This window comes from Xenia sp. Carnegie-2017, unplaced genomic scaffold, assembly GCF_021976095.1.
Source record: "Xenia sp. Carnegie-2017 unplaced genomic scaffold, XeniaSp_v1 HiC_scaffold_41, whole genome shotgun sequence".
Lineage (NCBI taxonomy): Eukaryota > Metazoa > Cnidaria > Anthozoa > Malacalcyonacea > Xeniidae > Xenia > Xenia sp. Carnegie-2017.
The window spans coordinates 220,938-344,869 of NW_025813506.1; the positions used below are offsets into that span (position 1 = coordinate 220,938).

General features: G+C 33.3%; 6 protein-coding genes and 4 long non-coding RNA genes across 11 annotated transcripts; 5 read left to right on the forward strand and 5 right to left on the reverse strand.

Moving 5' to 3' along the window:
• The first annotated feature begins 12,555 nt into the window (after positions 1-12,555).
• On the forward strand, positions 12,556-38,507 carry LOC124456043. Its single transcript, XR_006952082.1, has 3 exons — positions 12,556-12,567; positions 25,282-25,284; positions 38,205-38,507. It is a non-coding gene; the product is annotated as an uncharacterized LOC124456043 (long non-coding RNA).
• Positions 17,031-39,287, reverse strand: LOC124456044. The gene is made up of 3 exons (XR_006952083.1): positions 39,276-39,287; positions 33,583-33,588; positions 17,031-17,111 (listed from the first exon to the last, which is right to left on the reverse strand). It is a non-coding gene; the product is annotated as an uncharacterized LOC124456044 (long non-coding RNA).
• LOC124456041 (metalloprotease TIKI homolog) lies at positions 30,036-37,615 on the forward strand. The gene is given in 8 exon segments (XM_047006584.1): positions 30,036-30,666; positions 30,759-30,830; positions 30,914-31,151; positions 31,154-31,473; positions 34,424-34,751; positions 34,958-35,048; positions 36,887-37,035; positions 37,389-37,615. Coding segments are annotated over 8 exon segments (1,275 nt in total). The 5' UTR covers positions 30,036-30,624; the 3' UTR covers positions 37,424-37,615.
• A 593-nt stretch (positions 39,288-39,880) lies between the features above and the next one.
• Positions 39,881-41,637, reverse strand: LOC124456072. The gene is made up of 3 exons (XM_047006609.1): positions 41,593-41,637; positions 40,781-41,548; positions 39,881-40,381 (listed from the first exon to the last, which is right to left on the reverse strand). Exons 1-3 carry the CDS (start codon positions 41,635-41,637, stop codon positions 39,881-39,883), a joined length of 1,314 nt encoding a protein of 437 aa, XP_046862565.1.
• A 2,028-nt stretch (positions 41,638-43,665) lies between these two features.
• Positions 43,666-44,088, forward strand: LOC124456061. Its single transcript, XR_006952091.1, has 2 exons — positions 43,666-43,873; positions 44,000-44,088. It is a non-coding gene; the product is annotated as an uncharacterized LOC124456061 (long non-coding RNA).
• A 30,655-nt stretch (positions 44,089-74,743) lies between these two features.
• LOC124456060 lies at positions 74,744-86,259 on the reverse strand. The gene is made up of 4 exons (XR_006952090.1): positions 86,207-86,259; positions 85,037-85,044; positions 83,561-83,564; positions 74,744-74,756 (listed from the first exon to the last, which is right to left on the reverse strand). It is a non-coding gene; the product is annotated as an uncharacterized LOC124456060 (long non-coding RNA).
• Positions 86,260-93,222: 6,963 nt separating this feature from the next.
• Positions 93,223-94,230, reverse strand: LOC124456074. The gene has a single exon (XM_047006610.1). It carries the CDS (start codon positions 94,228-94,230, stop codon positions 93,223-93,225), a length of 1,008 nt encoding a protein of 335 aa, XP_046862566.1.
• Positions 94,231-95,952: 1,722 nt separating this feature from the next.
• Positions 95,953-97,175, forward strand: LOC124456047. Of its 2 annotated transcripts, XM_047006589.1 has the most exons (4): positions 95,953-96,288; positions 96,545-96,586; positions 96,665-96,775; positions 96,862-97,175. In XM_047006589.1, exons 1-4 carry the CDS (start codon positions 96,244-96,246, stop codon positions 97,012-97,014), a joined length of 351 nt encoding a protein of 116 aa, XP_046862545.1. In that variant the 5' UTR covers positions 95,953-96,243; the 3' UTR covers positions 97,015-97,175. The 2 variants fall into 2 exon arrangements, with proteins under 2 accessions (XP_046862545.1, XP_046862546.1); XM_047006590.1 differs by lacking the exon at positions 96,545-96,586.
• A 2-nt stretch (positions 97,176-97,177) lies between these two features.
• On the forward strand, positions 97,178-98,253 carry LOC124456075 (neurexin-4-like). Its single transcript, XM_047006611.1, is given in 4 exon segments — positions 97,178-97,208; positions 97,415-97,587; positions 97,589-97,968; positions 97,970-98,253. Coding segments are annotated over 4 exon segments (681 nt in total). The 3' UTR covers positions 98,067-98,253.
• A 17,336-nt stretch (positions 98,254-115,589) lies between these two features.
• Positions 115,590-116,273, reverse strand: LOC124456076 (uncharacterized protein F54H12.2-like). The gene has a single exon (XM_047006612.1). The coding sequence runs from the start codon at positions 116,271-116,273 to the stop codon at positions 115,590-115,592; it is 684 nt and encodes a 227-aa protein (XP_046862568.1).
• Between the last annotated feature and the right edge of the window lie 7,659 nt (positions 116,274-123,932).

A 123,932-nucleotide genomic window follows, 5' to 3' on the forward strand; every position in this document is an offset into this window, starting at 1 on the left:
TTTTACAATATTTAACTTCTTTTAACATAGCTTCCATAAATTTGTAAACAGCCTTTTCACCTCTATATAGTTGAATTTGTTTAGTAAATTGATCATTATAACAACAAACAACTTTATATCCATAACCACAGTCAGTATGTTTTTGATAGGCTTCTGTATATGAGTTACCATTATCTTGTTGGCAACCAGATATCTTTTCTGTAATAGCTTCAAAATCAGCGTATATAACAAACGGAACAGCTTGTTGTTTATGATAGTTGTTGAAGTTCAGTATGTTATTATTTTTATCAGGCATTTTTATTGATTGTATACCATTTATTAATATACAGTTTTCTATATGGTTATTTAATATTTTTTCAGAACTAAAACATTGAAGACAGCGCATACAAAAGTGTTTTCTTTCCTTATGCTTTGTTTGATTGTACATAAATGCATTAAAATTTTTTATTAGAATATAATGTTTGTTTTTATTATCAGTTATTAATAGTAATTCCATATGGTCTTTAAATTTTTCTTTTGATATATAAATGGGGTATGGTTGCTTATTTTCATAACCGAATACATTAATGTTAATTTTGTTTTGCTTTTCGATTTTATTATATTGTTTAACAGTTACTGGAAATTCGATCCCAGAGTAGTCTAATTTGTTAATATATTCCTTATCAGATTTTTTTATTCTGTATGGGTGTTTATTTTGTGAGTTTAAATAACGAATATGACACCATCTAAAACATTCATTATCTGTATTTTTGATATTAATTAATCCTTTTTTAGAGTTTTTAAGTTCTTGTGGTAAATTAATATATGAAGATCCTTGTAATGGCTTGTATTTAACAACATTAAGATAATGATTATCTATAGATTTAATAATCCATGCAGAACCTTCTTGATTGAATTTACTAATTTTATCTAATATATTTTGTTTTGAAATTTGTAGTGATTCAGTAATATTTTCATTATTTGTAATTGTTAAAGCTTGACTATTGAAATAAGCAATTTCTATTTTATGATCAACATCACCATTATATTTAATTTTGATTTTTTCAAATGTTACCTTAAGCGTTTCAATAAATTTTAATCCTTTCATTGTTGTTAATATTTCTTTAATATAATATGTAAGATACTTTCTAGTGTTCTGTAATTGTTTCAATGGATCTTTATTGTTAATAATGCTTATTTCATATGACTTTGTATAACCTTTAAGAGCATTGTTTGTTTCTCTTATTTTAACTCTTGGTGTTGGTATTGGTTTTTTATTTTTATCTGATAGCATCTGTGTATTGTTCTCATACTCTTTAACCATCTCTTTTACACTCTTTCTTGGTTTTGGGACTGGTGTTAATACTTTGATTAATTCGTTTTTTCTAAGTTTATAATAACCTTTAACCTTTTTCTCTTTAGCAATAGCTTTTAATTGTTGTACAGTCATTTGTTTAATATTGGATTGTGATAGTACTTTTTGTACTGGTTTGGAAATTGAAGTATTATTAACTTCAACCCACGGCTTTTGATTTAATATTAAATTAATTAAATCGTCTTTTAAATTTTGAAGTTCATCTCTATTCATATTAGGCATACTATATAAAATACTCATGTCTTTAAGTACCTTATGTTTTGTTTTATCTATATTCATCTTCTGCATATTATATAATATAGGTTTGTCTTTAAGTACCTTTCGATTTAAATAATTTCTACATATATATACTATATATTTTATTTTATTTTTTTAAACGCACTAATTTTAATTATAGAAATAAATCTATATTTAAAACTTTTATAAAAATAATTAAATTAATTCATAGTTTGGATTTTAACATTTTGTAGTTTTATTTTTTTAAAATATTCTTTTAATTCAGATTTTTATGTAATAAATTTGGTAACATATTTGGCATTAAACCATATTCATAATAAGGATTGAACCCTTTCATATGTAACCATATACACTGATTTAATTGTGCACGAATAACAGGATCATCTAAACTTTCTTGTACAGTAGTATCATAATAATACAATAGTTCTTGTTTATGATTATCAGGTTTAAATCTTAATAATTTTAATTTTTTATTATGTTCAACTAATTTAAAATTATATTCTATTAATTCAGATATTAAAGTATGTTTAAATGTTTTAAAATCTTTACATTTTTTATAACCTTCTTGATCAGAATCATAATGTTTTATTTTTGTTGGTAAACCATCATTTAAGTCTTTTAAGTCTTAAGATTTTTAAGTCTTAAGTCCTATGTTGTTTGATTTCTTCTTTAGTATAAATTTTCGGTCTTCCTCGTATTTGTTTATCTGAACACATATATACTAATACTATATATTTTATTTTTTAAATAGTTATTTAATGCGTTTAAGATAGATTCTAATAATACCAGAAGCAGTTATATAAGGACCATATTCATATAAATCAAATTTTATAACATAAACATCTGTATCTATATTGTTGATTTCATACTTAAAATAACAATCATCCCATCCATGATCTTTATTAAACAAATCTTCAGTGATATGTGTAAACTGTGGTATATAAAAATCACTACTAATAGTATATATATTAGATGGTTTAAATGTATTCAATATAACAGGTTCATAATCAATATTCATAGTACACATCACCTGTAATATTTTTTTTATATTTTCAACATTATATCTATTTTTTGAAAAAGATAACCATTCATTTGTATTCAATTCATAATATTTAGTTATATATCTATCAATATCGTCTTTATAATAAAGTTCGTACTTTAATGATTTAATATACATGTTTTTATCTTTCATAATTTCATCTAATAAATCTAAATTAATTTCATGTCCTTTAAATTTATATACATCTTTGTTTTTTATAACTTTCACCATTCTATATAATTACTATATATATTATTTTTTTTAAGGTGCGTTTAAATTATCTTTTGATTTATACAATGTTTTTTCAAAATCCTTCAAAACACCTTCTATATTAGAACTAATGTTTTTACAACATAGAATAAAACCTCTAATCTTTTTTAATAAATCTTTAATGTGCATATATAATCATAAATGTTTTATTTCTTTAACCCAGTTGTTATAATAAGTACAGTCAATACCTTTATCCCACTCAAGGATTTTATATACTTCACCAAATAATCTATTATCAAAAATCCTCTTTGTCTTACTATTTTTCATATCTCTAACAGGGTATTTTAATGGTATACCCCTACGGCTGGCTAAGCGTATTATATAATAATTATACATACTAATATTCTTTTTCTGAATCAACTTATGTTTAATCATGGTCCCAACAACCTTAACAAAATCATGTACCAATTTATCAATATTTTCAGAAGCCACAAACAATCTAATTTTATTATAAAACCATTTTCTCCTTGAATGAACTGATTTTTGACATTTCCAAATCTCTGGTATCCATTCATTAACTACCTTATATGAGTGAACAGAACCACAGTGTACACAAATAATTTTATTGTTATCTGAAATAATTTCTTGATTTTCGCAACATAAGTATGTTTTAACAGACCTATTAATATAACTATCACATATCTTTTTATTACAAAAGCAACAATTTATATAACCAAAAAACTCTTCTAACTCTTTATGAACTCATTCATTGCAATACATATATACTAATACTATATATTTTATTTTTTAAGTAATTTTATATAATAAATATCCAGATATAATACCAATCACAACCATTGTACCAGATTGATAATTTTTCATATTCTTAGATGGTTTGTAAAAGTCATCTAACTGTGGTTCTCTGTGAAATGTTAGACCGTTGTATTGTATCGTTTTTACTTTTTTTAAGCGCATCTAAAGCTTTATTCGTAAGTTCTATATCATTATCAGCATATTGAAGTTCTTGTCTTAGCTGTTGTATTTTATCATGCTGCTTGACTTCATTTTCATAGAATGCCTCTTTAGCCTTTTGTAGTTTTATTAGAGAATCGTGGTATCTTTTCATTTCATCAACGTAACCGTTTTTATCAAGTTTATGAAATAGCCATCCGGCTAATGAAAATCCTAGGCCATTAACAACAGCTCCAAAAGCTGTTCCAACTCCACTAGTAATAACACTTGTCATATATATTTATACAGATTTAACTGGATTTTCAGGAATCCATTTTTTGTCTTGAGCATATTTAACTAGCATTGTTGATGTTGTAATAGCAATAGCTAGTTTAGCAAAATCTTTGATACTGTTTGTGTCTGTTAATTTTTGACCTAGAAGTTTTTTAGACGCCATAGAAAGACCTACAGCAGTTGTTGTCACAAGCACTGCATCAAAAGCTTCATTCATAAATTGTTTCTTATTCATATATAATAGGAAATATTTTATTCAAATGAGTCTAAATTATATTGTTTATTTTTTTGTATCAAAACATGTTTTTCACTAGTTGTTTCTTCTTTCGCTTTATCGTTTGTTAATTTTTCCTGCCTTTTATCATTTTTCCTTGTATAATAGAGACTAACAATAGCGGTTATTACTCCAACTGCTCCAAATAAAAATCCGTAATTAATATTCCAGCTATTATCCTCAATTTTCTTTTTATTTTCTAATTCAATCCTATCTCGCATCTTTTTTTCTTTAGCAACTTTCGATATAGCAGCCAATCGTTTACCAGCTTCGACTCTAATAGGGTCTTTCTCTTTCTTAACAGTAGTTATCTTTACGTTTTCTTCAGACATGTTATATAATACTGTAGATTTTGTTAACAGATAACTCATAGATAATCTTATAGATAACTTACAGATCTTTATATCTTTTGTTATATTTACTCACCATACTATCTATGGTAGTACAATTGTCTATTATAATATCATCTATAACTTTTATGTCTGATAGAAATATCACTTCATCGTAAGGTAATCCTCTTAAATAAGATCTTATATCCATAAGTATTTTTTCATATGATGTATATGCAAATTTACACATTTCTAAGTTATTATTAATCTTACTCTTAACCATATAACCTTGAATTAAAACACCTAGGCCTGATAGGCTAGCTATAACTATCGGGTTGACAGTTATACTACCAGCAATACCAGCAGTCGAGACTAGAAAAATACTTCCCATGTTTAATGATAGTCGCACTTTCTTTAATTTATTATATTTCCATTTATAACAGGTATACATTTTGTGATAGTATAAATACAATTTTTTTAGCTTTTCAAATTCATCTTGACTCAACTCACTTGAGATATGATTAAAATCTAGAACTTTCTTCATATTATATTATAAGACGTATTTAATTAATACGAATGATGATAGCATTGATATACTGAGTAAAGCAATCATATCTGTTTGATGGGGATTATTTACTATTATTTTTGTATGTTTATGTACTAATGGTTTTTTATTCACTTCATCTAGAGTATCTAAGTGTTGTGATGGTGTATTATCTTGATGTACTTTTTTTAGTTCTTCCTTTTTAACTCCATAATAATTTATTTTAGAATTAATACCGAATTTCATATTTTTATTAGCTAATGTTAAAATATTATTATACCCATCAATTTTTTTATCTAATATAATCATACGGCTGGGTATTAAAATCATACCAGGGCTGATTGCCATATTTAAAATAACATTCGTGTCTTTTATACTTTTTCTCATGTTAGATATAAATACAGTAGTATTATTCTGTATTATAGTATCCTCTAATAATTTCCTAAAAACGTTTTGTGTTTGCATGCTCTTAGCTCCATGATTAACTATTGACCATCTTGTATTTGCTTGAGCTCCAAGAATTGTATAAACAAAACTTTCAATACTCTCTTGCAAAAGAATTTTTCCGACTAATGTAATACCTTCCGAATGATATGCAATGAAGCTACGATAATCAGTAGTCGAATATTGAAAATTAACATAATAACCATCATTGTTTTTATCAAATTTTAAAATACCTTTATAAGGTATATGCTTTTCAATTCCGTAAAGTCATATTTATCTAATAACGATGGATGCTTCATAAATTTTTAATCTGATAATATAAATGGTATTTAACAAGGCTTTGTATAATTCTGCTTTTATCAAAATTTAAATGATTAAGCCCAATACCAGATAGAAACGAAGCCACATAACATCCACAAATCATAGCATAGTATGCTTCTTGTTTATAATTTAAATGACTTTTAATATTGTATCTTATACCAGTAGGTTGTTCTTTTTTACTTTTAATTTCACTTGACCACGTGGCTGTTATAGGTGGTAAACTACTCATAAAATAATCATTTTCAGTTACATATAATCTGAAGTTACAGATATCAACATTTACCGGCCTTTGAAATGTAGGTTTTACAATAAATTTGCTACTCCAGCGATGCAGCATATGATCGAAATAATCCTCAGAATGACCTTCATCTCCATTTATTGCTGCTATGAGATTTGAAAATGAAGGCGTTTTAGTTGTTTCTAAATATATTTTTGGCCATGATGTATCATATACATGTTTTAAATCATCGCCTAATTTTATAGCATTTTCTTTGATTTGCTTGTCTGACATATAATATAAGCTATATTATATATGAAGTTCACTATTTTTATAGACGGAGATAGTAGAAAAATTAACTTACAAGAAAGTATAGTAACAACTAACTATTCATATTTATATATTAAAAAAGCTTATGTGTATTGGGAATATAAAAATGTGAAATTAAATAATACTTTAGCTTTTACAATAGGCACAACAAAATATAATATAGATGCTGGTTACTGGACTTTTAAAATGCTTAAAACGTTTCTTGAGTCTGTTAACGTAAAGCTTGAGATGGTAGAAAACAATGGAACTTGTAAAATAAGTAATAATAATAACGAGATATTAGTATTGGCTGATACTCTTATTAAAATGTTAGGTTTTAATGATAAAATAAAAACTATTAAAAAAGGTATCATACAAAAGGGTGTTTCTAAAGTTGATATAAACAGAGGATTAAACTATATTCAAATTTCTTCTAATATTGTAAATTCAAGTTATAATAATAACCCTGAAGGAAAAAAAAGTAATATAGCTTTAACTTTACCAGTAATAACAATTCAGTCGTTATATGGTACTGTTTACGAATACAATGATATTGAATCTAAAGTTACAATTACAAAAGGAGCTTTTAACGAGCTAATATTTAATATATTAGATCAAGATGGTACCCTGTTAATGTAGGTAGTATTCTACTTGAATGTTATCTTGAGTAAGTTAAATGGATGAAGACATTAAAATTGAGCAAAGTTTAAGAGATATTTATTATAATCCAAAACAGGATATCAATCAGCAGAACGGCTGTATCAGAAAGCATTAGAAGAAGGTATAGATGTTAGTAGAAAACAGGTTAAAGAATGGTTAATATCTCAAGATACATACACTAGATATAAACCTATTATTAGGAGACATAAATTCAGACAAACAAGGGTAAACTATCTTGGTGAACAAATACAAATGGATTTAGTTGATATGGGTTCTTATAAGTATAAAAACAATGGTTATTATTGGATATTAACAGCTATTGAAATATTAAGTAGATATGCATTTGCTATCCCTGTTTATAGGAAAGACACAAATAATATGACAAAAGCTGTTGCAAAACTATTAAGTCAATTTAAAGATAGATTTAATGATTACCCATTACTAGCTCAATTTGATGATGGTAAAGAATTTTATAATGTAGGTGTCAAATCATTATTAGAGAAACATGGAATTAAGTACTTCTCTACTAAAATGATAAAAAGCTGCGATTGTCGAACGATTCAACAGAACGCTTAAAACATCTATGTGGAAATATTTTTACAGTAAAGGAACATATAAATGGATTGATATATTGGATGATTTAGTATATAATTATAACAATACAAAACACAGTACAATCTTGATGAAGCCTAAAGATGTTAATAAAAATAATGAAGATGAAGTATGGAATACATTATACGGTCATGAAGTTGCTTATTTACCATTACCTAAGATTAAAATTGGTGATATGGTTAGAATATCAAAGTATAAATCTATATTTACAAAAGGTTATGAAGCAAATTTTACAGAAGAGTTGTTTAGAGTGACTAAAGTTATTAGAGGAGACCCTAATTTATATGAGATAGAAGATTTAGAAGGAGAGCCTATAATTGGTAAATTTTATGAAGAGGAACTGTCAGTTGTTAATAAGAAAGATGATGTTTATAGAGTTGAAAAGATATTAAAACGTAAGAAGGTTAAAGGTAAAAAGATGGTTTTAGTTAAATGGTTAGGTTATGATAATAAACATAACAGTTGGATTCCTGAAAGTGAAATACAAAATATAGAGTAATCTATATAATGGCTGACGGTTATGTTTATATTGAATTAGAAGATAAAAAGCAAGAAGATAATGAAGAACATGATGATAATGAAAATATTGCTGAAACATTATTTATTAATGATAATGATGATAAATTATTTATTACTGATAAGGATGGTATAACAATACCTAATAATCTTCCTAATGTTCCTACTTCAACTCCTATTTATACAAATATTAATAGACTTGAAAATGAAGTTTCTTTTGCTGTTGAACAGTTTATTACAAAAAAAAATCAAAAAGTGTTTAGATTTAATCACCTAAAAGGTATGGCAGCTTCTGAAGGTTTAAATTTTAAATTAAATTTAGGTAAAACGAATTTAAATAATATCACTTACAAACCATTAAATACACTAAATGAGCGAGGTGCTGAAAGAATTGTTTTAAAACGTAATAGTAATGGTATATTAAAATACAATAAAGCAGAAAGTGCTAAAGAAGCTGTTAAACAATTTAAACACGAAATTAACAGAATTATTAATTTGCAAGATGAATTTATAAAAACTGAAGAGAGTATGCCTATGGTTGATTTAAATAATCAATATACAGAAAATTTCAATCAAATAACTAATCAAGAGCTTAGAGAACATATAGGTGTAATGACCCCCTCTGGAACTATTGATAAAAGAACACGTCCACAATTCATAGAAGCACAAATAAATCACTTTTCTGAAGAGCTAAACAAAACTATAGCTAGAATAGATGAAATAGAAAATGAAAATGGTATTGACAATAATATTGATGAATTAACTAATTTGCACGAAAGGGCCGCGGAATTAGAAATTATAATTAAAGAAGAAGAAGATCAATTAGAAAAAGAGGATGTACGAGATAAACAGGAAGAAGACATTACTAGGTTACAACAGTTTAAAGAATGGGTTAAGGAAAATATCCCTGGATTATCAGCTTTAGCTATATCTGTGGCTGGTATAATTACAACCATTGTCATTGGTGCAAGAAAAGCAATCCTACAAGGTGCTCAAGCTACTAGTAAATTTTCTAAGGCTTTATCAAATCTAGATAAAAAATTATGGCCAGTGTTAGGACCATTATTGAATATTATCGCTCAGGCTATATCTTGGGGAGCTAAAGTTTTATCATGGGTAGCTTCTAATCTATGGATTTTAGCTATTGCTGCTGCTTTGTTAATATATGATCAGTATAAACAAAGAAGAAAATAAAATATGTTTTAATATATATGAATAGATTATTACAAGAAGAGCTTTTACCTGGTTATAAAAGGACTGCTATGACAAAATTAAAGGTAACCGTACTTTTTATAGTATAACCTTTAACCTAATAGTCTTAAACCGAATGAACAAGTTTATATTAATATTCCGAAATTGAAAGCAAATAGTTGCTTAGTGCCTGGTTCACTTAATCTATCGTTTGATCTTAAAATCAGTAATACAAAAGTCACTTTATAAATAATCTCAGTCAGATTTTACAACATAGACTACAAATTAAAGTGGCTGGGGAAACCCTTTACGATTGTAGTGAACATAATATTATAAGTGTATACAAAGACTTGTGGTTACCTAAAAGTGATCGACAAGGCCTTATTGAATATGGTATTTGTAGCGAAAATTTACGAAAACTCATTTCGAAAGATGATACTGCTGCAACAAGTGGAAGTCAGAAAAAGTAGCAGACAAATTAATGTATGATATTTATGGTATAAGACAAAAATTAATATTGATAATATTCTTAAAGACCATGGTCTGTATTGCCCTTTCAATATGAATAATAACTTTCAATACATAATAACATTGCCACCAAGTGATCAAGTCCTTATCCCCCAAAGTGGTCAAAATATAGGTGATTATGAATTAGAAAATATTCAGCTGGAATATGAAACTATTGAAAACCAAGAAATTGCTAATGAGGTGACAAATTTATATTCTATAGGAAGAAGCCTATTTTATGAACATATAACCCTCTTAAAAAGGAAAAATGGGATAAGTCAAGTACATTACAGAATATAAACGTAAATGTCCCTCGTAAAAGTATGAAAGGCATTGTACTACTATTCACAGAAAATTCAGTTAGTGATAGTGAAAATTTAATTTCCATTAATTGATGAAGTTAAAGTGACAATAGAAGGTACCCAAATTGTATTTTCAACCAAGGTATGAATAAAACACTATTTTATGAAGAAGCAAGAAAATTTTTTGATAGAACTATTCCGATAGATTGCTTCATGTCTATTGAAAAATTTTATAAGGATAAATTTGCATTAGTTATCGATCTACGCACCTTTCAAGAAAAAAATATTGCTGGTAACGGGAATCGAATCATTAATACTCAGAATGGTATTCTGCTTGAAATTAAAAAGAGATCATATACAAAAAATTTAAACTGTTACATCTATGTTTTTAGTGATGCTATTGTTCAATTTGTTAATAATGATTTACAAAGCATTAGCTACTAAAATAACCAGTAATATATATATGAATACACCTTTTAATATGATTAATTTAGGTATGACTAATTGTGGTAAAACCTTCATTCTTTTAAGAATGTTAGAAAAAACTTTAATAACATTTTGATTATATTATTTTATTATGCCCATTATCATATAATAAAACCTATCAAGAATGGAAATATATAAATGATTCTGATTTAATTAAGGTAGAATGTGACCAAGATCAGGTAGATATTGTTTTAAAATATGTTAGTGATGTATATAAAGGTACAAATAGTCTTATTATTCTTGATGATTGCGCAAGTTGATTAGATGTTAAAAATAGGACATCTGAATTAGTTCGTTTAGCATTCAGTGCTCGTCATTATGGACTTTCTACTATTGTGGTTACACAGCAATTGACAAGTATTGCCAAACCTTATCGTGAAAATATAAGTTATTTAGTTGCATTTTATAATACAAACCGCAATAATATGAAAACAATATTTGATGATTATCTTTATGGTGTTGAGAAAGATGATATAGAAGAAATAACCAAAAAATTGAAAAATAATAAATTTGCTCATCTATTTATTCAACTAATATATCCATACCAATGGAAAATTGTTATTCCGCAATAAAACATGTGTTAATATATATATGCCAAAGCGTAAAGAGCCTGAAACAATTGATGATATAATTAATGAGATTGATTCCGCAAATGATACTATCAAAGATGCTGTATGTGATGATAATATACAAGATAAACCGCAAGAGGGTTTTAATAAAAGAGATCAACTACTTAAACTAGCTGAAGATGGTGATTTAGACAAGTCAGTTGCTTACATTAAAAAAGCTAGTCAAAAATTATTGATAAATTATACATTGAATACGAGAAAAACGATTACAAAAGCTAATGAGTTTTTAACTGATTTAGTTATATCAAAATTTTCAGATATATTAAAAGGTTTGATGCTATTGAAGACTCAAAGAATTAACAAAACAGCTTAAATCAGACGACCTTTTAAAACGAGATGTGTATAGTTTAGTAGAAAAATATCACCCTATTACCTTTTTAGGTTTTTATCTGGTGGTATAACAACCGTTAAACATGTTTACGAACATAAAAATAATAAACCGGATATAAAATCTGAGGAATAATATAAATGAGCTTATTTTATGGGCATGATAAAACAGATATTAATGTAAATATACAAGGACCTGTAGATAAAACACATCTATCAGATAACCACTACACTAAAACTCAAGTTAATAATAAATTTAATGACTACTATACTAAAACACAAGCTGATGGTAAGTATGCTTTGACTTCTAATTTACTAGAACATTATACTAAAACACAAGCTGATAATAAATATGTTTTTGTTTCAAGATTAGCCAACTATTATACAAAGAATGAAACAAATGCTAAGTATGCTTTAAGTTCTAATTTAAATAAATATTACACAAAGACTGAATCAGATGGTAAGTATGCTTTAAGTTCTAATTTAAATAAATATTATACAAAGAATGAATCAGATGGTAAGTATGCTTTGACTTCTAATTTAACTAACTATTATACAAAGAATGAATCAGATGGTAAGTATGCTTTAAGTTCTAATTTAAATAAATATTATACAAAGAATGAATCAGATGGTAAATATGCTTTGACTTCTAATTTAACTAACTATTATACAAAGAATGAATCAGATGGTAAGTATGCTTTAAGTTCTAATTTAAATAAATATTATACAAAGAATGAATCAGATGGTAAGTATGCTTTGACCTCTAATTTAACTAACTATTATACAAAGAATGAGATTGATAGCAGAGTAAATGGTAAAGTAGTACACCATAGCAATCAATTAAATTATAAAAATTTTAATACCCGACAAGATATTATCAGAATTTATTTTAATAATGTTAAATTTATTGAATTTACACTTTTATTAATAAATCCATCTGATAACTCTAAAACAATTAAATTAGATATGATGGCAGATAAGATTAAAAAATTTATCATTAAAGTAACAAATGATAATGAAAAAAGATAGTTAATGCATTACTAGATTTATATCACGTATACTGTGTTGATGATGATTCAAAAATATTTTATTATTATTGAACCAACAAAATCTTCAGTTTCACTAGGTTATGACGAATGGAAAAGAAAATGGCTGGCAGCATTTAATGGATTAACCAAAATTCAAGTTTATTCACAACATCAATCTACATTATCTATGTCATTTAATGGTTTTCACAAAATTTTAGGGCTACTATAGAAGATAATATTCTATCAACTAAAAATTTGTAAATGATGAAATCGAAAAATTAAAAAATTTATTAAAATAACTATCAAGCTAAAACTTAAGATGAAGAATAATCCTCATGTTTGACTACATATCACATAACTGTTTGTAATAAGTAATTAATACAAAAGCGATATACAAAAGATTCAAAATCCTGAAACAATTAGTAAAAACACTTTTAACAAAATTATATAAAACATATAGATTCCATATTTTTAAAAGCATCTATGACATTGTTTGCTGAAGGTAGTTTATAAAACATTAAATTATTAACACTTATTATTAAAACGCGCTGATGAAATGTGCTATCTACATTAAACAACCATTGTTAAAAACATGCACTAAGACACGCGCCTGACAGACTCCTGGCAGGGCCTTGTTAACACTTGATTTCTAAAGACGGTTTTTTGAAGAGCATTTTTTAAGCCTCTGTTATTCGATTAATATTCTTCGAATATTCATCGAATCCAATGGGGGCGACCCCAATTTTTCACTTCGTGAAAAATTTTCCCAACGTCGCCTATAATTTGATGGGGCTCCATCCCCTGCTCGAGCACTTTGTGCTCTGCGCTGCCGAGCCCCATCAAAACCAATGCTTTATTAACACTTGATTATTAACACTTGATTATTAACACTTGATTATTAAAGACGGTTTTTTGAAGAGCATTTTTTAAGCCTCTGTTATTCTCGAATATTCTTCGAATATTCATCGAATCTACAGGGAACCCCAATTTTCACTTCGTGAAAATTTTCCCACCAAGTTCAAAATTCTCGAGGGCTCCATTCCCTGCTCAGGCATTTCATGCTCTGCGCTGCCGAGCCCTCTCCGAACCGATGCTTGTAAAGACCGTTTGTAAAATTTAAACGCACCTATATATTTCAAAAACATATAGATTCCATATTTTTACCCCTTTGAAACAATGACTTTTTTCACACAGCTTTCTTACATGACCTTTTACTGAGGGACGCCTTTTGAACCATGGTCTTATTTTACGCTGTTATAAAGAAAGTTTTTACCCTCTTTTTTACGCAGCTTTTTTACATGACCTTTTACCAGAGGGACGTCTTTATACCATGGTCTTAATTTACGCTTTTATACCCACGGGTTATGGTAGTAGTATGCATGGGAATCAGATACATAAAAGTAAACTTTTTAGTTCATTACCCATGTATATTACTACTCAATCACGCTTTCATTTTGTTTAATGATGCTTGGATTACATCTGGAAACAGAACCATAAGCACATGTCTGGGTAATGCGCTCAAAGTTCACGCTTCTACGGTGGCCGGTACGGGTCACCAGAAAATAATTGAAGCTAACAGGCAATAGAAAGCACTCACTACAAAATGGACGTTTCATACTCGCACATTTCAAAATACTCACTACACATTTCAAAATACTCGCTACATTTCAAAATACTCACTTACACGTTTCAAGATACTCCTGCATTTTCAAATACTCACTACACATTTCAAAATGCTCACTACACGTTTCAAAGATACTCACTACATTTCAAAATACTCTCACTACACGTTTCACCGCTCCATTTCCTCCATTTTCTTCCATTACGTTCCATTTCGTTCCACTACCATTCCATTCCTACATTCACATTTCAAAATACTTACACATTTCAAAATACTCACTACATTTTCAATACTTCACTACACATTTCAAAATACTCACTACACATTACAAAATAATCGCTACACATTTCAAAATACTCACTACACATTTCAAAATACTCGCTACACATTTCAAAATACTCACTACACATTCGTCACAGTCTTACCCTGGTCTGGCCTGCCCACGGTCATCATTAGTTTCCATCTACGAAACTGACGTGGCATCATAAAGTAAACATATTAAATATATAATCCCGCATTTCACAAGACAAACAAATTGGGACATTGGGATAATAGCATGAAAATATTAGCTGAACTCCAATCAGAAATTCTTCCAGGGTTTTGCTGGACTTGGTCGGGCAACAACATTAGTAGACGATCTACATATCGCAAGCAAATGTATTTGCAGTGGCTTTCGACACATGTCCGTACTTTAATAGCAAGAATTTGAGTATATGAATTTGCATTCGCTATGTCACGTACGTACTTGTGTTATGGGTTACAAAAATAACAAGGAAACCAAAGAAGAAATTTACACATATTGCTATAATTTGTTGCACAAGAAACGCCAAAGAAAATAAAAAGTTCGGTAATTTCGAGTATAAGCAATAAATTTAGAACTTCAATACCAGTCACGTCAATAAGTGCATTAGTTAAATTAATGATTGTCGAATATCACCAATACAAATACAATTACATGCAATCTGTAGATTGACCACTCATGTAGTGTTGTCTAACCAAGACCAAGAAATCCCTGGAAGAAATATTACTTATAGTTCATGTACGCGTATCTCATATTTTGATGCAATTGTGGCGATATGTTAGTCTATGTGCCGAATTCCACATAAACAACATATCGCCACAATAGCATCAAAATATCCTTACGCGTACTGAACTATTAGTAATATCGGAAGCGTATATTTATATTAGCTTTCTGACCACGTCAATTTCGTAGATGGAAACTAATGACGACCGTGGCAGGTCAGACCAGGGTAAGACTGGGACGAATGTGTAGCGAGTATTTTGAAATGTGTAGTGAGTATTTTGAAATGTGTAGCGAGTATTTTGAAATGTGTAGCGAGAATGAAAAAGTGAGAATTTTTGTGTATTTTGAAATGTGTATTTTGAAGTGTAGTGAGTATTTTGAAATGTAGTGAGTACTGAAATGTGTAGTAAATTTGAAATGTGTGAAAGCATTTTGAAATGTGTAGTATGATTTTGAGTGATGTTTTCTTATTGTTTGTTATGTTTTTTAAATTATTTTTCTGGTGACCCGTACCGGCCACCGTACTGATCCGCTATCTCGTAAATTCTTGAAAAAGTTAATCCACCAATCTGCAAAAGTTAAAGTATGTGATCACAATTAACCTACAACTACTATCACTTTAAATAACTTTTCATGCCATCTTTTTTAATTTATAAAGTTACCGCGTCTTACATATTTCTAGTATTGTTGTTATAGATCCTACTTACCAGTACAAGACTTACGAAAATGTGACCACCAGTTTTCAATCCTTTGGTTTCTAGTGGATGTTCCATATTTATGAGAATTCTCATCATCATGAAAATAACATTGAATGGCTGCAATATCACCATTCTCTGTTTCATAATTTGAACGAGTTAACAGGGGGCATCCACCATGTTCGATCACACAATCCAAATACAATTTTGTTGGCTCTTTGGAGAGTTGTTTGACTTGCATATCTCCAACCACAAAACCTTCCTACTAAAGCCATCAATTGCTGCATGTATAGGGAAGCCAAAGGGTTTGAGCTTATCATATCCTGTATGGGATTCATATTTATTTACAAATATCTATTCATCAGTTGTGCTGGCGAGGACATGAGTAAACTCTCCCCTCCATTTTTCCTACACTAAATCTTCATATATGAACCTTGAAAATGTTGGTATTATTAAACAGTACACAACATATGTAAATGACATTTGGAGGTGTTTTTCCCTTGGCTCTTACCACTGGTATACACCATGAAATAGACAAAAAAATTTAACATGTTCAAGTAAACTGAAATTTACCATCAATATGCCAACAGTGATTATGGCCCTAAGACAAGTACTTTCGCCGTTTAAGTTTGTGTCTCTTTCTTTAATTACTGGCCTGGGGATCTAGTTCATGGACAACTCTAGCCACAACACTCCGTGGGGCATGTAAATGATGGCTTATTCGAAGTAGATGCCAAATTTTACAGTAACAAGAAAGTTGTCCAGCTCCTTCCATTTCTGTTTTTATAATATCCCTGAGATGTTGCTCATCAAAATTGACATTTATTTTCTCCAAGTTATATTTTTGTAGTTTTCTTTATAATGTGCGGACAAAAATCGTAATACCATGATATTTTTTTAAAAAATTGGTGATGTCATGATACTTGTATCCCTGATGAAAATAGTATTCAATACAATCTTGTTCATGGTGACAGGCATTTTGTGCAAATGCTACAAATTGAAAGCAAGAAATATATTAATTGAAGTATTTTTCTAAAGGTTTGGTATATGTCCCCGATATCACAAAAGTATATAATAGCTCACACAGGGGATGAATCATACACATAATGACATAATGTATGATCAAATCATTCACAGACCACCGATCAGTGATCACTCTAATGATACTATGATTAAATTTACCTGAAAATTCCTTTCCGCAGTTATGACAGTATTTTGCTGCCTCATTAGCAAATTCCGTGCGTTAGTCGCTACAAAGGCCCTAATCGCATTTAAAGGCCTCACTTTCGCTATACAAGTTTCACTTTGTGGTTTCTGCCCCCATTTTGAATTGTTAGAATTTGATATATTTGACAACTAGAGCCGGTATTTGTTATTTCTACGGAGAAGGTCCATTTCTACAGAGAAGGTCCATTTCTACGGAGAAGGTCTATTTCTACGGAGAAGGTCCATTTCTACGGAGAAGGTCTATTTCTACGGAGAAGGTCCATTTCCACGGAGAAGGTCCATTTCTATGGAGAAGGTCTATTTCTACGTAGAATGTCTATTTCTACGGAGAAGGTCTATTTCTACGAGAAGGTGTTAGATTTAGAGGTTTTACCGAACATAGACAGAATCATAAAACAGTTTAACCCATAATGATTGAGAATATATTTCAACATAACATGTGCTCTTTTACAAGGCGGAACAATTATAAGTACATTGGTCACGTGATTAATAATCTAGTTGAGAGTTATACAATATGTGATGTCATTTCCTTTTAACACTCCACTTAACGATCAACTAAATTACTTATTAAGTTAAATTTGTTTTACACCAAGGAGATCTCTAAAACGTTCATACGTAGGCTTGCTTAATGGCTTAGTCATAATGTCAGCAATCATTGATTCTGTACAATACTTTACGCATATTGCTTTCTTATTAACTTACGATCTAATGAAGTGATAGGATATGTTAATGTGTTTTGTGCGATTATGAAATTTAGGATTCTTGCACAATTTGAATGGCACATTCATTATCTTCGTAAATTGTTGTATATAGGTACAGGTTTCAACAATTCAATATCATTCAGTAGTCTTCTTAGCCAGATGCACTCTTGTGAAGCTGAACTCAAAGCAATATATTCGGCATTAGTTGTAAATCTTGTTACAGATGTCTGTCTTTTATTGCACCAGCTTATCGTGCTGTTTTGAAACTGAAAAACATACCCTGATGTAGAACGTCTTGTCTCCACATCACCACCCCAATCGGCGTCTGAAAAACCATACAAATCAGAATCTTTTCCATTTGCAGTAAACAAAAGACCATAGTCCATCGTTCCTTTGATATAACGAAACACTCTCTTCACTGCTTGCCAATGATCTTTACCTGGTCTCGACATATATTTAGATAAAGTTGCGACGGCGGCAGCTAAGTCTGGACGAGTTGCAACAGTTACATATGTTAAGGAACCTATTGCCATTTGATGTTTCTGAACATCTATTGGCTTCTCATTATCAGATAATGATACAAACTTCTTTGACGTATCTAGTGGTGTTGATACTGGTTTTGATTCATCCATTCCAAATTTCTTTAGTACTCCAAGCAAATATTGTGACTGACTTACACTGATGTGTTTTATCTTGACGATTGCGCTTTATTGACATTCCCAGAATGTAACCTACATCACCAACATCGTCGACTTTGAATGTCTTAGCAAGAGATCTCTTTTCTTTAGTCAACATTTCTGTAAAATTAGAAAACCACAGTATGTCATCCACATACAAGGACAATATGACAAAGTCGATTTTACCATTCTTTCGTTTAATGGACTTTATGTAGACACACGAATTCGCATTACGTTTTTCGATATTTATTCGATAATAGAAACTTGTCGATTTCAGAATTCCAGCACCGTGCAGCCTGTTTTAAACCATATACGCTTTTCTTCAATCGACATACATAATTCTTCTTCTCTTGATCAACACAACCTTCTTTGTGAGAAGTAATTTTCTTCATCAAATCTGTTTGGAGGTCTAGATATTCTTTTTCTGGGAAGGGTTAGAGCTTCTCTAAGAAAATTTTCTTCATATGTCGCTCCCACAGGTTTAAGGTGCTGATCTGCTTCAACTGGGTTTTCCAGTTCATCATTTTCTTCTTGAACAAATTCTTCCATTGGTATTTCATGTGATTCATCAATCTTTTCTTCTTGTGGAGTGTAAAAGTTACTGAACTGTTTGTTTTCATTACCTTTAAAGTCGTAAAATCTTTTCTCAAGAAAGACAGCATCCCTGCTTCGAAAGATCAAACTGAGTAGATCAAACAGTTTGTAGCCTTTCGTCCCTTCGGGATATCCGATGAAGATACGCTTCTTTGATTTCTCTGAAAATTTCTTTCGTTGACTTGCAGGCACGTGAGCATAAACTAGGTATCCAAATACTCTTAGATTAGAAACATCTGGTTTTTTATTGAACAAGCATTCAAATGGTGTAACTCTATTAAGTGATACTGTCGGACTTCGATTTCTCAGATAGACAGCTGTATTCACTGCTTCTGCCCAAAATTGTAACAGCATATTACTATGTGATTACATTGATCTGGCTGATTCTACAAGTGTGCAATTCATTCCTTCCGATACACCATTCTGTGCTGGATTATATGGCACAGTAAGCTGATGTGTAATTCCTTTCTGCTTAAGAAATTCTTTAAATTCTTTGGAAAAATATTCCCCACCATTGTCTGTCCGTAAAACTTTGACTGAACAAACAGTGATGTTTAAAACCATTGCATAAACTTCTCCAACACTTCATGTTTGTTCTTAATAAAATAACCATAAGTGTACCTTGAAAAATCATGAACAAAAAAAACAAAATACTTCGAACCACCAAGTGAATTTGTTGACATGGTTCCAAAAACGTCACTGTGCACCAATTCAAACGGTTTAGTTGCACGCTTTGCTCCCTATTTGGGATACTTGAATTTATGATGCTTACCCACAATGCATCCCTCACATGGAGACTCGTCCTTATGCGTAGTATCCATGCCAATAACCATATTATCATTCAGCAATTTTGAAACATTGTCCTTTCCAAGGTGACCAAAACGACAATGCCATAACATTAATTTATCATCAGTTCCAACATTCACATAATTACCTTCAATGATTTTCAATACATACAGCTTTTCCAGCATTATACCACTTGCCAACAACTGTGTACCTCTAAAGATCTCACATTGATCATCTCTGAAAGTAACACATGCTCCAAGTTTTACCATGGCTCTTGCAGAAAACAAATTCCTATCAAGATCTGGTACATATAACACATCTCGCAAACTTATCTTCTGAGGTCTTTCATTTGCATCAGCAATAATACGGCAAACCCCTTTACTATATGCAAGAATACTTCTATTATCTTCAAGATTAACAATTGATGGGTTTGAAAATTGAATATATTCAACCAAATTACTCTTATTATAGCTCATGTGCTGTGTGGCACCTAAGTGGATAATCCAGCAGTTATTATTCCATGAACGTGATGTATACAATGCTTTGTCTTCCACCATATTTTCATAATCCTCTTTCTCTACACAGCTAGCTGATTCACCTTTCTTTCTTTCATTACTTTTCTTGTTCTTGTCTTCGAGGACCTTTTTCTTTTGACAGTCACGAGCAAAATGCCCTCTTTCATGACAGTTGTGACACTTCCCTTTAAATGCATATTGTTGCCTTCCTTTTCTCATATTTCTTCCAGCAGCAAATGCTCCTTCAGGATCCTTTCCGTCTAGTCGTCGATCAACATCATTTAACAACATGTTTTTTACTTTGTCGTAAGATAAGGATTCATTACCTATTGCATCCAGGGATGTAATCAAGGGTTTGAACTCTTCAGGCAAACTCGCTAAGAGTGTCATTGCCAGTTTTTGTCATCTACTTCTACCCCCATTTCTTTCAGCTGGTCGTGCAATGTTCTTAAGTGACTAATATGCTTTCTCCTTAACGATGGAACATGCTTTCTCCTGGACGATAACGGCAAGCGTAGTATTGTTGTCTCAATCTCACTTTTTGTAACAGAGATTCTCTAGCAAATTGCTTCTTTAGAGCGTCCCATGCTTCTTTTGCAGTTGTGGTATGGCGTACATGAATTTGATATTCTGGTTCGATTGCTAGACAGATTTGAGTCCATGCCCTCTTCGCATTACGCGCAAAACTCTGACAAACCTCGGCACTTTCCGACGTAAGTTGAGCAGCACCCTCAGCATTTTCAAACAGATCAAGGCTTTCTAAGTACAAACGCGTGTTAAATGACCAGGTCCGACCCATTTAACTTCGCAAATTCGAACGAATTCAATTCAGCCATATTCATTTTATATTCGACCGCAAAATACTTATAGGAATATTTTATAAAATCGTCGACTTGTTCAATTTACATTTAGATCATAATATCCTGGGCCCATAACCTGTTAGAGTTAGAGGTGTTAACGAACATAGACAGAATCATAAAACAGTTTAACCCATAATGATTAAGAATATATTTCAACATAACATGTGCTCTTTTACAAGGCGGAACAATAATAAGTACATTGGTCATGTGATTAATAATCTAGTTGAGAGTTATAGAATATGTGATGTGATTTCCTTTAAACAGAAGGTCTATTTCTATGGATCAGGTTACAGTTAAGTGAAAACTGCACATGAGTTTTGTATAAAGAAGTCGTGTCCCTTATTGGCCACCGTAGTTTCGTGAATTTCTGGTACTTTGACATCATAAACGCAGAGAGTCCCTTCCATATTTGTTTCTGATTATATAAGTACGATATGGCAACATCACACATTCGACATTTGACTTAAAGTCTAAGATATTGGACATGGAATATTAATGGTATTGCACCTTATGTACACTCCAATTACAAATTAGGTTGGCAAGTTTCATGTTTAAGCATATATTGAATTGGTATCATGATAAAAATGCTGATTCAAATTTATTGCCTCATTGGTCTGATAAAGAGTGCATGATGAGTCTTATGGCAGCTTTCATAAAGGCAATTTTTCTAGATTCCTTGAAATTGTGCATGGTTTCCCTTATCAAAAATCTGTTGCATAGTTTATTTTATATAATAATTTGACAATTATGGACAGTTAACTGGAATCTTACCCAGCTATTCTATGTAATTTCATTTATGGTCTAAACATGATGATACAAGATGAATTTTAGGTGATATTGATAGTTGTAGTTATATTGAGTAACTTAGAGTTAACTGATGCACCCGGCGAAGAATAAGTGGGTTGTATTTGTCTTATTTAAAGGTATTGGCATTTCATAATGACAGCTTTGGTTTGTGTATGCTATTTTTGACGAAAAGAATTTGCAGTTATATTAATTTATAAACTTATAATATTTCTTTACTATGTCTGCTCATTTTAATGTTGCTTTGGCATTCTTGTGAACAAAATATCATTTTCATTTTTTAATCCCTGCTTAGCTCATAAGCTGATTTTGTTGTATAAAGTTTCATTTTTGCACATATGAAGACTTTTTGAAAATGGAATTCTGCTTTAATCTTGAATATACATGTATATCATAATATTTGTTATTGTACTATTATTTTGTGGCTTTATTGTGAATTGAAACGTTTTGAGGTCAGTTATGCTAATACTGACATTTCTCCTTTAACATAATGTCATTCGCTATCCTGTGTACAGTCAAACTAAAATTTACCTTAAGTTTAGTTTGGGTGAACTTAATTGCCGCATATAAAGTCATAGCCGCTAAAATGACCAAGAAGTTGAGGTGTAAAACTAATACGGTAATTCTTGTTTCGAGTTCTTAGAAAGTTTTGTGCTGTTTGTTTGAACTTTAAAATTTGTACATAAAAATTTAATAAAGTACTCATGTCTTACTCTATGTTTGATTAAAAATCATGACGTAATAGGGGCGTGGCTCTGTCTGCAATAGCGTGAGCAAACTTTTTTTGCTAGATACACCACTGACTATGTCTGACCCTGATTGCTACATATTTAATAATACATAAAAATGGCGAACTACCTCCCTAAACAAACTGAAACTGACAAACGCTTTGCTTTGGGAAACAATTCTTCAGTGATGAAATTTTGATTTAAGTGTATTATTTTCAAAACCAAAACTCTACAAACAGTTCCTTAACCTTTCTTTGAATTATGAAATTAGAATTAACTCCCCTTATCCCAACAATCACCATAATTGACTCCACATCCGTACCTGGTAAATCCAGATAGACCGTGCATTCTATTCGACTTATCACAATCCCCAATTACTGTCCATAATCCAGTCCGTTTAACCAATAGGGGCGCCGACGTTCTTTCCATTCTCGTTGTACCCGTCATGTAGTCGCCCAACTTTTTCTTTTTGCATTTCTAGCCTCTCAAACGTCTACGTATTTTGGATGTGTAAAACCTCTCAAACCAAATGTTGATTCTCCGAAGCTCGAAACGATTCGGCCGTGTTTTCAGAGATGCACAGAGAGTATCTGTATTCAGGGGATACAAGATAACCAGGGATACAATATAACAAGGGATAGAATCTACAAGGTAGGCAACGTTAACTTCCATTGTTCACATGATTACGTTTAAAAAAATCAGTTCACATTGAAACATTAACATAAACTTATTGCAATAAACAACTACACAGCTTTACTCCAACATATCAAATTAAAGCACAATAAGAACATCAGTGGTGTAGCCAGCTTGCAAAGTTGGTTCTTTTTAGCAAATTTTTCTGTCTTAAGGCATTGCTAACCACGTAGAACCAAACTTGTGTGTTGGCTATTGCACTGCAGTACATTGTAGAAATAATATAATTATTTGTACTTGAAAGTTGACCATATAAGTAAACAATCATCATGGTTAGCCATTGTTAGGCTCTGTTCACACGATACCAGATTCGTAGTGTGCCGGATTCACTGAGCAATCCGATACGAAAATGCAGTCTGCTCACACCATGTCGGATTCGTTAGACGTAACATAAGTTCTTAATTCGCCCCAGTACGGTGGCCCGTACGTGCAATTCACAAAATAAACATGAAATGCGAACTCTATTTGTTTAAATAAGATTTATTGAATAACATTTATTGAATTGCAAGCTGAAACTTTACAATTCAATAAATGTTTGTCGAATGCAAAATCTCGCTTTTTATAATACGAAATCGAATGTGATCACAATACAAAATCGAATTTGATCATAACAGTTGTATACAACAGTAAACGACAAGGGGTAAGTGTGCAAATAAAGTCTTGTTGCAGCTGGGTCAACTGAATACCATCATCTTTAAGGTCTTCCGTTAATGTATTTTCTAAGAAAAAACCCGGAAACATCTGATCAAAATTTTTAATCTCCATTTAGCATTCCAAACTATAGCTACTAAATTAGCACCTACAGAATGCTGGTTTGGACATATTTACAACTTGCCTTTCGCAGCCTTTAAAAATGCAATAACCTTAGACATACAATTTCTTTTGAGGCTTTTCTATGATGACCACCTGGAGCAAAATCTGGTTTAAGAATACTAGCTACTTTGTTTGCATCTAGTGTCTTTTAGTAAATTTGAAGAGATGTTCAGCCATCCCTTTATTGTTTCTAATAAAGTTGAGAGCCTATAAAGTATGAATTTGGGAAAAATTAAATATATTTCTTATCATCATAATCATTATGATAAGAGGGTTTTTCAAGGAGCCTTACACCATACTACTTCAAGCCCTCAAAAAGTTGCTCAAGTATGGCTTGACATCGTATCACCACTTAATACTTAACAACTTCTTTGACTCTGAAGATGACTACCTTAGGATTATCGAAACGTCAGTCAACAACAACAAAAACAGTCCTTCTCAGGACTTTATTAACCTGGACGATCATCATTTACAAACCTGTAACTTAACAACTTCATCAACAAAAATATCTTTTCTCTCAATTGGCACCATTTGGAAAATCCTATCAATGTCAAATCTCCATTAACATTTGTTCAATAGTGTGCCCACGTCTGGGGCATTGGGGCTCTGAGGAGGGGTAGCACCTTTGGTGTCTGGCTGCTGCACTCTACCTGGTAGGGTGGACGGGCATCACTGGTACCCACTCATCCCTAAATCTCTCACATGTGGCTCCAAGCACCATGCCCCGGTCATCGTCTCAGCAGGCGGGCTAAACCATGTGAGGGGGTGGTGTTTACACTGTACCACTGGGTGGACGAGCAGCGACAGGCAGCCAACCGCCAGGGAGGATGGTCCACAGGAGTGACCCAATGACCAAGTGTGCTCCATCCATAAATAAATGGTCTCACTGCCTTGTGGGCATCTTTGGGAGAAGAAAAGGCTAAGGAGTAAACCTGACAGAAATCCGGAGTGGGGCCCCAAAGGCAGTCTGCTGACATACCCTGTCATCTTTCTGGCAGCTCCTGCTGCCGAAGCGATTCCAAACTGTAGCACTATGTGTTCCTTTGGACTACAACGTCTAGGCCGAGAGGGGAGTCTTGGAGTTTGGGCAGCTCAGGACTTTCATACTACTTGCCCAGGAATCAGTACGCCTCACCCCATGAGGCGCCACTGACGTCATCCTCGCTTCGCGACGGACTTCCATGATGATGATGATGCCCACGTCTATCTGAGTTTTGACATCTTTTATCTAAAAAGCAAAATGTGTAAATAATAGATTGACTTACTGCAATCTAAAATTAAAAGAGCATGCAGTTGAGTAGGTCGATATACACTTTGCATGGAAAATAATAGAGATGAAATACATGTTCTTACTATATTATGGCTAATTACCTTCACTAACGAATCTCTCACTGATTTATGTGGGACTTCTTCCACTTCCAAACCATAGTGCACAAACATATTTTCAATGTAGCAACAAATTGTTGGACTAAACAAGCGTGGAGGCTCCCATCCCTGCACTATCATGGTCGCAAGCATTTTGCCAATAACCAGAAATGTATCATTTTTCAATGCACCAACATTGCAACGTAGAATATGGCCACATACAGTATCTAAATATTTCAAGAACAAGTTCCTCAAAATTATCTGTACAGATTGCCTGAACTAGTATTTTAACTAATAAATAAGAATCCCTTACTGATTAGAGCTCCACTGTCTCGTGCAATCCCACCTATAAGAATATGAAAAAATTCTTTTTTGGGTCCAACCAGATCTGAAGCATCCTCCTCATTCTCAAATGATGCAAATATCACATTGAATAAGCCACTTTTCTGCAAGAATCCGCTCTTCCTAAAATATGATTGTGCAGTAGAACAGATACTAAGCCCACTAACCACAATGCTGTGTTGATTTACTGGGACACTCTTGTCAGCATATTCTTTAATCACATTTATCCAATGCTCTGTGGGAACGTTTGTTGGACAATTGTTTCTTTCAATAGTATCTTCATCAACATGTTGAATTTTGTGCAAGCTATTATTAATTGCTTTTCTGACTGCATCATTCTTATCTATTCCAACAGGTCTAATAAATAGAAAATATTTTTCTTGTCGATAAAGGTTAATCTCTGAACATATACGTACAGCAAAAAAATATTCAGAATACGTAAGTAGTAAACATAAAATACACTTAAGGGCTTACAGAAAATCTGTAATCACAAATGGACCAGAATAATTGTTTTCCAAATCAAACTTTTCATTTGTGACCTCCTCACCCCTAGCATTTTCATTTTCAACATCATTTATGTCATCAACACTTTGAAAACCATCATCTCATTCAATACTGACAATCTCATAATCATCTCTTGTCAACATGTTAAAATTGATACAGTCTTTTTTCTTCGAATTCTTGTGTGGGTGCCAAGAGTAGGATTATTCGAAAATATGGTTTTCCTAAAACATCTTTGTACTTCTTTAATGTTAAAACTGCAGTCATAATCTTTCCACTTTTACAACGACTTGAGCAGCCGTTGAAAAGGTTCTTCATACCCACAGCCTTGGGAAGTTAAACCGGCAACGTTTTACCAAACACACGTCTATATTCTCCGCTCTGCAACTCTATTAATCCAACATTTATAGACACTGTTTTTTCTGTCGCATATTTCTTTCGCTTTGCTTTGGGCTCAAATCGCGACCGTCGTTCTGATTCTTTAACCTTCTTGAACGTTTCAAAATTGAATATGTTAGAGGCTTACCGGTAGATGTGGATGTGGCAGTAGATGAAGTAGTAGCGGCAGAGTCCATTGTATGGACAGTAGCGCTTCTTGTCGCTGTGCTACAAACTTAAGCATTGATTCTTCGTCCACATTTAGCGCAAAATAGAAATGCTGTTTCCAAGCGGCAGCCGCAATGGCTATAAAACGTACTATCAGAAATAATTGTTGACAATTATTTGTCCGAGATACACAGTCAGACAACTCCGCAAAATGAAAATATGACTAACTTAGCAAAGGGATGAATGGTCCGACAAAGTCACTGGGCAGCGGCAATTTTTGTATTGTGGTCAAATTCGATTTTGTATTATGATCAAATTCGATTTTGTATTGTGATCAAATTCGATTTTGTATTGTGATCAAATTCGATTTTGTATTGTGATCACATTTGATTTCGTATTATAGAAAGCGAGATTTTGCATTCCACAAACATTTATTGAATTGTAAAGTTTCAGCTTGTGTATTAAACAAATAGAGTTCGCATTTCATGTTTATTTTGTGAATTGCACGTACGGGCCACCGTACCCCAGTACTTGTACGTGCAGGTAATAACAGCTATGGTTGCTAGTTCAAGTATTTCGTAAGTATTAATAAAAGGATAAATTTTTTGATAGATAACAACGTAGAGTTTTTTCTTCAGCGTATTAAGGTTTTGTACGAATGGGCGCAAGGGAGAAGCCTTTCACACTACGATAATACATTGTTAAAAGCTTAAACATGCCTTGATGAAGATATATTATATTTGCTGGTGGATTATTCATTTGAAACATAGTTTGTATCTCTATGTTCGCTTTTATTTTTGAAAAATCGCACGGACTTCTAAGTAGCTAAAGTAGAACGTATCGGATTCGAGCGTTCACACCATTGTGTTCACACCACAACGGAACGTATCGGATCGGTTTTCATACAACTTCCACAGCGGAGTCAAATCGCTCTGGAAAAGCGATACAGAGCGTATCGGAATACAGGGGAGACGTATGAACGCAAGGACTATCCGGTATGAAAAGTAATTCGGTATCAAACGAATCCGGTATTTTGTTAACAGGACCTTATGATTACAAACGTTAACAAACGTTTTTAAATAGATTTTACATTTTCTATCGAGCCTCCTATGAAAAATGAAAAATTGGAGTTCGATACTTAAATGATACAAACAAGCATTCCGTACCTCGCAGTTTCCGCCATGTGTACATTATCCACAAATGGATCGGGAACCTTTTGTCTTTCTTGTTGCAAAGCTGTCATTTGTAACTCCTTTGCTTAGAGATTTGGTTGGTGACAAGAAAAAAAAGCGAAGAAAACAGTTTATCTTATGATTGGTAGTCTGCATAAGAACGGTTATCATCCTACACGGAATTATAAGCTAGGTATGATGATTATGGTTTGTTTTGGCTTTTCACATATTTTATAGGTTTAGTTTATTCGACTTTGTTTTTTACTTGTGATGAACTTGACAAACTTTTGTTTCTTGCCCCAAAATTAAGTAGCCCATGCAGTGATGTCATGCTCTCTGTTGAAGGGATTACGCTTAGAGCAACGAAAGTTATCTGATTTTAGGTTTATTGAGCTTTATTAGCCAATGTAGCTACAGTATATATAAAAACAAATACAGAAGAAAAGGTCGTAGATATGTAGCTAACACTCGTGAAAGCATATGACTATGTTAAAGCAACAATTGCCAAAAGTGTTCCACAACCTGTAACCCCCCGATATTTGTCTTTTTGCGAATTTTGGTTAAAATTGTAATAATCACACATGTGTTGGTCAAAAAAGTTTCAAATGAAGTGATTCATGTTAATACTATGCATGGTTATTTTCTTCATAAAGAGTAAGCACATTCATCTTTATTGACTCATATGAGATTGAAAAGTTGATCTTTTTGGCTAAACCAAACGAGTTGCAATATTACCTACGACGATGCAAAAAATTTAACTTTTCATAAAAGATTTGACTGTCGTTCTTTCTCCTATTAATGCTTTTTCTCGCTTTTGAATCGATATACGTATCCAGCACTGCGGTATTTCAGCAAAGAAATGTGTAGTTTGCTTATTTATTGCCCAAATGTTGCACTGTTTAAAGAAGTTTAATTGCTGTGTTAATAAGTCAGTCGGGGTTTCCCATGACAACCCAGTTTGTTTCTCATCTCGACAGGAAAAAGAAAGTTCAATTAAGATTCTTGTGTTTTGCGTTCGACTATACTTTTCGGTATCGCTTGCATTTTCATTATTGATTGTTTGAACGCAAAACAAAATTGGTTGAAGAGCTCTTATCTGAAACTTGTGTTATTTTGTTTTGGCTAATCGGAATGCTTTAGCTTCGTATTGCCGAGAAAGGTCTGCAGGAAAAATAAGTAATGACAGAGCTTAGGTCATCAAAATATTGTCATCACGATACAATAGTTTCCGTTCGCAAAAACGAAGCACGCAGTAAGGACAACAAGGTAGAATTTTTGTCAACCGGTTTTCTTTTTTCTCGACGATTTCAAATCGTGCTGAAAAGGTGTAACGTAGTCGAAAAGATGTTGACGGTAGGAATATAAAAATTATACGGCCTCCTCCAATCATTGTTCGAGGATTCATGCAGATTGTTTATGTTCTGTATCCTTCATCGATTAAAATTTGGCTTTTGATTGTGCCCTTCGCTTCGTAGTTACTGTTGCTAAAATTCAAGCTGTTGTTATAACCACAGGCCTGTAATACACAGGTATGTTTATATTGTAAATTTTATCATCAAACATTATACAATATTTGTAAGATAAATAAATCCGATTTTCCCGATTTTTTGTTCGAACTATGTTGTGCTATTGTTTCGATTTATACTTTTCATTTGCAACATTATTATAATTGCTACATAATATTGTTCATTGCAACTATCTTCCCAACTGCACTCGCAAATCGTTTGGATTTTATTTTGACTTAAGTGAGTTGTCTTCTATAAATAAAACAGTATTTTCATGTATGTGATTTTCCTAGGGGGAAAGGAAAGAGTACAAAAATATCGTGTATCTAGAATAATGAAGTTACTGGCGGTAGACGTTTACTTTCCCACTGTGCTTTTAATGTACGTTAGTCGTATCAGCATGATGTTGCTTCCCCTGCTGTGGTTGAGTGCTTTTTATTGAGCTCGAGATTGGCGAAGGAAGCGCAAAGGACCAATTAGGCGATACATTGACTTGATTAATCTCAAGTCTTTTGTTTAAGCACTATAGAACAAGAAATAAGCAACGCGACATGCTCATATCAATAGTACCTTTAACATTTTGAGCTCGTCGTAATAAATATGTCAAAGCTCTGGTCAGATATTTACGTTTGTATGTCATTATGAAGTGCTTGAGAACATTCCTTAAGCGATAAATGGCCACTTACGCACTTTGGCTTTGGCTACTTGTCAATTTGGTAAGCAAATAGAGATTAACATCAATATAATTGCATGAAAAAAACCGCGTGTATTTTCTGTTTATTCAGTCTTTAATTCATTTTCCATGTAGAACAAAGAAGAGAAGATCGAGCGAAAATATAGACGAGATATTGATAAGCTGGGAGAATGCCCCAGTCGCAAGGTATTGCTTCTTCAGTTGAAAACCGAGTATTAAGATTTTCGATGACAAACATGACTCGATGTGTCTTTCGGTACTTTGTGTAGAGTCGGCAACTGAACTCGTTTCTCTGGGTACTCGAGCGCTCGCCACCAGTGTACTTTTTTGGTACTATTCACGTTGCATACACAAAAGTTTGGGATAATATCCCAGCCAATAGCAAACGAGCGTTCTACGCATCGCACAATATTTACTTTGAGCTGGACCTAACGGACCGGGTTACTTTGAAAACATTAGCACGATGTCAGATGTTACCAGGAAAGCAACAACTCCGAAATGTCCTTCCCGAAGTCTCTTCCGACGGATACGAAAACACTTAGCTCATATTCGAAGAGTATTTCCTAGATGGATGACCCTGCAACAACGAACATTAGGTCTAAATCCATTTGACTTGTTCACATCTATGACCAGAGATTGGAGAAGGAAACGTCCAATTTGGATAATGTTACTGTTGAACGCTTTGAACGAATACGACACAAAAAGTCGTGGTATATCCGTCCTTGATACGTTTCTAATTCGAGAAGCGATTCGTCGTAGCAAAAACACTGGGTCAGTGGAAAGTGTCGAAGAGCAATGTGGTTCTCTGAATGCTCTCAATAACAGTCAGGTAAAATAGAGATTTAAACTTACTGGTGCTGTTTCTGCTGTTTCTATTATACGTTTTAATATATTTATACATTTTACTGTATTATAAATTTATTTATGTGTTTGCTTATTTATCTCATTTATTTCGATAAAATAAGCAAATACATAAATAAATCAATACGTTTATCTTGCTGATGTTTTTTTTTAATTCTTAAAAAGTTATCAAGTTAATTGCGAATATAGCTATCTTTCAAGACCAAATGTATGACGAAGCGCTGGGGAACTTTTTTTGACGTTGAAGCTTTGCTTTGAATTTCTTTACATCAGTATCTGATTGCGGGAAATTGTACGATTTGAAACATCATGTTGTTTCGCCATTCGCAATGTAGACAAAACAGCAACAAAAGAAAACGCCATGTTGTATAGTATTCTTACTACAATAATACTACAATTACCGCAGTTTTTTAAGATTTGAGCCTTATTGAATATATTAGAACAGTTTAGCAGGTTGTTCAAAAACTCGCCTTACCGTTTTTGACTTCTAAGGCAATGTCATTTTCTTTTAATTGCTGACATGAATGACGCTTTCTATTCATTATCATGTCAAATTTGTTTATCTTTTGTCGTGACAAAAGAAGATAGCATGTAAAATCGAGTAAATTTAAAATTGGGCAAATAACAGTATCACTGTTGTGAAAAATTGAATGGTTTGTTCTGAATTAAGCAGGATATTGTTTGCGCAAATTAGCCTATTTTTTTGGGGCAATGACTGCTTGAAATTTTATCTAAAATCAACAAATTATGTTGAAAATCTCAACGAGAAAATAATTACATCGTTGGAACTTTGTTTTACCGAAGTAAAAACTATAGAGTGATCTAAATGAAACACAGTATTTTTAACACTACTTCTATGATTCTTATGTAAACACTTGCATTAAATACCTGCATGTGGTCTAATTGATTTAAGTGCTACGTAGGTTACCATTGTGTACTACACAGCTGTCTCTTTCATTAATGTGGCCGAACATTATTTTAAGACACATATGATAGCTACATGCCGGGGTTTTTTATCACACAAGCTCAAAATATACTCCACGTAATCCAATCGTGTCCCGAGTTGATAGAAAGGGATTAAAAGGGACAGAAAAGGACATGTGAATGTTAATTTGTTACTGGACATGCTTTTATTGAGGTCTATATAGGACATGTATATTGTGATAAATCTATGAAGATAGAGTTATCCATATGACTGTATTTGTTATGTGATTAATGTTTGACATTAACATAACCCTTTTTTTAACCTCTTGCAGAAAATGTGCTTAGCTACTTTTGGTATTAACTAATTTTTGAAGATTGATGTTAATTAATTTCTCTAACAGGAAAATCGAGTAATTGATTATTTTTATATTAAGTCAGACCATCAAAATCTCTTTAAGACTCTTGAAGAGATAAGCAAAGTTGCTTACTAGTAAGAATATCATTTCAAAACTCGGTTAAATCATCCTCCAAACCCTTACTGATGTACGTGGTAACAATGGTGGCAGTATAGCAGATCTGTAAAAATCACCAAACGAAATGGCAAACAATATTTGAAAAATAAGCCACCTAAAGCGTTAAGCGGATGACAGCTTTATCGAAGCCTTTCAAGTCGATTAAAGCATTATCATATCTGCAATAAGGCCGTAGCAAGCGACGTATAGGTCTCGTGAGCGCGCGTCGTGCATTATTCTTAAGTATTTCACTCCTTATCTCCTTATTCATTACATTATACACTGAACACGTATTCGTCAAATGATGCATCTTATTTTGACGAGTGAAGACTTCTGCATTACAAGCATGAAGAATGACAATGGGATAACATATTTTGCTTTATATTAAATCAATATGTCTCTAGTATACTGTGTTTAAACACAAGCCAACATACGGTGCCATATTTTTAAAACTGCGGCTTTCTTTCAGAATTAAGCATTTACCTATAGTCATTGAAATAGTATCAACTGTACAAAATGAATTCGCTCCTGGTGGAAACAAAGTAGATTGTAATGTATTTTTGAACGTAAACAGCACACAGAGATAGACAAACTTTATCTATAAATCACTCTATAAGTGGCTAAATAAAAACTGGAATAACTAGAGTCTGACATGTAATTTTCAAACTCCAATCAAATTTGTGGACAAAAATCACATGCACACATTTTGCAGTTATTCTTTATGAAGTTTTATGTAATAACTTTAATTTGCAGTTTTTTGTCCACTTGGTGGAAGAACATGGTTCAAATATTTGATATTGTCAATAGGTAAAGCATGGCAAATGACCCGGCTTCAATGATGTCGAAAAAACGATCTCATAGTTTTGTATTCAAGCAATGATAAAGAATGTTCGATCCAAGCGCGGTTATGTAAAGACATATTGTAAACCAATCATTAATAGAATGGATTTTCACAACTGCGCAATTAATAATAGAAGAAATTTTAGACAAAGAAAAACTTAGGAGTCTTTGTACTTGAAAAGATCTAAAAGTTCAGATAAGTGATTACAGTACAAATCCATTACCAAAACAAAACACAAAAAATCACAAAGAAACGTTGTCTCCGATAGTTACTTTATTCACCTCATCAAGAGTAATTAAAGTTCTTATGCCATGATGTAACACAACTTAAGTTTTATATATTAGCTCATACTTTACATTAATCTTGTATATGCATATAGAAGCCTCCGTCTATGTATCTAGAGTGGCCAAAAGCTCGTCGAAACGAATTATTGAAATAAATATGGAAAGAAGTTGTTGTTAGTGAAAGAGTAATCAGAGAATTTTATAAACTTTCATTTAATGAATTACGACTTTCAAGTTTTGTTGTACCGTTCAACGAATAGAAGCATATGCTCCTTTACTGAGTCATGTGATTGAACTAGTGTGAATGATTTGCTCAATTGCTACGTAATTTAAAAATTTTTTTGTTTTGTTGGAAAGGTTGTCGTTGCCCTGAATCAGACTATTACTTCTCAGGAGAAAATTCGACGTGACAAAGCCAAACCGACATTTTCAACAAAAAAATTAATATTCCACTATAACTGTGGTGATCTCAAGAAACTACTGTTCCCTCAAGTTTTGAAAAACGCATCAGCCCTTTTAAATTCTACGATTTCAAGCAGAAGACGTGAACAGGTGCAAGCGCAATTGTTGGACAGATACATGCGAGAAGAATTGATTTACAAACGAAATGAAAGAATGTTTAAACGAGTGATAACGCTAATTGAAGAAAATCCGAAGAAACAACTCTTTTTTGCATTAGGAGCAGGTATATAGCTATATCTATTGAATTTAGTAGAGATGTTCGTTGGTTCTCAAAACTTATTAATTTGCCTTCCACTGTTGAGTTTACAGTTTTTTAGTCAAATATATGCATATATAGTTGATTCGATTGCCATATTTTTGTAAATCGCGCTAATTTTGAAGAACTGTTGATTAACTTTTGCAGTACAAGTTTTCATCTGACTTTTGCAGGTCATTTTCTGGGCAATCGAAGTATAATTGAACTTATGAGGAAAGAGGGTTATAACATTGCTCATGTTAAATCCAATGATCCCTTGCCACGGTAAGAAGAATTTCACGAGTTTGTTTTTTTTTTGAACAAGTCTTCCTAAGTAGCTATCAAACTAGTTTGCTGTAATAGTGTCATCAGAAATACGTTTTTTGTCTAAGTGCAAGGACGTTCTAAGCGATTCGTTATTTATAACTGTATATTTGTCTTTGTGGATAGCTGCTGCGCATGCGCTGCTAATATCGCGCTACACTAAAAAGTGTCTTAAGGCCCGTTTACACGATCCCATTGTTTCGGCTGCGACTTTTGGTTGCTTGTCCGATAATTCAGGCGATATCTATGTTTGGATATTTATAGTCGTTTGAACAGCAATTTGTCTTATCCAGTACATTTATCGATTTATTTTTTTATTTTTGTTCTCGTTTCCAAGTTTTTCGGCCTCCTTTGATCTTGTCGGATGAAAATAGAGCAAGTTCTATTTCCATCCGATTTTTAGTTTGATCTGACAAATTTGCATCCGATAAATCGTGTTGTGTGAACTAGCCTGTATCCTCGGGGATTGTCGGACACACAAACGATAACCAATAATACCAATAAATGTGTATGATTACGTCGTTCGACGCTTTCTGAGTAAAATATCTCAGGCTGTTGTGCTAAAACTTCTTATTTACTTAACTAGATCGATTAAGAGCGAAGGCAAACCCAAAGTTCATGTGTTAAGGGGAATTACAGCAAAATATCTTTTTGGTGCCTGATTTGATCCTGCTATGTTAATTTTTCTTTGTTCACTCATGGCAAAAACAACAGATTTCTAAAGAAATGAATAATGCTAATGATCTAAAGTTTACATTGCAGGACCAAACTCGCAGGCAGGCTTCGCCACTGGTTATATTTGTGCTTTGTGATCAAAAGTTTACGGAATTCGAACTTGTGCTGTGTAAGAAAATCACGACATTAGATCTAAGCGGATCATACAAGTGAAACGTTATGCAGTATACAATGACGTAAAGCTTACGTTCGCTGTCAATGATGAAAGTAAAAGTGGCCATGTTAGGTTTCTGCGTTTGTATTATTTAGATAGTTCAGGCTACTTGAAAACGGTTTTATAATTCGAAAGTATCTTTTTGATATATTTTTTGGCACTCAAAGTTGAAAATTGAACATTTTATTTGTTTGACCTACATTAGCTATAAAAAACTGCTAACTAATGTTATTTATGACGTCACCATGGGAATTCGTCTGTTTTACTTTATTTAAATTTGGATATTTTGAACATCTGCAACACAAGATGGCACGCACGTGTGTAGTGTGTAATAAGAGAAAATTGCTATTATTTTGGAGAGATTATGTGTAAAATACAGTGTTTACTAAAAGCGTGTTTCCGATATGACGTCAGATCTGAACTGTCCTCCTAGTTTTTTAATGTCACGGTCAAAAAGCTCAATCGTTTTTGTTGAGGCTAGTTCCGTACCTTCCAACAATCCGTATTGATAAGATTTCGATAGTCGATGTGAATGACTGAAAAGAGTTTTCTGACGTTTGATTATAAAATTATTTCATCCAAATCCGGATGTGGTAAGAGACGTTTTATCAATTCACTAGTTATATGTGTATGTTTAGCTTACCAAAAAGCATATTTTAACAACAGCATACGACCATTTTAGGGAGGGCAGCTAACTTCATGGTTTATTAAAGGCTTGGTATGTTGTTATATGCGACAAAAAATAATCGTAATTTTGTTTTACATCGATTTTTATAAATAGCTTCTGAAATTGAATAATTTTCCCTTAAATTTAATTTTCCCTAGATATGTATCAGTGTGTCGAATTAGGGAAGCGTGTAAAAACTAATTGTGGCATTGCTCGAATAGACTGTTTGCGTTTTATTCATAGTTACGGGAAAAAGAGACCTGTAAAAAAACATAGAAGAAAAAATAAACGTAGACGGAAACACACAAGACGATCATCGCGTTTGTCGAGCGTTGATAGTCTTTGGCAAAAGATAATTCTAGGAAATCATCTCCCGTTGTATTTCTACCAACGTAAGTGTACGGCTGGCATAAAATATTTTTATAGTTTTATTTTTCAGGTCACGCGCCATTAGGTAGCATTGTTAACGTATCCCATGATGCTAATAGAAGGAAGCTTCTGTGCTTCGAATTAAACTGTGTTTTTGATGAAACGAAAATTTGTTTCATAAGCCATCGTCTCGAATGGGAATGGATTAACCCCTGTTAATGCATCAAACTGATTTAAATTTTATCTAAATACTGTTTAAATTTGTGCAGCAAATTAACTCGATATGCATGCGTATGCTCCTTTTTTTTCAGACACCATGTACAAAATTTTAAATTTCAAAATTTCAAAAATATTTTTGTCATTTTCACTGAAACAGAAGTTACCAAGTCACGTCAAATTCTCTATCAATGACCGTACAATCAACCAAGAATCATGGCAATGCAGCTCATTTATCAAAGACAAACCTAATCTTGCTCCTCGTCATTTCTGTTTATGTAATTAAGAGCATTTCTTAATTTTCATGTATATTTGATTGAAAAGATTTCAAATATTTATATATTAATATGCTACAATGTAAACATGAGTTTTTTGGCAATTTTTTTATTTTGGATGGAAATATATTATTAAAACTGGTAAAGTGATAAAATGTTAGGAAAGTGCAAACTGAACTCACTTATTGTAATGATATAATGAACGCCTGAGCGTTTGTTGAAGTCTTGAAGTTCCCTCAAGGGTAGGTGGGTGAAGGAAATACATATGATTCGTTTACTACAGAGGCGTTCATGCATATCATTTCCATCACTTCAGTGCGAACAAATGGAAACAAAACTTACAGTAAACTTACGTTTTCTGAGGCAAATCGACAATTAGTAATTTGTATGGGGTGTCTAGTACTTAATAACGCTTCGGTGGTTGCGTTGAATAGATACGAAGCGCTTATTGGATTGGAGGAGTTGATTAGATCAACTTAGTATTTACGATATACATTTGGCCACAACGAGCTATTGAGTTGTGGAACATGCATCTCTGGTAGAAAAAGGATACGATAATCTTCGTTTCAAACTGGCGGAGACAGTATTACGGTTCTGACAACATATATAACTTAAAGTTTATAACAATGACATGTATAAAATTGCAACTTTTCTTAAAGTAACTTCAACATGTCACATGACTTTGAATTTTGCCAAATTAGTAACAGCAAGAATTTTGATATTAATCGGTTTTGGTCAGCATCTCGATTTTATTAATTAAATGTCTTAAGAAAACGTAAGTGCAAAAAACTATAAAAATTAGTCTACTTTTCTAAATAGTTTTTCTAAATATTTTTAATTCATATTCTGTAAATGAAAATAGCACTTGGTTTCATATATAATTATTGAATTTATAACATTGTTTTGTTTTTATGACATTCCATTTCCGTAATCATTATAAGCTTGCCTTTTTTGTTAATTTTTAATGGTTGAACTAAATCAGTATTTAAATGATAAAGAAATTACTGTTGGTCTATAGTCTAATGAAATATTTCTATAATTTCGTAATAATTTACGTGATAAGCACGATTTAAAGTGCTTATCTCACAATTTTTTTTGAATATTCTGATTGAGGTAAACAAATCATTGTAAAAGTTATTTTACAATTTTCTGATTGATGGCTTCGTTTATGAGATAAATGCGTTCTTTTCTCAAAATTTCCCATGGTCACCTTTCTCCGCTGTGTCCTGCTCGGGTAGCGGGTCTTTGCCGGAGACCCAGTTCTATCAGACTTCTCCAGGCTGCTCTGTCCTGGGTATCCTCTTCTTTGACACCACATAGTTGCATGTCTCTCCTGATGGTATCCTTCCACCGATGCTTTGGGCGTCCTCGTTTCCGTCTCCCCTCCACTTGCATCTCATAAACTCTCCGAATGTCTACATCTTCTTCAAGCCGGCACACATGTCCGAACCACTGCAGTCTTTTTCTTCTCATCAATTCCAGTATACTCATGACATTCGCTTCTTCTCTTATGCTTTCATTTGTTCTGTGCTCCTCCAGGCTGACTCCAAGACAATAGCGTAGCATTCTCATCTCGCATACACTGATCTTCTCTGCTAGGTAGTCTGTAACAGGCCATGCTTCATTCCCATACAGAAGCACTGGGCGTATCACCGTTTTGTAGATGAGGATCTTCAGTTTCTTCGGCATCTTCTTATCACAGAGCACTCCCGTTAACTCCCTCCATTTATTCCATGCCCGGCTAATCCGTAGTACAACCTCAGTCTTGCAACCGCCATCCTGATGGATGGTGGTCCCGAAATGTCTCGCACTTTGGTAGATCTGTATTTCCGGGTCCAGTATATTCTCTTAGCTTGATGTTTCCTATGCAGCCACTCGGTGGGAGGTACTCTGTCTTGGCTCTATTAACTTTCAAGCCAACGTCTTCTAATATGCTTCTCCAATCTTCTAGTCTTCCTTCCAGATGTTCTCTCTTCTCATCACACAAGACCAAATCATGTGCAAACAGCATACTCCAAGGTGTGTCCTCTGTCGTGTCATCCGAGATTACATCCATAATAATAATAAACAGTAGGGGGCTTAGTGCCGAGCCTTGATGTAACCCGACATCTACTTGAATTTTCTCAGTCTCACCAACGTTCGTTGCGACACTAGTGGTAGAGCGCTTATACATATCTTTGATGGTTTCAATATAGGCCTCTGGGACTTGACGCTTCCTTAGACAGTACCATATTAGCTCCCTCGGGATTGTATCATATGCCTTTTCAAGGTCCACGAAAACCATATGTAGCTCTTTGTTGAATTCTCTATACTTCTCTTGCAGCATCCGCAGACAGAACATCGGCTCAGTGGTTGATTTTCCGCGTTGGAATCCATATTAGTTGTCCTTTATCTTCCCTATTTCTCTCAGTCTCGCCTCTATCACTCTCTCAAATAATTTCATTGAGTGGCAGAGGAGTTTAATGCCTCGATAGTTTCCACAGCTTAGGGGATCACTTTTCTGTTTGTAAATGGGCACTATTCTGCTTGTTCTCCATTCTTCTGGTATTCCTGTCTTCATTATTTCTCTGCAGCATGATGTCATCCACTCTGTTCCTGTGTTTCCCAATTTCTTCCCTAGTTCGATGGGGAGCTCATCCGGTCCTCTTGCTTTATTGTTCTTCATCTTTTTGAGTTGTCTTCTCACTTCATCTTCCGTAATCTCTGGTACTGGCCCATGGACTGGTTCAAGATGGTCCAGTTCTTTCCTGTTGTTCTTCGTGTTCAAAATTCTATCAAAATATTGCCTCCATCGCTCTTTGATTTTCTCATCTTCGCTCACGATCTTTCCCTGCTCATCCTTGACAAAAGTGATCTTGTCAATGTCCTTTGCTCTTCTCTGTCGAGTTTTAGCTAACTTGTAGATTCTTTTCGCTCCGTTTTGCTCCAGATCTTTGTATAGTTGTTCCTGACCTTTCTCTCTAACAATCGCTCACTTTTCTTTACTGATCTTGTTCATTTCTCTCAGAGTCTCCCTGTCTTCCTCGAAACCAGATCTCTTCCATCTCTTAAAAGCTATTTCTTGTTCTTCACAGCCTCTTGTACTTCCTCATTCCACCACCAGGATTCTTTTTCTATGTATTTCCCACCTCTACTAACTCCCAATGTCTCTTTTGCTGCTTCTAGTATATTGGGGTATGTTTCATTCTATTTCCAATCTCCCACCATGCTTTGTTCCATTAGCATTTCTGTGATCTTACTTTCCAGCTCATCTCCTTCCTCATTATGTAGTTTCCACCAGTTGATCTTCTTCGGTCTCTCTTCTTATTCTTCTCCTCTTCTTGATCTTACAATCCATCACAACGAGTCTATGCTGCAGTGCAATTTCCTCACTAGGGATAACCTTACAATATTTAACATCGCCTAGGTCATCTCTCCTTATCATGATGAAATCTATCACGGTCTGGCTAAGGCCACTTTTGTACGTGTAGGTGTTTCCATCCCTCTGTGTGAAGAATGTGTTTACCACTGCGAGGTCCTTGCTCCTTGCATAGTCTAAGATCTTATCTCCTTCTTCATTTCTTCTTCCGATTGACTTTCCTCCATGCCATCTCTCAAATCCCTCTACTCTCTCTCCGATGTGCCTATTGAGATCTCCTGCCACAATCAGCTGTTCTGTTTTCTTCACATTGGTGGTCACTTCTTCAAGTTGGTTCCAAAATCTCTGCTTCTCGTCTTTTTCACAGCCTTGCTGAGGTGCATAGGCAGTCACGATGTTGAACGTCTTGTCAGGTGTTACCAGTTTCATAATTATGATTCTATCGGACTTTCTCTGGATCTCTATCACTTTATCTTGCCATTCCTCACTCAAGCATATAGCCACTCCATTCTTTGGCTTTCCTCCTCCGCTGTAGTACAGCTTGTAGCTCTTTCCGATGTTTCTTGCCTTCCCTCCTGATTTCCCACCATTCCATCTTGTCTCTTGTCTGCTATTTCTCTGCTCTTTCCAGTCAGCGTCCCGATGTTTAGGGTCGCAACTCTCAAGTTTTTCTGTCTCGCTTGCATTCTTTTCACAGCGTCAAGACAGTAGTGCCGCTGCGCATCGCTTACGGGGTATGCCCTAGCATTGTCTTCTCTTCTGATTGTCTCCGGCATATTATCATGTGGCATATTCTTTTAAGGACCGGATGCTCTTCCTGACGTCCACCCTATGTGTTTATCCGGGCTTGGGACCGGCTGTCTGATGCACTGGCTTGTCCAGCATCCAGGCCGCATTAATGGAGAAAAATTGCTGCGCGTTCAATTTGCTTGATGTGAGCCTGAATCGAGAAGTATTTGACGTAGCATAAGGACAGGAAGTTTTGTGAAGGATGATTTTTGCTATAATTTCTACTTAATCTACTATGGCTCTGCATCAAAAATGCCTGACAGATGTGTAGTTTTCGGCTGTTCAAACTGAGCAAATTCTGCGGAAGGAATTTCTCTTCACCGTATACCATTTTACGGTATACGGTGAAATAGTTTCACCTTCCATTCCAAGTTCACAATAGTGCATGCATGTAATGCTATCATCTCAAATAGCGATTATTAGCTTAAATTGATAATATTTTTTCGATAGAGTTTCGATAGAGTTTGCATTGTTAAAGTATCACAATAGTGAATATTAAAGAGTTAACGTTTTTGAATCCTCAGTATTTTGTGTCCTAAAGACAAGTGTCTTTTGGTGACACAATCTCTTCCTTTCATATATTTTTAGTTTTACTTTTTTGAATTCTCTAGGAATTTTCCATATGGCCCGATTCTGTTCAATTTTACATTTTCTCGTTCTTTACGATTTAAGAATTGTTGTGTTTTAGAAAGAAGTTTCGCATTTGACAAATCGTTTTTTCGGTCACCGTCAGATTTGGTTGAGGAAAAGGATAAGGTGATCCAAAATTTTGAGGTCTCACTATTTGCAACAACTAGTGCACAAAATTAATTTCAATGAATGTTTCACATTTATTCACCATTTTGCTAGGATCAATCAATCACAGTGTAAATTGAATATTTGTACTAAGTTAACAAAATAAAAATGTCATAAAAGCACTCAGATAATTGCATCTCGCTCAGCGGCGTAGCTAAAGGCCATGCTGGTCATGCAAAGCACGACTAAAAACTCCACCAAAAATCATTTAGTTATTATCAAATTCATTGTAACTTCTGATGACTAATTGTTTTTAGGGATTAATCTTTGTGCATTGCGTTTTGCGTCCTATGTATTGTAGTATTCTACTGGTTTCATCTTGTTTCCAGGCAACATCTTAAAGCTAGAACTTCTTCAGCACTTATAAGTACGACTTGGTCATGCCCTCAGAAAAATTGGCATGCCAAAAGATATATTTTATTGTCAAAATATTCTTAATCTGTTTGGATAAGAGCACCTGAGCATGCTCAAACGCAAAGCTTAATTTACATCACTTGGTTATTCTAATTTAGAAAAGCATGATCATAGATATATTATAAATAAATTGCTGACGTATATACATGTATATGCACCGCACGAAGAGGCATCATGAACAATCTATGAATGCAGAACATTAGAGGAAAAGATATATAGATTGTACAACGAAACTAGATTTTTTTACTGTTTTTCTAACATATCGTGGCAAATTTTAACAAATGAAGTTATTGGAAGTTATTAAAAACGCCAACATATTCAAGCTATTTAAAGTATGAAGATATTTAAGCTATTTAATTGCCAATGTACTTACAGTTAAATCAATTAGTTTTTATAAATAGAGTAATAATCTTCTTATGTCAGAAAAGTTTTAATAACGATGCACGTACAAAAAAATTTGAAGACATTTCCATTTTAACATTACAGTTGCAACGGAGAGCTTGATAAAAGGAGCACATTTTGTAATGCTACAGAAACTGCTTTTAAAGACAGTGGATTATTGAAATAAAATGTTGCCAATCATTTAATTAATAAAATGCGCAAAAAACGTCTCATGAACTTAAGTTAGACATATCATAAAGCAAACTGTTGATCGAGAAGATGTAAACAAACAACTTTAATTTGAGCTATGAGAGTGTATATCACAGCCAATTTTGTTGAAGGTTGTATAAATTATAACGCGTAATTTTTCTTTTTTAGGGCTCATGCTCTTAACAATTTAACACATTACTAAATAAAAAGTAGAAACGTAACTCAAAAGTTATTTCGATTTATTTACCAATTGAACTTTTTTATGATTATATCTTAATTGTCATATAGACTTTAACAGTAAGTGATAAAAAGAGCTTGAAGATGATTCTCAACGTTCCAGGTCTCCTCTCATATCGCAAGGAGAGGAAACAGCTTTCTGTTAATGAGGGACTGGAATGGAGAGCAGTAACTGACGATAAAGAGGTGTGAAAAATTTTGAAAAGCGAGAAGTGATTCAAATGTTGTAATTTAAACATTTATAAATGTCCTGTGGTAAATAAAAAAATTTTTAAACATTCTATCACGGCTTTGGTTTACTTTTTATTCAAGATGATTCTGATCCAACAGAAATTTAAAAAACAGCAAAAGATAATTTTGAATCAAGGACGTCTTATTCAAGTAATAGGCAACAGAAACAAGAAAATGAGTGAAGAGTTGAAGCTTTACAACAACACTTCTATAAATGAAAGCAAACGCTTCAAGAATTGAAAAGGTCTATGTTACTGCTAAAAGAATAAAACAAAGGTAAAAAATCACTTCTGTTAGTGTTAAACGCAAAAGAACTCATAAAATAATTTGCAAATACTATCTGATTTAAAATTGCTCTTAAGACATTCAAAACAGAAAAATATAACACTTCATCTCAAAAATATACTGTCCATTTACATGCAAATTTTCAATTATAAGCAGCAAAGAAACAAAACATTAAAATAGCTTGATTGTTTGATTTTTCTCTGTTTGACAAAATTTTGCTCAAATTATAATAAATACTTTGCTCACTGGCCAACTCAAATACCTTGCTAATGCAATCTTCCTTATTTCTTAAACGCAAATGTAAATTAAAAACTAAACCTTTTCAGGCATTCCTAAAATACTTTCCATCACGTGTTCAGCTTAATGGCAACGGAAACAAATAAAGTCATCTGGAATGTATAAAATATTTCCATACGTGTCAAACGCATCTGTTAGCATTTATTGCGACATGCAATTGAAAAATCGTGTTGGTGTTACCGTACTTGGACGTGACAGTGAAAGAAGAATTTATCTTCGAGGGTACGAGAATGCCGGGTTTTACAGTCGAAACGTTAAATATAAACTACAGGTTGATATAATCTTTAGAATAATTCAGGATTCAGCTTACTGTGAGCAGTTTATACAATACGAATGTTATGGTAGCATGATAACAAATGTGGCGTGGTGGGTGTCAAGAAATTGTATCAAGATGAATTTCTGGGGAGGTGCACTTGCAGGAAATGGAAAATTTGCCTGTGGAATTACCAATAGTTGTGATGGAAATAATAAGGAGAAAAAGGTTATTACACTCTTGCGACGTTGCGGTGTTGGGGTTGAGAATGTTAAAAACTTTAATATTCAAAACATATAGCCTACCTATGTTCTTTTTCTACAAATTTTGTGTTCCTTTTCTTATACATACCAAACTATCAGACTGAAATGTAATACATGTGTTAATATTTTTTCATTGTTATTCCAATTTTATGAGCGGGAAACTTACATAAATTAAAACAACTTTGAGAAGCAATGGTACTCTTATGGGATAAAAGCACACGATTTCTCTGGGTATTAGTCAATAAGTGTCAAATGTTTTTAAATTTCCTAGCAACTTTTACATGAAAAACCTAGGCAAAATAATACAAAGAATTTACGTTCTTAGCTCAAAGTCACTTGTTATGTAATCTGAACTTTACAAAACTTTAATATCTTGGATATAAAAACTGTCATAATAAAAGTTCTGTTTGAAAATCTAATCAAAAGTAGAAAAATTTTGGGTTATAATAATTTTATCCTGTTCGATACTTAGCTATGAACATGCAAAGTTTTTCGTGCACTGTCAAGGAAAAGAATACGTTGTACACATGTTTCAACTACTTTTTCATTTTGTTAAGTGCCTTTTCTGAAGTTTGAATTTCCATTGAGGATACAGATTTTGAAAAAACATGGCGGTAATTGTTCAAGTTTCCACTTTCAGAATTCTTTGCCTAATCTCCGCTCAAATTTGCTTTGTGTACAAAAGTCACACTACATCTCAAGTGGTATAGGTTAAATCAAACCCAGTTTAAACATGGATTAGTAATTGAACTTTGTTAAGCCTGTCATTATGTCCAAGTTAATATGTTAAAGTAGTTGAATTCGACTCTAAACATGAACTAACATGAAATCGTGTTAAAAAAATTGCCCAACGTAAAATTCGAAAAAAAGCCCTTTTTTAAAGAAATTATTTATGATTATTTGTAACGTATCGTCTTTACCCAAGACATCACCACTCCAAAGGCAGGTAGTCAGGGGCGGATCCAGCTTCTGGGCTGACCGTGGCCCTGTGACGTAGCAAGCGCCTTCGGCGCGAGGCAACGCTAGGGGGGTCTGGGGGCAATGCTAGGGGGGTCTATAATCTCATCTAAAAAAAATTCTAATATCGCCATTTTCTTAATTCTGTTCGGATAGAAAAATAAAAATTTTACTTACCTTGTGGTGTCTGATGTAAAATCAACACAGTTTCCGTACCTTTCTGTAATCACAGAATTGTTGCCGCAGGAGTGAGAGAAAGATGAAGCATGTTATTTTTGCAGTGAATAACCAAAAGACAGTTCACTACTAAAATATAATTCCCCATCATTGTTGCCCCATCAAATGGTCTTTTTCGAAAAGCAGCAAGGATGCTTTTGCTAACAGCCATAAAGATGGCAAGACTAATAAAAGCAATGTTCAAAGGTGGTCTTCTTCCAACAACAGCAAAGATGTTTATCCAACAATCGTAAAGATTGCAAGATAAATAAAAGCAATGTTCAAAGGTGATCTTCTTCCAACAGCATCAAAGATGTTTATCCAACAATCATAAAGATGGCAAGACTAATAAAAGCAATGTTCAAAGGTGGTCCTCTTCCAACAGCAGCAAAGATGTTTATCCAACAATCGTTATGCTGGGACTCGATGACAGGATGGGTAGAATAGTATTTTGTGTTAAAGATTATACTGTATCACTATACGAAAAATAGAACGCTAGTTCGTATTCATATATATAGTTCAGTTTATTTAGTCACGTGATATCTTTGTGTATATATAAACTATTGACATTCCTCTGAGTAGTTAGTTACGATTATAGTTTTGTATTGAGTCTTCTTATTAAATTAGCTCACTACATTAAATAAATGTTTGCTCAAACCGAATGATTTTGCTAAATATTAACAGGTTATGGGCCCAGAGAGCGCCTGTTCGGTTTGAGGACTTGTTGAGTGTAATTTATAGATAAATCAGCCGCATCTTTGACAAGTTTTGACAATGGCGTCAGGTAGTGACGAACACGCAATGTTGTATCGAATCGAAAAATTTAATGGAGAGAACTTTCATCTTTGGAAATTTAAGTTACAAATGATCCTAGAAGATAAAGATCTTTGGGATATTGTTAAAGGCGTCGAGGTTGAGCCTTCTGTTGAAGATTCTACTGAAACTCAACGCAAACAATTTCAAAGACGAGAAAGAAAAGCTCTCGCTACAATCTGTTTATCATTAAAGGACGAACAATTGTCAATAGTTCGATCGGCTAAAACAGCGAAGGAAGCATGGTCAAAATTGGAAGACCACTATGAAGTAAAGTCTTTGGCGAACAAACTGTTTCTTCGAAAGAAATATTTCTCGGCAACTATGGGGATTGATGAATCTATGACTGAGCATATTAATAAAATGAAAGCTTTGGCAAGTCAGCTTGAAGTGCTGGGTGCATCTATAACAGAGGATGATCAGGTTGCAACGCTCTTATGTAGCCTCCCGGAATCCTACAGTAACTTGATTACAGCTTTAGAGTCTCGTGCTGATGATTTAACACTGGAATTTGTAGTAGCAAGGTTGTTGCATGAAGACTACAAACGTAAAGAAAATTTATCAAGTGCAGATGTTGGAGAAGATGCTTTATTGTCAAAAAATGAGAGAAACAATAAAATAAAAATAAAATACAAGAAAAAAGGAAAATGTTACAATTGTGGAATCCCTGGACATTGGGCAAGAAATTGCAATAAACCCAAGAAAAATAAGTCCAGAGACACCAAAGAAAGAAAAGAAGATACATCATTTAATGCATCTGTTGAACATGCATTATTTTGGTCATCAGAATCTAAAAATCATAAAGACTTTGAATGGTATATAGACTCAGGAGCATCCCAACACATGTCATATGAAAAGAAAATGATGGTTGACTATGTTCATTTTGCAAGCCCACAAAATGTACGTCTGGGAGATAATCGTGTTGTCCAAGCATTTGGAAAAGGAAATATTTGGCTTAACATCAAAGCTGGTAAGAAATATAAACCTGTAAGATTGGTGGATGTTTTGCATGTTCCAGACCTTGCGAAGAATCTATTTTCAGTAAGTGCCACGACTAAGCGAGGATATTCAATTCATCTTCAAGAAAGTGGATGTGTTATCTTTGACACATCAGGAACTGTCATGGGATCTGGTAAGCTACGAAATAGCTTATACATACTTGATGCAAGTTTAAAGAATGATAAATTCCATGATGTCAATATGGTTAAAAAAGATCATCAAGAGGATTTATGGCATCAGAGGTATGGTCATTTGAGTATAAAGAATTTGCAATTATTGAGAGATCACAAATTGGTTAATGGGTTGGATTTTGAGTCTACAAAAGAACCTAAGTTCTGTGAAGGTTGTGCAAAGGGCAAACAGAATCGAATTTCATTTCCCAAAGGACAAGCAACTCAAGCAAAGGAAATTCTTGAAATCATTCACAGTGACGTTTGTGGACCTATGCAAGAAAACAGTTATGGTGGTAGTCGTTACTATGTTACCTTTATTGACGATAAGTCCAGATTCACAGCTGTTTACTTTATAAAAAGAAAAAATGAGGTATTAGAGAAGTTTAAGGAATATGAAGCTATGGTTACAAATTTCACAGAGAAGAAGATCAAAATCCTTAGATCAGATAATGGCGGTGAATATAGATCCAAAGAGTTCATGAACTATCTTAAAGAAAAGGAATTCAACATCAATTAAGTATACCTAGAACACCACAACAGAATGGTGTATCCGAGAGAATGAACCGAACTATACAAGAAGCGGCTAGGTCCATGATGTGTCATGCAAATCTTGAGAAAAGGTTTTGGGCTGAAGCTGTAAGCACAGCAGTCGTTATTAGAAATCGAAGTCCTACAGCAGCTGTTAATGGAATGACACCTTATGAAAGCTTCTATGGAAAGAAACCAGATGTATCGCATTTTAAGGTATTTGGATGTACTGCCTATATGCATGTATCAAAGGAAAATAGAAAGAAATGGGATTCAAAAACAAAAAGATGTATATTTGTTGGTTACAGTCTTTCAAGTAAAGGATATAGACTTTTTGACCTTGAGACTCAAAAGGTTTATATATCCAGAGATGTCTTGTTTAATGAAGATGAATTTATCAAACAAACAAACAAAGAAATAGTTGATCTCAATGAAATGAATTCAAGATTTAATAAAGAAGAATTTACGATTACTAATCTTTCTTTACCTTCACCGAATCATAAAGACGATATCACAATAGATCCTAACCAAGACATGAATCAGTCAAACATTTTGCAAGAAACAGAAGTCGAAGAACAACCACGACGTTCATTTCGTCAACAAAAACCTCCAGAAAGATATGGGACAGTGATTACTGGAAATTGGTGGGAAAGTAACACAGCATTCATAAATGAAGAGCTAAGTTTAACAGAACCCACAACCGTAGATGAAGCTCTAACTGGTCCTGATAAGAAGCATTGGAAATATGCCATGGATGATGAATACGCAGCTCATATCAAGAACGAAACATGGACATTAGTTGATCTTCCCGAAAAACGAAAACTATCAATTGTCGTTGGGTATTTAAAGTAAAATACAACGTGGATGGATCTGTAGAGAGACATAAAGCTCGTCTAGTCGCAAAAGGTTTTCTCAGGAACCAGGTTTGGATTACGACGAAACTTTTCGCCTGTTGCAAAGTATAAATCAATTCGTTCTTTGTTGGCAATTGCGAACCAGCTTAATTTTGAGATACATCAAATGGATGTTTCTACAGCCTTTTTGAACGGTGAATTGGAAGAAGAAATTTACATGTCCCAGCCTGAAGGATACATAAAAAAGGGAGAAGAAAAACTCGTCTGTAAACTGAACAAGAGCATTTATGGATTGAAACAGTCATCACGATGTTGGTACATCACCATCGACCAATTTTGAAAGGTTCAGAATATCTACAATCAAAATCAGACCCTTGCCTGTATATAAAGCGAGAGGAGATGATATTATGGTTATTGCCTTATACGTTGACGACATAATTCTAGCCAGTAATAATTTCAAAATATTGCAAAGAGAAAAGGAAGCATTAAGAAAACGTTTTGAAATGAAGGATCTTGGAGAAATAAGTTGTTGTCTTGGAATTCAAGTTGAACGAGACAGAGAAAGAAAAAGAATGAAATTACATCAATCGAAATATCTTACTAATTTATTGGCAAAGTTTGGTATGGATCAGTGTAAACCGGTTGCAACACCTGTTAATCAAGGAGCAAAGTTGCTACCCAATCAAGAAGAGCCAGTTGAAACTACTAAGTATCAAGCGTTGATTGGAGGATTGACATATGCAGTTACTGGAACAAGACCTGACCTTGCACAAGCACTGGGAATGGTAAATCAATTTTGTTCGAAACCCGGAAAAGAACACTGGATAGCTGCAAAACGTATATTGCGATACGTCAAAGGAACAATTGATTACGGAATTGTATATGATGGAAAGGAAGAAGTTGATATAGACCTAAAAGGTTATGTTGATGCAGATTGGGGAAGTAATCCAAATGGAAGGAAATCGCAATCGGGATATCTGTTTACTTTATGCGGAGGAGTAATCAGTTGGGCTAGTAAAAAGCAAAGTGTCGTAGCACTTTCATCAACGGAGGCAGAATATGTTGCTGCATCTTTGGCTTCTCAAGAAGCAATGTCGCTACGTGCACTGCTTTCAGACTTAAGTTTTGTTCAAAGAAAACCCACTCCGATTAAAGAAGATAATCAAGGAGCTATAGCATTATCCAAAAATCCAAAGTATCATCCTCGAACCAAGCATATCGATATCAAATGTCATTATATCCGTGATAGAGTATCCAATAAAGAAATACGTCTTGACTATTGTCCTACAGATGAAATGCTAGCAGATTTGTTGACCAAACCATTAGGGAAGACGAAATTTCAAAGTATGAGAGAACTCATGAAAGTTAGAAGAACTCTTTAAATGTTTAATTGATTAGTTACAGTTCATATTTTTCGAGAGGGAGTGTTAAAGATTATACTGCATCACTATACGAAAAATAGAACGCTAGTTCGTATTCATATATATAGTTCAGTTTATTTAGTCACGTGATATCTTTGTGTATATATAAACTATTGACATTCCTCTGAGTAGTTAGTTACGATTATAGTTTTGTATTGAGTCTTCTTATTAAATTAGCTCACTACATTAAATAAATGTTTGCTCAAACCGAATGATTTTGCTAAATATTAACATTTTGCATTTTCAAACATTTCAACACTAGTTAGGAATCTCAAGTAAATAGAGAGAGTCTCATTCCCAACTAATGCAATAGAACATGCATTGAACAGAATATTCCCATTGGCTAAAGTATTAAATGAAAAATTAGTATTTAAGTATCAATGGCTGCTTTGTTATACCAAGTTATTCCTGGAAACAAATCTGCTAGACTGACTCTGACATTAGAATAAATAAGGGTAACCAATACAGTTAAAGATAGACTAATAATATTGAAATTGAGAAAGTTATATTGTCTTTGTGTTAATTTGGTAACATCATGATAAAGTCAAAGTCACAGGCAGGTAGTCTAAGATTTGGAACTAGTCTAGGCATGTCGAACAGGATTCAGACGACTTATTGATTCCATCTACTATAGCATCAATATTCTATATAACCCGTGAAAGAAAGTAACAGTTATTCAAAATGATATGTTAGTTTCTTTAAGCAGGGGATAACATAAAATGCCAGGAATACAAGGATAATACATTATTGATTGGGTTAAATTTTAAAAAGGACTAGCTTTGACTAATATTGAAGTAAAACATTTTTTTTTAACAGACAGTAACAATTAAAATTATTTAAGCCGTACATTAGACAGACTGAGTATGCAAAATAATGACAGCATTAAGAGTTGTCATTCCAAAGACATCATCGGACTAATAGTATACAATGCAGGCTGCGAAACTTTTATATAATTATTTACAAGCGGAAGTGACAGTTACGTAATTAGAGAACTACAAGACTCAACAATTAGGCAGTATATTTACATTTAAAATAGCGATATCTTCTTGCAGGCTTTGAGACCACTATTAAGTTGTGGCATATTGCGTTTTATCAAAAGCGCTTTTAAGACGAGAAGTTGATTGGGATTATTATTATTACAACGATATAAGATTTTAGTGTAACAAAATACTGAGAATGACCTCCGTAAAATTTTTATTAGAATACCATATCTAGGCAAACAGGGTGAACAATTGGTTTTCAATCTTCTTCGTAAAATTCACCGTAGCTTAAAAATTCCTATCAAACCTATAGTTATATATCAAACAAAAAAGACATCAATTTTCCGTCGAAAAAGGACAATATTCCCGAACTCTCTGAAAAAGCCAATGTTGTATATAATTTTAAATGCCCTGGTTGTGGTCATACAAACATAGGCAAAACTAAACGAAAGCTACACACAAGACTAACCCAACATGACACTAATTACAAAAATTCTAGTGCTATCTCGCAACATTTACTCATTTGTCCAGACGCCAACTACATCTCACACCTTTTCTCACTTCCTGACGTTGAATTCGACCCCGATCTTGCACGTGCGCCATTTAATCCTTGTAATTTGATTCCAAGTAACACTAAAATCTTATATCGCTGTAATAATAATAATCCCAATCAACTTCTCGTCTTAAAAGCGCTTTTGATAAAACGCAATATGCCACAACTTAATAGTGGTCTCAAAGGCTGCAAGAAGTTATCGCTATTTTAAATGTAAATATACTGCCTAATTGTTGAGTCTTGTAGCTCTCTAATTACGTAACTGTACCTTCCGCTTGTAAATAATTATATAAAAGTTTCGCAGCCTGCATTGTAAACTATTAGTCTGATGATGTCTTTGGAGTGAAGACAAAATATTACACAATCTGTTGTCTAAAACTTTTGTATAATCTTGAATATCAAGAAAACGAGATGTCTGTTTTCGAAATTTGTTTTATTTTGTTTTACTTGAAATTGTCTGCTTGTCCTGGTTATTTGTCAGATAGTAGTCTGAGATTAAACAAGGTTTGATAGTTGCCAAATAAAAGAAAAACTGAAAATTACTGAAATAGTCAATGTATGTTAATCTGCTAAAACAAACAAAATACCAGTTAAAGTGCAAAAAAGCAGTTTGGAATCGCTGGAAGTATCATGAAATACCTTTGTTGCTTACGTGAATGCCTTTACCATAAAAAAACTGTAAGGCCACATTTTCCGGGAATAGAAGTGATGTGAATGATCAAAGATGACCCAAAATTTTCTAGAAAGTGGCCATACGCATGGTTGAAGAACCGTTTAAAGGTCCCAACGGTTATGTTAGAATAGAATATATTGCATGCGGTGAAAACCAATCAACAACAAGCAGTTAATCAGTTTTGACAGATTATGTAAGGATAGACGGAACATGCAAGCTTAACTTTAACGCGCTCGCTTTTAGATCTACTTGATTAGTTGTGCTAGAACCGAGAAGACATATACGGGGCAAATAATAAAAGAAATGGTCTTCTCTAACTTCTACTTTTATAGCGGCTTTCTAGTTTTATGATGCCATTTAAATTTTGTTCTAAATTTTCTTTAAAAAAGGCACAAATCGAGGGCTAGTTTCCAATATTTTTTATCCGATGGAAATCTAAATTTAAATGCTGGCTTTCAGTACACAAATTTTAAGCAGGTTGTATTTTTGTACAGACATTTATTTTCCAGAGTATCTCAAATACTCTACTCCAAATAAAATATGTATTAACTGATAATAGCAAGCAATAACCTACAAAATATTTGAGATTGTAAATGCCATTTATTGATAGTTTTGCTTTTGAATTGTAAATGTCAGTAATTAATGGAGGAAACCCAAATTTTCAACATTATCATGAAACTCAATGCCACAAAGGATGCACTATAACAAAGTGATTGCTGGACTTGCTGTCTTAAAGTTGTTTTCGTTTAATAGTCATTTCCCTTATTTCTATGTTGTAACTATAGTGAAATTTTTGAAAGTTGATCAGTTGTTTACTGAAGGATAAACATGATTTTTGAATGATTGCTTAAACATAGCCACTAAAATTGCTTAGATTCACTTTCAAAATTTTAGTGTTGTGTATTAAAATATAAGAATCATGAGAAAAAAATAGAAATCATTGCATTTAGAAGATTTCAATTCAAATTAATTTGCACAAACTTCCCTTCTTTTGCACAATAACTTCAGACAGGCTGCATAATGGTATCTTACGGATCTTTCAAACGATTCAGAGGAACTGGCCATGTTGGCATAAGCAAAATATGTCTGCACAAACCAAAATGGCTTCTTCTGTAGCCATGCATAAACTTATCCCTATAAATTGTTTTTCTCAACCAATGGGTGATTGTACAGGAGGGTAGAAATATACGCATATTGTTCTTATAGAATTGGTAACTCCAAATAACGCAAGCATTTTAATTCAAGGTTTTTATGTGTCTAACAGGATTCTTTTGTATCTGATATTATAAAAATACCAAAGCAAAGATTTTTTGCGCAACAATAGCTCTTTTCGCCAATTTATAATGCTATTTGCCGCAGCGAACTGCTAAGATTGTGTGTTCATATGTTTATACTTTACCAACATTTGTGTAGTATTTTTCTCTGTATATTCTATAAGTAAAATTCAACATTTTTGTTTATGGCATTTTTGTTTACACGAACTAGGCTTGCAACAAGCAAATGTGCTTAGTTGGGTAGAACACCTCTTGAACTTTTAAGCAAATCGTTTGTTTTGGAATATAAAGACCCAGCCTACTTTTAAACGCCATGTAAAAAGAAATGACTTAAACGTCAATGGCAGGTTGTTCTAAAGAAAAGTTGTGCAACAGTGAAAAGAACGCTTTAACTAAGCAATATGAGATTTAGAAAGTAACTGCTTTCATTAATATTCACAAGAGTTTATACTACTACCTATGTCTATTAGATATATATTTCTTGTGAATACAGATGATTAATTTAAACACGAATAGCGTTTTCATTTGGAATATAATTTTGTTTCTGGTGAACAACAGAGTTATAATTCCACTCTAGTTGTTTCTGAAAATGTTGGACCATTGGGTTGGATGGGATATCAAATAAAACACGCCTTATGTGGGATGCTTTACTTTATATATTTTGTAATCTATCATTCGGATCATCTTAATTAAAGCCCATTTCAAATTGGTACGAAATAAAACTAAGCTCTGATGAGACCTCAATAGTTAGTGCACACGCAATTAAGTTTTGCTTAGACCCTTAGAATTTAAGTGTATCCATAATATTTCTTTAAAGCAGCTTTGTCACCACATGGCTGCATTCGCCCACACCAATCTTTTGATGGAAACATCAGAAACGATTTTGAAGATGCTTCTTCAGGAAACGTCCTTGATTAATGGCTATTGATATATTCCATACTTTGGCTTCATATGTAAAAACAGTTTACAAACGCAAGAAGACTTAGACCCTATCCACACTAGTGAGTTTTCGTTAGTATGCAGTTTTATAAGATTGAAAACATATCTATCAATTCGCGTCCACACTACCGTTTTCGATGCGTATTCGGCTGTCCACACTAAAACGCTTGAATGGGCTTGAATACGATGACGAGCACCCAACGTGACGTAAATTGGTAAATTGCGAATGCTCTGCTTTAATTAGCTATTAGGCATATGCTACCAGGCCTGATTTCTCGATAGTCTATGCCAGTAAAATATTTAGAAATCCACTTTCAAAGGTTATTTTCAAACGTGGTAATTCAATTTGTGGCATCATGGCTAGTTCTTCACAGCAAAATAAACAAAAAAGAAGCAAGAGGCGTTTATATGATGACGAAATGGTACTGCTTTTGACTGTAACAAACAACTATAAAGTGTGAAAGTCATTTGAAAACATCGACTGGAAATCAATCCAGAGTAAGTATGGTGACATTCTTGAACTTTTCAAACGGCAATATCCTTCAGATGAAAACACGTCTATTGGAAAGGACTGTCCATGTAACGTTAGTGAAATTCCAAAACAGATAGTAGTCACAAAACTAAAAAATAAAAGGACTAAATACAGGAAATCAGTCGATAGTGGCAAAAGAAGCGGCAATGGACGTATCTTCTGGTTGTATTTCGACTTGTGTGAATCTATATGTTGGGGAGGGCTCCCCAGCAACTACATACATATATACAGGAATATAGTCCATCGGATATTTCGACAAATTCTACATCCTCAGCCTTAACAACTCCCTCACAAAACAATGTAGATTTAAATGCAGATCTTGTACTCGGTAACTCTCATTATGAGAGCCCAACTTTGTGCACTCCATCGCATACAAGGCCAAGAACCAGTGATACAAAAAACACCACTGATACCCCAAACACGTATAACAACAGGATAGTTCTACTTTAGAATAAATCACAAGCCAGACAAATTAAAAAGAAAACTGTCTATTTATTATCAATTGCTTATCTGTGCACAAGAAGATTCCAAAGTCAAAAAACAGCTTCTTCATAAGCTAGACAACATGGATAAGAAATGCTCCGAAAAAGTGTCATCTAAACTTGAAAATTAACAATCCGCCTAACAGACTTTTCATCGAATACCAGAAAAACAAAATGCCTCATCTCCAGCAACAACTCCAAATCCAACCAGGTCTACATTATCAGCCTTACTAACCAATTTACCCAGTAATGTATACTCCAACTACTTTGCAGCATCATAGCCCATACCCATCGCATGGCCACATCAATCAACATCGACACAATTATAAAAACACCCAGTTCCCCTTCATAGTCAATGAGCATGAAGAGACTAACTAAACATTTGGATACCATTAGTAATTTGTATGGATAAAGAAACATAATCAGTTCATTTTTCATAACTAGTACATAAATGCATATATATTAGAACTTATAACATTGATTAATAGTAATAGAAATAAATCTTAATAACATGCATGTAATATGAAGTTTTAAAAGTATACTAGCTGCACCCTTTCACCTTATTGTCAGATAAAAGTAGTTAATAATATTCTGTTCTCAGTTTCTCTTCCATTAGATTTATGGATCAACGTACTTAGTCAGTACTCTTCTAACACGCTTTCCTTCGGATTCATTGGATTCTAGTGTGTAGTTTGGTGTTGAAGCTGCCTGGATATCTTTATCATGAGCAAGTGCAGCTGCAATCTTATCGTCGGTTACTGATTCTTCATTGCATTCAAAATAATTATGTAGTACGAAACAAGCATTGATAACATAAGGAACTTCTGTTAAATTTATATCCATGGCTCTTTGCAAAGCACCAAAACGCCTTTTTAATCTCCCAAATGAACACTCGATCACCATCCTTGCTCTACAAAGAGACAGACCAAAATATTGCTCTTCAGTTGTAGACCCCTAGAATACTCCTTCATCAGATAAGGGATTAAAGGGTAGGCTGGATCACCAAGGAGAAAAACAGGAATGGGTTTTTCACCTTCCACAATCGCTTTGGGCATTGTAGCAACCTTTGCAATCTTCATATAGTCATTAATTGAAGAGTTTGCAATTACTCTTGCGTCATGCACGCTGCCTAGCCATTTCACATTGACATCAAGAAACTTACAGCGATGGTCACAAACAGCTTGAACAGTTATACTGTATTGCTGCTTTCGGTTTATACACTCTTTAAATTTGCTGTAGGCTGTTTGATTTCAATGTGAGTCTCGTTAATTTCCCCAATGCACTGTGGAATAACATAGGCTTTTTCCATTTGTGAAGTCAATTCCAGTACCTCAGCTTCTGTAAAAGGATTTTTGATATAAACTGGGCCCAAATGCTTTGTGATTGCCGTATATACTTCTCAAATAATCTTTGACACCGCTTGTTTCGAAAGACCAAAAGCACTCGCAGTCTTTCTCAGCCGGCCCTCGTCACTAAGGTAGTACAAAGTGCACGCCACTTTTTTACAACGTCAATTGGTTTTCTCATTCGAGTCGTCGTTTCCTCAATATATGGCCGTAGTTCTTTGCTCAGTTTGAATAAAGAACTGCAAAACAACCTAGAATTCTCCCTCAATTCTGCAGACAACAAAACTTTGTTCTCGAAATTTTCCCACCATGGGCTTGTTTCACCAGGTCGAATCCAAAATCTTCTTGGTCTGCTCGACCGAATTTCTGCTCGAATTGGACAGGAGAAGGCCCAGATAAAATACATGGCCGTAAGACAGCTATTTGTCTTCGACGAGAAGCCATCATGAAATAACGCAACGTTTAACTGTAGACAAACAATTATGTTTACTACAAGGATAAGAAATTGCATATATTATTCATCCGCCATGTTTGGTTGTAATTATATGCTGCAGCTAGTAGCTCACTTAAGAACTGGAAATGAGTGGCAATTGGTGCGGATGACATCATCGTTTTCAAAAGTCTCCGTTTTCAATAATCCACAATGTTACTATGTGTATAAGTTTTCATTTGTATTCACTTTCAACAGCGTTTTCAAATCGATGCGTTTTCGGTGAATACGCTGAGCGTATTGTAGCGTATTAGTATGGACGGACGGCCTAAACGCATCGAAATGTATACGTTTTCAAACAAAAACGCACTAATGTGGACGGGGTTTTATGCTCAGGACTGCGTAACGTTTTTTAGAAATTAGCCAAGGTTATTGAATGAACTTAAAAAAAATTAACTATAATTAAATTTAATACTAAGCGTGCCAAATGTCACAGAATTTTAACTTCGAATAAAATTATTACGATAAGTGAGCAAGCTCAGGCTAAGTGATTGTATAGTTTAATTTTAGTTTTCTTCAAGAAGAAAAAGTCTTTAAACAGCTGAAACTGTGTTTGAGTTACATATCTATAGACGCGCATATTTCTAGTTTCTTGTATACGTCTCTGGCTTCGGATGCCCCTAGTAACTACAGCAATACGGATGTGAAACTAAAGCTGATGTCTCAATTCCCGTCAATCCATACAAAGTTTCATATGCATTTCAACAATAGATCTCTTATGTATACAAAGAGGCAGTTTTTAGTTTTGTCTTTACCGTTATAAAGTGATTTTAAATAATGTTCTTCGTGATTTTGACGATTATTTTCATAGCAATTTCAATCCAAGCAATACAGGTAAAGTTAATTTTTCGGGATTTTTGTGCATATTTAGAGCCAACTAGACAAAACACATTCTAAATTTGTTAATTTAGAATTTCATTGACAGTGATCCTGCTAAACGCTTCAATTACAAAACAAAGGCTGGTCAAGTGAAAATCTTAATCTGTACTGCTAAAGGAAATCGCGAAATATAATAGCAATATACAGACGGTTGGTCTAACACGAATATTTTACAGTTTTACTTTGGTTTAAAATTTATTTAAGTGTATACTTGAGACTTTCAAATAACGGAAATCCAAATATGAGGAATGCATTAACAAACATCTTGTATACTTACATCTAGATGACATTGGTTTTCTACACTAAAGGGCCATCTACACTAAAGCGGATTAAAAAATACATAGATTCGTAATCGTTTAATCGAATACGCATCTATTGTTCAACGTCCACAGTATCATTTTTAGTACATTTCTTCAGTACAAAGCCTTGCGAGACATATTTAGCTACTTTCCCAGGTTAAAAATATTTTCGGGCCGAAAATTGGTGAAAAAAAATAGCCTCACCTCACTCTTTCAGCCTCATTTTTCTCGCTTTAGACAGCCATTTCGGAGCGATATTTTGTCAATTATGCATATGATTATGTATTTCCCACAATAGAATTGTTGTCTTCTGTAAGACCAATAATTATTCGAAAGATGGAGACCTTTCCTAAAAATAGATTAGTAATCAACTAGAATTATATTATTTTAGTTCATGTCATGTTTATTTTGAATTTTGCGAATAATTGACGTCATCGTTTCATTTCAGTGGAAATTATGTACACATTGGCAGTCTAATTTTTCGCTAAACGATGAATAAGGCATTTGTTTTTGCCAGATGTCTGAAATCTTTTACTTTTCTCTACAACTATTTGTTGCTCAGTGTGATGCATTTCCCTTTACATTACTGGAATAATTTGCAGTTTAAATTTGTTGCTAAGATGTTTCAAAGTATGATGACTTTGTTAACTGAATCAAACTCTTGATAAATGAAATGCTCATATTATACTGTTTGCGTTTCTATTTGGTTGTAGGATCAAGCGAATTCAAAAATAGCGTTCTTCATGATTCATTTAAAGAGTCGTCAACACTTGGGGAAGTTTTTAACCCAGCTACTGATTGCTCCCATATTGATTAACAATTGCCTCGTGCTAAACATGAGTTTTATTGAGTATCGCTATACAACAAGACTAAACAAAAAGTAAGCTTTTAATCACCGCAAAATTGCTGTATTTTTAAATTTATTTTTAAGTAATGCCTATAAAACTTTGAACTCATTTGTTATTTTCAAGTTTTAATTTGTCATATGACGAGGGCTTAACATTCTGTGTAACTCATTATAGGTGTGGTGTGACACTCATACAGATGGAGGGGGATTCATGCTGGTTGGAAAGAAGGATAGTCCCATTACAAGGATAGTCCCATCAAATACAATGCCCTTTAACCGTAATAATTCCCCACATTGGGCAAGCAATTTTAGTTACGTAAAAATTGTGGACTTTGGTGTTCAAATATCTTCAGACAAGTCGTTTCATCAAACAAAAGCTCACTGGTAAGTAATAAAATTTATATATAATTTCAACAGTACATTTCCATTTCTAATTCAAGATAGTGTTTTTCAAAGTATTTTTTACAATTTTGCTCAATGTTCAGAAGTCGAGTCTTGTTTACTAATATCTGTGATTTTTGATTATTTGAAATGCATTCGGCGCATGTAAAATGCGACGTTTGAAACGTACATCATTTGCCTTAATTGCATATGCAATTTACACACCTTCCAACCCTTGATAAGCGGAGATAGTGAGTTGTCTTATAAAAAGTCGTCAGATTATCTTAAATATCGTGATATTTTCAGGTTTTGCCAATAATAGTCAAAGCTTATAACGATAGCCTTGCTTATGGTCACTACTTCCCAGTTGATTCCGCTAAGCGATTGTTTTAATAGACTATATGAGCAGCAAATTTGATGTGTAACACTAAATCTACAATATTTAATATACAATAAGCGTAAATGTGCTTCTTTAATTTTATTATTTGTAGACGTAATTTATCTGTAATGTATACATTCAGTTTTGCATGTGCAAAGAATCTGATTAGGGACCTTAAGATTTTACGACGCGTTTGTCAACAACGCGAGCGGAAGTACAATTAAGACAATGCACATGCGCAAGCGTCATTCATTTTTTCGCATATGTGGCTTTTTTCGATGTCGTAGCGGGTCGGTAAACGTCGCGTCGACGCGGCGTTTTTACTTGTTTTGGAGTCACCGCAGAGTGGAAGACGATCTTGCTAAGTGGAGAAAATATAAAAGTTGAAAAGTCCTATTTCCGCTACTCTGGCAAGTGAAAATGTGCTTTCCTTTTGTCAAACGACAAAATGCTTTATTGCAAAGCTAATGTTAGTAAAAAATTTCATAAAATTTAAAATAAAACATAATCTCAAAAAAGACAGTTTAAACAAATTAAATATCTTGTTTAAAAAATAGTGCTTTAGCTAGATTTAAGTTTACAACATGCCTTTTTTCTGATTATGTCATATTTTATATTAGATGTTTAGTAACCTGTTTTTATTTGTAATAGGCAATTCTTACTTCAAGTATGACTTCTTAATCATCATACTCAAGAAATTCAAGGTAAGTCATACTTTTTTCTTAGTTTAGAAAGGGCATGAAATCTTACTATATCAGTAGAAGTTGATAATTTTAATCAAAGCATATATTCTTTGCTACTATCATATAGTTTCTTTCAAGTATATTATGCAGTGATCTTTTCATTATATGCGGCCCATCCATCATTATTTGCAGTGATATTTTCGTTATATGCAGTCCATCTGTCATTATACGCGGTCCATTCCTCATAATATGCAGTGATATTTTTGTTATTTGCGGCTCATTTGCGATTATATGTAATGCACGTTTCATTGTAACTTAACGTATTATGTGTTCATTTTGGTATGTGGTTAATTCATTATTTGGTTCTTTCGTTATGTAGTAATTTCGTTATGTGGTTATTTCGTTATGTGGTAATTTCGTTATGTGGTTATTTCGTTATGTGGTTATTTCGTTATGTGGTAATTTCGTTATATGGTTATTTCGTCATGTGGAAATTTCGTTATGTGGTTATTTCGTCATGTGGTTATTTCGTTATGTGGTAATTTCGTTATGTGGTAATTCCGTTGTGGTTAACTCATTATGTGGTTATTTTTATTTCTTCGTTATGTGATGTCTAACATGAAGTACCTTCGATTAACTGAAACACATGCTCAAACGATTTGTTCAACACGTTGAATAGTCAAATAGTCAATAATATCAACTAGTCTAATAAAATATTAGAAAAGGCAGGTCTCTTGAGTTTGTTTGAGAGATTTAATAAAGATAGGATTGAGCCTGACGTAGTTTTATCTATGACTGATGCAGAGTTAATCCGACTTGGCGTAACAACAATAGGAGAACGTATTCGTCTTCCTGCTGTTTGCAGGGATACTACAGCATCAAGTTCTGCTCTTGTTTCATTTTCTGCCTCAATCCCTGCAGAAAGAGCAAGGGTAATAGCTACAAAAATAAAAGCATCTCAGACGGCTATGCAGACATGGACTGCCGACATTTTTTATTTTGCAGATCGACTGCAAAGTAGCATTCTCTCTACGACAACAAAGCAGACTCTTCACAACGCAGGGCTAGGGCTGAAAAAGTTCAAATTTCAGCTTACTGAAAATGAAGAACAAGTAGCAGAAAAAATTATGTCTGCAGAAAAGCTGTCTTATAGGGATACTCTCGGATTTCCTCAACTTCGGGATGATGGTGGTTTCAAGCTAGTCCGAGGCAAATCAAATTGCCGACACTTGACAATGATAAAATGTCAGTGGTCGGTCAAACAACTTAAAGTAAAACATTGGCAGTCAATCTAAGATCTATGTAAGACCAATACGAAAAAGTCTTTCAACAAAACCTCTCAAACCAGAACCTGTGGTTGATGTTAAACAAGTGTGCCACGGATGTAACAAAGATTTTCTCATGAATGAGTGACGGTCTCACTTGTATACTTGTACCGCTGGACTTTCTAGTCAGTTGAATCCGATTCAGAAGATGCTAGTAGTAATACTGTTTTGCCTAGACAAAGTCAAGTACCGAACATTAGCAACACACATCTACCTGATGATGTACAAATGAGTTTAAGTGAACCAAATGCAAGCAATACTATCACGTAAGAAAAAACAGCTTTGACTGGGGTTGACTTGAAAGATGGTGACAACGTTCAGCAGCTTGACGAATAGCAAACAGATGAAAATACAAATGAACCACTGGTTGCTCAAGACATCAACGGTATTGTTAGTGATGTTTTACAGAATTGTGACGACAACCAAATTTGCAGCAAAAAAGGAGTTATACGCTTGTTGCAGTCCAAAGCAGTAATAGGAAGAAGTCTAGAAATTGAAAATGAGAATGAGTATTTAGAAAGGGCATCCAATTACATCTTGATTGATCGTTTTAACACATTACAAACTGGAATGGATGAAATTGCTGGATTAGAAGATATATTTCTAACTTTAGAAGTCCAATTTTATGGAGAGGTAATGCCAACATTTTGGCAATTCTACAGTTGCTGCGTGCAGTTAATTGATATTTTGGTGATTTACTAGTTTTACTTCATTTTTATATACTTTAAATTCTAGCTGGCTCAAGATCGAGGAGGTCCAAGTAAAGAATTTTTTCGTTTGATTTTGTTAGAAATCAAGGAAAAATACTTTGATAACGGCTTGCGTCACCTTTTGGCTGACGAGTATATCTGCGTGGGAATAATAATGGGTGAGAACAAACGTTTATAAAATTGTTTGTTTTACATGATTAGATATCCAAATTATGTTAATAGAGCTGTAAAGGGTATTTCGTCTGCATTGCTACAATTGGTTAGTTTTGACCTACCCTGATAAGACAATGTCACAAAGTAGTTTTTCAATGTTTTTACTTAGCGACACAAAAAGTTCTTTATGCACTAAAAATATTATGTTAGTTGATAATTAATGTACCATCATTCATTCATATAGGTCTTAGTGTACTGCAAAATGAAAAACTTCACCAGTTTTTATCAGATGATCTTTTGAACAAAATGTTTGAGGCAGAAACTCCAGCCATTCCTATACAAAATTTGATAAAAGGACTAAAAAGAGTTGGTATATTCCAGGTGAAAATAATTGAGTCGGAACTATCTTTTTAATTTTTTCTTGCTGTACTGCTTGCAGTGAATAGATAAGTTTAATAGGTATTAATTTCACCTCCAATCATGTGATCAGTTGCACTATACTCATAACTAGGTATGTCAACAATGCCACAAGTAAAAGAGATTTTCCAGCAGAATCTAACATCTGTCCTCAAAATTAGAAAAATAAATATGTTGATGGTTGAACAATTTAGTCCTGATGTCTCAAACAAAAGAAGACATAAATCAGGAATTTATTCATTGATTTTCAAGTACTTGAGAGAAGTTGCTGGCGGGTTTGCCCGGCTATAGGACAGTTGTTATATTTTTCAGTATTTAAATTCAATGATTACTTTTAAGTACTTTCATTTATTTAAATGCAGAGGTATTATCACTCTTGGGTGGATTCTCTATTTTGCCACATCAACTGATGAAAAGCCATTATTAGGATTCAAAATAAGTCCATCAATTCGTTTTGCTGAAGTAACGACATCATTCCTGCCAACAGCCAACACATGCATTAATTACATGACATTGTATTATGCGTCCCAAACGTTAGAATTACAGATGCCAGTAGAGGAAGTCTTGTTTTCTCTTTATGATGAGGCATTTTCTTGTAACCATATTGGTAATATTTAAACTGAAAAGTTTTAAGAAATCTTTTACAAATTGTTTTAAAAAATTCCATCATAGAGCAATATGTAATTTAAGTTATGTTATGCTGAAGTTGTGTTTGATATATAATATAAATTGAAATGTCTTTTGAATGCACTTTGCCATTGTTTTATTAAAGTAAGTGGTTTGAACCCGGGAGTATCGTTACATGTTTGTAAATGTCGATCGTCCAGGTTAGTATAGTCCTGAGAAGGACTGTTTTAACAAATACGGCTAACCTTTACTCCTCATTTGACTCTGAAGATGACAGTAGTATAGTACATGGGGTACGAGAGCACAGAAAGTGCTCTCATATCCCCCATGTACTATACTACTTTTAAACCTTGGGTAAAAACTATATTTAACAAACAATTGTTTTCAAAGGGGGAAAAAATCTTGAGGTTACAATCTATCGTTTAAAAATATGGAATTTATATGTTTTTAAAAACTATCTTTACAAATAAATGTTAAGAAAGCATCGTTTCGGAGTGGGCTCGGCAGCACAGAGCATGATGTGAATATTACGAAGTAATATTTACTCCATGCTTGAGCAGGATGGAGCCACGAGATCGCAAGCTAGGGGTAAAAATTCTAGCTTTAGCTAGAATTTTCGGCTTGCCCCCGTAGAGTCGATGAATTCGAAGAATTCGAGACTGGTAGAGGCTTAATATATGCTCTTTACAAACCTATGGAAACAATATAGCTGGTTTTAGCGGCGCGTGTCTTAGTGCATGTTTTTTAACAATGGTTGTTTAATGTAACCAGCACATTTCATCAGCGCATTTTAATAATATAATGTTTTACAAAACTATGGAAACAATATAGCTGGTTTTTAGCGGCGCGCGTGTCTTAGTGCATGTTTTAACAATGGTTGTTTAATGTACCAGCACATTTCATCAGCGCATTTTAATAATATAATGTTTTACAAAACTATGGAAACAATATAGCTGGTATTTTAGCGGCGCGTGTGTCTTAGTGCATGTTTTTAACAATGGTTGTTTAATGTAACCAGCACATTTCATCAGCGCATTTTAATAATATAATGTTTTACAAAACTATGGAAACAATATAGCTGGTTTTTTAGCGGCGCGCGTGTCTTAGTGCATGTTTTTAACAATGGTTGTTTAATGTAGATAGCACATTTCATCACCGCATGTATAATAATACAATGTTTTACAAAATATGGAATCTATATGATTTTGAAATCAAGTGTTAACAAAGCATCAGTTTAAGTGGCCCTGCCAGGAGGCTGTTGATTTAGCGAAGCTAAATCGCGACAGTGGGTAAAATATAGAGTTTAAGCGGCCCTGCCAGGAGGCTGTCAAGCGCGTGTCTTAGTGCATGTTTTTAACAATGGTTGTTTAATGTAGCTAGCACATGTCACCAGCGCATGTATAATAATACAATGTTTTATAAATATCAGTAGCAGCGCGCTTTATAGTCTACGTGGTATATTTGGTAAACTAGTGGCCTTTAACAATGGTCTTAAAACTCAGTGCGTGGTAGAAATATTCTTTAATAATCAAGTGTTAATAAAGCATCTTTTAAATCGTTGTATCGGAGAAATTTCAGGCAACTAAGCCTGAAATTTTGAGCGCAACAATGTCATAGATACTCTTTACAAAATATGGAATCTATATGTTTTATATAATTTTTGTTAAAAGTGTTTTTACTAATTGTTTCAGGATTTTGAATCTTTTTGTATATCGCTTTTGTATTAATTACTTATTACAAACAGTTATGTGATATGTAGTCAAACATGAGGATTATTCTTCATCTTAAGTTTTAGCTTGATAGTTATCTTTAATAAATTTTTTTAATTTTTCGATTTCATCATTTACAAATTTTTTAGTTGATAGAATATTATCTTCTATAGTAGCCGCAAAATTTTGTGAAAAACCATTATATGTCATAGATAATATAGATTGATGTTGTGAATAAACTTGTATTTGGGTTAATCCATTAAATGCTTTAAGCCATTTTCTTTTCCATATGTCATAATCAATTGAAGCTGTAGATTTTTTTGGTTCTAGAATAATATAAATATATGTTAAATCATCATCAACACAGTATATGTGGTATAAATCTAGTAATGCATTAACTATCTTTTTTTCATTATCATTTGTTAGTTTAATGATAAATTTTTTTTTAATCTTATCTGCCATCATATCTAATTCAATTGTTTTAGAGTTATCAGACGGATTTATTAATAAAAGTGTAAATTCAATAAATTTAACATTATTAAAATAAATTCTGATAGTATCTTGTCGGCTATTAAAATTTTTATAATTTAATTGATTGCTATGGTGTACTACTTTACCATTTACTCTGCTATCAATCTCATTCTTTGTATAATAGTTAGTTAAATTAGAAGTCAAAGCATACTTACCATCAGCTTGTGTTTTAGTATAATAGTTATTTAAATTAGAAGTCAAAGCATACTTACCATCAGCTTGTGTTTTAGTATAATAGTTATTTAAATTAGAAGTCAAAGCATACTTACCATCAGCTTGTGTTTTAGTATAATAGTTATTTAAATTAGAAGTCAAAGCATACTTACCATCAGCTTGTGTTTTAGTATAATAGTTATTTAAATTAGAAGTCAAAGCATACTTACCATCTGTTTCAGTCTTTGTGTAATATTTATTTAAATTAGAACTTAAAGCATACTTACCATTTGTTTCATTCTTTGTATAATAGTTGGCTAATCTTGAAACAAAAACATATTTATTATCAGCTTGCATTTTAGTATAATATTTTAGTAAATTAGAAGTCAAAGCATACTTACCATCAGCTTGTGTTTTAGTATAGTAGTCATTAAATTTATTATTAACTTGAGTTTTAGTGTAGTGGTTATCTGATAGATGTGTTTTATCTACAGGTCCTTGTATATTTACATTAATATCTGTTTTATCATGCCCATAAAATAAGCTCATTTATATTATTCCTCAGATTTTATATCCGGTTTATTATTTTTATGTTCGTAAACATGTTTAACGGTTGTTATACCACCAGATAAAAAACCTAAAAATGGTAAAAATGGTGATACTTTTTCTACTAAACCGTACACATCTCGTTTTAAAAGGTCGTCTGATTTAAGCTGTTTTGTTAATTCTTTGGAATCTTCAATAGCATCAAACCCTTTTAATATATCTGAAAATTTTGATATAACTAAATCAGTTAAAAACTCATTAGCTTTTTGTAATCGTTTTTTCTCGTATTCAGTGTACAATTTATCAATAATTTTTTGACTAGCTTTTTTAATGTAAGAAACTGACTTATCTAGATCACCATCTTCAGCTAGTTTAAGTAGTTGATCTCTTTTATTAAAACCCTCTTGCGGTTTATCATGTATATTTTCATCACATACAGCATCTTTAATAGTATCATTTGCGGAATCAATCTCATTAATTATATCATCAATTGTTTCAGGTTCTTTACGCTTTGGCATATATATATTAACACATATTTTATTGCGGAATAACAATTTTCCATTTGTATGGGAATACAAGTTGGATTTCTAAATGTGCATACTTATTATTTTTCAATTTTTTGGTTATTTCTTCTATATCATCTTTCTCAACACCATAAAGATAATCATCAAATATGGTTTTCATATCATTGCGGTTTGTATTATAAAATGTAACTAAATAACTTATATTTTCGCGATAAGGTTTAGAAATACTAGTCAATTGCTGTGTAAACAATAGTAGAAAGCCCATAATGACGAGCACTAAAGCCTAATTTTATTAATTGCGATGTCCTATTTTTAACATCTAAACAACTCGCACAGTCATCAAGTATAATAAGACTATTTGTACCTTTATATACATCACTAACATATTTTAAAACAATATCTACCTGATCTTGGTCACATTCTACCTTAATTAAATCAGAATCATTTATATATTTCCATTCTTGATATGTTTTATTATATGAGAGAGTTGGACATAATAAAATAATGTAATCAAAATGTCTATTAAAGTTTTTTTCTAACATTCTTAAAAGAAAGAAGGTTTTGCCGCAAGCAGTCATGCCTAAAATAATCATATTAAAGGGTGTGTTCATTTATATATTACTGGTTATTCTAGTATTGAATACTTTGTAAATCATTATTAACAAATTGAACAAGAGCATCACTAATGACATAGATGTAACAGTTTAAATCTTTTGTATATGCTCTCTTTTTAATTTCGAGAAGAACGCCATTTTGATTATTAAAGATTTTTTTACCATTACCAGCAATATTTTTTTCTTGAAAGGTGCGTAGATCGATAACTAATGCAAATTTATCCTTATAAAATTTTTCAATTGTCATGAAGCAATCTATCGGAATAGTTCTATCAAAAAATTTTCTTGCTTCTTCATAAAATACTTTTTTATTCATGCCTTGGGCGAAGACCATGTTTGGGGTACCTTCAATTGTAATTTTAACTCCATCAATTTCAGGATATATGAATTTTTCACTATCACTAACTGAATCTTCTGTAAATAATAGTACAATGCCTTTCATACTTTTACGAGGGACATTTACGTTTATATTCTGTAATGTACTTGACTTATCCCATTTTTCCTTTTTTAATAGGGTTATATGCTCATAAAATAGGCTTCTTCCTATAGAATATAAATTTGTCACCTCATCTGCAATTTCTTGATTTTCAATAGTTTCATATTCCAGCTGAATATTTTCTAATTCATAATCACCGATAGTTTGGCCACTTTGTGCGATAAGGACTTGATCACTCGGTGGCAATGTTATTATGTATTGAAAGTTATTATTCATATTGAAAGGGCAATACAAACCATGATCTTTAAGAATATTATCAATATTAATTTTCTGTCGTGTACCATAAATATCATACAATAATTTGTCTGCTACTTTTCCTGAATCTCCACTTGTTGCACCACTATCATCCTTTGAAATAAGTTTTCTTAGATTTTGACTACATATGCCATATTCAATAAGGCCTTGTCTATCACTTTTAGGTAACCACAAGTCTTTGTATACACTTATAACATTATGTTCACTACAATCGTAAAGGGTTTCTCCCGCCACTTTAATTTGGTATCTGTGTTGTAAAATTTGACTGAGATTATTTATAAAGTGACTTTTTGTATTACTGATTTTAAGATCAAACGATAGATTAAGTGAACCAGGCACTAAGCAACTATTTGCTTTCAATTTCGGAATATTAATATAAATTTGTTCATTCGGTTTAAGACTATTAGGACTAAAGGTTATACTATAAAAAGTATGACAACCTTTAATTTTTGCCTTAGCAATCTTTTTATAACCAGGTAAAAGCTCTTCTTGTAATAATCTATTCATATATATTAAAACATATTTTATTTTCTTCTTTGTTTATACTGATCATATATTAACAAAGCAGCAGCAATAGCTAAAACCCAAAGATTAGAAGATACCCATGCGATACCTTTAGCTCCCCAAGATATAGCCTGAGCGATAATATTCAGTAATGGTCCTAATACTGGCAATAATTTTTTACCTATATTTGCTATTGCCTTAGAAAATTTATTAGTAGATTGAGCAACTTGTAGGATTGCTTTTCTTGCAGCAATGACAATGGTTGTAATTATACTAGCTACAGATATAGCTAAAGCTGATAATTCTGAAATATTTTCCTTAACCTATTCTTTAAATCACTGTAATCTAGTAATGTCTTCTTCCTATTTATCTCGTACATCCTCTTTTTCTAATTGATCTTCTTCTTCTCTAATTATAATTTCTAATTCAGCAGCTCTTTCATGCAAATTAGTTAATTCATCAATATTGTCAATACCATTTTCATTTTCTATTTCATCTATTCTAGCTATAGTTTTGTTTAGCTCTTCAGTAAAGTGATTTATTTGTGCTTCTATGAATTGTGGGCGTGTTCTTTTATCAATAGTTTCAGAGGGGGCCATTACGCCTATATGTTCTCTAAGTTCTTCATTAGTTATTTGATTGAAATTTTCTGTATATTGATTATTTAAATAAAGCATAGGCATACTCTCTTCAGTTTTTATATATTCATTTTGCAAATTAATAATTCTTTTAATTTCGTTTTTAAATTGTTTAACAGCTTCTTCTGATTTTTTTGTTTTATTGTATTGTAGTACTCCATTACTATTACGTGTTAAAACAATTCTTTCAGCACCTCGCTTATTTCTTGTATTTAATGGTTTGTAAGTAATATTATTTATATCAGTTTTACCTAAATTTAATCTAAAATTTAAACCTTCAGAAGCTGCCATACCTTTTAGGTGATTAAATCTAAACACTTTTTTATAATTTTTTGTAATAAAAGATTCAACAGCAAAAGAAACTTCATTTTCAGGTCTATTAATATTTGTATAAACAGGAGTGGAAGTAGGAACATCAGGAAGATTATTAGTTTTATTTGTCTTTTTTCTTATTGTTACACCATAATTATCATCAGTAAATGATGTTTCATAATAATATTCATTATCTTCTTGCTTATTATCATCATCAATAAATTGAAAATTTTGCCAATCTTCATTATCATCGTTATTATCTTTTTGCTTATTATTTTTTAATTCAATATTATCAAAATCTCCTTCATCCATTATATAGATTACTCTATATTTTGTATTTCACTTTCAGGAATCCAACTGTTATGTTTATTATCATAACCTAGCCATTTAACTAAAACCATCTTTCTACCTTTAACCTTCTTACGTTTTAATATCTTTTCAACTTTATAAACATCGTCTTTCTTATTAACAACTGATAGTTCCTCTTCATAAAATTTACTGATTATAGGCTCTCCTTCTGTATCCTCTATCTCATATAAATTCGGATCTCCTCTAATAACTTTATTCACTTTAAACAACTCTTCTGTAAAATTTGCTTCATAGCCTTTCGTAAATATAGATTTATACTTTGTTATTCTAACCATATCACCAATTTTAATCTTAGGTAATGGTAAATAAGCAACTTCATGACCGTATAATGTATTCCATACTTCATCTTCATTATTTTTATTAACATCTTTAGGCTTCATCAAGATTGTACTGTGTTTTGTATTGTTATAATTATATACTAAATCATCTAATATATCAATCCATTTATATGTTCCTTTACTGTAAAAATATTTCCACATTGATGTTTTAAGCGTTCTGTTAAATCGTTCGACAATCGCAGCCTTTTTATCATTTTTAGTAGAGAAGTACTTAATTCCATGTTTTTCTAATAATGATTTGACAGCTACATTATAAAATTCTTTACCATCATCAAATTGCGCTAGTTTCGGGTAATCATTAAATCTATCTTTAAATTGACTTAATAGTTTTGCAACAGCTTTTGTCATATTATTTGTGTCTTTCCTATAAACAGGAATAGTAAATGCATATCTACTTAATATTTCAATAGCTGTTAATATCCAATAATAACCATTGTTTTTATACTTATAAGAACCCATATCAACTAAATCCATTTGTATTTGTTCACCAAGATAGTTTACCCTTGTTTGTCTGAATTTATGTCTCCTAATAATAGGTTTATATCTAGTGTATGTATCTTGAGATATTAACCATTCTTTAACCTGTTTTCTACTAACATCTATACCTTCTTCTAATGCTTTCTGATACAGCCGTTCTGCTGATTGATACCCTGTTTTCGGATCATAATAAATATCTCTTAAACTTTGCTCAATTTTAATGTCTTCATCCATTTAACTTACTCAAGATAACATTCCAGTAGAATACTACCTACATTAACAGGGTTAAAATTTTGATCTAATATATTAAATATAAGTTCGTTAAAGGCTCCTTTTATAATATAGTAACTTTAGATTCAATATCGTTATATTCGTATACAGTACCAAATAACGACTGAATTGTTATTACTGGTAAAGTTAAAGCTATATTACTTTTTTTTCCTCCAGGGTTATAATTATAACTTGAATTTACAATATTAGAAGAAATTTGAATATAGTTTAATCCTCTGTTTATATCCACTTTAGAAACACCATTTTGTACGATACCTTTTTTCATAGTTTTTATAGTATCATTAAAACCTAACATTTTAATAAGAGTATCAGACAATACTAATACCTCATCATTATTATTAGTTATTTTACAAGTTCCGTTGTCTTCTACCATCTCAAGCTTTACGTTAACAGACTCAAGAAACGTTTTAAGCATTTTAAAAGTCCAGTAACCAGCATCTATATTATATTTTGTTGCGCCTATTGTAAAAGCTAAAGTATTATTTAATTTCACATTTTTATATTCCCAATACACATAAGCTTTTTTGATATATAAATATGAATAGTTAGATGTTACTATACTTTCTTATAAATCAATTTTTTTACTATCTCTGTCTATAAAAATAGTGAACTTCATCGTATATAACATAGCTTATATTATATGTCAAACAAGCAAATAGAAGAAAATGCTATAAAATTAGGTGATGATGATTTAAAACATGTACCAACATGGCCAAAAATATATTTAAAAACAACTAAAACGCCTTTGTTTTCAAATCTCATAGCAGCTGTTAATGGAGATGAAGGCCATTCTGAGGATTATTTCGATCATATGTTACATAGGTGGTCCTCAAAATTTATTGTAAAACCTACATTTCAAAGGCCGGTAAATGTCGATATCTGTAACTTCAGATTGTATGTCACAGAGAATGATTATTTTATGAGTAATTTTAAACCTATAGAAGCCACGTGGTCAAATGAAATTAAAAGTAAAAAAGAACAGCCAACTGGTATAAGATACAATATTAAAAGTCATTTAAATTATAAAAAAGAAGTGTACTACGCTATGATTTGTGGAACTTATGTTTCCAGTTTTTTATGCGGTATTTCGCTTAATCATTTAAATTTTAATAAAAGTAGAATTATACAAAGCCTAGTTAAATACTATTTGTATTATCAGATCCGAAAATTTATGAAGCATCCATCGTTATTAGACAAATATGACTTTACGGAATTGAAAAAGCATATACCTTATAAAGGTATTTTAAAATTTGATAAAAACAATGATGGGTATTATGTTAATTTTCAATATTCAACTACTGATTATAGGAGCTTCATTGCATATCATTCTGAAGGTATTACAGAAATCGGGAAAGCCCTTTTGCAAGAGAGCATTGAAAGCTTTGTTTATACAATTCTAGGCAGCCAAGCAAATACAAGATGGTCAATAGTTAATCATGGAGCTAAAAGCCTCCAAACCCAAAACGTTTTTAGGAAATTAGTAGAAGATACTATAGTACAGAATGATACGACTGTATTGATATCTAACATGAGAAAGAGTATAAAAGACACGAATGTTATTTTAAATATGGCAATCAGTCCTGGTATGATTTTAATACCCAGCCGTATGATCATATTAGATAAAAAGATTGATGGGTATAATAGTATTTTAACATTAGCGAATAAACATATGAAATTCTCTATTAATCCTAAAGTAAATTATTATGGAGTTAAAAAGGAAGAACCTAAAAAAGTATATCAAGATGCACCATCACAACACCTAAATACTCTAGATGAAGTGTATAAAAAACCAGTAGTACATAAACATACAAAAATGATAGTAAATAATCCCCATCAAACAGATATGATTGCTTTACTCGGTATATCAACGCTATCATCATTCATATTAGTTAAATATGTTTTATAATATAATATGAAAAAAGTAATAGATTTTAATCATATTTCGAGTCAGTTAAGTCAAGAGGAATTTGAAAAGCTAAAAAAGTTGTATTTATACTATCACAAGATGTATACCTGTTATAAATGGAAGTATAATAAATTAAAGAAAATTAGACTATCATTAAACATGGGAAGTATTTTTCTAGTCTCGACTGCTGGTATTGTAGGTAGTATAACCGTCAACCCGATAGTTATAGCCAGCTTGAGTGGTCTAGGTGCTTTAGTTCAAGGTTATATGGTTAAGAGTAAGATTAATAATAACTTAGAAATGTGTAAATTTGCATATACATCATATGAAAAAATACTTATGGATATAAGATCATATTTAAGAGGATTAGCTTATGATGAAGTGATATTTCTTTCAGACATAAAAGTTATCGATGATATTATAATAGACAATTGTACTACTATAGATAGTCTGGTGAGTAAATATAACAAAAAATATAAAGATCTGTGAGTTACCTGTAAGTTATCTATAAGATTATCTGTGAGTTATCTGTGAGTTACCTATAAGTTATCTGTGAACAAAATCTACAGTATTATATATAACATGTCTGAAGAAAACCTAAAGATAACTACAGTTAAGAAAGAGAAAGACCCTATTAGAGTCGAAGCTGGGAAACGCTTGGCTGCTATATCGAAAGCTTCTAAAGAAAAAAAGATGCGAGATAGGATTGAATTAGAAAATAAAAAGAAAATTGAAGATAATAGCTGGAATATTAATTACGGATTCTTATTTGGAACTATTGGAGTATTAACTGCTATTGCTAGTCTCTATTATACAAGGAAAAATGATAAAAGGCAGGAGAAATTAACAAACGATAAAGCTAGAGAAGAAACAACTAGTGAAAAACATGTTTTGATACAAAAAAATAAAAAATATAATTTAGACTCATTTGAATAAAATATTTCCTAATATATATGAGTAATACTAAGAAACAATTTATGAATGAAGCTTTTGATTCAGTGCTTGTGACAACAACTGCTGTAGGTCTTTCTATAGCGTCTAAAAAACTACTAGGTCAAAAATTAACAGACACAAACAGTATCAAAGATTTTGCTAAACTAGCTATTGCTGTTACAGCATCAACAATGCTAGTTAAATATGCTCAAGGCAAAAAATGGATTCCTGAAAATCCAGTTAAATCTGTATAAATATATATGACAAGTGTTATTACTAGTGGGGTTGGAACAATTTTTGGATCTATTGTGAATGGGCTAGGTTTCTCTCTGGCCAGCTTTCTATTTCATAAACTTGATAAAAACGGTTACGCTGAGGAAATAAAACGCCACAATAAGGCTCTAGAGGACTTATCTAAGGCTAAAGAGGCATTCTATGAAAATGAAGTCAAGCAGCATGATAAAATTCAACAGCTAAGACAAGAACTTCAATATGCTGATAATGATATAGAACTTACAAACAAAGCTCTAGATGCGCTTAGAAAAGTAAAAACGATACATTACAATGGGTTAACATTTCATAAAGAACCACAGTTAGATGACTTTTATAAAAGATCTAAGAATATGAAAAAACATGAATCTATTACAATGGTAGGGCTTGGTATTATATCTGGATATTTATTATATAAAACTACTTAAAAAATAAAATATATAGTATTAGTATATGTATTGTAATAAATTGATTCATAAAGAGTTAGAAGAGTTTTTTGGTTACGTAAATTGTTGCTTTTGTAATAAAAAGATATGTGATAATTATATTAATAGTTCTGCTAAGACATACTTATGTTGTGAAAATCAAGAAATTATTTCAGATAACAATAAAATGAATGTTTGCAAACACTGTGGTTCTGTTCATTCATATAAGATTGTTAATGAATGGATACCAGAAATTTGGAAGTGTCAAAGATCAGTTCATTCAAGGAAAAAATGGTTTTTTAATAAAATTAGATTGTGTGTAACTTTTGAATATGTTGAGAAATTGACAAATGATTTTATAAAGGTTGTCAGTACTATGATTAAACATAAGTTGATTCAGAAAAAGAATATTAGTATATATAACTATTATATAATACGTTTAGCCAGCTTGAGGGGTATACCATTAAAACACCCTGTTAGAGATATGAAAAATAGTAAGACAAAGAGGATTTTTGATAATAGATTATTTGGTGAAGTATATAAAATCCTTGAGTGGAATAAAGATATTGACTGTACTTATTATAAAAATTGAATACAGTCAAAGAAATAAAACATTTACTATTATATATATTTGATTATATATGAACCTTAAAGATCTATTAAAAAAGATTAGAGATTTTATTCTATGTTGTAAAAAAACTAGGTATAATTTAGAAGGTGTTTTGAAGGATTTTGAAAAAACATTGTATAAAACAAAGGATAATTTAAACGCACCTTAAAAAAAATAATATATATAGTAATTATATATAATGGTTGTAGTAAAAAAAAATAAAGATGTATATAAATTTAAAGGACATGAAATAAATTTAGATTTATTAAATATATTAATGGAAGAAAAACATGTATATTAAATCATTAACTTACGAACTTTCTTATAAAGATAATAATAAATATAATATTATAAGAAATAATCATATGAGTCGCATACAGATGACTGGCTAACTTTTTCAAAAGATAAATATAATATAGAAAATATAACAAAAATATTCCATATATTGTGTGCAATACATATAAAAACAGAACCCATTATGTGTGATATTTTTAAACCAAGCTTAATAGATTGTAGTGGTTATAATTATATCCCAAGATTTGTTGAAATTACTCATGCTATATTTAATAACTATCATGGCTGGGACGATTGTTATTTAAAGTACGAAATTACTAATACAGATAAAGATATTTATGTTATAACATTTAATTTATATGAATATTGTCATCATAATATAACAGCTTCTGGTATTATTAAAATTTATCTTAAACGCATTAAATAACTATTTAAAAAATAAAATATATAGTATTAGTATATATGTGTTCAGATAACCTAATAAGAGGAAGGCCAATAATTTATACTAAAGAACAAATTAAACAACATAGAACTTCATATATGTTGTCAAAACCATGGCATTATGATTCATGTAATAAAACATATAGTTTAGCATATAAAACTTTACATCTTAGAACTAGAAAACATTTCAGAAATTCAAAAAATTAAAAAATAATATAGTTCTTATAATTAAAATTAGTGCGTTTAAATATACTTAAAGAAATATATATAAATTATATATATGATAGAAAATAGAAAAAACTTAAAAGACTTAAAGACAAAAGATGATATTAATAACATTGAAATGAGTAATAATAAAATATCATTATATCATTTCGGGCCTGGGTGGTTATTTGATTTTTTAGATGATAATTTATTATCTAAATTTGATGTATATATATTAATTGATGCTTTACCAACAAAATTAAAACATTATGATCCTGATCAACCGGGTTATGAAAAATGTAAAGATTTTGAAACATTTAAACATACTTTAATATCTGAAGCAATTGAATATGATCTAAAATTAGTTGAACATAATAAAAAATTAAGATTATTAAGATTTAAAACTGATAATCATAAAAAAGAACTATTGTATTATTATGATACTACTGTACAAGAAAGTTTAGATGATCCTGTTATTCGTGCACAATTAAACAATGTGATATGGATACACGAGAAGGGTTTCATACCATGGTATTTCGGTCTTGAACCAGGAATGTTACCCAACACAATAAAAACTGAAGCTAAATTAAGAGAATATTTACAAAATATTTAAAAAACACTCAAAAGTTAAATAGATTAATTTAATTATTTTTATAAAAAGTTTTAAATATAGATTTATTTCTATAATTAAAATTAGTGCGTTTAAAAAAAATAAAATAAAATATATAGTATATATATGAATAGAGATTATTTAAATCGAAAGGTACTTAAAGACAAACCTATATTATATAATATACATAAGATGAATAAAGATAAAACAAAACATAAAGTACTTAAAGACATGAGTATTTTATATAGTATGCCTAATATGAATAAAGATGAACTTCAAAATTTGACTAAAGACGATTTAATCAATATAATATTAAATCAAAAGCCTAAGGTTGAAGTTAATAATACTTCAATTTCCAAACCAGTACAAAAAGTACTATCACAATCCAATATCAAACAAATGACTGTACCTCAGTTAAAAGTTATTGCTAAAGAAAAAAAGGTTAAAGGTTATTATAAACTTAGAAAAAACGAATTAATCAAAGTATTAACACCAGTCCCAAAACCAAGAAAGAGTGTAAAAGAGATGGTTAAAGAGTATGAGAACAATACACAGATGTTAGCAGCTAAAAATAAAAAACCAATACCAACACCAAGAGTTAAAATAAAAGAAACAAACACTGCTATAAAAGGATACACTAAATCATATGAAATAAGCATTATTAACAATAAAACACCATTAATACAAATGCGAAGCACAAGAAAGTATCTTACATATTATATTAAAGAATTATTAACAACAATGAAAGGATTAAAATTTGTTGAAACGCTTAAGGTAACATTTGAAAAATTTGAAATAAAAGATGGTGGTACTGCTGGTTTTTTAACAAAAGTTGCTTATTTTAACAGCCCAGCTTTAACAATTACAAATAATGAAAATATTACTGAATCACTACAAATTTCAGAACAAAATATATTAAACAAGATTGATAGATTCACTCAAGAAGGTTCTGGATGGCTTATTCGTTCTATAGATAATCATTATCTTAATATTGTTAAATACAAGCCATTACAAGGGTCTTCATACATTAATTTACCACAAGAACTTAAAAATAGTAAAAAAGGATTAATTAATATCAAAAATAGAGATAATGAATGCTTTAGATGGTGTCATATTAGACATATTAACCCACAAAATAAGACCCCACAGAGAATTAAAAAATCTGATAAGGAATATATTAACAAGTTAGACTACTCTGAGATTGAATTTCCAGTGACTGTTAAACAATATAATAAAATCGAAAAGCAAAACAGAATTAACATTAACGTTTTCGGATATGAAGATAAACAACCATATTCATTATTCATTTCAAAAGAAAAATTTGAAGACCATATGGAACTACTATTGATAACTGATAATGAAAAGAAACATTATTTATTAATAAAAGATTTTAATAAATTTATGTACAATCAAACAAAGCATAAAGAAAGGAAACACTTTTGTATGCGCTGCCTTCAATGTCTTAGTTCTGAAAAAATATTAAATAACCACATAGAAAACTGTATATTAATAAATGGTATACAATCAATAAGAATGCCTGATAAAAATAACAACATACCTAAATTCAACAACTATCATAAACAACAACCAGTACCATTTGTCATATATGCAGACTTTGAGGCTATTACAGAAAAGATATCTAGTTGTAATCAAAATAATAAAAAATCATATACAGAAGCCTATCAGAAACATACTGACTGTGGTTATGGGTATAAAGTTGTTTGTTGTTATGATGATAAATTCACAAAACCAATTCAACTATATAGAGGTGAAAAGGCTGTTTACAAATTTATGGAAGCTATGTTAAAAGAAGTTAAATATTGTAAAAATATTATGAAAACTCACTTTAATAAACCATTAAAAATGACCCCTGATGATGAAGAAGAATTTAAAAAAGCTGATGAATGTCATATCTGTCACAAAAAATATACTAACAAAGATATTCGAGTTCGAGACCATTGTCATCTCACTGGTAAATACAGAGGCTCGGCACATCAAGATTGTAATTTAAAACTTAGAATAGACTCTGATAAATTAAAGATCGCAGTAATATTTCACAATCTGCGGGGATATGATAGCCATTTTATTATGCAAGAAATCGGAGCTATTGTTAAGAAGCATACATACAAAAACAAAAAAGGAGAAGAAATTGAAATGAATATAAATGCTATACCTAATAACATGGAAAATATATGGCTTTCATGCTAGGTAACCATTTAACATTTCTTGATAGTTTTCAATTTATGAGCTCTAGTCTTCAAAAGCTTGTTAGTAATTTACCTAAAGAATCATTTAAATATACCTCTAATCAGTTTAAAGGTGAAAAACTTGATTTAATGACTAAAAAAGGTATATACCCATATGATTATATGGATAGTTTTGAAAAGTTTGATGAGGGGTTGCCTTCAAAAGAAGACTTTTATAGTATTCTTACTAATGAGAATATATCAGATAATTCTTATAAGCATGCTCAAAATGTTTGGAATACATTCAATCTCAAAAACATGGGTGATTACCACGATTTGTATTTAAAATCAGACGTTTTGTTATTAGCTGATACCTTCGAAAATTTTCGAAAAACGTGCTTAGAATACTATAATTTAGACCCATGTCACTATTTCACATCTCCTGGGTTGTCTTGGGATGCTATGTTAAAGATGACAGATATTAAATTAGAATTAATGACAGATATTGATATGTTTCAATTCATTGAAAAGGGTATGCGTGGAGGCACGAGTTATATTTGTAATCGATATGGTAAGGCTAATAATAAGTATATGGAAACATTTGATAAGAATAAACCCTCAAAATATATAATGTATCTTGATGCAAACAATTTATATGGTTATGCGATGTCACAATACCTACCTACTGGTGGTTTCAAATGGTTAACTGAGAAACAGATTAACAACATAAACCTTGCTAAATACAATGCAGATAGTAAAAAAGGTTTAATTTTAGAAGTTGATCTAGAATACCCTGAAAAACTACATGATTTACATAACGATTATCCTGTTGCACCAGAAAAAGTTAAAGTAACTAGCAAAATGTTGTCAAAATATTGTAAGACAATTGCTTCTAATTACAATATATCAACAGGTTTAGTTAATAAGTTAATACCTACATTGCAAAATAAATACAAATACGTTTTACATTATAGAAATCTTCAACTCTATTTAGATCTTGGGTTAAAATTAAAAAAAGTACATAGAGTACTTGAATTTAATCAATCTCCATGGTTGAAAAAATACATAGACTTTAATACTCAAAAAAGAACTAATGCAAAAAATTCTTTTGAAAAAGACTTCTTCAAACTCATGAATAACAGTGTTTTTGGTAAGACAATGGAAAACTTACGAAAAAGAGTAGATGTTAGACTAGTAACTAATAAAAATAAATTATTAAAATTAGCTTCAAAACCTACTTATGTAAGTAGTAAAATTTTCAACGAGAACCTTGTAGCTGTGCATAAGATCAAAGAAACACTAACCCTTAACAGACCGGCATATGTGGGTATGTGCATCTTAGATCTAAGTAAAGTTCTTATGTATGATTTTCATTACAACTATATCAAAAAGCGGTATGGTGATAAAGCTAAACTTCTTTTCACAGACACAGATAGTTTAACATATGAAATTGAAACTGAAGATGCCTATCAAGATTTTTGGGTTGACAAAGATAAATTTGATTTTAGTGATTAAACAGAAAATTCACAATATCATGATAAGACTAATAAAAAGGTTATTGGTAAAATGAAAGACGAAGCCGCTGGAAAAATAATAACTGAATTTGTAGGTCTTCGGTCTAAAATGTATAGTTATCCAACATATGATAATAAAGGAGATAAAAAAGCTAAAGGAATTAAGAAAAATATTATTAAGAACGAAATACAACATGAAGACTACAAAAGAACACTATTTGAAAAGAAACAAATACATCATACAATGAAAACTATTAGAAGTGTAAACCATCAACTTAGTAGTTATGAAATTAATAAAGTATCACTTAGCTGTTTTGATGATAAACGGTACATATTAGCTAATGGTTGTACAAGTTATGCTTATGGTCATTATCTTATCAATTCAAATAACTAAATATTAACAAACAGTTATAATGTGTAGTAAGCATGTAGCGTGGGCCTCTGTTAGAGTAATATCATACATACCTGCTCCTCATGTTTGACTACATATCACATAACTGTTTGTAATAAGTAATTAATACAAAAGCGATATACAAAAAGATTCAAAATCCTGAAACAATTAGTAAAAACACTTTTAACAAAAATTATATAAAACATATAGATTCCATATTTTGTAAAGAGTATCTATGACATTGTTGCGCTCAAAATTTCAGGCTTAGTTGCCTGAAATTTCTCGCCCGATACAACGATTTAAAAAGATGCTTTATTAACACTTGATTATTAAAGAATATTTCTACCACGCACTGAGTTTTAAGACCATTGTTAAAGGCCACTAGTTTACCAAATATACCACGTAGACTATAAAGCGCGCTGCTACTGATATTTATAAAACATTGTATTATTATACATGCGCTGGTGACATGTGCTAGCTACATTAAACAACCATTGTTAAAAACATGCACTAAGACACGCGCTTGACAGCCTCCTGGCAGGGCCGCTTAAACTCTATATTTTACCCACTGTCGCGATTTAGCTTCGCTAAATCAACAGCCTCCTGGCAGGGCCACTTAAACTGATGCTTTGTTAACACTTGATTTCAAAATCATATAGATTCCATATTTTGTAAAACATTGTATTATTATACATGCGCTGATGAAATGTGCTATCTACATTAAACAACCATTGTTAAAAACATGCACTAAGACACGCGCGCCGCTAAAAAACCAGCTATATTGTTTCCATAGTTTTGTAAAACATTATATTATTAAAATGCGCTGATGAAATGTGCTGGTTACATTAAACAACCATTGTTAAAAACATGCACTTAGACACGCGCGCCGCTAAAAAACCAGCTATATTGTTTCCATAGTTTTGTAAAACATTATATTATTAAAATGCGCTGATGAAATGTGCTGGTTACATTAAACAACCATTGTTAAAAACATGCACTAAGACACGCGCGCCGCTAAAAAACCAGCTATATTGTTTCCATAGGTTTGTAAAGAGCATATATTAAGCCTCTACCAGTCTCGAATTCTTCGAATTCATCGACTCTACGGGGGCAAGCCGAAAATTCTAGCTAAAGCTAGAATTTTTTACCCGCCTGGCTTGCACGATTCTCGTGGGCTCCATCCCCCTGCTCGAGCATGGAGTAAATATTACTTCGTAATATTCACATCATGCTCTGTGCTGCCGAGCCCACTCCGAAACGATGCTTTCTTAACATTTATTTGTAAAGATAGTTTTTAAAAACATATAGATTCCATATTTTTAAACGATAGATTGTAACCTCATGATTTTTACCCCCTTTGAAAACAATTGTTTGTTAAAGATAGTTTTTACCCAAGGTTTAAAAGTAGTATAGTACATGGGGGATATGAGAGCACTTTCTGTGCTCTCGTACCCCCATGTACTATACTACTAATGACTACCGCTAAGGTTGTCGAAACGTCAGTCAACAACAAGAAAAACAGTCCTTCTCAGGACCATTGTTTTATTAATGACTTTATGTGGAATTAGTTAAAATCTATCTTGTATAAGTTTTAGGGAAATTTCGATGATGTCCGCTTTGCATCTGTTCACAAATTTTTTCACAGCTGGTTATTTTCAAGATTATCATAACGAAAAAGTTCTATGTGCCTTCCAATTAGCGGGACTGTGGAAGCATATAGTTCAATTCTAAAGTTGTTATGATTTTTTCCAGTGAAGATAGTTCAGCAAGAAAATATTCACTCAGTTGAAGAATTGGTGGAGTAAAGTTGAGTCTGTCTTCGTGTTCTTCACCAATTTCATCATGGACATGACCTTCCACACCATACTCTCTCAGGTTTTCACTTGAGATATCGATTCCAATGGGATTCAGCGCTTGTCCAGCAATCCATAACCTGAGAGGGCTGGTTCTGGTTGATCTCATTCTGTGATTTGACCAAGCCTTCGGCCACATAATAAGTTTATTGTTGATCTCATGCATATATGTATGATGAAGAGCAGCAATATGAATATCATTAAATGTATCAAGCAATCCCTCATCTTCAAGAAAATAAAACAAACTGTGATAGTAGGTCAGAACACCTTGGTAAACATCCCACCACAGTCTTTCAATCCTTTGATTGTGTGTGCTACATCCTGTCAAGATGCTGCCACGATTAATTCCTCTTTTCTCCAACATATAGTCTGCAATGTGAGCATTTTCCAATCCTTTGTCTGTTCTTACTCGACTTGGCAAGCCATACTGTGTAACTGCTTCTAAGAAATGCATAAGCAATGTCTCTGCTTTGTTGTTGTTAGTACAAACTGAGATGATAGGTAACCTACTAAAGCCATCTATTCCTCCAATAATAATAAAATTCCACCTTATAAGCTGGTTATTTGTATTGATGTGCCATAGATGGTTCGGTCTCTTAACGTTGTGAATTCGACGATGATGTTACCCCTCTTCCTGTTTGCTACACCCTGGCTATCAACTCGATGAATGGCATCGCGAAGTCGATGTCGTTGAACTCATATCCCTTTCGCTTTAAGCAACTGTTTAAAAATGCTTTCGCCACAATGCGGTATTCTCTGGCCATTTCACGAGCATGAACATCCAATTCATTATCAGAAATGTCAATAAAGCTGAATTTGGAACGACCGTAAACTCTCATTCGACGATATATTGTGCTTTCAGTTACAGATAACATTGTTGCAATTTCGCTTATAAAGAAATCTTCTTCTATAAAACTGTCCAATAGCTCCCTCAGTGTTTCAAACATAGCATGGGTAATCTCATTTGGACTTCTTTTTGATGACCGTGCATTTCCATACTTCGTGCACTCGATTCTCAAAGACTTTCACTATGATTAGATAAGCCGAGTTGCCTAAAATCATGCAATGAAAGTCTGCAAACAATATCTGGACTAACGCGTTCTTCTATAAAACTTTGAGTTTGAGAGCTAAATCCAAGCTTTTCCAAAACTCTTTGCATGTCACCGATTGACGTCATTTATTCCTATTCCGTATTGCGTATTATACATAGTATTTTATCATGTATTTCATCATTTTAATAATATTCATGAAAAAATTCGAATGTGTGGTTGTTTCCGTGGGTATGTTCTGCCGGTAGTGAGTTTGGATCTTGTCGTTTTATGGCGTTTCTGTGTTCTGTGAGTCTTGTTTCAATTTTCTTAGATGTTTGTCCTATGTATTTCTTTGAACAGTCTTTACATGGTATCATGTAGATCGCGTCAGTTGTATCATGAATTGTTGTTTTGTCTTTATGTTTGGTGGAACATGAGTTGAGTTTTTGTGTAGGTTTGTGGCGACGTTAATATTAAATGGTCGAAGAAGTTTGGCAGTCATTTCTGATGTTCCGTTTATGTATGGTAATGTGACGATTTTTACTGTTTCGTCCGGTTTTTGTTGCTTTTGTCAGTTTGTGTTTTGTTTTGTATTTTGTATATAGTTTTTGTTTATAAAGTTTATAGGGTGATTATTTTTAATAAATGTGGAGTATAAGTAGTTGCGTTCTGTTTTTTTGGTTTCTTCCGTATTACAATGTGTGTTTATCCTGTTGAAAAGTGTTCGAATGCATCTTATTTTGTGTTGTGTTGGATGATTGCTGTTGAAATCGAGTATTTGGTCTGTGTGGGTGGTTTTGCGGTATACTTGTGTGTTTAGTGTAACGTCATCAACAGTGGCGTAGCTAGGAAAAATAGTCACTCCCGCCAATCCATCTCGCGCCGGAGGCGCGACCCCACTAGGGGGGGGGTCCGGGGGCATGCTCCCCGGAAAATTTTGAAATCCAGAGCCTTGGAAACAGCATTTCCTGCGATTTCGAGGGCGAATTATTTGTTGTACAATAATTTATAAAAACCCATTTTTGTTAGCTGCATTCTTAATGTGGCAATCGTTGAAACTGCAACTAGTTAAAAGGTACTAAAGGTGGCTCAGAGAAACGTTACGCAGGAGACAATTGTCCCCTAAAACATAATTTACTCATCACTGCCCTGCATAAACAGAAGAAATTTGTATTAGCACAAAAATAATATAGTATACGACACTTCTAAAGTGCATAGAGAGAGATTTTTCTTAGCATTCTACTTGTTAGTTTAAACTTGTTTAGATTGGGGCAAGTAGACAGGGATGGCTTTATTCTTTAAACTTATGCTTAATTTTCTCAATGAAGTACCATGTATTATACGAACAAATATCAAAACACATACTATACTCATCATTTATAAAGAAAGGCCAGCCTCCTGGGTTTTCTACAAATTTTCAACCACCTCGTTATGCAACACCTCTGATTCCTCTTTCTTTTCAATGATATCTTTGTGAATAGATATTCTACACAAAGAGCTAAGCCGACCTTGACCCATTCTATTTCTTAAATAGCTTTTACCCTTTTAAGCAAGAAAACGACCTCTCTACTGAAGCACTTGCCACTGCCAACACACCATTTTAACAAATTTACCACTTGACCTAAACTCGACTGGAGATTAAATTTGAAGATGTATGTAAGAACCTCATTACTGCACTCTTTGTGAAAGTCCTTGTCGTTGTAAATGAAGGAAAGTTGACTCTCCAAAGTTTGGATGTCAAAAAGAGGACTATACTTATCTTTGAGAAGATTGATCTTCTCCTGTGGAACTATGCCCTTCCATGTAGTAAATAGTTTAGGATTTACAAGGTCTAAAAACTCGAACTGATTAATATCTTGAAATCGTTCACTTAACATGCCTTTAATGGAATCAATAATCTCAAAATAAAGCTGTTTGTAATTGTATCTACTATCTGCTCTGGTTGCTGGTGGGCCTACTTTTTCTAGTGCAGTTTGGTAAAACTCGGTGAAAGCTTGATCTGTGCGAAGTGACACAATAAACTGCTTGAAATTGTCAATCTTGCTTATGCCATAGTTAAAATGGGTTTCCCTATTTTGAAGAATGGAATACAAAATTGTGGACTGTTCTAAAATCCTGTAAAAAACACACACTAGAAAACAAAAGAGAAAGCTATCAAAATAATGCAGTAAGCCACTTATTTTACTTAATGACTCATCATCCCACCCAGCTGGTTGTTCAAGTACCCCCTCAAAAATATCTAAAAGTTTTCCATAGTTTTTGTGCAATACATTGATTAATCTAGAGCGATAATACCATCTTGTTTCACCAGAGGCAGGAAACTCAAGGTTGTTAGATGTGAGAAAAGCTTTTCTTTTTGGGGCATTGCTTGTAAATGTGCTGAATGTAGCTATATTAATAAAAAAGATTTTAACAGGAGAAATTGACGAGGCTGACTGGCATAGGACCAGGTTAAATCTATGAGCTGCACAATGAACAAAATGAGCAAAAGGATACTCTTGTCGAACCAATGCTTGAACACCATTGATATGGCCAGACATGACAGAAGCACCATCTTATGTTTGTAAAACCAGTTTTTCTTTTATATTAGAATACTCACCAAGTTTATCTTTGACAACTTGTGATATTGCTGTGGCATTTCTGTTCATACTTACATCCACAAATCCTAATTGCCTCTCCATAATTTCAATTGCTTTGTCAAACCAAGCAATAACACTTAGCTGCTCTTTGGTGGAGACATCAGATGCTTCATCAACCTGAATACTCATAAATGTGCAATCATTTATTTCCTTTCTGATTTCATCTTCAATAATTGAATCAAGACAGCTGATAAGACCATTTTGAATTTCTGGGGAGACTCCAGTAAATCTTCTGTCACCAACTATATCAGATTCTGCTAGTCTACTGTGCAGTCGACGCTCAAATACAGAATCAAACTTAGCAAAACATTCGAGCAACTCTCTATAATTACCTTTGTTCAAGCTACCTTCGGACTCATTGTGACCTCTAAATGGCAACTCTTGCTTTGACAAATACAGCACGGCCTCAGTAACAGTTTTAAAATTTCTCGATTTTGTCTTACCTCCTCATTGTGACGCTGAATCTCATTTCTTCTAGCGAGGGACATAAGACAATCAATTCGTTCACTAGCTCCATACGTTTTCCATGTCTTAAATGCAGTCAAATGCGATTTAGATTTTCATGCTTCTTAGCATCAGACATAATACTCCGCATATCGTTGTAGCCATTCTTAGTCCACGATGGCGATGTTTTTGGGGAAAACATTAGACATGGCCAACAAAACACTTTCTGCAAGGTTGTACTGCCACACAGCCAGTCCTTCGCCTCATACCAATCTCTCTGAAATGGTCTTCCCTTATTTTGGATAGTTAAATCAGGAGTAGGCCGTTCATGAACGATAACATTCTGTTCGACCGACGATCGAGCAGAGAACGGTTTAGCTAATAAGCTATTTACTAAATCAACATCAGTTGAGCAAATTGCAGTCGCACTTGAAGCCATTGTGTCATACACAAATACAAAATAGCAATTTGAGAGTAAACACAATGGAAAATTCATACCGACAATGACACGTAATTTGATAATCACTAATCGCTGTACTCGTATTAAAAGGTCGAATAATTACAACCTCCGCCAATTTAAAATAGCGGAGTTCGACTATAAAAACAGCAGATTTGAGCATGCGTCAAGTCCCTTAGCCAACCAGAATTCAAAACTTCTTATATAGAATTATATTGTATGTTCCGCCTCTGAAGATGGGCGGAATACGTGGAGAATCGCGCGAGTATGCAATGTGCGAGAAAAGGCGGTTGCTAGGTTACATAACAAATCTTGAGATTTTGCTGTATTACGATTACGAAATACCTAATAAAAGCGTAAATATGAACGAATAAAACATAATATTACAAATTGTTCGTGAAATAATGTATATCTTATGTCCAAATAGAATATTTATTATTTTTTTGGGAAATTTCTACTCCCGCCGGGCGGGAGTAGCGGGACCGCTAGCTACGCCACTGGTCATCTGTTCTGGTTAGTAGGATGTCGAGGAAGGTAAGTTGTTTGTCGTGCTCTTCGTTTTTAGTGAAGGTAATGTTCTTTGTGGTATTGTTTATGGTGTGTAGGATTTGTTCAGTTTTGTCTTTCTTGATTATGGCAAAGATGTCGTCGACATATCTTTTCCATAGTCTGATGTTTGTGTTTTTTTGACTGAATGTGTTTCGACGTGTTGCATGACAGCTTCTGCGAGGAAGGTGGATAGTGGTGATCCCATTGGTGTGCCTGAAATTTGTCTGTAGTATGTGTTTTGGAAGGTGAATTCAGTGGAGAGGCAAAGGTGGAATAAGTCTAGGATGTCATTTTTGTCTAGTTGTGTTGTAGCTTGCCAAGTTTTGTCGTTTGTGAGTAGTTCGTTTGTAATTTTTTTGGCAATGTCTAGTGGTATGGATGTGAAGAGTGATGTCACGTCGTAGGATATCATGATTTCGTCTGGTCGTAGTTTAATGTTTTCAATACTGGCGAGGAAAGTGATGGCATTTCTGATGGTGTGAGGTGAATTTTTGACTAATGGATACAGAATGTTATAAAGATATTTTGAAAGTTCATACGTAGGTGATCCTGGAAGCGATACGATAGGTCAAAGTGGGTTGTTTTCTTTGTGGATTTTTAGTAGTCCGTAGAATTTGGCGGTGGATGCGTCATTGGGTCGGATTCTTCTGTAGTCGTTTTCATTTAGTTTCTTTTTGTCTTTTAGTTGTTTCAGTTTCTGGTTGATGTGGTTGGTGGTCGTTTTGCTGGGGTCTGTGTGGAGAAGTTCGTAGGTGGTGGTGTCTTGTAGGAGGTTTTGGCTTTGTCGATGTATTCTGATCCGTCCATGATGACTGTTTTGCGTCCTTTGTCAGCTCGTAATATGATTATTTGGTCGTCGTTTTGTAGGTTTTTAATTGCTCGAAGTTCTTCGTAGTTTAGGGTGACAGGTGGTTTGTGGCAGAGGTTATTTGTGATTTTGTGACGAATGTCTTCTTTCGTTTGGTCTGTTAAGTTAGTGTACTTTAAAGCGGATTCCAGGTCGGCAGCGTAGTCAAGTTTGTTCGGGTCTTTAAACTTGTAATTTAATCCTTTGTTTAAAATTTTAGTTTGCTGTTCGGTTAGTGGTTTTTTTGAGATGTTTGTGACAAATTCGTTTGTGTTGGGATGGAGTTGTTTGTAAGATCTGGATTCTTGTAATTTTCGATGAAGTTCGTGGTGTCGTTTTGTTCTATATGCGGATGTTGCTTTTTTGATGGCTTCATTAATGGATTTGGCGTCTGATTGTGTAGTGTATGTTGTTACGGTTTCTCGATGTTCTTGTGGTTTATGACGGTAGATTCGTAAGCGGTTGTGGGCATCTGATATGAGGACGTTTAACATACGGCGGCCGCTTGATTGTGCAATTTGTTGAACGTGAGTTGTTTTTAATGGTGGCCGATAGTTGATGCTGTTTGGTAGGATTCGTTTTTGTTTGCATTTGTGTAGGAAGTTAAGCTGCTCCAATGTTGATGACTCTTTACGTGCGAATAATTCCCATTTTCTTGTTCTTCTGAGAATATCTATCCCATATGTCGATTTTATAAGTTTGAAAATTTGTAATCCAGGCATTTAATACATAAAACATAAAAGTTTCTCCGGATTTTAAGTGATTTTATTAAGCTTTCGACTCGTTGCTTCGAGCCTTCATCAGAATGAAGATATTTATTTACACGTGCTTTTAGCTTGGAGACGTTTAGAGCGTCTAATTGGATTAGTGGGTGGATTAATGTGAAATGATTAATGGGGTGAAATGCAAGGCCATGGGTTTTGGTGTATTGTGAATATGATTGGTGTTAATAATATTAGAGTGTAGTGTTTTAGTTTTGGTGTTGTTTGTAGTTTTTTTGTCCTTTTTCTTTAGTTGTGAGTACATGATGGGTATGTCGATATGTCAGTTTATTGTGTCGTTGTCTTTACTGTACCAAGCTTCTTTAAATTCGCGTGCGTGTTTAGTCGGTGCGCGTCCGAGTACTTTGGTTTCTGTCCATTCGAATGTATGGTTGTTTCCATGGATATGTTCTGCCGGTAGTTAGTTCGGATCTCGTCGTTTTACGGCGTTTTTGTGTTCTGTGAGTCTTACGCATTTCACCCCATCCAATCATATTAATCCACCCACTAATCCAATTAGACGCTCTAAACGTCTCCAAGCAAAAGCACGTGTAAATAAATATCCTCATTTTAAATGAACGACGAGTTTTTTTATCGTAAACATATAATGTAATATCTAAAGGCGGATCTCCACTAGACGATTTTTATGACGATCGTCTTAAAAATTCGCTGAGCCATATGCGCAGTAGGAAATAAAAATCGTCGACTACAAATCGAAACGGTTTCTACTTTTCGTCGAGCGCTTGACGATCGTCGTAAATTGAACCAATGAAATTTCATCCCGTGAAACTAATTACCATTTCTCTAAAGTCAAAATGGCTGCCACCAGTGGAGAAAACGAATTCCAACTGAACGGTACAAATCCTGTAGAAAATATACCGTCAGAGATTCAAATACTTGCATCTCCGAGGAATATCTCAGTGGTACAACATTTTGTTGATCAAAATGTGGTACAAGATGTTGGAGAGCTCGATAATGAAATGCTTTTGCAAGCTCTCCGAGACTATAGTTGCTTGTGCGAAACAAACAATATAAACTACAAAAATAGGACCATGAAACTTAATGCATGGAAATCTTTGTCTCGAATGTTCCAGCGAGAAGGTAAGTGCTCTAAATTAATGGAGGACTTCAAGAAACTTGAGAATTTCACTTATGTGTTGTTTGGTTATTGTGATGTAACATGTTAAACATGCTAAAGTGGACAGGAAAACTTCCCGACGTTTCTGCATAAGGTTGATCGTCTCACCATTTCGTTTGACTGTGCTCCTTGACTATATGTGTTATTTCGTATTTCATGTCAACTCTAACAAAATTTGTTTCTTGCCCTTTTTTCAGTTCCATACCTTCAGAAAATTTTTAAGAACCTTAAAGATTCTCTAAAAGAATGCCTTGATAGGAGACGAGCATTGTCTACATCTGGGGCAGCTGCTTCGACACTTCCAACATGCAAATATTTTGAGGTCATGAGATTTCTTCATGAGAAAACAAGCAATTTGGAAACTCAGAGTAATGTGGACCTTGAAATCCAAACAATACCAGAGAACATATTGGACATATCCTCATCACAATCTCCAGGACTTAGTCAGCCTTCTTCAAGCTGTTCAAGCGTATCAGATGAGGCAAAATATGGTAAAAGAAAACGTCCTAATTCTAACGATCAACTAGACCCATTTCTTGACCATGTAAAGAGTATGGACCAGAAAATGGTAAATTATTTAGAAGGAATGTCCAGTAAAAGAGAAAATGAAGATAAGGATGAAGCAGAGTTATTTTGTATGAGTCTTGTTCCAGTTTTAAGAGATATGGAAAAAAGCAACTCAGACAAGCTAAATTAAAAATTCAACAGCTTTTGTATGATTTACAATATTCAGATACCTAAAGAAAATTGTTGTAGAACTTCACAGATCGCATTAAAAATTAATAACATACTCTCACTTATACAAGATACATTCCTTCCAATGAATACAGATATATAGCAAGTGAAATCATTTATTTTTAGAATTATAGCTTAAACATGTATTGCTAACTATATAAGTGAAAAACCTCTTTCGTATGAAAACCCATCACATCACTAATGCTCATATTGAATATAAATGGCTTCAAATTTGTTTTTTAATTTGAACACCTTACAATTTACCACTGCCAGTCAACTGCTCATTCATTATTAAAATAATCAGCAAATTGTTCACGAACCCACTTAGCTTCTGCACCATAGTTATTTGATGCACCAACATCTGTAATGTCACCCAATCCATTCATACAATTTGCATCTTGTCGCCACTCACCAGGGTTAAACTCATTACACATTTGCCCATCTTGATCAGCAAATGATGGTGGGCAGTATAGATTTGAATCGTCATCTTCATTTATGCGCATAAGGAAGTTATGCAATGCCACAACAGCTTTAGTTATGGCAATCACATTATCAACTTTGGCAACTATAGGCCTATGAAACACATGAAACCGACTAGCACATATACCAAAAGCATTTTCAATGACACGTCTGGCTCTGCTTAGCCTGTAATTGAAAATTAGTTTCCTCTCAGACAGGTTTGAAAAAGGATAGGGCTTCATCATGTGGCGTTTTAGGCCAAATGCATCATCCCCTACAAATACGTGGGGTAGTACTTTCGTTGAATGGGTAATCTTGCCATCTGTGGGTATGTTGAGAAGCTTGTTTTCAATAGCATAGCCAAGATTGCTGTTGGCGTACACGCTGCCATCACTTTGCCGCCCGCTATCACCAATATCAACCAGTGTGAATTTATAATTTGCATCACTAACTCCAAACAAAACAATGCTATGAGTCTTTTTGTAATTAAAAGAACTCGATGTCTGTCCAGCAGGAGCAAACATCTGCTCATGCTTTCCACCAATTGCTCCCAGCATATTAGGAAAGTTCCATCGATCTTCAAAATCTTTAGATACTTTTTTCCAGTCACTTTCAGTGCAAGGTGTTTTCATGAAACCCATTTCCTTTAGTTTGTCCAAAAGTGCGTTGCATGTTTCGTAGATAATTCGACCAACAGTCGTTGAGCTCTTTCTATAATTGGCAGCGATAGTTGTATGAGCATCCCCAGTTGCCAAGTATCGCAGAGTTACAAAAAGTCTTTGATCTACACTTATTAGTTCTCGCATTTTCGTCTCTTTCTTTTTTATCATCGGGCAATATACCCCAACAAGGTCTCAAAAGTGTCAGGTAACATCCTGAAATATCTGAAAAACATTTCATGATCGTATAATCGCAAGTCTTTAACTAGCAAATTGTACTCTCCTTTCTCATTTCTTTCCTCGTACAGTTTACGCATCCAAAATCTTGGTGGTTTCGCTTTGTTTTCATGGATCTTACTCTACATGCATGCAGTAAAATCAAATGCCTTCGAAGAAGTAAATAATGCATTAAAGTTTGATTCACATCCGCCATTTTCTCAATTCACATTGCAATTTGCAATCGTCTTTGACGATTTTGTTGACGATTTTATTTCCTACTGCGCACGTGGCGCAGCGAATTTTTAAGACGATCGTCATAAAAATCGTCTAGTGGAGATCCGCCCTAACACTAATTCTGTAATTTAATACACTTAACGATAGTCACATACACATATATATATATCATGTAAATAGCATAATCACCTTCATTCTATGTACTGAAGATGACATAAGCATGCCAAAATATGTTTACGATAAAAAAACTCGTCGTTCATTTAAAATGTGTGATATCCATCGTGCTTTTAATTATGGAAATATCCTCATTCTGACGAAGGCTCGAAGCAACGAGTCGAAAGCTCAATAAAATCCGGAGAAACTTTTATCTTTTATGTATTAAATGCCTGGATTACCAATTTTCAAACTTATATATATATATATTACGTTCACCGTTACCAGAAAGATTTAAGAACAGAAGACTTTAACTATTTTATCTTTATTCCAAAGCCATCATCAGAGAATATATATAATATATTAATCCTAAGATTATTATATTAACTATTTTATGTATTATGAATATTCAAATAGAGAAGGTTATCAGCACGAAATAACAGGTTAGTATAAACTTATCTGTCTATCACAACAATAAGGCCCTGTTTACATGAGACCAGAACGAAGTCAAACAGGTACCAGCTCGTTTCAGTTATAGTATTATTTATAGTAGATGTTTACAATGGACCGTTTCGAAAATAACTCGGAGCGGTCTCAAGTCGGTACGACTTCGGATCGACTAGGACAATCCATCTGAGTCCCGAACGGTATGAATTGAAACCGGCTTCAATAAAAACTCAAATTAAAGTTGCGAACAGTCTGAAATGACAGCAACGCATGTGCACAATAGTGAATTATAAAACGAAAATGGCCAGCAGGTGTAAAACTAGTCTGCAAATGAGGCATTACGCGAATAAGGATTTTTCATAATTTTGTGCCAGTCCCATGTAAAAATGCGACAAATTCTTATTTTCATTTTGGTTTGACTTCGTTCCAGTCACATGTAAACAAGGCCATGTAAACAAGGCCTGTAACTCTTCCCCGTCCTCAAATCCTCACATCGATACGTCTATCATAAAATAGCCAAATATTACGAGTACTTGGTATCTTTCGTATTACACAATGTCTCTCAATACAAATAATTATAATAATAATCCTTGCTCTGGGCTAGAGCCGCCTCTAGCTGTCCACTGTTTATGTACTGTCTGGAAGCTAATTATAAAGTATGACGTAATGTTCGTTTTGTAATTGTCACATAATTGCTATTTACAATATATGACGTAATTTAACTCGAATTAGAATGTTACTATATAATAACGAGTCAGCATGATAAAGCTAATCAATTAGTCTGACATTATCTTAACGTCAGAATATTTATTTGTTGTAACTTATATTTAAGAAACAGCAACTTTATTATGTATACAAATATATTATTTGCTATGATTTGATAAATCTATTGTCATGCAGCCTGAGGTCACTATAAACTTCGAACATTTCTCAAATTTAAGCTAGCGCTATGCTTTTGGCTTTTTTTTGAACAAAGGGAGGCACACTCAATTATTGTGGACCAAAATGTATTGCTTTTAATAACGGGACCGTACTTAATTCAGCCTATGCCTGGTTTTAGGTTAGAACTAGAATGCTAAAGCGTGTGTGGAAAAGGTGTATGGAGTTTAAAAAGAAAATGCCAATGGACAAATGGAAACTTTTTCTATCGACTCCATCTGTGGCACAGAAAGAAAGGTAGAGAAATAAAGTTTCTATATGTTAAAGAATAAATGATACAACAGATCAAAAACCCTGACGGTTCTAAAATCATAATACTTCGAGCTATCAGTAAAATGAACTATGAAAAATGTGTTTTATATATATAAAAAAAGTGCATGATATACATGTGAGGGACGAATACGATTTACCCTTTCTCAGAAAAAAGTAAATGGTATTATAACTCAATTGAATTGATCCTTACCTCACAACTTCAAGATTGTGTTCATTTTAGGGCACTTGCTCTCATCAGTTTGATACACTACTTAAGCAAGGAGTAAGTGAAGATGAAGATTTAGACCTTCTCGAGTTATGTATTCTTTCGTCTTATTAATAAATAATTCTTATCTCATAGACCTTAACAGTATCTAACAAAAAAATTTGGAAGATGTCATATCGCAAGCACAAGAAACTGCTTTATGTTAATGAAGGATCAGTATGGAGAGCACTGCTTGATGAAAAACAGGTCTGAAGAAACAGAAGTTGCATGTGCTTATGTTTTAAATTACAAAATGTGAAAATTTAAACAGTTTCATATCTCTTACATTGAAGATGCATCAGATGCAGCAGCAATTTCGAAATCAAAAAAAGACAATCATAATTCAAGAACGTCTTATCCAAGTTCTAACACAAAATATAACAACTTTGAGTAAAGAGTTAGAGCTTCATAACGATAATTTTATAAATCAAGCAACGCACTCCTAGAAATTGAAAAATCGTTGAAACAGCTTATAAATATAAACATAGGTATGCAACACACCCCACACAACGATATTGGCGTAGCCAGCCTGCAAATTTGATCCAGCTATGCAATTTTTCTGTATTCTTTCATTGCAAAAAATAATAGGTCATGAATTGAATGATAAGAATGCTCTGCAACTTATATATAGCAGCTGCTGGTTATGTAACTTAGTTTTGGTTTACATTTTCTACTTACGGGGGAAACTACGCGCTCCACTATTTCTCAAATATGTCATCGCTACTAACTACGTGACATTTATTTTAAAGAGATAAAAATCTCGGAATAGCTGAATTTTTTTTTCTAAGACACACACTTCACAACAGACATTTATTTATTAATGCTGTTTAAGAGGCATAAAATAAGTTCCAAATATAATTTTCAATACTTTTTGTCATCTCAAATGTAATTTAAACTTTTGTGGCACTCTAAACAAACTTTTCACCTGTTCAGAGATTCAAAATTACTCAAGGAATTCAGCAGAGTTCAAAATATTTGGGATCAGATTTAAAACATCTGTCCGTATTTACTGTGATATGAAATCAAAAAAATGGTGTTGGTGTTACCGTAATTGGACACGACAGTGAAAGAAGAACACGTGTTGAAGGATGTCAGAGTGCTGGCTGCTACCGTCGAACCGATAAAGTTGATCTACCAATGCATGTCATTATCAAAATAATTCGAAATTCTGCGAATAGTGAGCAGTTTATAAGATATGAGTGTTACGGTAGCATAATAACAGATTATGCAAGATCGGTATCTAGAAATGATATCACGATGAATTTGTGGGAGGGTGCAGCAAAGGGCAGTGAAAATTGTGATTGTGGAACTACCAAAAGTTGCAGTGAAATTAGTAAAAAATGCAATTGCGATAAAAATGATGAAACTTGGAGATCAGATAGTGGATATCTTACTGACAAAAAGTTTGCTCGTTTCTCAACTAAAATTTGGCGATGCTACTATTTCTTCTGTAGAAAAAGGGTATTACACCGTTTGGAAGTTACGGTGTTGGGGTTGAGCATCTTGAACATAAGAATACTTTTATCATTTTATACATTTACAAATGCAACTTTTTTTGCTAGTTAAGTATTAATTTTCTTACTGTCACACTTTTGTCAACATGTTTGTATTACGATCCTTTCCTTTGATGTTTCCAATAATGTTTGTGTAAAATGTCAAATAAACTGTTTTAAAGCGTGTATAAATCTTTGAAATGCTCACCCAATGCTCACCAACAATTCTAAACAAAGAGCTTTTTTAATTTGCTACTTTAATTAAGGAATGAGCTTAAAGATATCAAAAGCCTGCACCGTCATACACCGTGTTTTTTTCGAATAGGCTAAACTCTTGAAAAACAAAACTGACTATTTAGCTCGGGAGCTTACATTAAGTGTATAAGATCAGGGGTGGATCTAGCATTTTTCAAACATCAGGCATGCAACAGCGGAGGCCTCCTTTCTGGCTTTAGAGAAATGCAAAACTTTTTTGCGGTCATTCGTTTTGAATATTTTTTTTCAAAAAAAGTTGTTAAATGAACAATATATGACTGATAGAACATAAAATTGATGGATATAGTCAAAAATTTCTACCAAGTTTTCAGACATAGACTCCGCTCTTCCCCCCCAAAAAAAAACATTTACAGCTCTATGCAAAGAGTTTGGTGTGAAATAAGGTACCATAAATGACAGTTTATAGATTTAAAGAAGCTCAGATTTCAAACCATGCAAGTTGATTTTAGCTTTTCACCCAATTCTACGCACAATACCAGAAAAATCACCTTTTAAGAAAAAATCTCAATTCTTTTCGGCAAAAGATAAACTATACAATGTCAGAATGAAAATTTGTGCAAATTAAGAACAGCTTACTGCAACTAATGTTCATTAAGCATCACAGTACACTATTTTTTTCGGTTATTCTATGCAAGCTGTGCTATATAGCAATAACCAGTTGCATTGTACTTGCCAATATAAACAAGAATGTAACCAACATGCCTTTAATTATGATTCCTTGAATTGGATATCATAATCATTCCTTGTACTGAAGATGGCATAAGCATGCCGAAACATGTTTACTATAAAAAAATTGTCGCTTACTTGAAATGCCTCATAAATATAGTGCTTTTAAGAATTTATGGAATTATGAAATTACATGAGATGACAAGTACGCATCACATGCACATAATCATTACTGAAAATGTCAAAATCCTTTCATGTCTTGAGCTTAATGGTTATATTTTTTATATTATCAAAACTTGTTAAATTTTAAATCTGAAATAATTTAGTTCAGAATTATAATGGTCGTCAGAAAAAATTTCTAGTGACCATGAAAAACTGAAAAATACTTGCGCAATTCTACCGTAATTGCGCGCCAGACAAAGAATTTTTCAAATGTGCGCGCTTGCCCGTGTACTTCGCTAACAACTGCGCACACGAGATTTTGGGTGGGCAGTGCAAACTTTCCAGACTGATAATTATGTTTAAGGAAAATAACACCATGGCACCTTATGGCTACAGATCTATTCGTCCATTGAAAAACATTTGAAGGAATGTAAGATTTTGCTACCATATTAGGACCAGAATCCCCGATCAACATAGAAATCATAGTTAGAAGTCATTCGGCAACAATAATTTTAGAAGCATTAACCTGCTTACCGTACACCATAAGGACATAAATTTGATCACATAATCTCATAACTTGACTTTGATATCTTTCATGGATACGTTTATGTTATCATTCACCGGCAATTTTGGACGTAAACTTCTGCAGAGAAATTTCTACTATTTCACATTTACATGCACGTTTAACAAATGCTAGATTTGATGAACAGAAGTTTTGCATAACACTTTTTTTTATTTCTCTTTTGGCACAAGTTTAAGTTAATTGTCGTTGAAGAAGGCCTTTTAATTGAGCAATATTGGTGAATTTAGTTTTCACATAACATAATAAACATCAGCACACATACACGCAACACCTATCAAATGGTATAATACTTTAACTATCCATTTAATCTGATAGTTTATTATTCATTACCAACAAACGCAAAAAAATCTTCACAATAAACACTAACCAAACACACTGGATCATACTAATATTCATGTTTACTCCGTGACATAGATGGATCAACAATAGGAATGTAATTTCTTCGATTCTTTCCAGCGCTACACCTCAATGGCACTTAGAATGTTTTCTTCAGTTACAGGAAATCATTCGAGAGGCAAATATTAACATAGCACAATATTTCTGGCATTGAAACGATGGATTTGACCAAGTGACCGGTTTACGAAAACATTTATAGGTGAATAAATTCGCGACTCCTCACCGATATCGCTCAAATATATGTTAAAAATGATCGCTGTATATTTCTCTTTCTTATAAAACTTGGTGGGATAAATTACGAAGGAGTATGCTGGCAAGAACTGCAAAAAAAACCAATGGCTTTTCAATGAAGTGAAGATTAAATTTACTTTAAAATACCCAAATTTGAAGTGGACAAGATTAAAGCTTACTATTCCACCCAGTAAACACCTAATGTTTTCCGGGTGGAATAGACAAATACTCCACATTTATAACCGTCTGATTGTCTAAAGTGTGGCGGCTGTATATATTCACACTGAAATAACTGAATGCTTTCCTAACCTGTCTTAACAACTCCAACTTAGCTGTAAGAAACATTAAATGTTAGTGTACTACATACTTTTGAAGATGCAAAGGTGTGAAGAAAGAAATGTTTTAGTTACTAATTCAAATTTCTTACCTCAAATTGTCAAGCAGATTTAAACAGTGGCTTAGCCAGGAGAAGTAGTTACTCCCGCCCACCCATGTTGCGCCAAAATAACATAGTATACGACACTTCCTAAAATGCATAAGGAGAGATTCTTTTTAGCATTCCACTTGTTAGTTTACACTTGTTTAGATTGAGACGAGTAGACAGGGATGGCTTTATTCTTTAAAGTTATGCTTAATTTTCTCAATGAGGTACCATGCATTTTAAGAACAAATATCAGAATAAATATCATATTTATAAAGAAATGCCAGCCTCCTTGGTTTTTCTACAAATTTTTCATCCACCTCATTATGCTACACCTCTGATTTCTATTTTTGTTCAATGATATCTTTGTGAATATATATTCTACACAAAAAGTTAAGCCAACCTTGTCCCATTCTATTCCTGAAATAGCTTTTTACCCATTTCAAGCATGAAATGACCTCTCTACTGAAGCACTTGCCACTAACAAGACACCATTCAATTTTAACATATTTATCACTTGACGTAAACTTGACTGGAGATTAAATTTGGAGGTGTAATTAAGCACCTCATTACTGCACTCTTTGTGAAAGTCCTTGTCGTTGCAAATGCAAGAAAGTTGACTCTCCAATATTGGAAAGTCAAAAAGAGGACTATACTTCTCTTTCAGAAGATGGATCTTCTCCCGTGGAACTATGCCCTTCCATGTAGTAAATAGTTTAGGATTTTCAAGATCTAAAAACTCGAACTATAATATCTTGAAATCGTTCAAGTGATACAATGAACTGCTTGAAATTGTCAATCTTGCTTATGCCATGATTAAGATGAGTTTCCCAATTTTGAAAAAATGGAATACAAAATTGTGGAGGGTTCTAAAATCCTGTAAAAACACACACTATAAATCAAAAGAGAGAGCTATCAAGATAATTCAGTAAGCCACTTATTTTACTTAATGATACATCATCCCACCCAGCTGGTTGTTCAAGTACCCCCTCAAAATATCCAAATGTTTTTCATAGTTGTTGTGCAATACATTGATTAATCTAGATTGATTAGTCTAGAAATAATACCATCTTGTTTCACTAGGGGCAGGAAACTCAAGGTTGTTAGATGTGAGAAAAGCTTTTCTTTTTGGGTATTGCTTGTAAATGTGCTGAATGCACCTGTAAAATGGTGGAGAAATCGCACTAGTATGCATTGAAATGTGCGAAAATAGAGGGTTGCTAGGTTACAAGACAAATCTTGAGCTTTTGCGGTATTACGATTACGAACCACCAAATAAAAGCGTCAAAATGAAAGAATAAATTACAAAATTGTTTTTGAAATGATGTATATCTCATCTTTAAATAGAATATTTATTATTTTTTGGGGAAATTTCTCCTCCCGCCAGGCGTGGGTAGCCGGACCGTTAGCTACGCCACTGGATTTAAAAGGATTGAGTTGTGTTCAACATTTGTTGTGTTAGAGTTTCCCATCATAGGATCAATATACATACGACATTTTGTAATTTTATCAAGAATATACAAAAAAAAACATAAAGAAAAACTTTACGACAACATAGATCTTAAAGATGGTCTCCCTTATTTTACACATTTTTTACTTCAGCAAAACGAAAAATGAAGTGCAAATTGTTTTTGATGAGTTACTTACGAACAAAGTCCAGTGCACTCCATTTATGTTCAAAGGAAAGAAAATCTTTTCAATGTTTTGAAACTTTTCTCCCTGCCAAATTTAATGGCTGCTTGAGCCACGCTTTACAACTTCTGTTAAGGTTGTATCGGCAACCAAAATGCTCTTGTTGTTGCAACTGAGTTGCGCAATGTTGAATCAAATATCTAGAATGATTTTTGCTTTACTATTTTTGTATTTTACTAAATATTGACTTAATACTTGCTATTAGCGATAAGTGACACCGCAGCATTAATGATTTGAAGAGGAGAGGGCAAATATTCGTACGTATATTCGTAGTAACTGCTCGTAAAAAACAATTAATTTCGAATGAAAGTAAGTAGGCAAAACACGCATTCAACTGAGGTCAGTTATATAAACAATAAACTACATTTTTTATTGTTGTATCGCGGTGATCTAGAAATAACATTTCAATAATTTTGTTTCACTTCTTGCTTAATTACTGAAAAAGGCTCAGTTATAATTACTTACGTACCGTCAAGCAATTCTGGCACAAATGAAGGTGCTTTATCTTTTATTTCTTTTTCAATAGAGTCCCTTTTTGCCAAGTGCTCCACAAGTCGGAATAGCATCACTGGCTTTCATTTGCAATATGCCCGAATTCAAAATAGAAACTGGACCACATTTCTCTAAACGTGAGTCAACCTCCAGTAAGCTAAACAAATCATAACATAAGTTGCATTATAGTTGTTAGTTTCAATTACCCACACAATGCCTATTTGTAATCAAGATAATGTATAGTGACTTACGTATGTCTTACATTGTTAACTCTTTCATGATATTCCATTTTCGACAATTCTTACCATACAGAGAAAGGATTGCGATGTTCAACTGGTCCACTTGAAATTTTTTCTGTTGAATGCTTATCAGCGAAATGATCAATATCAATCTTTGTTGAATGCAAATTCTAGGTGGAAACCATCTGTAATAAGGTCAATTACGTGTTTATGAAACTAAAGTAATGAAGACAACATAAAATTGTATGTCATATATTTCTCTTTCCAATACATCATTGTACAAACAGTTCTATTTGTTGACACAATGTTTTAGTGTGCTTGAAAGCTCGTGTCTCTCCATTCGGAACAATTACAAAGGTTAACTTCAATTGAATTCATAAAATGTGATTGAAGGCTTATTTCAGACAGCAAGGAAAAAAAATAACTTATCAACTAGCACTTACTTTTTCTGTTTTCTCGCATGCTAACAATTCGCCTTCAGTTAAATCAACGATGTTCATCTTTTTAGCTTTGAATGAGCTTTTTTTTCGTTTCGGTAGTTTTTTATGGAACACTTTGTGATAATCGACACTGGTTACTTTTAAATTCTTTTTGCAGGACTTTGTCGTAGAGGGAAACCATCTTGTTTTTGACAATGTTTTTGAGCGTGTGCAATGATGGCATCAATGGCGAAAGCTGCATCTCCAAGGACATTTCCATCCTCAACAAGGAAAGTGAGATTTCTCAAATAATCTATTTTTTTAATAGTAGCTTCCTAAGTTTTAATGGATTAGGCTGTGTTGATGCTGTTTCTTTATCCCTATTGCTGTTTAAAGGCAGTTCGTCCATTTTACCTATTCCTCGACTGGTTGTTAAATCTTCAGTGTCAAAAGGAATAAATACGCTGTCACGATCACTATCCTTTGTCTAAATATTGCTCTTTCTATCAACTTCACTGCCGTTATCGTCAGATACTCTTTATCAAGAGTAATGAACACGCTATTTTATTTACAGTATAGGCAATTGCCTAAACCCCACTCGTCAAAGAAATTGAAAATAGCATAGACGTGTTTGCAGGGATACTGAGTTTTTTCAAATTGTCACACTTACAACTTGGTTGACTTAAGTCTACGGAGTAAAAACTTGTTACAATCGTGGCTGCTTCTTACAATAAATTCCCCCTTTTCTTGGTTTACACATCTTATATGTTTTTGTTTGTACTTAAGTGCGGCAAAGTCACTTTTCAAGCAATGTTTTACAAACTGAGGTGGACGATTGTGCAAGTATTTTGAAATGGGTTGATTGTACCTTCTGTAGCAACTGCTAAGTCTTACATTAGTATCCAGGTATCGCTTATATGAGTCAGGTATGAACAACTCAACAAGCATTACTGCGATTCCGTATACAGATCTATCGATGAACTGAGGCAGATAGCTCTACTTAAAAACATGATCTTTTTGTTTTACAAAACGTTTGCTGTTGGCTTTACGAAGTTTGTTCACATTTATTTGTATTGTAAAGTTATGCCTTTTGCACCGTAGTCTATCACGAAAAACAATAGACCGGCAAAAATGCTTCTGAGCCAATGAATTTTGCCGAAAGTGACACTTGCCATGTAAGAAAGAATAATAACTATAAACTGTTAAATATTAAAATTCGCAGATTTTGGTGATCTATTCTGGCGTTTTGATTGGTCAGGACTTACTTTAGACTTAACTGCTTGAGATGGTCGGACTACTTTAAAGGCATTGACTTACCTAATGCCTCTTGGTGATTGGTTAGACTTACCTGACATTAACGGGCCAATTATATGGAAGTGAGTTGGCCCTGTTAAACGAGTTGGCCCTGTCAAACGAGTGATGTGTGCTCCATCAATACAGCTAAAAGCCTGCATCATACCGAATCTCAGTTCAAATTCTGATTTTTTTTGCCTTATTTCATTTTTGGTACATTGTAAATAGATATACTTTTATCCCAGCAGTAGTGGCAATATACCGATGCAATTTTTTTATCATCCTTTCATTGTGATGAGAAATGAAAAAAGATACTGCATTCATTGACCACTTAAGGTATTTTAATATAATGATTCACGTTATATCACAGGTGTATTAACAATATGTTCTTCATGACATTAGAGGTAATCAAGCAAGGATTTCAACATTTCAACATTTCAACTCACATTTAAAACGATTTTATTCCTAAAAATTTGCTCTAAAGTAATATGTCATTGTTAGTTACCGATTGCCAACATACATGTTTGTCTATGGAAATGACATTTTTTCATGGTGACTATCTATAGGAAGCTGGAGGAACCAAAATAAAAAAAAAGCGGATATTAAGCATCACTACACTAAAGGCTGTGGAGGATATACTAAGTTGCAGGGTACTAGAATACTGTACTGCCCAGCCCACATGCAAATACGTGCTTTAAAAATATATTCAGTGACTACAAGGTGAAGAAATGTTCGTTAGAAAAGACAATGCGAAAGCAGCTCTTTCAAAAGGTCTTTCGAAAGCTCTTTTGAAAGTCCAAAACAGCTAGCTTTCACATCGAGGAACCTAAAACTTTTAAAAAATTGAGCCTGTGCAACTCCGCTTACGTTTTCATCCAAAATTTGCCATATAAGGTATGGCGGCATCTATGTTTTTGACAACATGTTGCGCTTAATAATCTATAATAATTTTGATGAGGTTTTCCGTCCAGGTAATTACTATACAGGTCAGTGCATTTTTCCAATTATTGGATCAAATTGAAAGACAGCTCAATTACATCCATAGTTGCTTGTTCCTTTATAAAAAACTGAAATTACACATATACGTATCAAAAATACGTGTTGGGTCTGTTGCTTTAAAGTTGAATATCACTATCCAACTAAATTAAACAGTAAATATTAAATGGCAATGAAATGGTTTCAATAACAATGAAACTACTGATTTCTAGTCCAGTGATAATATAAAAGGAAATGCGATAGTTAATAAGTTTTAAAGCCTCTTCATTTTTTATAATAAACAGCAGACAGTAACACAAAAACTCTTATAAGATTAAAATTAAACGATGTCTTACTCATGCTTGACAATTGGCCGATTAAATTTGAAAAATTTCCCATCCGTGCGACCGACCTTTGGACTTCATAACAAATAGAAAAGCAGTTTGAATTTATATACTGCCATCAATAGTTCAGTATAAACTTCTCTTCCTCTAATAATGTGTTAGTCCACTACTTCCGCAATTACAAGCTTTGGAGCATCATAAATATAGAGCACACAAGTATATCTTTTTGTTTCACATGAACGTTCCTTGGAGCCATGGGCGGATCCAGGATTTTTTTCTTGTTAGTCAAAATGGCCGGAGGCGTTCGCTGCCTAGGACACAGCCGGAGGCATGCACCCCCCTGAAAAGGAGTTATTCGAAAAAATAGTTAAGACTATGAAACTTAAGCCGTTTCGCTCAATATCATAGCTCACCAGCATGCCTAGGATGTAGTCGATGAATACACTTTATATTCACTGTAGCATCCGACATGGACGGCCAGGTCTTTGCAAACCCAACCTTAAAAAAATTCTTTATGGTGAGCCACGATAATAATCAGTTGTGAGCATGTTATTATTACTGAAGACACACCATCAAAACACAAAACATGCCTAAAGTCCATGACAAATGCGGAATGTAGTACACAGATCTTGCAACAATAGAAGAACAAACAATCTACATCTTTAATCAAAAAAAGGTATAGGTTTTCCAGTACAATACTTCATATGAAATAAACTTCGAGTAAAAGAGAAAACGCTTACACTGGTTGAAGCATCTGATGTAGTAATCTATTTTAAAGCAAGATTTATATTGTTAGAAGTGAGAACTGTCGATATAAGTTAATGTTTTGGGTAATGGAATGAAATTGAGAGAAATAAAAAAGATTTTCTCTTTCAGCTAAAAGCCAATTCAATAATCCTCTTCTCCTTTGCAGACTAATCAATAACTTTTTGAATATTCAACTCAATGTCATTGTGAAACGAGTCTCAACCATAGTACTTCGACTATACTCTTTAAGTCTCCTTAAAGCTGAAAACGATCTCTCACACTGACAAGAGTTTACGGGAATGATTCCTAAAATTCTCAACAAAACTTTGATATTCTCCAACCAAGGAAAGTTAATGGCTTTTAGGGTTAAACTAATTTTATCAAGAAGACTACCTTGCTCCTTAGACTTCCAATATGTTTCCCACAATTCAAGCTCACTATCCAAAGCAATATGATTCGGAAGATCATCAGTACACATGGTAGCAACTAAAGTGAACTTATCCTGCCGGCGTGCGGATCCAGACTTGGACTGAGAGGGAAAAGAAATTAATTTGGATGGAATTAGATATAAACCATAGTAAACATTAGTAGCAGATTCTTTAAATCTTCTGACTAACTCCAAATTTAAATGATCGACTACAGGAATCGTGATAGATCTCTTATAGTAACCTAAAGTGCAGTCAGCAAGGATGTTGCTGCAATTTATCTGACGATGACAAGTACGAAGTTTACCTTCTTCAACATTGACCTTCACTGCTAAGTCTAAAGCAATTTCATACCATCTAATATGAGAGTTATCGATATCATAACGTATTGCACGACCTAAATTTTTTAAAGAATTAATCAAATGCAAACCATCTGCAATATCGTTACTAGAAGATTGGAGTAATTGGTTTACAGGAACAGTCAGGTCGAAAAAGCATCAGTAGTTATGGTGCAGGTATGGTCCCGGAAGTAAACGGAGCTCTTACCCGTGTCAAGTAGTTTCCAGTCCTAGGAAGTAAACAGGGCGCGCGCGTGTAAACCGGAAACAATATAAAATGAACGAAGGTTGCTATTGGATGACATGATTAATTGAAACACGATAAAACTTAATTAAAATTGTCAATTGTTTTCTATCCTTAAAGCAATATTAGATCCGTTTTCTTGTTTCTTTTGCAAATATAAAAAAGGAGAACACGTTACAATTTTATTGAGTTAAAGTTATTTGGTAATTTTTGTCTTACTAAAACGAAAATGGCTTTAAAAGTAGACATTGAGCAAGCAAAGAAAGTGAAGGAATCGTCCTTCGAATTTGAAGATGAGAGCCATGTTTTAGATGAACGCCAAAGCAATAGATAGAATAAATTGTTGAAGTGCTATGCCACTGAATTTGGTTTTAAAATATACGAACTTGTGGCAAAAGACTGTGACGGTTGTCGCGTTGACCATCCCTCACAAAAACGCCACGAATGCTTGATGATGCCTAATGATGAAAGGGTAGCGATTTAGTTTGAAGATGCAGTATCAAAAATTGATGAGGAAGAAGTCATGAAATCCTTCTTTGATAGCTTACAAGACATGACTCCGATAGTAAATGGGCTAGAACGTATCAAGTACACTTGCAATGATTGGAGAAAAATATTTTTGACAGAAAAAAAGAACAGATTAGAAAATGAGACGTTGATATTCTTAAATAAATTTTATTGAAATAAAACATTTTTATTTTATTGGAAAAAACTAGCAACGATCACTCTGAAATAAAAAGAAATCAATCTTACTGACTGTTCTACTGTATCAATTTTCAAAAGATAAAGAATTATAAAAATACATACTCAAAAAATCTTCTAAGAAGCGATCAACATCTTCGTTAAAACATGTAGAGTATAAAGCAATGGACATTACATAAAAAACACGACTGCAACATTCAATAAGCATATTAATTATTTGACTTAAAAGCATATCGGACATTTGAATGGCAAGCATTCTACTAGCCTCTCTCCAAACCAAAGATAGATGTACTTTATGCCCACAGCTCGGTGGACAGATCACCCATAGGTGGCAGTGTTCCCACTGGCCTAAAACAATGAACAAAATCGCAACTTAAATTTTCTAAAGTCATATTTAATATTGAAATTGTATTCCAATTCAACTTACTTAAAATCGGTCTAATGGTGTTTTGTGTAGCCATTCTAGCTGTTGGTTTTCTTTGATGATGCCTTCGCCGTTTACTTGCCTGAGACTTTGTGAGTGCTTTTACATGCACATTATTGACATAGGCTCCTTTGTTAGCAGTAATTTTCCAATGGATCGATTATTTCTTTGGCATGCGTGCGTTTCAGATTGAATGAAGGCATTAAAGTATCAAAACAGTAAATTAACTCGTATGTCTGCAGGCCTAATGTATTTCAAACACCGCCAATTAAGATTGTGAGATAACATGCAAGGTCATTGTCAGTTTTAGTTTGGAAAAAATATTATGTATCATAACTGTCTTAAAAATTATAGCTATGAGTCTTAACAATTATTATCTCTGCAATTTTTAACTTGTCATTATACTATGAAAACAAGCAAGAAGAAATTTTTCATCATTCGTGTGGAGAAAGAATTTTGATGGAAGTATGATTAAAAGAAGCCTTAATCAAACAATAAAAAAATGCAGACAAAACTTAATCCTTGAGGTAATTAGAATCGGCTAGCACAGCTAGAGCCCACATATTTACGAAACTGTAGGTTTACTATTTTGGTATTTTCATGGGAAAAAATTTTAACGGAAATATGATTAATAGAAGCCTTAATCAAACAATTAAAAAATGCAGACAAAACTTAATCCTTGAGGTAATTAGAATCGGCTAGCACAGCTAGAGTCCATATATTTATGAAACTGTAGGTTTACTATTTTAAATATTTTCGTCAACGGATTTTGCGAAGACACTAATACTGTGTATGAGTTTTATGGTAAAGTTTATCACGGCTGCCCCTTATGTCTTGATTTGAGAGGTGAAAATCCTTATCACAGAGGGACAACACTAAGAGACGCGTACAATCGAACCATTGAGCGTGAGAAAAGATTATTTGAGTTAAGGTATAATGTCAAAACAATATGTGAGCATGATTTCAAACGACTGAGACAGACACCGCAAATGCAGTATTTTCTAAACACACACGAATTCATAACAGACCTATGCCCGACTGATAGTTTTTTTGGAGGTAGAGTTGAAGGCTTTAAGTTGTTTCATAAGGCTGAAGAAAACGAGAAAATCTTTTATTACGATTTTACAAGTCTTTACATGTTTGTTATGAAAAAATCGACGTTATCCTACGGGTCACCCCACAATTATTCGCAAAAACTTTAAAGACCTTTCTAATTACTTTGGAAGAATGGATTACACGGCAGAATGTCATCATTCAGAAAACGAGCGTGCTTTTTGGGGGACTTTTACTACCATTGAAATGACTAAGGCAATTGAAAAAGGCTACAAAGTTTTAGAGATACATGAAATCTGGCATTTCGAAGAAAGCTCTGACAGCTTATTTAGCGAAAATGTCAATTTCTTTTTGCGATTAAAACAAGAGGCTTCAGGCTACCCCGCATGGATTTCCTCAGAATCAGACCATGCAAAATATATCAATGACTACCTAAAGCATGAGGGAATTCTATTGCGTAAGGAGAAAATTGTAAAAAATGCAGGGTTAAGAGCACTAGCAAAGCTTTGTTTGAATTCACTGTGGGGTAAATTTGCACAAAGTGATGATATGTTAATTACTGAATTTATTCACGACGCACTTGTATTGTACAATCGACTAAATAGCGCCGATACCGAGATTCACGATATGCAATTACTGAATGACGATTTAGTTGAAGTTATTTACAAGTGTCATTGTGAGTTTCAAAGGAAAATAAAACAACACATATATTTATTGGTATTTTTACTACTGCATGGGTACGTTTAGCATTATACAACGTGTTAGACCGATTGCATAATAATATTTTATATGGACACCGTAGTTTTTGTTGCAACGCCTGATTCAGAAAAGCCTCCTCTGGGAGACTATTTGGGGGATTTGACTAATGAAATTGACGAGGGCGAGCACACTACTGAATTTGTCTGTGGAGGTCCTAAAAATAATGCTTATACAGTTAGTAATGGTAAACAGCATTGTAAAATAAGAGGTTTCACATTGAATTTTAAAAATAGCTTGCTTTTAAACTTTGATTCGTTAAAAGAAATGATTTATAACTATGTAGAAAAACCATCAACTGTAGAAATAGCAGAATGTAAAATAGTAAGAGCAAAATGGTCGCGCAATCTTGTAAATAGAAATCAAATTAAAAAATATCAAGTTGTCTTTGACAAACCAATAATAATAGACGAAGGTACCGATACCATTCCTTATGGCTATCGTTGGTTTCCGACACTTGAAAGTTCCTACCATCAGACTTCTCCCACACACGATGCGGTGACGGATGATATTTTGTTTACATCCGTTCATCAAAATTGTGCAAGAAAATGACATGGAAAGCGGGTCTGAAGAGGAGGAAATTAGCAAGTCGATTGATTTAATGATAACCGACTCCGAAAATGATGAAGAAGTCTTTTCCGAAAGACAATCAGATATGGAGTTTCTAGATGACAGTGCTCAATCCAACAGTGAACTTTCATTTTACAGACAAGAGGATCAACAAATATAATGCCAATGCAGGTAAATTAAAGGTACATACATATACTGTATACATTTTTAACAACAAAAAAAGATGAATAGTTTTGAATCAATGAGAAGCAAACTAAAAAACAAATATACATATTTTTAGACTGAGGTTGTTTGACACATTTCTACACTGGACAAGGCTGACGATGATTGAACACGATACGCAGTCATTTCTATGTGATCGGTATGTACAGAGGGGAAACAGCGACGACAATTGTGAACTATGCAATACATCAGCATTATACAGACAAATATGGAAACTAACGTAGAAGGAACCAACACATTAAAGTTGACAGTTTTTTCTTTCGCTGGTGGAACAAAATACATAAACGATGAAGGCGATACCAATGATTCTGACGGTGATGGTGATAACAACAAGGAGGGTGATGAATGTAAAGACGAAGACGACAGCTGCGATTGAAACAGTGGTGATGCTGGTGATGAGGATGGTGGTAATAGTGGTAATAACGACAACAGAGGTGATGACTTTGACGTTGAGAATGATATCGCTGAATGTGGAGATGTTGATGACGTTGACGGCGAAAACAGCAAAGATGTAAACGATAATAACAGCGACTGTGATGAAGTTTAAATGGAGGTTGACATGTTAAAAAAATCAGCGAGGGATGAACATAAAAGTTTCGGAGAGGCGACGGAACTTGAAATGATTCACACGGGGTGGACATAATTAACGACGATGGAAGAAGAGAAAAACTGACGAACGACTGAGGTAAACGATTTCTTGTGGCTGACGTACACGAAAAAAGTGGTGCCACAGACGAAAATAAGTTCACAGGCATCAAATACAAATCTTTTTTTCTGGTTGGACACGGATCATACAACACATTTAACATTGAGAAATTTACAGGACAGGACAGAGGGTTTTCACGTAAATCAATGTACATAAGTCTTGGGTACGCACGAATAACATCAAGTTCATTCACAGTTTTAATGTTGTTTCGTCTCAACAACAAAATCCTTATTCGTGTATCTTTTACCGTTCCGACAGGAACATGCTTCAGATTCATGTTAGAACATTCTAACATATGATATCTCTTCACATAACCACATTTTTCACCATGGGTTGCACATGCCGCCATAAGAAAAAAACATACAGACAGCAAGGAATTCATTATGGAAAATTGGAGAAGTTACAAACAACTCTTGTGAACTATGAATGTAGTTACAAAATGAATGAACGATTAAAAGCCATGCCTATGCTTGTGAGGATTTTAAAGTAAAACCCTCAAGTGCTTTTTCAAATTTTCTGTCATAAATATATGCTAGAGTAAGACTTGTTCATATGTAATCAAAGACTTTGTTGTTTGATTGATGTAGATAATTAGAAAAATATTTAATAAAAATTGCTCATTGTCCAATGTATTCTTAATGTATGCACTTTGTCACTATTTTACAAATACCGCCCCATTCAAACCAGTCGAATCATTCCTTCTTTCTTTGAATATGTCAAAATGTTTACTAGCGAGTGGTTATAAAAGTGAAAGCAGAACATGTTTGCTTTTATTTGCGAGACAATGGACGTACGTTTTAGAACACCTGCCAACTTTTAAGTGTGTGGTCAAAGTCAGTCGGGCAAAAGCTATTTGGTTAGGTCGATGCTTTATAATTTAAATGAACTTTTTTATCCCGTTCCGAATAAAATTATTTACTGTTATGGCGAACGGCAAAGTGAATTTGGTGAAATGGAATCGAAAATTCCAAACATTTGCTTCGTCGAAGGATTCCCTGAGAACTTGACCGATGTTTTGGAAGGATGTCAAAACTCTTTAGTCATTGTAGACGATCTTATGTCCGAGTGTTCTAATGATCAACGAATGTCGGATTTATTTACCCGCGGGTCACATCATCGCGGAATATCTGTCATGTATTTAACGCAAAATTTATTTCCGCCTGGTAAACAATCGCGAACTATAAGTCTAAATTCCCATTACATGATCATTTTCAAAAACCCTAGAGACATTTTAGGTTTCTCCACACTGGCACGACAAATGTATCCGAAGAAAATGAATTACCTTTTGGAATCATTTCAAGATGCTACAAGCCGCCCTTTCGGTTATCTAATGCTGGATATGCATCAGCTCACACCTGACAATATGCCTGTCAGAACAAATATCCTGCCTGGTGAAAAGCATATTGTCTATGTACATAAGTAATAATCATCGCCATCAACAATCATTTAAGCACTATGTCTAAGCGAATTAGGAACAATCTTCCGTATTTGCAAGTACTCGCAAAATCTAAACCAAAAATTCGAAAAGTGATCATCGAACATGGACCTTCTGACGTTATTTTGTGTATTTGTGAATGTACAGTGAACGTGTTAAAAGGAACTGTACCTATATCTGTGAATCAAAAACGTCAATTGTCGAGGTATAAGAAACATCTCAGAGCATTAGCCAACAAGAAAATTTCAAGGGCAAAGAAGAAAAGATTTTAAATCAAAAAGGAGGAAATCTGCTGACTGCGTTACTACCTCCGGTTTTGACAGTGCTAGGTAGTTTGTTGACAAAATGAAGCATGCCAAGCGTATGATTCTTGTACCTGAAGATGTATTTAACAGATACGAAAAACAACAAAAACTTGAAACTAGTCCGATCATGATGAATATGATGAATAAAGACTCGCAGCTCTCACATATTCTTCAACAAGACGATATGAGTGACGATCAAAGACAAAAACTTTTTAACGCAAACTTTGAACAATTCCTTAAATTGAAGCAACAGAAAGATAATCAGATACCCATGGTACGTGTGGTAGACACTGTTGATGGGAATGAAAAAAACATAATAAGTGACAACGAAAATCAGACATTAGCTGACTCTGTCATTGTACAAAGTGTGCCAAAAACTATGCTTGAGCGGGCGAAAGCAATGTTGCAGCGCCTTAGAACACACCCAAGTATAATATCTTGGGACGGTTCTGGACAAGTCAAACTTGAGGGAGTCACCATTCCGCAATCAAACATAACAGATCTAATTAGCGATGCTGTGAGAGGAAGGAAAAATTTCAATCCTAAAGGGTCTAAAGAATTCTTTCGTGTTTTATCAAAAATAAACATTCCTCGAGATTTGGTTAGGAACGATATGAGATGGAAGAAGGCTCAAATGGAAACTTTACCACGTGAAGAAAACGAAACAGTTTATCCTAGCTCATCAAAAACGAAATTCATAACGCCCAAAGCTTCCACTACACACAAGAAAACTCATTTACGTTGGTTAAGCTATTAATATGTCTTGTAAAGTATTTTTTCTTTAAATAAAAATCGCAGTTGATATCATTTTCCTCATTGTTGTCAATGAAAATATGTAAATACAAAATGCAAGCAATTAAGTCACACAAAGCACTTTTTATTCATTATTAAACACTTCAATCTTTTACAAATAAGTTTGTACTTGACTGATTTCCGTTGTTAGGGATTACACTAGTTTCTATTTGAAAATGTTTGTTTACAAAATTCGATACCTTCTTATCGTTTTCAACAGTATTACCATCAAACATGCTTACAATTCTACTCATACTATGGCCTCGCACTCTTTGGCTTAGGTAAAATATACAATATTGTCCACATACATCGGTCCAAATACTTTGTAATTTGCGTGCATTAAAATCCCAATCATAATGTTTCAAATAGTCTCTAAAGAATTTATGATAAGTCTCAGGCGACTGGCCATAGCTGTCGAAGAATTCGGCTTTTCGTTCAGACGGAAAGTAAAATGCAACCCAATGACTTCCAGGTTTTCCGTTGATATCGGTGTTTGCTATTAACCCATTCGGATAACTTTTGATTACTTTAGGTAAACGATTGGCTGGAAAAACACCAAGAAATTTCTTGCTTGTAACAGGATCCGATCTCAAAGCAGACGATATTTGTGAGGTGTTCATTTAACCAATGTAGTCATAGACAACATTCCTCTCCGAATCGATAAAGATCACGTTTTCAAACTCTCCATAGCACACAAGACTAACAGCATTAGTTGGTGCTGTTGAGAATTGTATGTCAATGGCAAGATTTCCTTTTTGCACTGTATTAAAATGTTCTCCCGTACCACACATATCAGGCGTCAAATCAAAACAGTACAAAGCAAAACCCTTTAGAAACTCATCACGATCAATTCCATTTCCGGCGTTCAAAAACATTTTTCCAGTGCCAGCAAATTGTGATAGAAATGCTTCTATGTATCTAGGATTGTTACCAAACGACAGCTTGAAAGGTTTAGATGGTAGAGATTTGCCGTTTACAGAAATGCCTAAGGATGAAACGTTGAAATGCTGGAAATTGAATGGGTGTAATTTATAAGCACCATTGAATGCAGCACTTGCAACAAGTCCGACGACAAGTGATTTCGGTACCAAACCATTGAAAAGATTATCTTTTTGCAACGATGGGCTTCCTGATGGAATGATGAAACTTTTGCAGTCCACACGCCTTACAGGGTAAACGGCTGGGCTTTTTTTCAGTGCAACTTCGTGAGACATAGCTCTACTAGGATTCACTTTAACTTTGCGAACTTTTAGATAAACATCCACCAGTTTCACTTTAAATGCTGCATCGTCATCGGATGCCATTAGGGCAAACTCGTCACTGGTACGGTTCACTACCACTTTCAAATCAACATAGCTAAGCAGGAGGCGTTCACCGAAGAAAACATCACAAAATATAGGGCCTCCCATTTCGACAATTGCACTTCTCGCAGTAAATTTCGTGTTTTCAAGCCTTTGTTTGGACTGGCGTTTGCTGGGTCGGCAACCTCCATTTTTGAAGCTTCGTCCTTGTAAAACAACGCAGCTGTCAGCTGGGATTGTTTAGCTGATGGACCATAATTTAAAAGTGTATCGATATATGCACGATAAGGATAAGTTCCTGTCGCTTGGGTTACTAGCTTCCCTTTCAAAAACACATCAACTTGCTTAAACAAACTATGCAAGAAATTGTTCACCGGTCCTACTTTAGCGCCATCGTCGAGATTTCCACCGTCAGCTTTCGTTACTTTGGCTCTGACCATCAACATTGTATTAGACAAGTCAACATAATCTTCTGTACCTGGCGCTAAAAAGGTAATCGGACCGTTTTCAGATACACTAGAGACAGGTGGATGGTCTATCCATCGCCCCTTTTCCAAACTGGTTTGCGTTGGGGGTACGAAAAATATATCAAGTTCACTTTTTGTACATTCTGCTGATTTTGGATGAACGAACTCCATATTTAACCGAAAATATCTTCTGCTTCTTTAGCTGCTTTATGTCTCTTGGCTGAATGGTAAATGACATGAGAAAACGATGCTTTTTTTTTGCCTGTTTCTTCTGGGGTTTTCCTCTTCCTGTTTGAGCAAACTGTTGTATACGGTTTACAGCTTTTTTCCCTGTTTCTTTTGCTGCTTGATTAACACGAGATTTTGCAGACTTTGTAAAACTTTTCCCTGATATAACATCACCCAAAACGTTTGCACCTGTATCGAGGGCAATTTTACCTAGAGCTTTTGCGCCGGTTTTTGCCAAAGGTATTGCAGCTCTAGCCAATCTACGAAATAAACCACCAAGACCATAACCCATCTGCCCATAACCTTTTTGCCAGGATGCTCCTCTAAAGACAGGTTGTGTTCCGTATCCTTTTTGCTGATTGAGATAATATTGAACATAATGGTTTGTTCTACTCATATTTTTTTTTCTTATGTAAAATAAGATAAGGATTGTTTTCTGAAATGAAGTGTCACTATCGACTTCCCTCGTTCAAATGCGATGGGATTTCCTAACTCGTCCCTTAAGAGAATTTCGATGTCCTCAAAAGATTTTGTTTGCACGGGTAAGTATTGGATATTAGTGAATGTTCTTGAAACAATGTCTCCATATTTTCCTTGAATAGCAACTGCCTTTAGTAATTTTACATTGACGTCTCCAACAACTTGCGGTTGTACAATGTTGCAATATACATACATCATGACGGATCCGTGCAAGTCACAAACATAAGGACTTTCGGTTGTTTTTAAAATCTCTACGTCTTTTCCGCCAAAGCCGAGTAAGACCGACATTTGTTGATTAAATGATATTTTGTAACCCTGTCTTACATGCACTTTAATTTTTTCTGTTCGCGGGTCAAAGCTCAATTTGATATTGTCTTTTACTTCTTTGTCAAGAGTCTCGTTAACTGATTTTACTAGGTCGAAGGCTTTTTCATACAAGCCATAGTCGACAAATACCGGAGTAGGTAGACCTGTTTTGTGAGTTACATATATATGTGTATCCAAACCTTTTTTCAACGTGTACCATGTATGAGGATATGTAATTGAATACAATCCTACTTCCCAATTACCATTTAAATTCACGACGTGAGGTAGTTTTACGCGAAAACCTGAAATCTTATTCTCAGGAAATACAGAGAGAGATGCATTACTAGGTAATGTTAGATAGAAGTGTGTCCCGCTCATCTTTAAGGTATAATGTGAAATGAAAAAACCATGAAAACGGTTACGTTTTATATATGTATTTCCGATGCTGGTACCCATGAATTAAATTTGTTAGGGTAGGCAGACCACTTTACAAAATATTGTACATTGCCCCCTCTACCACGTTTCTTAAGTATTTTTCAATCTCATAAACATCGTCTTTCTTGATGACTTTTGAAGTTTTTTCATAAAATGTTCCTTGAAGTTCGTCCCTTCATGATCTTTCAGTCTGTATACAGGAGGATTGCGCGGTATTTTTGACTTACAGTGAAAATTTCTTTTGAAAAATTCGGTAAATACCCCTTCTCAAACCTTCGTTTTATTTTACTTATTCGTACTTGGTTACCTATATTAAACTTATATTTTACATGCGAAGGTTTATTTAATTTGCTATCCCCGTATAGATTTTGCCGAATTCTATCTTCATTTTCACTTGTAACGTTGATCGGTTTTTCCTTAATGCTGCGATGCATGCTATGATTATGAGAATACAGAAGATCAGGAAGCATGTCAATGTATCTCATGGTTTTGTTTGCTGTGAAGTAGCGCCACATTTTAGTTTTCAGTGTACGTATCAAACGTTCAACGATGGATGCCTTCGTCTCGTTAAATGTATTAAACAAGGTAACGTTTTCTTCTGCCAAAGTTTCTTAAAGTCTCGATTAAAAACTCCGAGCCTTGATCCGTTTGAATGTGTGTCGGTTTACGCCCTGATGACAAAATCTTTTAAAAGCTTCTACCAACGACGATCCTGTTTTCTTTTTAATGGAACAGCCCATGCATATTTGGAAAAAACATCAATACAGATAAGAAGATAGCGATAACCATCATTATACTTTTGCAAAGATTGCATGTCTGCAAGATCCAATTGCCACTGGTCGTCAATACCACTCACTACGACACGATTTCTTTCAAACTTTCTTCGAATAGGTTTATGCAAAGAGTATGCGTCTTGTTGCATGAGCCATTCTTTAATTCTTTCACGACTAATGTCATATATTCCTTCTGCCTTTACATCGCGGTACAAACGTTCAACACCTCCGTAGCTTCCAGGACGTTTTGGATTGAAGTATACACCGGCTAAGTACTGGTCAACGTTACTCATGACAATGTTCTCGTGATAATAATTTTGCAATTAGATGTCAATTTCTTTTAACTACTCATTATCGACGGGTTCAATGTTTTCAGTTACAGGCAGTGTTTCTTCTATCGCATTATCTGTTGGAAGTTTAATTGCGGCGGGTCCATAATTTTAACAGTTTTACTTGTGTATCCTGCTTGCAAATGACCCTCAAGATTGAGATCGTTGCGTCCGAAACTTATACCCAAGCGAAACATTTTCTGACGATTATGATTTTTATCCCTTTTGCATTTCTATTTTCACGTTTGCTGCTACCGATTCCCATTTTCACAATGACATGGTCATAAAACAACTGAAGTCAAAATGCAATAACATTGAAATTTATATTTTATTTTTTTTTTTGTCAAAGCAATTACATAGTTGATTTGTATTTCAGTTTACAACTACAATCAGCATAGTCAAAGAGATGTTGAAAAAAAGGAGGACGTTTTGTCTCCGTGTAAATTAACATTAGTTCTACCCAAGTAGCACTAAACAGTTTGTCAAAATATGTCTTGTGAGAGTTCGAAGGTCCACAGTTCTTTAGAAACTTAAAGGCTTCACATATTCCATTCCAGACATGTTCGCGATTAATTGTTTCGACTGCTCGAGCTGCAAAATTGAACCAACGATCTTCCTCAGTCATCATTTCTAAAACGTTTTGATACTCTACCCAAGGATCTGCTTTACTTTCATCCTTTTCAGCTCTTCGTAGCTCTTGAATCTTTTTACTTATAAAATCGACGAAAATCAAATTGATAAGATCGCTGTGACTAACTTCTTCAAACTCAACAGTGTCTGCATATATCTGATTAAACATGTGTGCCATATTTTTTGTCTTTTTTCAAAACGTCCAAAAGCAATGCAATAATGTACAACGCAAATAACATTTTTTAAGACGATAGTTCGACTATAAAGTGAATCGTGTAATGAAATACACAATGAGGGCTTTAAGACATTTTATTGGATGCTTTAATAAATTAGATAATATTTCTTGTCATTTGTTTCATTTCCCTTTATTATGATAACCTATCACATTCAACATTCCCCCGCTAAGTTCGTTTCCGGTTTACACGCGCACGCCCTGTTTACTTCCTAGGACTGGAAACTAATTGACACGGGTAAGAGCTCCGTTTACTTCCGGGACCATACCTGCACCATAACTACCAGCATCTTGTTATCACGAGGCAAACAATGAACTCAAAACTAGCTAGAAAGTGAAAGAGAGGGCTTGCTTTGCTGGATGTCTCTACACTACTGTTGCGTTCAAGATTGTAGTACATCTCCCTAGGTGTGAAAACGATTGGCAAAAATAGCTCCTCAAACGTGTCAAGACTTTGAATGCGCTCCACCCACCTAGATTTGCAAGCACTTTTCAACCTTTTTTTTAAAGAGTGTAAGCAATATTTGGTGATATTGGATTCTAGTAGAAGCAGCCTTGTATCACAAGAATTAAAAAAAATTGCGACTTTTTTACTCTTTCCAAGAGATTTCTAACAGACTAAAGAGAGCACGATGAAGAAATCCTGAAATTAATCTATGGCTATAGCAATGAGTGTCGATGGTAGAAACGATGTTTCTATATATGTCATTATACATCAATATACCGTAAAGAATAGGTAGGTGGCGCGGTGATTTGAGGAGTTTAGCAAATATAGAGCTACTGCACATTTATGAATACGATTCAAATAATGTTATACATTCAATTTCATTAAAGTCCTGTGTTAAAATATGTTCGGGATTTTAAAAATGTTTTTTGTACTCGCTGCTCATTCAAATGATTCAGTGCTGCCCTAAACCTTTTGCATTTGCTGAGCTTCTTAGCTTGATCATATCGTGAAAAGGACGTCTTTATGATTTTTTACGAATTCTAATTTTCGAACAATAACTTCAATTGAAATTTTGACTGAAAATAACATTTTGCTATAAATGCTTTTATAAACTTTTATCAACTAATGTTCATTCAACCGTTGTGTGTTTTGTATTGATTTAAGCAAATATCTCTTTAATTGATTTACACATTTACACTGTCGTTGCTACTTGCAGATCCAGGGTATTTAAAAAACACACTGCTATAAATATATTTTTAAGTCATAATATGTTACCCCTATTTTAATTGGTATTATTGGTATTATAGTCTTTAGATATTTATGAAGAGCTGCTTCATTGTTAAAACTTGTACAAAAATAGTATTTTGAATTTAAAATTAGGCCTTACAAGGATTTCGAATTCCCCTAGATGTGCCTTTGTTTCTGTCTAAAAACGTTCTAAATAGGTTATATTTGCTTTCATTCTGTTCCCTTTACAAAGAATTTTTTGTCTTTTGCTGAGGTTTCGCAACAGTTGCATGAATCCCGACACTTTGCGTTTAATTGCATGCTCTTTATTGCATTTCTTGGTAATAGTTTGACAAGTGTTGCCGGTCATGTTTATACTTATTTTAACGTTTTGTTATTCTAAACAGATGATATTTGAAATTCATAAAATACTAAAGACAGAGATAATGCATAATGTTATGTGCTATCCACCACCAGCGCACTATCATCAGTGTAAATCCGCTAAACTTGCATTTTTATAATATCTTAAACTTTTAAAAAATTGCGACTATAGCTAATTTTGCAGATTTTGTGAAGAATACTTTCACCATTAAATACTGCTTATGCGTGCTTCCGAATCAGAAAACATATGCATTTTTATAAGACATAACCTCTGAAAATAGAGGAGTAATTAGATTAGACAGATTGGTGAATATAAAACAGGCAGATAGGCACGCAGACAAATTGATCAGTTTCGAGTTTGCAATAATTTTACCATAATAACAATACTCAAGAAACACTTCATCAATTCTGATTGGTTTAGAGCAGTACAAATTTTAATTTATACTAGAAATAAAATAAGAAGTATTAGCATAAATTTGTTTTTAAAAGTGTTCCTCATAGGTTAGTCAAACAATTATGGATATTATCATAAGAACAGGTCAACATAAAATATTTCAAAGAAAGAGCGATAACATTTCAGAGGGGATTAAGACTGGGTCAACAGGTTTGTATGAACCTATAGGATTCTTAATAAAAATTTAGAAATCAAACGAGACTTACCGTAAGTCTAAGTTTGATCGTTATTCTTTGAGTTTTTGGACAAGGAACCTAAGTGTAGTAATTTTTGTTACGAATATGCGCATTTAATATATACGACAGGTAATTGCTATAAATCTGACTCTGTAAGAGCTAAGCTCTCTTGGGACACCTTAGAGGCAAGGAGAAAAGCGCAATTAGAGATTTTAATGATACAAATAATGAAAGATGATTCTATACATTATCTTCAACGCTTTTTCTCAATACGTAGTAATGAAATGTATGAAGTACGAAATAACAATCACGTTCTCAACTTGTCAAAACCAAAAACAAATGCCTTAAAATAGACATGTTAGAGACATAACAGACGTATACTGAAGATGGCATCATGAGATGTCGAAACATGTCTATTTGAAAAAAAAACAACAAAAAAACTTGTCGTATGTATAAAAGGCGCATTAGCAATAGTGCTTCTACGAAATTATGTTACGAATATATAATGTGGATGCTGCCGGTCATTTAGTATGGCAAGCCAAACACGTCAAAAGTGTTGTTTTAAAAAACACTTGTTGAAATACAGTGTCTTGAGATGAAAAAAGTGAGGTGTGAGACGAAACATTTGATGTGTGAGAAAGGCAAGAAAAAATTTGTTATCCGAAAAAAATAGGTACGCATTGCGTACACGCAGGTAGCCTATCTATTATATATATATATATTTATTTATTTATTTACATTTATTTAAACACGGTAGTATCTCAACTTGGATACTAAATTACAATTGCATATAAAAATAAAAAAGTTGATTTTCAGATAGCTGTGTGATAAAATAAAATTAAAAAGGATACTACGTGTAGGTATAAAATAAAAAAAATAACAAAGAAAAACAAAGTATGAGCTATATAAAAATAAAAATATTTAGTCTATAAAGTTTATGCATGCAATGTTATTTTATTTTGTCTTTAATGTTATTCAAATCCTCTGCACCTCTATATGCAAAGCTACGTTTTAAGGCATTTGTTTTTGGTTTTGACAAGTTGAGAACGTGATTGTTATTTCGTACTTCATACATTTCATTACTACGTATTGAGAAAAACTGTTGAAGATAATCTATAGAATTATCTTTCATTATTTGTATCATTAAAATCTCTAATTGCGCTTTTCTCCTTGCCTCTAAGGTGTCCCAAGAGAGCTTAGCTCTTACAGAGTCAGATTTATAGCAATCACCTGTAATTATTCGGCCAGCTTTATATTGAAGATTTTGTAATATAATCTGTAAACTATTGGAGCAGTTGTTCCATACCAAAGCACAGTAATCAAAATGTGGCAATACAAAATCATTATACATGACTTTAAGCGTGTCTTAGTCAAGTATATTTTTTGATCTATGCAGTATGCCAATTCCCTTGGAAGCATTTTTTGCCACATTTTCAATATGATTTTTCCAAGTGATGCATTCAGTCACAACTACACCAAGTGTCTTAATGGACGAAACACGTTTAATAGGTTCAGTCCCTATCAATAAAGATGGATCAGCACTAACTTGGGACGATTTTTGTCTTGTTCCAATTAAAATATGCTCAGTTTTTTTGAC

Bases quoted from the DNA above. Each gene is read 5' to 3' on its own strand.
- LOC124456072 (XM_047006609.1), bottom strand. From the start codon at position 41,637: ATGCCGGAGACAATCAGAAGAGAAGACAATGCTAGGGCATACCCC. The intron at 41,549-41,592 runs GTAAGCGATGCG...CGCTGTGAAAAG, and splicing joins ACAATGCTAGGGCATACCCC to AATGCAAGCGAGACAGAAAA. The intron at 40,382-40,780 runs GTGGAAACTACA...AAAACTCGACAG, and splicing joins AGACCGAAGAAGATCAACTG to AGAAGAGCAAAGGACATTGA.
- LOC124456074 (XM_047006610.1), bottom strand. From the start codon at position 94,230: ATGATAAAAAAGAAAGAGACGAAAATGCGAGAACTAATAAGTGTAGAT.
- LOC124456047 (XM_047006589.1), top strand. From the start codon at position 96,244: ATGGAAACTTTTTCTATCGACTCCATCTGTGGCACAGAAAGAAAG. The intron at 96,289-96,544 runs GTAGAGAAATAA...TGTTCATTTTAG, and splicing joins TCTGTGGCACAGAAAGAAAG to GGCACTTGCTCTCATCAGTT. The intron at 96,587-96,664 runs GTAAGTGAAGAT...CTTATCTCATAG, and splicing joins ATACACTACTTAAGCAAGGA to ACCTTAACAGTATCTAACAA.
- LOC124456076 (XM_047006612.1), bottom strand. From the start codon at position 116,273: ATGGCATCCGATGACGATGCAGCATTTAAAGTGAAACTGGTGGATGTT.